General features: G+C 43.6%; 2 protein-coding genes across 2 annotated transcripts in view; one reads left to right on the forward strand and one right to left on the reverse strand.

Annotated features, from left to right (window-relative positions):
* The window catches only part of LOC311111233 (adhesion G-protein coupled receptor G5-like), a 14,014-nt gene extending 137 nt beyond the window's left edge, over window positions 1–13,877 (reverse strand). Inside the window, exons 1-14 of the mRNA XM_084153948.1 lie at window positions 13,548–13,877; window positions 6,100–6,194; window positions 5,511–5,957; window positions 5,315–5,366; window positions 4,848–4,962; window positions 4,466–4,588; window positions 4,173–4,301; window positions 3,505–3,547; window positions 2,930–3,036; window positions 2,690–2,805; window positions 2,157–2,416; window positions 1,932–2,031; window positions 1,531–1,811; window positions 1–1,039 (exon numbers count right to left, since the gene is read on the reverse strand). The exon at window positions 1–1,039 is cut by the window's left edge and continues 137 nt beyond it. Coding sequence (XP_084010074.1) covers window positions 921–1,039; window positions 1,531–1,811; window positions 1,932–2,031; window positions 2,157–2,416; window positions 2,690–2,805; window positions 2,930–3,036; window positions 3,505–3,547; window positions 4,173–4,301; window positions 4,466–4,588; window positions 4,848–4,962; window positions 5,315–5,366; window positions 5,511–5,957; window positions 6,100–6,166 — 1,959 coding nt within the window. The 5' untranslated portion in view covers window positions 6,167–6,194; window positions 13,548–13,877 and the 3' untranslated portion in view covers window positions 1–920. The remainder of the gene's footprint in view (window positions 1,040–1,530; window positions 1,812–1,931; window positions 2,032–2,156; window positions 2,417–2,689; window positions 2,806–2,929; window positions 3,037–3,504; window positions 3,548–4,172; window positions 4,302–4,465; window positions 4,589–4,847; window positions 4,963–5,314; window positions 5,367–5,510; window positions 5,958–6,099; window positions 6,195–13,547) is intronic.
* Window positions 13,878–26,218: 12,341 nt separating this feature from the next.
* On the forward strand, window positions 26,219–98,139 carry LOC311111266 (coiled-coil domain-containing protein 102A-like). The gene is made up of 9 exons (XM_084153980.1): window positions 26,219–26,315; window positions 61,998–62,736; window positions 64,613–64,830; window positions 65,663–65,771; window positions 68,672–68,788; window positions 69,615–69,824; window positions 90,456–90,626; window positions 91,909–92,012; window positions 96,943–98,139. The coding sequence occupies exons 2-9, from the start codon at window positions 62,089–62,091 to the stop codon at window positions 97,070–97,072; spliced, it is 1,707 nt and encodes a 568-aa protein (XP_084010106.1). The 5' UTR covers window positions 26,219–26,315; window positions 61,998–62,088; the 3' UTR covers window positions 97,073–98,139.
* The last annotated feature ends 46,040 nt before the right edge of the window (window positions 98,140–144,179 follow it).

The following is a 144,179-nucleotide window of genomic DNA, read 5'->3' on the forward strand; positions in this document are numbered from 1 at the left end:
AAATACATCTCTGTACAAGTGAAAAAATAAAGTGCAAAACATAGTCCAGTAACTATGATCTGAATATACAGTGTGTCTGACACAGAATAGAGCAAGTTGCCAACTTCAACCAAATGTCATAGGCCATCATCTGAAAGACAGCAGACATGCTACTTCTATGAGTCCTTTTCTGAGTGAAGTAGATGGAAAACTCACTGAAACAGTTAGTCATACATAGTTTTAGAGACATTGTAAATTACAAATCACCTACCAATATCCACAATCTTAATTGAAATGTCTCCCATACAGCACATTTCAGTTTCTTCTAACTTCTTCTAACGTTCATATTACTGATGTATGGGCTGCCATTCTCTGGAAAACTATGTATGAAAGTTTCTTACATATGGGATTCTACATGATTAATGGGTAAACGACAAGGCTAAGAAACTAAAGTGCTACTTCAAAAGTTTGAAATGACTGATATCTATGAAATAATAAGCTTACACAGAATAAAACAAGCTTATCAAGGGTCGCCCTGGGGCTTAAAGCTGAGATCCGTAGTGGTGAAACTGCCACATCCGTTTGCAATATTACAACAACAAAGACGTTACTTCAAACAACGAACACCCATTTTTTTCATTGCACATGAGATAGATCAGCAGAGTACTATTATATTTTTTTATCAAGATGCAGGATGCATCTCTGCCCCGTTTCAAAAACAAAAAGAATAACAAATGCGGACGACCAGTGGCGCTGTTTCACCTTATGCAGACTTTAGCTTTAATTTTGACAGTCGTTCTTTACAGTCACTCAGATATGTGTATGGAAATGGCTTGTACATTGCAATATTCTGAATCTCAACCCCAGAGTTGGAATGTTCTGAGTGACAGAGTTTGGTACATTGCTCCTCCTTTACCCTACAAAAAGAGGGGTACCCCAGCTCAGCTCTTCTCCTGCAGCATGTGTTGCCTGGTGGATGATGCTGTACTACTGCTACCATTCAAACTAGACTGTTTCCGCATCCGCTCAAGAATATAGAATCGGAGCATCAGGAAGAAACCTATGGGACAGACCACACAATGTTTCAGATTATTCTGTGATGGACCAATAATACATTACAGAAGCTAGAATCTATGCTCCAGAATTAGATTCTGAATTCAAAACAGCCTATAATCAACATCATTCTAAGATATCTGTAACAGCTAAATGCTTGTTGAATGTCACTTATTCCAACAGTAGTGAAGCAAATTACATGGAAACAAATCCATATAGGTATTTTAAAAAGGTCACACCAGCAATAAAGTGCAGCTTTTTTGTGAACTTCTAGCAGACAGAGCTATACACCAGCTTCTAATTTAAGCATGTAGCTACTAGCTAGTGAATACAAACGGAAACTGGTTGCAGGGAGGTTTTCTCCTGATACGCTGTTGAAACAGAACACTTTTACAGGGCATTGTTTCGAAGCAACACAATGGACGGTTGGCTCTGACAGCCTCCTCTGGTCATGTGACCATATTAACCTTTTGATAGACTCAACAGAGGTGGACCTACCCTGTAGGGAGTTGAGGATGCAGAAGAGGATGGGGATGAACTCAGAGAGCTGTCCAAAGTCCAGGAATCCCAGGCTCCATGTGGTCCCGAACAGGCAGCTGAGACCCCAGATACTGAGGAACGCCACCTTGTTCTTCCTCCACTCGTCTCGGCTCTGGATCTTTCTCAGGACCAGGAATAGCATGATCAGACCAGAGAGGACCACTACAGCCAGGAAGGTCAGGTTGATGAAGTAATGGGCTAGTAGGCCAACAGAGCCTGGAGAAACATCCATCCAGCACCTAGAAGACCATGGTGAAAAAGCATGAATCACTGGGCTAACTTACTCATCACCTCAGTCAAATGTCAAAACTTTATCTACTGTTCATCTTACAGGTGCAGTAGATCCAAAGTGCACTTACATCAAGTAGGGGTTGCTGACATCATCACTGGACAGAACCTCTATCACACCATATACTTTTCCAATGGCAAGCAGTACAATGACAGGAACAGCTGGGAGACCTGGACAGAGGATCACAATTATAGTAACAGTCAATGGCTTAAAGGTGTATTCAAGTCAATTGTATTCATCTACCAACAATAGGCAATGGAATATAAACCAATTATTTGTGTATGTTTCCACTCACCAAAGCCAACCAGGTGCCAGACGTAATGATTGGGGGAGGGGCTGAACACCATGTAGACCAACCAAAAGGTGTGTAACACTTCAATAAACATCCAGGAGAAGGAACTGAGCAGAGCATAGTGGAGAGCCGCCCCAAAAACCCAGCATGCCTTGTTCCCTCCCACGTTGGCCACAGTCCCTGTCAGGAAGAAGAGGAGGCTAAGAAGGAACAGTGCCATGGCCAGACCCCGATGGACCGCAGTGGACGGGTCCTTTGCTCTCCTGCCACAGTGCAAGAAGAGGATAGAAAGTGAATGAGAGGGAGGGAGGGAGGGTTGGAGGGAGAGAAATAGATAGACAAAGAGAGAGTGGGTAATTGTTACGAAACATATCACTCATATCTTGTTTTTGAAAGACATTTAGGAATTTCCCATGAACTCTGAGATATTTACACAACATGATTAGGAAGTATTGTCACATGTTGAGGCCTGGTAGGAGATATTACGGGTAGGACAGGCTGCAGGGAGACAGACTATTGCATGTAAGGAGAAGTACCTCTGTTTGTTAAGGAAGACGACGAGGACAACACAGCTCAAAGTAGAGGCAGCGCAGCCAATTGATGTAATGGCAGTTAGAGCCTCCAGATGGCGCACTGGTCGTGGTTCCAATTGCTGAGGTGAATAGAAGACAAAACCAAGTTTAGGCCTACTATTACCAATCTACTTGAGATTAGTTGTTATTGATTTATTCAAATGATTGCCCATGAAAATATTCTAGATAGAGGTTATCGCTCACCACTAGGATGGCGAAGTATGTGAGATGATTACAGCGGCACTCTGTGTCCTCTGCACCTTTCTGTATGGTCTCACAACCTTCCTTTTTCCATGTGACCTCTGCTGGATCTGCAACAATTAAACCAATACCGATGACCTTAGCAAGGCCTGGAAATGCTAACACTGCATAATTAAGCATTAAGGCCCAAGGGGGTGTGGTATATGGCCATATTAACAGCTAAGGGCTGTTCTTAGGCACGACGCAATGCGAAGTGCCTGGATACAACCATTAGCCGTGGTATATTGGCCAAATACAACAAACCCCCGATGTGCCTTATTGCTATTATAAACTGGTTACCAACATAATTAGAACAGTAAACAAGTAATTTTGTGTCATACCTGTGGTATATTGTCTGATATACCACAGCTTTCAGCCAATCAGCATCCAGGATTCAAACTATAATTTATAAGCTTTCAGCCAATCAGCGACCCAGGTTATAATCCTTAATAAACATCCTCTATATTCAATACAAATAATATTAATACAAATAAGTACGCTATTATTGCAACCAAGTTTAAACATGCTTCTTTACAAACCTTTCTTTGTGTCCCACGAAACACATGTTCTTGAGTGAGTTGTCTGAAAAAGAAAAGTTACAAAAGGGATGTGAGAGGCAAGTAGGGACTTATTTAATTCACTACTAGATGGTGACCTGGATACTGAACAACACATCCCGAATACTGTATATCTGTCTGGCATGCAAGATTAGCTTCAATCATATTTTACAAGTGTTACTGTTGACTGACTCACACACTGAGTCAGAACAGAAAGGATCAAGTGTGCAATAACCTGAATACAACAGTTTCAATTTAACTGATGCAACTGTATCAATCAAAATCTCTAAAAGTGATAACAGTAAGACCATGCTGAGATAAAGTCCAGAAACACTAAACACTACAACCATCCAACATAAAGTTAGCTTTACTCTAACTGTATAACTGTTAAAGGATCCATGTCTACTGTCCTCTGTGCCAACACCCCTGTGATGTACAGTATTGAATAAAAAGCTACTTGCTACAGTACAATTGCTAGAGTGACTAATTCTGAGATGAAGCAGACATATATTTTTCTACAAATCTTTCACATTGTTTTCTTTTGGGCTTTTGAAGTGGTTTGTGCTCGGAGAGTTTGAGACATTAAAATACATCAAGGGAAGAAAACGGCGTGCTTCAAGTCTAAAACTAAGACACACACACACACTTACTGGTATGACAGAATGATGGAAACCAATCCTGATTGGCTCTGGAAGGTTTGTGATGATCTCATTCTCCACAGTGATTCCCACCACATCTTCTAGAATCCTGATGTCATTCGGGTCCGCCTTAGAACTCCCCTGTGAACACACAACAACCAGAATCACAACTACATTTCATAATCTATGGACACAGATTAAATCCAGTCTTGGATTACAAATGTTTTGGTGCTTTAGTGTAAACTGTAATGTACAGTTTACATTGACTAGGGTAGCAGCCAAGTGGAAAACCCATTGGCTCTTACCTGGAATAAGGTACTGTATTTGAAGTACGTGCAGACAACCTTGACCTTTTGCTTTTCTGGAGGTTTCAGACAAGAAGGCAGGTGAACTGATGGAATCATTTGAGGAGGAACTCCTCGAGGCACCTGCACAACACCAACACACAAGTTAGTTATAATAATGGGGCGGCAGGTAGCTTAGTGGGTAAGAGCGTTGTGCCAGTAACCGAAAGGTCGCTGGTTCTAATCCCCGAGCCAACTAGGTGAAAAATATTTTGATGTGCCCTTGAGCAAGGCACTTAACCCTAATTGTTCCTGTAAGTCGCTCTGGATAAGAGCGTCTGCTAAATGACTAAATGTATAATCATATAACATTATGTGTGTATGTGCGCGTGTGTGGTCTTACAGGCAGAATGATGTTGTAGCCCTGAAAGCCTTCCTTCATCTCCACCACAGAGCTCAGGGCACAGGGCAGCACAATGTTCCCCAGCACCTTGGACCTCATCACTGTCTCCTCTATCCTACAGACCAATACAGACACAGTATTTACAACCCACTTTATCTCATACAGGTAGTTTCTATGTATTACATACAGTATAGACATTACCTTTGGGCATGTGATAGTGATATAGAAACTGGTGTGCAATAGATGGATGTTTTGTTAAATCACACTGAGCTAAATGTTCTGTTTGTGGCCTAAGCTCTGCGGCTCACTCATAATGGATGACATCATACTTCACTACTGCCCGAGCATGTTTACAACAACATTTTGTCATGCTGGTTAGTCAACTCAATAGGCATAGCCATAGAGGATAAAGGAGTTCAAGAGATGACATGGAGGGATGTAATTCAAAATAAAGAGGTAAAACGTACATGTTCACCTTATCACCAGATCCATGACTCGCCTCATCACAAAACTTGTTTTCTGAAAGGAGCAGAAGCAGTCTAGTATTTATATTTTCAAGATTGTATAACACACCCAAAATGTACTTAGATTAACAATAACTTATTAAAGTTGATTTCCTCATCAGACAATATAACTGACAAGATAACCCAAAGTGTTGCTTACTGCAGTTGACAATTCCGCCAAAAAACTCATAGGCTGGGTGTGTTTGGTAACTTATGATATCATCCCGTTGTGTCGCGTTGAGTATCCCGTATATCGCAGTCCCTTTGTTTCCGCCTTGGGACAGGTCAGTGCAGCAGTTATCCTGTAGACCAGACGGCCAGCACAGAGTGTGGTTCTGTCCATTCACCTCTACCCAGAGCTGGTCCAGAAGGGGCTCCCAGTACACACAGAAGGGGCTCTCTCTTGCCTCTGGGCTCGGATCCAGCTTGATGACAGAAGAGGTCTCACATTGGGCCGTTATCTCACCTCGGATGGACAGGAAGCTCTCATTGGCTGAGATGGTGATGGTGCCACAGCCCCTTTTCAAATCGTGAGCCAGAGTTAAGAGCCCGTTGCCATGGCGCCATGTTCCACACATTTTGAAGTCCCTGTCGTTTTCCCCTGATCCTGTTTGGACAATAGTTTTTGAGAATGATTTATGTTTAACTTTTTGAATTTTAAAGAAACAGTCTATGCACTGCAGCATCAATCCCGCTCATACAGTATTTTGCTTTATTTGTAGACCATTGCAAATAAAATGTTAATTTACCTGATGCAAAGAGGGCAATGAGAAAGATCATCCACAGGGTCCCTCCAAACCCCTGGTTGGGCCCCATTGTTACTGTATGGTTTCACCTTTGACCTCTATAAAACGGCAAGAAGAACAACACAGTTGTAAAACATGAATACTGCTCAACTTTAATGAGTGTTCCAGACACTTCTTCTCTCTGTGAAAAGCAGGATATATCTGTCCCAGGGCGATTGCAGTCACTCTGTCAAACACATATCTGTACAATTCCTTCCAGGGGCGATTCTCTCATTATTTACCCTGTCTTCTCTAAACAACACATCTCCTAGACACCATTCCTGTTCTTAGATACACTTATTCTTCATTTTTTTTATCATTAACAATTTCCTTATCATAAAAACATTTGCTCAGTCCTAAAAATACATTCAGTGTCCTTTCTTGAGTTCTTATCAATGAGAACACTCTTTTCCTTCCAACAGTCACACAGACACCATTCACGGTGTCTTGTATTCACTGAGTCTTCAATGACAAGTGTGTGTTCTGAGGTCTCATAGATGCAGACTTACCAATGAATGCAATGCTAATTCACTGTATTCACACTAATTCCCTTTTATATTGCATTAGCTATTCTGCAGAAGATGTGTAAAACCCCTGTGGCTGCTGCCATGGTGATCTACTTTACGTGTCTTACCACAGACACGCCACACTATTTTTTTCAATTCCAACTGAGCTGTAGTAGCAGACAAGTGACCCCTACATGTGTACAAGTTAAAGTGTTATGGAAGCTACTCTCAAAATATAGTTTACCAAGCTACACTCTTACAAAAAAGGGTTCCAAAATGGTTATTCGGCTGTCCCCATAGGAGAACCCTTTGAAGAACCCTTTTTGGTTGCAGGTAGAACCCTTCTGGGTTCCATGTAGAACAGTTTCTACATGCTGGGTTCCATGTAGAATAGTTTCTACATGGAACCCAAAAGGGTTCTACCTGGAACCAAAAAGGGTTATCCTATGGGGACAGCTGAAGAACTCTTTTGAATGAAGAATAAGTGTATCTAAGAACAGGAATGGTGTCTAGGAGATGTGTTGTTTAGAGAAGACAGGGTAAATAATGAGAGAATCGCCCCTGGAAGTAATTGTACAGATATGTGTCAAATGTAACAGAATGTTTAATTTAGCCTAATAAACACAAAAACTATGTTTCAAGTAAGAATTATGCAGGTCCGATGCCGAGAAAGAAAGGAAATTCTTGCCTACTTCACCCACATATTATTTTATTTTTGCAAAAACAGTGTGTAGTTCCAGTAGTTAGCTACACCGCTACATGGAAGCTAGCTAAGGGTGGATTTCGCTATATTAGTAAAATATGTTTAGTGAGATCTATCTCTCTTCAACATCAGATTGACAACTTTTCTGTTCACACTAGCCTCAGATGTGGTGTGGCCAAAGCCACATTACTGCTTCCTGTGTGAGTGCAGCTATTAACAAATACCGTAAATACCATAGTATATAGACAAACAAAATAAGGATACCAATTCAAAATATACAGGAGCTTCTCATCTAAACCATATTGTGCATAGTGTTGCACACTTGATTAATGCAATGATATTATTCACAAATATTTTTGTGGATATTTTTAAAGCCTTTAATTTACAATTTGGCTAACAGAGCAAAAATGCTTTCTACTGGTATTAAGGTCATTCTTGCAGGGACATTATCTTTATGCTGTAGGACTCAGAGGGGCGTATGTGGTGTAGATATCTCCCATACTATCTCAGGAGGACGTGTTGGAGACATCTCTTGAAGAAAGATTTGAATCTAGATCTGTCTAGAGATCTGTCTAAATATACAAAAGTATATTTCCTGGGACTAGTTTGTGTCGTCAAAGTAGTGTAGTGTAAACAGGCCCTAAGATTGAGGGGATAGGACAGGATTTTAGCTAGCTAACGTTAACAATGCTAGCTATTTTTGACAAACTTTGCTAGCTAATGGCAACATTGCCATCTCTCTAAAGTAAATTTGACGACATGATAATGATGGCAAAGTTGTTTCCTACACATTATTTGCCTACTTTAGCAATGCAATCTTAATTTAGACAAAACAGTCATTAGTCCCCTTTCAGAATGACTGGGCATCAGTCAACTTTTGGGCACCAATATGGTGGACAGTAGCTTTAGAACGTTTATGGCCCTACGCAACCGAATGATGGAAGTGCAACCCATGATTAAGCTATTGGCTACATGCTTTGGTTTCTGTGGGAAAACTGCACGTCTCCATAACAGAAGTCAAACAAAAACTGCACTCAGCCGTTGAACCACAGTCAAGTGGGGTTTGTGGAGTAGACAGATTACGTACAACATACATCAGAAACCTGTCACCTGCAAATGCTACACACAAACAAGCACTGAGCTAAATGTTAACACAGAAAGGTTTCCTACGAGTGAAGGCAAACATTTTTTTCTTATGTAATGAGTGTGAGCACCAACACAAGTGAGACATCAATTGATCCCAGAATAGGCCTACTGTAAAAACATCATCATATGATGATATCATATGAGAGATGTCACAAACCGAACAATGAATGTCATTTTCTATATGTCTAGATTGTGGTCTCTGTGTTTCCTCTTTGTGTTGTGAGAGTAGCATCAAAAGTGTATTTTTAATAAGGTGTGACTTCCCCGTAGTTTCACGTGTTGAGGAACTTCTCAATTTCCACACCCTTTTCTCCTCTGAGTGGGGTTTATAAGTCTTTACCGATCCTGCTTCCCTACACAATATTTGTACTTTGCTCAGAACATATCTCACACATAATCTAACACAATTGGGTCTGGTCACACACATCTGCAATACTAAGCTTCTCCATTTCCAACCACTCTTTCTTCCTCTCTGAGCGTGGCCCCCTTGGCAAACAGATCAAACTACTGATAAGCTATACTACGGTTTTGTTGTACAGTCTCTCGTTTTGGCAGCAGCAGCAGTTTGTCTTCTTTCACTGGGGCATGAGGGGGACTGCAGTAACATGCTCTAACTCAGTGGTATTCAAACTTTTTCAGCGGGGACCCCATATTTTCCCCCAGAATTTCTGGGGTCCCCATTTTTTTTCATAAGAACTTCTCGCGACCCCACCCCACTCCACTGCGTGGCTAGCCAGTAAAGGCCTTAAAGATGAAAGAATAATGACATGGCCCCCTTCCTCACCTGACCTAAACCCTATTGAGAACTTGTGGTCCCTTCTTAAACGGTCGATTTACGGTGAAGGAAAACAGTACGCCTCTCTGACCAGTGTCTGGGAGGCTGTGGTTGCTGCTGGACAAACAGTTGATCATCAACAGATCAAGAAACTGACAGACTCCATGGATGGAAGGCTTATGACTGTTATTGAAAAGAAGGGTGGCTATAATGGTCACAGATTTTTTTTGGAAACGTCAGAAATGTTTATTTGTAAATGTTGAGTTGTTTGTTTATTATTCTCAATTTAACAGATGAAAATAAACAAGTGAGATGGGGCACATTTCGTTTTTCATTTAGTTGCATAATAATTCTGCACACTAATAGTTCAGGTTTGAGGTTTATTAACATTTTGGATTGACCGAGAGCACTGTAGTTGTTCAATAATAAAATTAATCCTCAAACATACAACTTGCCTAATAATTGTGCACACAGTGTAATTACAGAACCTTAAAATAGTTACATAACTTTTTTTACATCAACAAATAACCTTCAATTCCTTACATTTTCATCTCTTATCAAAATGAAAAGAAACAAATAAATAAATTTACTCAATAACATTTTATTTTTCAAATTATCTTTCTCAAAAACATTTTTATATTGTCCTATACAATAATCTGTACTCTTAATTTTTGGTTCCTAAAAAATAAATACAAAATAATAATAATTTGGCGACCCCACTGCAGTTTGACCCCGACTTTGAATACCACTGCCAGTCTAAGTGAAACAGACTCTGCTGAACATACCAGTAAGATGTACGCATCAACCCACCAGGCAGGTCTAAACTTTGAGATTATTTTTATTGCCCTTGCATGACCTATTCACAACAAGCAGTATTGCTCACATTTCCTATCTGTCACATTACTGCTAAAGTGGGCATCAGATCATTTGCCAACAAGATGAAGTACAAAAACAGTGTAGCAGTAGTGTTATTATTATGCACAAAGTGAGCACAATAAGAGAGGCCTTGATTATTTGTCTATGAGTAAATGCAATACAGCACATTTTTGAAAGTATATGAAGACAAAGTCAAATATCAGACAATCGTCAACAGCATGGTCTTTATGGATTATACAGTGGACTATACTTTAACCATACTTATAAGAAATGCACAGTCTCCCCCACCACATAATCAGACTTCACATAATCAACAAGTGCACACAGGGTTCTCAGTTCTCTTCTGTTTGAGAAGGGCGAACCTGACCTCCACCCAGTCTCTGCCCCACCCCCTCCATTGTTCAAGCCGAGGGACTCAATGCAGTGAAAGAATGTCCCTTTTCACTTCTCAACTTTGTGTGTGTGTGTGTGTGTTGACACGGTTCAGACAGTTATAAATGCTCAAGGCCAAAGCATGTTGTACAGTAGCTAGCCACATAATGCATGAATTTGGTGTAAAGAATGAGTCATATCATTGTCTAAGCTACTCCAGTTTCCATTTCGATACTTCTGAGGAGACAGGGGTAAATTCGTACGCACGCACACACAAACACACACACTTGAACTATTTACTGTAATAATTTATCACACTTCCCCCACCCTTTTCACCCTTTCGTTTCAAAGATGCTGCATGTGTGAAATTTTGGCCTTAATTGAAACTTCCGCTATGCCATGAACTCTTGTTCAAACTTTTCTTCTTTAAGCTACAGTATGTATTCAACAACAGTGATTCACCCTGTCTGTCACTGACAGCATCTGCATATCACTTCAGAGTAGTATAGCTCTGAGTGGTAAAGCAGTCAAAGAAAGGGTGAGTCAGACAGACATGCAACAAGCTTTACTTCACCCCCTTTTGTCTGAGAAGAGGAAACAGAGCATAAACCTCCCGCTATTGCGGAGAAATGTGACCTGGTCCGTGACATCAGAGTTGACCAAAAAAGCTCTGTTGTTGAGGCCCTAAGCCAAACAGAGACTGAGTGTGAATAAAGTTCAAGGGTCAAATGATGGTCCAGCATCTGCTTTAGCTATGTTGACCAGTGTCCCCTCAAAGAGCTGAGTTCAGCATTTTAGATGAACAGGTGAGCAGAGTAGTTGGTTCAGATCAGAGATGAAAGCAAAGCTAGGAAACTCAGCTGTTTCAAGAGGGCAAAAACAAAGATGAAAATGCCAAAAATATTCACATTTACTACATTTAATTTAGGGGTATACAGTACATCCAGTACTTAGTATGACTTTAATATTGCTTCCTTCTGTGAGGAAGCCATGGCCCAGTAAGCATTTCAAAGCCATTTTTGTCAATCAAACATGGAAAAAAAAACTAGAGTCGATGTCCACTCCCCTGCGTAAATCTAATTAGCATAACAAAAATCTATCAGTTTAAGCTAGAGATATCTGTTTTTTTTACATTGTATGCTTCTCAATCCACTGAATCCGCTGATATTGCACTACCACATCTGCGGTGAAAGGTGACAGAGCTAGAGCGGTGTTTGTCAGACCATGAGACATCCGATGGTACATCCGATCAGCCAACTTCTGTCTGTAGCGTCAGAACAGTTTGTGCTACACACTAATATGATGTCAGTTGTTTTGCTCTAGGATGCCCATAGGCCTCACAAGACTCTAAAGGTCCCCAGTACCAGTTTAAAACATTAATGGAAGTATATTTGGAGACAGTATAGTGTCAAAAATATGGGGTTAAATACAGGTAAAATATATCTATATATTTTCATGATCTTTCTTATATATTTTTTTATACTTCAAATAGCTAAATGATCCTTGGTATGACCTTAAAACAATTCCATATAGCTTAGTAGAACTCCCCACCTCCCCCGCCATAGACAGGGCATAGTCTGTAGAGAGGTAAGAAAGTTGGGCCAGTACCCAAAAGGTTACTGGTTCGAATCACCGAGCCGGCAAGGTGAAAATCTGCCATTCTGCCCTTGAACAAGGCTGTTAACCAGTGGTGTAAAGTACTTAAGTCAAAATACTTTAAAGTATTTTTGACAACTTTGACTTTTACTTCACTACATTCTTAAAGAAAATATTGTACTTTTTACTCCATAAATTTTCCCTGACAACCAAAAGTACTCGTTACATATTGAATGTTTAGCAGGACAGGAAGATAGTCAAATTCACGCACTTATCAAGAGAACACGTGGTCATCCCTACTGCCTCTGGCCTGGTGGACTCACTAAGCACAATGCATCTTTTGTAAATAATCTCTGAGTGTCGGAGTGTGCCCCTGGCTATCCGTACATTTTAAAAACAATATAATGGTGCCGCCTGCTTTGCTTAATATAAGGAATTTTAAGTGATTTATACTTTAACTTTAACTTTTGATACTTAAGTATATTTAAAACCAAATACTTTTAGACTTTTACTCAAGTAGTATTTTACTGGCTGACTTTCACTTGAGTAACTTTCTATTAAGGTATCTATACTTTTACTCAAGTATGACAATTGGGTACTTTTTCCACCACTGCTGTTAACCCCCAACATCAACTGCTCCCTGGGCGCCTATGATGTCGATTAAGGCATCCCCCCACACCTCTCTGATTCAGAGGGGTTGGGTTGAATGCGGGAGGCACATTTGGCTTGAATGCATCCAGTTGTGCAACTGACTAGATATCCCCTTTCCTAAGGTGCATTTAGTTGAAGCCAGTAGTTATTTAACTTTGCAGTCTTTGCAAGGCATTTTGTCCCAATGTTTATAGCAACAATTATAATATACTGGTTAAAAGGTTTATACTGATAGAGTAACTGTTGTATGTTGCCAACCTGGCAAGCAAGTGGACAAACATTAAACTGCATCAAAACCATCACCCATCACCCAAGCCTTGGTATAAATACTAGCAGCACCTCATCCTTGTATTCTGCATTTCATAATAGCAATAAGTAATACGCCTACTAAAAGTAAGAACAGATACAATTTTGAATAATTGCTACATACCTCAGAGCAAGTTATGTATGCCAACTGTATTGGTTAACCTGACAAAGAAAGGAATATGTTCCCTTGACTTGATAACAATCAACAACAGAAAAAAAAAAAAAAAAACACAAACGTAAGAACTGGTTTGTAACTGGTTGTAGCCTAAATTAGCACAATGTGAAGAAGGCCAAATCTGAGGTAACCTAAAATACAGAAACACCTGCCTCTGCTTTGTCACCTGCCTCTGCTTTGTCAATACATTCATTGTCTGAATTTATTAACCGGTAGGCTACACACATGTTATGGTGAAATTAGGAAATAAATTGAATATCACAGATTAGTGCAGTAAAAAACGGGTTTACATTCGTTTCTTTTTACCTTTACACAGTCGGAACCCGTCTGCGCCTCTGCTGAAAGTGGTGGTTATGGTTTTTCGTCGATGTCTAAAGATGAGAGGTCCTCCTATAAGCGATGCTCTTCACAACTCCTCACGCGGACTTAGGAATTGCTATATATTGACAGAAACAGAAACTGACCGGGTGAAGTGGAAGGCGAAAAAACCCGGATTCTTTCCCCAAACTCAGACAGCCACAGCAGCGTGTGAAAATGAGCTCAGCAACGCGTGACTTCCAGACACTTCAGACCGTCGACATTACACTGGCACCCGTGCTACACAGTACAGCCACATAGAAAAGGTCTCCTTAGGGGAATAGCTGTCAGCACGGACTAGATGTGAGCGCTAGACTGCCTGCGGGTGTTTGGTAAGAGGAGGGGCCACTGTGTTGTGAGCTTTCTCTCTACAAGAAGAATAGAAAATAGGCTATTCACCATACAATCGATTTTAGGCTATAACGTGTTCCTAGCTTACACTTTCTGTGTGTTTTCTTAGAGAACTTCATTGGGGAGTCTACATATTTCTATTGTTATGCTCTGTTATTTCCCCAAGGTTATCAGCAGTAGGCTAGCCAAAGGTGATATTGTTCCAAGTTAATGTTTAACCATGGGTAACAATTACCTGTAGACCTTTTGACTTTGACATTTGACATTTTGGCAAGTCACATTTTCAGATGAAAAACCTTCTCACAGGACGGAGAGAGAGAGAATGAGGTAGAGGGGGTTAAACAAAGCACCTGGCTCCTCTTCTCTCTTCAGCTGTCTGTGTTTGTGTGTCTGTACAAGAGGGTGTGCGCATGCGTGCATGTGAAGAAAGCATGCTAACAAAGGTATACTTGTCTGATATGTGGAGTGGAAGTATTTGCCCGTTTTATTATATGGCTGTTGCCCTCAACGAGATAAGGATACGTCCCACTTCACTGGTGATGAAAGGTGTCTGCTGATTCTCTGCCGCTTGTTTTTGTGGTTGGTATCGGGAATAGGACAATACAGAATACATATAGGTATAGGGGGCTACAGTTGAGTTTCACAACTGGCGTCCGTCCAGCACTGCATGCACTCTGACACCCCAATAACTGTCCAGCCTACCCCAGGAGTTAAAAAGGGAAGCAGAAATGTGTCACACCTCCACGTGACAGACAAAGAGGAAAATGAAACAAATGTCATTATTTCTTTGCCAATCTCCAGACAGTGGTTATGATGGTTGATGATTAGGCTTTTTCACCATTAGGACATAGTGTGTTTGTGTGGTGAGGTAGTAGGCTATTAACTGCGCCAGTCAGGTGGTCAAAAAGAGAGGCGGTAACAACTTCACAATGGTTCCTCAGCACTCACACACAGACATACAAATGCCTATCATCTGTTATAGAAGGTCTTTCATTTGTTAAAGATTTGTAAAACAGTATTGGTCTTTGTTAAATGTTAAAATTGCATGTTGGTGTAGTTTTCACTGGGAGACCAATAGGTACTGATGAATCAGCTCAGCTGTATTCCTTTATAGGTTTGGCGGCCTCTGTCTGGAATCCAACATCCTGCAATTATGGTTTTCACCTTCAACCTTTCATAAACAAATATCAAACACAAATGTGCTTTGCTTTTACCCGCTTGTGAAAATATTGTCTTTCATTTCTGCAGAGAAGTCATCATAAAAAAGTATAAATAAGATGTGGACTTGGTGTTAAAGGGAGCTACACTTCCTCAGACCTTTCTTTGAACATCATGTCATTTGTAGGAGGTTTTATTCAGTCGTTAGTGCCCTGAAGCTCAAAGCTTCAAACATTCCGTATCATCTCAGACAGTATCAGGTAGACTCCCCTCATACACTTGCACACCCACAGCTATGGCTCAAATACAGCAGGTGCCTTGTGCTCCGAGATACTTTTGTTACACTCCTCACACCCTTTCTCCCTCCCTCACCCCTGGAATGCCGTGGCGCCCCAAGGTAATAACACTGATGCATTGTGCCTAGTGTCGCGCACACGCGCACACACACACACACACACACACACACACACACACACACACACACACACACACACACACACACACACACACACACACACACACACACACACACACACACACACACACACACACACACACACACACACACACACGTGTCTTAGGTCTTACCCTATTAAAGATTTGATGGATGCAAACCAAGACACTGGGACTCCCCTTCTCTGAGACCTCCTCTTGTTATTGTACAAGTCAATGGTTTTATGGCAATGTGGGTGATTTGGGGCCTCACCACAAACTCCAGTCAATGGTTTTATAGCACCTAAAGCCACACTAAAGGATATAGTACCACATTCACAGCAAACACAAAGATTTAATAGTATTTTGGACCTGTAATGCTGAGTTCACTACACTTGGGTATCACATATTTTTGGCATCTCTGAATTTACGTGCCCTCATTGTCACCACAGCCACAATCATGACTACACATGTATGTATTGTAGTTGTTATTCCAGGGTGGGGAACATTGAGACTGGCTGCCTGCCAATGAGGTGCCAGCAGACTTCTTAAAACCACCGCCCGTATCCCTACTCCCACGCCTCTTTTGTCTAGCGCCTACTACCCACGGTGATAGAATGTGGGGGAAATCCAGGTGGTTGCCTCAAACGAGAGATAATATCTGTTTAAGTGAGAGGCTCCACACACTTAAAGCTCATATTGTAGTGTTTCCCAGACTGTAGCCTATGTACTGATGATTGGGTGCTGTTTGAATAGTTCTTGGCAGGTGGAGTTAATCTAACAGTCAAATGCTGATAAGAATCTCCAATTTTAGATAGAATGCAAACACTTCCCCTCTAGTCTACATGACCTGTGTGTAATTTATGATATGTGTCTGGTATGATATAACATTTGAATAAAGAAAGACAATTGATGTTTTCAGTGGGTAGCTGACATTTTTTAATCTCCCATTCTTCCTCCCCTGTTATCTTATTTAGAAAGCAGAATAACAAATGTTCTTCCCCCTTCCCCACCATCTCCTGTTGAGAATTTCTGTCCTGAGGCGATAGCTAGCATGTAATTTTCCCTGTCTCCCTATCCGTCCTCTCTCCATCCTCTGGATATTCCCTATCTTGCTCTTACTCTCACTCTCTCTCTCTCTCTCTCTCTCTCTCTCTCTCTCTCTCTCTCTCTCTCTCTCTCTCTCTCTCTCTCTCTCTCTCTCTCTCTCTCTCTCTATCTCTCTCTCCATCTCTTCCTCTCTATCTCTCTCTCTCTATCCCCCCTCTCTCTTTCTCTATGTTTTTCCCCTTTCCCTAGGTTCGTCTGTGTCTGCCCACAGAGGGAAGTAACATTGCAGCTGACTGACTGTCTGGTGTGGTTTGCCTCGTGTTGTGTGGTCAGTAGCATCTCTCACAATACAACCCACAGTAGACAGATGGCAGGGGTTTGGCTTGGGCTGACAAAGACTTCCACAGATGGACCTTGTCCCCTGCATTATTAAAACCATTTTAACTGAACATAGGGACTCACTAGGACACTGAACAACCCTGCGATTACGTAAGGTCCTCATCTGCTATGTCCTGTCACCAAGGTGATGAGTGTGTGCCCTGGGACCAGCTGGTCAGCGTTGCTCCTCCCCTGCAGTCAGTCAGCCACTGAGCTGCCTCATTCCTCCATTACCATATAGATAGAGCTTGTTTAGCCATTGAATGACTGTGTCACTTATACTAGAGTACTGTATCATAAAAAAACAAATGTCACAAAATAGTCATATTGATAGTATTTTACTTTGGTCCTTATGATAAAGGAGTAATACATCCCAATGCTATGGTTTATGGCTACTGAGTAGTGTGTATATTTCAGAACCATCGGACCCGGGGAAGTTGCAAGAACGTGTGGAGACCTGCTCTGTTGCTAGTAAGAGAGTAAAGTGTACTGTGCATGATTACAGAGTAAACATGCAAAGGTTTCCATTGTATCACTCCATACTTACTCACTCACTCACTCATTTCCTCATCTTTCCCAGCTGCCTCTAGGTTATATGAAAAACATTACATTCTGTGCTTAACTGATAAATTATCTACTGTTAATTTCCCTCCTTACTTGATAAGGATCCTAACACCCCTTACAAAAAAACGTGTGAAAAAAACGTGGTTTTCGGACACGTGTGAAGTTTCACGTTAATTTATGTGTTTTTCGTCATGTGAAAAATAAATTCTCCACATGTGATTTTTTTTCACACATGTATTTTTCAAATGATTATTTTTGACCACTTCCAACTACTTCTGGTCTCCCATCCAGGGACGACCCTGCTTAGCTTCAGAGGCAAACCAGCAGTGGGATGCAGGGTGCTATGTTACTGGAATGAACGTGCCAGAACTTGCACCTGGACAAAAGGCAGCGAAAGCAAAGGCAAGGGTAACATAACCAAAGATAGGAAAGAGGAAAGGGTTTTATTAAATTGCTTTTTCATAAAAAAAACATATTTTTTTGCATCCAACATAAATTTGCTCTGGCATTTAAAAATGATTTACTTGCAATATTTTTTTCTTGCTATCAATACTTTTGGGTTTATCTTTATGTTTCTTTCAATATCATTATGTTTGTTTGCAATACTAAGAATTTTGTTCTCGACTTCTGAGGTTTTGCTTGATATTAATGGCACAAAATTAACTCAATCACTAGACGATTGCACCACTATTACTCTATTAAAGGTGTTTAAAAAGACAATCCTTAATTGAAACATTAACACAGTTTTGGTAAAAAGCTGAGGGATGGGGCTGGAGAAATACAACCACTCTCAAATCCATAGACAACGATATGGATGCAAGGACTAACCATCCATGATATCAAAATTATAGTATTGTGGAATTGCAAGTTTACAATCAGATGTTAAAATACAATTTGCAGTTTCATATGTGAAGAACTTTTCATATGTGAAAAAAAGTTAACGTGATTGATTGATTTTCACATGTGGAGTTGTTTTACATGTGAAATGGCAAATGTGATTTTCACATGTGCAACTATATCCTGGACTACCTGACGGGCCGCCCCCTGGTGGGGAGAGTATCCAACAACACATCTGCCACGCTGACCCTCAACATGGGGGCCCCTCAGGGGTGCGTGCTTAGTCCCCTTGTGTACTCCCTGTTCACCCACGACTCCAACACCATCATTAAGTTTGCTGATGACACGATGGTGGTAGGCCTGATCACAGATGACAATGAGACAGCCTTTAGGGAGGAGATACGTGACCTGGCAGTGTGGTTGCAGGGCAACAACCTCTTCCTCAACGTCAGCAAGACAAAGGAGCTGAAAACGGAGGGCCGGAGGGCTAAGCACACCCCCATTCAGGAAACGGAGGGCCGAGCACGCCCCCATTCACATTAACAGGGCTGTAGTGGAGTGGGTCGAGTGCTTCAAGTTCCTCGGTGTCCACATCACTAAGGATCTATCATGGTCCACACACACCAACACAGTCAGCTTAGCGGTTACAGCATTGGACCAGTAACTGAAAGGTCACTGGTTCGAATACCTGAGCTGACAAGGTGAAAAATCTGTTGATGTGCCCTTGAGCAAGGCACTTAACCCTAACTTTCTCCAGGGTGCCATACTTCTATGGCTGACCCTGTAAAACAACACATTTCACTGCACTTATCTGGTGTATGTGATAATAAAGACCTTATTTTTTCAGGAAGCTGAAAAGATTTGGCATGGGCCTTCTGAGTTCTACAGCTGCACCATTGAGAGCATCTTGACTGGCTGCATCACCTCTTGGTATGCCAACTGCTTGGCAGCCGACCGCAAGGTGCTACAGAGGGTAGTGCGTACAGCCCAGTACATTACTGGAGCCGAGCTCCCTGCCATCCAGGACCTCTATACCAGGCGGTGTCAGAGGAAGGCCCTAAAAATGGTCATAGACTCCAGCCACCCAAGTTATAGACTGTTTAGCGGTACCAATACACCAAGTCTGCAACCAACAGGACCCTGAACAGCTTCTACCCCCAAGCCATATGACTGCTAAATAGTTTGTTAACCAAATAGCTACTCAGACAATCTACACTGACCCTTTTTGACTCATCACATACGCTGCTGCTACTGTTGATTATCTATCCTGTTGCCTAGTCACTTTATTCCTAGTTATATGTACATACTGTATCTTCCTCAATTACCTCGTACCCCTGCACTTCGACTCGGTACTGGTACACTGTGTATATAGCAAAGTTATTGTTACTCATTGTGTATTTATTATTACGTGTTATTACTTTTCTGTTATTTCTCTATTTTCTTTCTTTCTGCATTGTTGGGAAGGGCCCGTAAGTAAGCATTTCGCTGTTAGTCTACAGCTGTTGTTTACATGTGACGAATAACATTTTATTTTATTTGATAAAGATGTGATTTGAGGTGAAAATATGTTATTCTCCTCACGTGAGAAATGTAATGCATGTGAAAATATGGTTTCACATGTAAAATTTAAGCTCAACATGTGAAAACAGATATTTCATATTTAAAAATGCAAATTTGACGTGTTTATTTGTAAGGGACGTCTGTTTTACAGGAAGTCACATTGGGAAGAAGGGGATGGGAAGGCAGAATAATTTATCAAAATGTAAAGTATTTGTGCCTTAATAAAAAGAGATGATATCTGACTCAGCTGTGATTTCATCTCTTTTTGGTCAGTTTGTATCACCTCTGATATCCTCCCCTTGCATCCCCTCAGCATTTCCTCCCAATCATATCGGTGTGATCAGGCGTGTATCTGACTTTGATTATTTCTGTTCTCATATGATAGTGAAAAAGGTCAAGAATAGAAATGTGTTTAAGTCATCCTTAACAGTCAGATCAAAATGTAAGTTTCAAGTTGAATATGTAATGGGAGTATTGTTCCTCATGACATATGCATCATTGTGACTCAGATGTTACTGGTTATCCCTCATCATACTAGGTAGGGGCGCTGAGCCATTTCATGGTTTTCTAATGTGAACACAGCACCATTGAGACTGTTTCAGTTCCAGATATGGCGTATTCTTGGCTGGGTTTCATACTTTCATACTTTATAGACTTTGAAAGATATTGCCTCAGATGAACCTCCAGCCCTAGAAACAGTACTGTGGTGTCGACTGTATGTCTGTCTACACAGTGAATGAAGCAATTGCACTGAGGCTACACTGAACTTTCTAAAAGAGAAAAGTGAATATATAGTGCCAGCTTTGGTCAAAATGTATATTGCATGCAATTAAGTAGGAAAAGCACAGAGGTCAAGATTCCGTAAAACGCTTGTCTACTGTTATTTGATTTACATGTTTATATAGTCCTCCCCTGCAGTGTGTTTGTATGTAAAGCACAGCTGACAGATGTGGTGTCCAGTGACAGAGCCTGATCCAAATCACTAGTCAGGAAAATGTATGATGCAATTATGTTTCCTGCACGAGAATGAGAAATAAATTATACGCCAATACTGACACACACACACACACACACACACACACACACTCACACACACACACATACACACACACACACACACACACACACACACACACACACACACACACACTTTCCTGTGCTTTGCTTGTGCTCCCAGACATTCTCTCAGCTTCAGTGTTTTTCAAAGCCAATGTATTCGTCTTCACTCCTTCTGTCACGCCCTGGCTCTGGGGACTCTTAAATGTTGAGCCAGGGTGTGTAGTGTCTATGTTGTATTTTCTATGTTCATGATCTAGATCGTGTAGATCTATGTTGGCCAGGGTGGTTCCCAATCAGAGGCAGCTGATTCTCGTTGTCTCTGATTGGGGACCATACTTAGGCAGCCTGTTTGGCACTGTTTATTGTGGGATCTTGTTCCGGTAGGTTTGTGTTCAACCCAGGACTTCACGTATCGTTTGTTTTGTTGTTTTGGTTCGTGTTGTGTACTGAAATAAAAGAATGTACGCATATCACGCTGCGCCTTGGTCCGCTTCATCTTATAACGTTCGTGACACCTTCTATCTGTCTTTTCGTGTCTCCCACAAAATCTCTATATAAAGTTATCTCTTATCTGGTTATGCTATGATTGGTGCACTTCAATCATACAAATTGGACAGACAAATAAGTTACTTACTTTTTATTTTTTCTCTCATCGCTGCAACTCACCAAAGGGCTCAGGAGAGGCAAAGGTCAAGTCAGGCATCCTCCGAAAAATGACCCGCCAAACCGCGCTGCCCTATGGGACTCCCGGTGATGGCCAGTTGTGACACAGCCTGGGATCAAACCCAGGTCTGTAGTCACACCTCAAGCTCTGCGATGCAGTGCCTTAGACCACTGTGCCCCAATTCTGCAATACTGGTATAAAGTGAACTTGTGTAGCACTGGGTGGGGAGCAGAATCTAAGTTTGTTAGCTAGCCCTGGAAAGTCCCTGTGCTCTGCTGTAGATCTGTGTGTATTATTGTGTGGTCTCTGTGAATCCTTGTTGAAGTGTACACCACCATCACGCTGATCCTAATAACTCAGAGGTTTGGCTTCTCTCTACGAGCTCTACTTTGAAATGCCCCCTCTCCTTACTCTCTCTCACTCTCTCTCTATCTGCACCCTCTCTCTCCTTCTCTCCTCCGCCTGTCCCTCCTCCTCTTCTTGGATGCCTCCCTGCTGTGGCTGGGCAGAGCTTCAGTGAAAGCTTCCTGGCTTTGAAGACAACTCCAGGGCTCCACAATGTGACAAAGCATTAATTTGTTTTCTTTGGAAACGACCTGTGCATTACTTTTTGCATTGACTTGTGTGTGCTTGTTTGTGTGTGTGTACTCTATGTATGTTTGAGTAAGTAGGAGTGTGGGTGGAATATTCCCTCATATATATACATGATGATGACTCCTTCTGTGTTGTGTATGACTTCTCATGAACCAGATATGCAGAATACATGCTGATCTTTCAACACAGCGAGCCCCAGACACTAGCTGCTAGACTGAGGAAGAACAGGAGGAGAACCCCCTGGCCCCATCTACCCTTCCCACCCTCTCTGCCTAGCCCCATCCTTCTCCACACTGCATAAACTAGGCCTGTGAAGATGTGCTCAACTGAAAGTACATTTGTATTACACACATTTTCCCAAACATCTGAGAGGGCTGCTGACTGTGCCGCGGTAGGCAGGGGAGAACAAGAAAGACGATTTATTCATTTCTTGCTGTTCACAGGGTATACTAGGATCTCTGCCTGAAGAATCCCCTGATTGAGTTGTGTGGATGGTCTCCCATCCCTGGTTCAAAGCTGATGACTGAATAAGAAGTGACAGTGCCGTTGTATGTCCTGTTATGTTTTACATGTAAATAAATAATGCACATACTTCCTGTACAGTCCAGCTGAGAATAATAATGGGTTAGAAAAAGGAAGGACTCCCCCTTTCATAATTTCTATCAGTGTTTTACTATCAGAGCTTTGAACAATATGTTTCGCCTTGCCCATACCATCTCAAATTCAAATCCTCAGTCCCCCGGCACCCAGACCACAGTTAGGTGAGTCTCCTGGCTGTGTGGAGACTGAGAGTAAACCCCCAGGGGAATGACCTCTTATTAGCTATTACCAGTCATCCTGTAAGAGAGGCGTGCAGTCAGAGCGCCCCCTACAGGGCACATGTCATTCTGTCTTTGGCCTCCATATTGTTGCACTTAATAATAAATAATAATATGCCATTTAGCAGACGCTTTTATCCAAAGCGACTTACAGTCATGCGTGCATACATTTTTGTGTATGGGTGGTCCCGGGGATCGAACCCACTACCTTGGCGTTACAAGCGCCGTGCTCTACCAGCTGAGCTACAGAGCACCACACTTGTCTCTGAAGCATTCTTTGCCACCCCCTCTTCCCCCACAGGGTGAAGAAAAGCTGCACTTGTTATAACAGAGAACAGTTAGACAGGATTATACATAACACAATGAAATCATTGATATGAAGGGATGTGCCTCTTTCCGTCACTCACCTTCTCACCTCCACCTCGTCCTTGACTTCTAACCTCAGGTACGCCCAATACCACACCATATGGGTAGAGTCAGGAGTTTTTCCTGACCACTTGACCCAACCAGGAAAACCTATAGGCACTAGTTAGTTAACATTTCAAAATGTAGTTATAGCTAAACCCCATACCAAAACTATTACACTAATATTATATTATAGTGTAATAGAGGCTAGTATCTTCCTCTTTGCCCCTACTCATGGAATATAATTCTGCGAAACATTAAAAGCTCCTCTTATGAATACAATATTTTTCTGGCAGGGGTTTCATAGTCTCTCTTCAGTCCCTCTGGTTTTGTTTACCCCCTCTCTGGCTCCCTGGCTGTCTCCCTGGGAGGGGGTGCAGACTGCACCACACTGATGGACAGGCTCCCACAGACGATAATAGGCTAGGGAGAGAGAGTTACTTTGGCACCAGGCCCTCTCTCTGTACTGCAGAGTTTGTGCACAGAGTAATCCACGCCTGCCATCATCAATCAGCTGAAGCATTATTTGTGGATCTAGCACCTTGCTAAGTGTTATAGTCTCAATGGATACACCCCATTTTTTTGTAATTTAAGATCTAACAGTTTGGTGGAGATATATGTTCAATCCATTGAGAGAGTGTATAATGTGTAGAAATGATAGCATCAGTTTACAGTGGGGAGAACAAGTATTTGATACACTGCTGATTTTGCAGGTTTTCCTACTTACAAAGCATGTAGAGGTCTGTAATTTTTTATCATAGGTACACTTAAACTGTGAGAGACGGAATCTAAAACAAAAATCCATAAAATCACATTGTATGATTTTTAAGTAATTAATTTGCATTTTATTGCATGACATAAGTATTTGATCACCTACCAACCAGTAAGAATTCCGTCACTCACAGACCTGTTAGTTTTTCTTTAAGAAGCCCTCCTGTTCTCCACTCATTACCTGTATTAACTGCACCTGTTTGAACTCGTTACCTGTATAAAAGACACCTGTCCACACACTCAATCAAACAGACTCCAACCTCTCCACAATGGCCAAGACCAGAGAGCTGTGTAAGGACATCAGGGATAAAATTGTAGACCTGCACAAGGCTGGGATGGGCTACAGGACAATAGGCAAGCAGCTTGGTGAGAAGGCAACAACTGTTGGCGCAATTATTAGAATATGGAAGAAGTTCAAGATGACGGTCAATCACCCTCGGTCTGGGGCTCCATGCAAGATCTCACCTAGTGGGGCATCAATGATCATGAGGAAGGTGAGGGATCAGCCCAGAACTACATGGCAGGACCTGGTCAATGACCTGAAGAGAGCTGGGACCACTGTCTCAAAGAAAACCATTAGTAAAACACTTATTTATTTAAGTTTGCCAATGACCATCTGGATGATCCAGAGGAGGAATGGGAGAAGGTCATGTGGTCTGATGAGACAAAAATAGAGCTTTTTGGTCTAAACTCCACTCGCCGTGTTTGGAGGAAGAAGAAGGATGAGTACAACCCCAAAAACACCATCCCAACCGTGAAGCATGGAGGTGGAAACATCATTATTTGGGGATGCTTTTCTGCAAAGGGGACAGGACGACTGCACCGTATTGAGGGGAGGATGGATGGGGCCATGTATCGCAAGATCTTGGCCAACAACCTCCTTCTTTCAGTAAGAGCTTTGAAGATGGGTCGTGGCTGGGTCTTCCAGCATGACAACGACCCGAAACACACAGCCAGGGCAACTAAGGAGTGGCTTCGTATGAAGCATCTCAAGGTCCTGGAGTGGCCTAGCCAGTCTCCAGACCTGAACCCAATAGAAAATATTTGGAGGGAGCTGAAAGTCTGTATTGCCCAGCGACAGACCCGAAACCTGATGGATCTGGAGAAGGTCTGTATGGAGGAGTGGGCCAAAATCCTTGCTGCAGTGTGTGCAAACCTGGTCAAGACCTACAGGAAACGTATGATCTCTGTAATTGCAAACAAAGGTTTCTGTACCAAATATTAAGTTCTGCTTTTCTGATGTATCAAATACTTATGTCATGCAATAAAATGCAAATGAATTACTTAAAAATCATACAATGAGACTTTCTGGATTTTTGTTTTAGATTCCGTCTCTCACAGTTGAAGTGTACCTATGATAAAAAATTACAGACCTCTACATGCTTTGTAAGTAGGAAAACCTGCAAAATCGGCAGTGTATCAAATACTTGTTCTCCCCACTGTATGTGTTTGCCACGAATGTTCTGGAGAACGGAGATCACATACATAATTTATCAAAGGAAGATGTATGAGTTTCAACAATGCAGCTGATGTAAGGTACTGAAAAACCAATTACTGGTGAGAAAGCACACACACACCATAGCGGTATCTAGGTTACACTCTCTGAGGTTGTAGCCTACATAAAGAGAGAAAGCTTGGATCCTCTTCCTTAAAAAGTTAAGAGAAAAACACTTTTAATCTACATTGTTTTCTTTGATATGTAATAGACATTTGGAATTCAGTAAAAAGTGTTACAGTTACTTACATTGGCTGTTTATTTAACCATGGATATGATTTTATAATCAAGGCTATTCTTCCCATACTTCCATACTACAAGGGATTGGCTTTTTCAACAATTTCTCAAACTGTCAGTAGGCTGGATGGAAGGTTTCAAAGCGCCGTCTTTGGCGCCGCCCTCATCTCCAAGTCTCACCCTTTTTCGGTTCCCCGCTCGGCTAGCCACACCTCCAATTCCCAAAGAAAAATTCCTTTAGGAAAAATGACGGGAAGACTATCGAAGAGAGAATAGCGACTTCTACTCAACAAATATCGCATCAAGTGGCATTTAGAGTAAACTGGAATTGTGCGATTATAAAGGTATGTGCATATATGTATTTTATTCTGCAGTGGACAGCTAGTTTCACTTGAAAGCCACAGCTTGCTTGCAACACTGGGGTGTCAAATGACAGACAACACGGCAGAATCCATGCAGGAAAGCCCAGTCTGATCCCGTTCTGTCCTTGTGTGTGCATGGAGATTATTCAATATTCGTGAATAAATATAATACAGACGTTTGTCTGTATGTTGACTAACTTGACAATGTTGATACATTGTTGCTTGATTTTATTACAGAATTACCACACCATGAAGTTGATATAATGGAATTATTTTTTCTTCACTCCACCTAGCTTGCTAGTAGTGTTGTAGCTGTCAGGAGTTAATTATTCTCTGTTTGAGTTGACCGACATTTCCCCTGTGAAATGGCATTGCTTATGAACTGCAATGGCGCACTTATAACTCGTTTATAACGAGGCGCGTGTGTTACAATCTCACAACAAAGTGCGAAGTTCACAAGTTTGATTGATACTGTACCTCTTATTGAAGAAACAATCATGTTACACTACAGTATTTGCTACGACAATTTTAGAGGACTGTTGAAGGAGACCGTTGAATGACACCGAATAACATAGGTTAGTGGAATGACATATTTTTTTACATTCAGTGGCATCATTCTTGGGGATTCCATCTGCTGAAAGTATTGTGCCATCATTGTTGTCACAGCACTAGCTCTACTGTGTTAAAATCAGCATGGAAGTTAGTTAGTTCTACAGGACTGGAAATCTCTGCATGATCTTTTTCTAAATATACATTTTTGTATAGCCCTACTTTATTGGAAATGCCATTGTTACATGGCTTGCATGCAACCTTTCCCTTCTTTTGAACGTTTCTTGTTTGTAATGAATGGGTGTTTCCCAGAAGATGATGCCAGCTCTATAGTCTATTATTGTGTAAAATCTTATTTTAGGGTACTGCATTACATGGTTTTTGTTGTTATATTTTCCATAATATTGTAAAAGTGACATTGAATAATTGGGACTTGCTTATTATGGTTTATGCTCAAGTTAACCCTATTCCACTCTCTATCTCCTTGTATCTCTCTTCCTCTCTCTTTCATCCAGCTCAGCTGTCGTTCCCTCATCTCTTTTCCCCTTCCCAAACATACGGATTGGTTCTGATTGAATAGACATAGCCTTCAGGTTTAAAAAAACATAACATATTTTTTCCTCCAGGCTGAGTCTGGGCCATCTGCCTTTACACCCAGCTTTAAAAAAACACCCCTGGTCTTCCACTTCAAAACCGTGTTAATGTGTGGTCAGAAAAGTTTCACTAAGCCCAGGTCACTCTCACATTTTCCATACTTGTAATAGCAACTCCAAGGCCACAGCAAATATTCTTCCACGATAAATCCCACCATTCTAAATTATAATGGGAGGTTCCTCTTGGTTATTCACTGTCATGTTTGAATATTGGTTTCCGTTTTAAAAATAGTTACAGTAGAGAGCAGTTAAATCAAATCTTGTGGAAAAGTGAAAATGGATTTATAGGACAGCCGGCCCTATAACTCTCACCATGTTCCCCTTTCTCCTCCACTTAAAAAAAAATGCCTCTCCTCCTAGCCTTTATTCCGCTTCTTTTCTCAATGCTCCTGTCCTGACTAACCAGGCTTGGGGCTGAGTGAGACATGCTCACTGAAACCCTGGCCATGCTGGCTGTAGTCCACTCCTGTGATGTCCCTGTTTAGCCTGCTGTAGTCTGCCTACCTACTGGATGACTGTTGATGAAGATGACAAGAATGAGGAGGATGGGGATGAGTCCAACTGATCTTTTCTTTACAACCTTACACCCCAAATTCAGGCACATAACCCCCTGAATGAATGTCCAAACACTAACTGGGCTTGATTTGGTAAGCTTCTTAATGGCTACCTGATGCATGGGTCAGCTAATCAGACAGACCCAAATACTGAGATAATTCACATCTCTAATGGACTTCTTCTCACACACGCACACACACACACATACAGATGGACAACTCTACCGTGGGTGGTTGTCATGGCAACACCACATTTTTAGGATGGCAGAGACCCATCTGCTTGCGTGCCACATGCAGCAAACTGTGTGTCTGTGAACGGACATTCTGAATCTGTCTGTGTGTGTGTAATAACAATAATACTACACAGGATTGATGTACCGCTTTTCTAAAAACCCAAAGACTCTACGCTACATGTAGAGTAGACTATGCCTTTGGCTTTGAAAATATCTCTCCTTTGTCTTACTTCCTGTGTGGAATATCAACATCCTCCAATACCTCTCCACCCCTCTCAACACTTACATAAACAATGTCAGAATATAACAATGGCGCGTAGAGTACTGGTGGTTAAGTGTAGCACAGCTACTCTTTTAGTGAATGTCCAGGATAAATACTGGAGGCTATACTGTGTTTATTTTGGTGCAATCAAGAGCAATTGGTATGTAGCCTGCATGCCAAATTGACAGTGTACCTACAATCATCCTCGCTAAATGCATTCCATTCCTCCACACCAAGCTCTTTACCCTCTCATAGTGTTTGCTCTCCCCTCAAACCCCCTTCTCCATTCTCTTTGCTCTCTCTCTCTCTCTCTCTCTCTCTCTCTCTCTCTCTCTCTCTCTCTCTCTCTCTCTTCCCCCCTCTACCCCCTCTCTCTCTAATCCAGTTATTTGACTGACATGTCTTTGGGCTTTGAAAGTCAAGTTGCTGTCAACAAGAGATCCATAAATATAGTTATTTATTCCCGACTGGAAGACATGTCCAGAAGAAAAACAAGTGAAGAATCAGAGCTGACATCAGTAGACCTCTGTGGCACTGGGTACAATAAGTAATGACTGTTAATACATGTTTAAGGAGCCATTTCCTCTATCAGCTCTGCGCTGGTAAGTTCATGGTCAGGGACAGAGACCCTATGACAGATTGATGTCTAGAAGCTCCTATTGCAGTGCTGTCTCAGCCCCATGACCATGCTTCAATTATTGTCATATCATCAGTCATAGGATGGGTATACAGTCTTAGGCTTAGCTTAATGACTGATCCAGAAGCACACGGGTGTGATCATTCTACAGTGGTCCCTGCAGCGTACGCTCAAACTGGTGGGATTAGAACGGTTATTTAGAACTTCCAGTTTCAATTGACGCAACAGTCAGCGTTTGAGCTGGCAACATTTTTTTTCCCACATTATTTTGGGGCATGAACATAGTCCTTATAACATTATATCCTGAATGTGACCAGTTTATTTTTGGATGCAATGTTCAGACATTCACAGAAGTAGTGACATCATAACACAATCATCCAAACCGTAAAATGTGGGCTACATTAGTCCTAGCGCTAACTGAGGAAAGATTGATCTAACACAAGCGGTCATATTTAGCTAACTCTCGGCTGACAGAAACCATAATATGAATTAGCTAATAACAATTACTATTTACAATTCATCACACCACGGATGAGCTCACAATTGATCTAAATAATTGAGTAAAAAACTCTCTATAAATCTAAAGTAGTCCGACGATGGGTAGCTTGTGCGCGCCGCCATATTTGTTTTTTCGCGCCAACCAAAGATAAGAAGAGGAGACTAGATGAGTTTGGTCTGTTTTCAGTATGTAATGTTGAAGGGGGTGTGTCGTCTACCATCATTCACCATAAGCCAGTTTTTGTTTGCTTGTTGGTGTCCTAATCGCTCAATTGAATTATCAGCCTTCTGCAGAGCTCACTTGTGACACACCACTGTGATGGTTGATATGGCTGACATCCAGAGGTCTGCATACTGTTCAGTATGGCACAGTCACACAAACGTTGATCTTATCTTGAATGTAGAGGATCATGTATCCAAAACCAGCATTCATTACTATTTAACTTGATATCTTGAGACAGTTAGGGTTGGTTTGCGTAATTTGTTGTTGGCTGTCCAGTCTGTCCTAGCAGGCCAAACCTGGGAGAACGGAGAGAAGAAAATATTATTTATCAATGATGAGAGGATCTAGGAGGAATTTGCTGGCCTTTGCATAGTAATATATTTGTCCATGTATTTGTACGCATGTGTGAATTAGGAATGTGTTTTTTGCATATCCCAACTCCCCCTAAGACACCCTCGGATACTGCATATTTCACTGGAACAAAGTGGAAGAATGACCTTGCTTGCCATGAATATGGCCTCAGGGGCACATGGCTCCTTTGAACGTTTTGATGACATAACGCCAGCTTTTACAGAGAGTAGTGGATTGTTGCAATGGCTACCCTTGCTAATATTGCTCCTTTCTGAGTTTAGGCATTAAAAAGAATAGAGCATCACATCAGTTTAGAAATAGCTCTGATTCAGTGGCTATTGATGTGAATGCAATACTGCCTGCAAGTCTTTCCATGTGAATGTGACAGAATATCTAACTTTAGCTTTACATAAGACATTGTAATTATTGTTTGTTACATTTGAGCAAGGCATGGAATGCCTTTGGTCTTGTCTGTCAATGGGGCATCACTATCGGGCAATCTTGCTGTGGTTGCAGTCGTTAAAGCAACCTTCTGTTTAATTCTAGCTTCTTTAACACGAGTGTGTGTTGTGAGAGAGTGACTTTAACGTTGTTTTCAGAGATTGTTATGTTGTCGTCCAGAGACCACAAGAAGGAGATGTGGGTGGAGCAGACAGCGGAGTTGGGGAGTTGACTGACCACCACTGACAAACCCCCTCTTCCCTTCCCTCTCCTTCCAACCTGGAAACAAGTTTGGCTGCCCTCTCTCCAGGGAGTGACCGTAAGTCACCCTGTAGCCTTTTGGGTGGGACAAACAGACTGACATCATTGGACGGTCTGTGCCTCTCTAAGCAGTCTGCCAGATGCACTAGAAGCAGCTGCTAGTGGCTTTAGGTTGAGAGGGACTGTGGCATGCTATGTGCTTCATTATTAGAGAAAGAGGACCCTATTTACGTCCACAGAGCACAGACATCAGCCCTGGTTAGTTCCGTCAGTGGAACGAATGGTGAGGAGGACCAGGCCTCGGCTACATTAAAGAACCTAGGTCTGCTCTCCCTAATGTAATGCAGCCCAGATTCCATTGGGCGCTGTGTATTTATGAGTGTGTTTGGTGTGTATTAAAGACACAAGTGTGTCATGCAAACCAAATGTAGGTACATGTCTGTTATAGGCTAATAAAAGCACTGAAGTAAAACAAGTCATAGGCAATCTGTGTTTCTGGATAATTTATTGAAATGTAATTTCCTTTCTTTAACTTTTCATTGGTGGAGGCCAAGACTGCCATCAGCCTTGACCAGACAAAATTCGGCACCGATGTAGCCAAAAATGATTGATATAATATGAGCTCATAAATGCTGGTATGCCTTCTTTTATTGTTGCCCTGTTTCCTCTGTGTGTGTTGATGAGAAGACCATGAGAGGGATTTATTTTGGGCTGGCGTCAGTTCTGCCTTTCATAGTGATGTGAGGGAGGACTATATTCCCATAGGTGCAATCACATGAAGGTCTCTGAAGCATCCTCAGATTGCTGTGCAGTGGATTGGTTGATCTCAAAGCCAGTTACACAGAAATACCCACAGGTAGTCTGACCACACTGATTGAATGGGCTTTGTTGTGATTTGGGGGACTGCCAACACATCCCACCACCAACTGGGACAACATGTGAGTTATCATTTAAAGTGTCAGACAATAGCGTTGGTCAGCCTCTGTTAAGCTTCCTGGAGGTATTCTGTTTCCCTGTTTTGGCAGTTGGCGTCACAGTAAAACCTTTCCTTCTGGGAGAGCCTATCATAATGTCTGATCCTGTAGTTTCTCTCCGTCCGCCCATGTGCAGACAGATGTAGAGAGCTTTAATGCTCAATTACTTCTGCCTTACAGCCGCCACCACTTACCGTTGATGCCCGGCTAATGGGGGTGGGCCCCCTGTCAGGAAAATACCCTCAATTTGATGAAAAGTAAGAACAAGTAACACTTAAAAAATCTCTGCACAGTTGCTCTGCACAGCGCCAGCCATCTCTACCTATCCATCTGTCTGACAGAAAGCTGTGATACATGCCTAAATAAATTACAGTCAGATCAATAGAGGGAAGGTGCCTTAATCCATACTCTGCAGCACAGCCTGTATCCTTTTACTGCAATTTAACACCTACTACTAACTGGACTGAGGATCTGTCCCCACCCCAGTGTTAGTGATTGACTTATTTTACCCCACCCCACTGTGTTATAGCACTAGTGTGGACTCGATCCTGTGGTGAGGGATTGGGCTTATTGCACTTAGCGGTAAAACGTAGCCAGGTGCCTGCTTGATGTTACAGCCACAGTATTTACCACCCCATTGAATTTTTTCCTTACTCCTTGACACTTGCCTCTAGTTAAACGAGCTAACTGAGAGTATCTCTCTCTCTTTCTCTCTCTCGCTCTCTCTTGCTCTCCGTAAAAGCTGTCTGCCTAAACAATTTATTGACTTAACCTTTAAGTTGTGAGTAAATAATGGCTCTTTAGAGGCAGCTTATACAGTCATCCACTTGGCTGATGTGTTCTTGAGTGAAGAAACACTGAGACCCATTCTGGGAGGTAAAGTCATCCCATGACTAATAATATTGTCTGCTTCATACAGTGAGTTGGGGGCTTTTATCCAATCATTCATAACAGCATGTGAGGTGGTACATTTCCAATTTAATTTAACCGTGCAAGCTGAAATTGGGTTATAACAAATAATTCCTGATTGTGCTGGCATTTTTATCGATACTGTTTTAATGGAAAATAAATGCTGTTTTGGGGACAGGAATGATTAATGGAAGGGGAGCTGAGAGGCAGGGGGACAGATGGGAGGGTGTGGTGGACTGGTGGTGTTTTCCTCTGATTGAAACAGCAGGACTCCTCACTGAGCTGACAGGCCCTGCAGAGAGGAGCAGCTCTACTGAGGAGGAGAGGAGAAGCAGGATTCACTCTGTCACTCAGAATCTGGTCTAACCACTGTGGAGGAGGATGGGGGAGATAGTGGGGAGAATAGAGGAGAGGTACGAGTGGAAAAGGAGAGGGAATGAGGGGATGGCAGAAGAGAGGAGAAACGGACTAAACTGAGGGATAGTGGATATATTGGGGTGTTTCCTAGCCCTCCTGACAACATTTATTTGAACCTACTGTGACGGGTGTCTTCTCCCTACACCCCCAGCTTCGTTCAAACGTACACTTCCTAATCCTGCTGGGTCATTGCAGTGCATGTAGGAGATGCCTGTACGGGGGGTTAAGTCGTCTCATCCCCCGGCCCACAGGACAGGTCTGAGCCTTGTGTCACTCTGCTCCAACAAGGAAACAACCTAACTATGGACCAGATGGCCTTTACACCCAACTTTATGTGTGTTTCTGTTGGAGTTTGTATGGGTGATAAGCCCCTCCCTCTCTACCCCCTAATCCCAGACAGTTTGACCCCCCTAATGGGGAGAGATAAATTGGGGTTTGTACTGTGGCATAACCAGCCAGGTCAGTATTCGACATCCATCCATGTCTGAGGATGTCAGGAAATGATGTGGAAACTGCCACTAGGTGCAACAGTGAGCGCCGTTACCTTCAAGTACGTTTCAGGTGTTGTGGACAGGAATGGCAGATGGCCATAAGCAAAGGACCCTCTGATTCCAAAGGTTCCAAGTTTGAATCCAGCAATATAATTTTATTTTTAACCTATCCCAAACCGTAACCCTTACCTTAACTATTCCGAGTTAATGCCTCTTAGCCCAAAGGGTGCAAGTTCGAATCCAGTGATAGAAAGTTGTTTTTGAGATTTTTGTTTTAAGCATATCCCAAACCTTAACCCTTACCTTAACCATTCAGAGTTAATGGCTAACCTTAAGGTAAGTGTTAAGGTTTGGGATAAGCTTAAAACAGAAATTCAGAGTTAATGCCTAAAGATTATGCAGAAATTTCCCATCAAAATGAATACATTTGTTTCACGCTTTGAAGTTCATACCCTGCAGTTAGATGTGTTCTACTCTTGGCTTAGGAGCTGTAACACATGGTTGAAAGATATATTCTCTCACCAAGCTGCAGAGAGTAGGCAGTGAAACAGGCAGTCAAACAGTATCTCTTCAGCTCTCCATCACTGCCTGGCCTGCCTGGGCTCTGGGCTGGCTGCTGAATAAATGATGGCTATTTGATACTGCACCACACTGTGATGCAGAGCTGCTCTGGACTCTGGACACTCAGCAATACACAGGTAGAGACAACTCTGAGGTAGCAAGGTCACTATGAACACAGCACATCATTGCAACAGCACAGGTGAAAGGTAGCCGAGCGTTGGGCCAGTAACTGAAAGGTTGCTTCTTCAAATCCCGAGCCCCCAAGGTAAAAAATATATCGATGTGCCCTGGAGCAAGACACTTAACCCTACTTCCTCCAGGTTTTGGCTGGCCGTGACCCCACTCTTAGGGGGAGTTGGGATATGCAAAAAACACATTTCCAATGTGCATAATACACATGCATGAAATAGGACAAATATACAGTTGAAGTCAGATGTTTACATACACCTTCGCCAAATAAATTTAAATTCAGTTTTTCACAATTCCTGACATTTAATCCTAGTAAAAATTCCCAGTCTTAGGTCAGTTAGGATCACCACTTTATTTTAAGAACGTGAAATGTCCGAATAATAGTAGAGCGAATGATTTATTTCAGCTTTTATTTCTTTCATCACATTCCCAGTGGGTCAGAAGTTTACATACACTCAATTAGTATTTGGTAGACTTGCCTTTAAATTGTTTAACTTGGGTCAAACGTTTCGGGTAGCCTTCCACAAGCTTCAGACAATAAGTTGGTTGAATTTTGGCCCATTCCTCCTGACAGAGCTGGTGTAACTGAGTCAGGTTTGTAGGCCTCCTTGCTCGCACATGCTTTTTCAGTTCTGCCCACACATTTTCTATAGGATTGAGGTCAGGGCTTTGTGATGGCCACTCCAATACCTTGACTTTGTTGTCCTTAAGCCATTTTGCCACAACTTTGGAAGTATGCTTGGGGTCATTGTCCATTTGGAAGACCCATTTGCGACCAAGCTTTAACTTCCTGACTGATGTCTTGAGATGTTGCTTCAATATATCCACATAATTTTCCTTCCTCATGATGTCATCTATTTTGTGAAGTGCACCAGTCCCTACTGCAGCAAAGCACCCCCACAGCATGATGCTGCCACCCCCGTGCTTTCCGGTTGGGATGGTGTTCTTCGGCTTGCAAGCTGCCCCCTTTTTCCTCCAAACATAACGATGGTCATTATGGCCAAACAGTTCTATTTTTGTTTCACAGACCAGAGGACATTTCTCCAAAAAGTACGATCATTGTCCCAATGTGCGGTTGCAAACCGTAGTCTGGCGGTTTTGGAGCAGTGGCTTCTTCCTTGCTGAATGGCCTTTCAGGTTATGTCGATATAGGACTCATTTTACTGTATATAGATACTTTTGTACCCGTTTCCTCCAGCATCTTCACAAGGTCCTTTGCTGTTGTTCTGGGATTGATTTGCACTTTTCGCACCAAAGTACGTTCATCTCTAGGAGACAGAACACGTCTCCTTCCTGAGCGGTATGACGGCTGCGTGGTCCCATGGTGTTTATACTTGCGTACTATTGTTTGTACAGATGAACGTGGTACCTTCAGGCGTTTGGAAATTGCTCCCAAGGATGAACCAGACTTGTGGAGGTCTACAATTTTCTTCCTGAGGTCTTGGCTGATTTCTTTTGATTTTCCCATGATGTCAAACAAAGAGGCACTGGGTTTGAAGGTAGGCCTTGAAATACATCCACAGGTACACCTCCAATTGACTCAAATGATGTCAATTATCCTATCAGAAGCTTCTAAAGCCATGACATCATTTTCTGGAATTTTCCAAGCTGTTTAAAGGCACAGTCAACTTAGTGTATGTAAACTTCTGACCCACTGGAATTGTGATACAGTGAATTATAAGTGAAATAATCTGTCTGTAAACAATTGTTGGAAAAATTACTTGTGTCATGCACAAAGTAGATGTCCTAACTGACTTGCCAAAACTATAGTTTGTTAACAAGACATTTGTGGAGTGGTTGAAAAACGAGTTTTAATGACTCCAACCTAAGTGTATGTAAACCTCCGACTTCAACTGTAAGCCTCTAAAATATGTCCAATTTGTTTCAATATGTGTGTCGTATTGTGTGCATTTGTTTATGCATACATGTATAGGTGTGTGGTAACCAATTCTCTAAATGAGTAGCCAATATGAATTGAATATAATGGATTGTATTCATATAGCACTTTTAAGGTGTCCAAAGCCCATTGCAATGCAATTACGTCTCACCTCATCCACTACTGCTAACCCATTTCCAAGTCTGGAAAAAATCCCACACACATTCCTCTGACTGCAGTTGTACTGTTTTAATTAGACCTACTTCATATCCTGCTGCCTGTGAATTTAGCTGGAATTGCCTTTTGCTCTTTGATCACATCAATGAGACTTTTAATGTGGGCGACTGTCATAGGGGCTCATGTTAGTAGTTACAGGAACCTCTGTCTGTGAGTCATTATTTGGTATTTGTTTATTTGTGGATTCATGTGTTTGCATGTGTAATGAGTGTTGGTTTGTGTTTGTAAAAAAAAAAGAGTATATTAGACCAGGGCTCAGAGTGTACTAACCAATTTTGTGTCTGGATGTGAATGACATATTCTCAATTGCTATGTCTGTCATTTGTTCATCGATTGCCATGGCACCACCACAGCTAGCACTAAAAATAAAGAATGGCTAGCTAGTCTATCGCGCTCTAGCGACTCCTTGTGGCGGGCCGGGCGCCTGCAAGCTGACTTTGGTCGCCAGCTGGACAGTGTTTCCTCTGACACATTGGTGCGGCTGGCTTCCGGGTTAAGCGAGCAGTGTGTCGAGAAGCAGTGCGGCTTGGCAGGGTCGTGTTTCGGAGGACGCATGGCTCTCGACCTTCGCCTCTCCCGAGGCCGTAGCGGAGTTGCAGCGATGGGAAAAGACTGTAACTACCAATTGGATATCACGAAAAAGGGGTAAAAGTACAACAACAACATTTCTTCCAAATGACCTCCCTCCACTAATATTTGTGTGTCGGTATTTCATATAGCTTTGTGATTCTGCTTTTATTCATTTTGAATGGCTGTCCAGTGTCAATTTTCTCTCCTTCAAGTCATCCTCTCTCTGAACTTGTCCCTGAATGTGGTGTGAGTAAAGCATCTTTGTGGGGGCTGAGGTTCTGGTTATGTTTGAGGGAAAATGTTAAAAGCACATATCACACTTCCACCCCAACAGTTTAGCGATGGGGTTAGAATGTCAACATCGATTTCCAAATCTGCTGTCATCTTCTACAATAACAGGGTGGAGAGAACTGTGAGGGTGTGGTTTATGTGTATTATGACGTGTATTTTTACAAGCATATGTGTGGGTCTAAGTTTCTATGCATGAGGACTGGATGTTAGTGAGTCATGGTTCAGGAATGCAGTGTATTATACATGGTAGATCCAGATCCCACTGCAGCCACTACACCTACACTCTTAGAAAAAAAGGTTCCAAAAGGGTTCTTCGGTTGTCCCTATAGGAGAAGCCTTTTTGGTTCCAGGTAGAACCTTGTTGGGTTCCATGTAGAACAACCCTCTGTGGAAAGGGTTCTACCTGGAACCATATGGGTTCTACCTTGAACCAAAAAGGGTTATTCAAAGGGTTATCCTATGGGGACAGCCGAATAACCCTTCTAGGTTCTAGATAGCACCTTTTTTTCTAAGAATGAAGGCCCACAGGGAACACAACTCTTCCTATTGTGCATAGTCAGACAGAGGGAAACAAGAATGAACTGTGTGGGTTTGGATGAGTCAGGCCCCATGGCATAGATGACGAGAGACACATTGAGTTAGAGGTGTAACCATAGAAACAAGCTTCAGAAACGTTCTGTTCGGGTAAAGAAGACAGACAGTTTTTTACTCTGTGTGACTAGGGTTTCCATTGGTGATGGACATTGCATATTAGACCAGGGCTCAGAGTGTACTAACCAATTTTGTGTCTGGATGTGAATTACAGATTCTCAATTGCTATGTCTGTCATCATTTGTTCATCGATTGCCATGGCACCACCACAGCTAGCACTAAAAATAAAGAATGGCTAGCTAGTCTTAAGATGTCTTTACTCTAGATTAAATCAGATCAAGCGTTGTTTTGGCAGTGTCGGAAGTGGAACTGCATTGGTGCTTTCAAATCAGTAGGCAGCTGCTCTTGCATCATTGGCACCCGCCCCACTCGTGTTACAGCAGCGGTTCCCAAACTAGGGGTTGCGACCCCATATGGGGTCGCCTGGTATGAAAATGGGGTCGCGGTGGAATTTCAAAAATCCTGAAAAGAAATATACAGTACCATTCAAAAGTTTGGACACACCTACTCATTCAAGGGTTTTTCTTTATTTTTTACTATTTTCTACATTGTAGAATAATAGTGAAGACATCAAAACTATGAAATAACACATATAGAATCATGTAGTAACCAAAAAAGTGTTAAACAAATCAAAATATATTTTAGATTTGAGATTCTTCAAAGTAGCCACCCTTTGCCTTGATGACAGCTTTGCACACTCTTGGCATTCTCTCAACCAGTTTCACCTGGAATGCTTTTCCAACAGTCTTGAAGGAGTTCCCACATATGCTGAGCACTCGTTGGCTGCTTTTCCTTCACTCTGCGGTCCAACTCATCCCAAAACATCTCAATTGGGTTGAGGTTGGGTGATTGTGGAGACCAGGTCATCAGATGCAGCACTCCATCACTCTCCTTCTTGGTCAAATAGCCCTTACCCTTACACAGCCTGGAGATGTGTTGGGTCATTGTCCTGTTGAAAAACAAATGATAGTCCCACTAAGCGCAATCCAGATGGGATGGCGTATCGCTGCAGAATGCTGTGGTAGCCGTGCTGGTTAAGTGTGCCTTGAAATCACCGACGAGCAAAGCACCCCCACACCAGAACACCTCCTCCTCCATGCTTCACGGTGGGAACCACACATGCGGCGATCATCCGTTCAGCTACTCTGCGTCTCACAAAGACACAGCGGTTGTAACCAAAAATCTCAAATTTGGACTCATCAGAACAAAGGACAGATTTCCAGGTTTCTTTGCAGCAATTTTACCATGACGGCCTGATTCACACAGTTTCCTCTGAACAGTTGATGTTGAGATGTTTCTGTTACTTGAACTCTGTGAAGCATTTATTTGGGCTGCAATCTGAGGTGCAGTTAACTCTAATGAATGTATCCTCTGCAGCAGAGGTAACTCTGGGTCTTCCTTTCCTGTGGTGGTCCTCATGAGAGCCAGTTTCATCATAGCGCTTGATGGTTTTTGCAACTCCACTTGAAGAAACGTTCAAAGTTCTTGAAATTTACCGGATTGACTGACCTTCATGTCTTAAAGTAATGATGGACTGTCATTTGTCTTTGCTTATTTGAGCTGTTCTTGCCATAATATGGACTTGGTCTTTTACCGGAAAGGGCTATCTTCTGTATACCACCCATACCTTGTCACAACACAACTGATTGGCTCAAACGCATTAAGAAGGAAAGAAATTCCACAAATTAACTTTTAACAAGGCACACATTTTAATTGAAATGCATTCCAGGTGACTACCTCATGAAGCTGGTTAAGATAATGCCAAGAGTGTGCAAAGCTGTCATCAAGGCAAAGGGTGGCTATACAGTGGGGAAAAAAAGTATTTAGTCAGCCACCAATTGTGCAAGTTCTCCCACTTAAAAAGATGAGAGAGGCCTGTAATTTTCATCATATGTACACGTCAACTATGACAGACAAATTGAGAATTTTCTTCTCCAGAAAATCACATTGTAGGATTTTTAATGAATTTATTTGCAAATTATGGTGGAAAATAAGTATTTGGTCACCTACAAACAAGCAATATTTCTGGCTCTCACAGACCTGTAACTTCTTCTTTAAGAGGCTCCTCTGTCCTCCACTCGTTACCTGTATTAATGGCACCTGTTTGAACTTGTTATCAGTATAAAAGACACCTGTCCACAACCTCAAACAGTCACACTCCAAACTCCACTATGGCCAAGACCAAAGAGCTGTCAAAGGACACCAGAAACAAAATTGTAGACCTGCACTAGGCTGGGAAGACTGAATCTGCAATAGGTAAGCAGCTTGGTTTGAAGAAATCAACTGTGGGAGCAATTATTAGGAAATGGAAGACATACAAGACCACTGATAATCTCCCTCGATCTGGGGCTCCACGCAAGATCTCACCCCGTGGGGTCAAAATGATCACAAGAACGGTGAGCAAAAATCCCAGAACCACACGGGGGGACCTAGTGAATGACCTGCAGAGAGCTGGGACCAAAGTAACAAAGCCTACCATCAGTAACACACTACGCCGCCAGGGACTCAAATCCTGCAGTGCCAGACGTGTCCCCCTGCTTAAGCCAGTACATGTCCAGGCCCGTCTGAAGTTTGCTAGAGTGCATTTGGATGATCCAGAAGAGGATTGGGAGAATGTCATATGGTCAGATGAAACCAAAATATAACTTTTTGGTAAAAACTCAACTCGTCGTGTTTGGAGGACAAAGAATGCTGAGTTGCATCCAAAGAACACCATACCTACTGTGAAGCATGGGGGTGGAAACATCATGCTGTTGGGTTGTTTTTCTGCAAAGGGACCAGGACGACTGATCCGTGTAAAGGAAAGAATGAATGGGGCCATGTATCGTGAGATTTTGAGTGAAAACCTCCTTCCATCAGCAAGGGCATTGAAGATAAAACGTGGCTGGGTCTTTCAGCATGACAATGATCCCAAACACACCGCCCGGGCAACGAAGGAGTGGCTTCGTAAGAAGCATTTCAAGGTCCTGGAGTGGCCTAGCCAGTCTCCAGATCTCAACCCCATAGAAAATCTTTGGAGGGAGTTGAAAGTCCGTGTTGCCCAGCGACAGCCCCAAAACATCACTGCTCTAGAGGAGATCTGCATGGAGGAATGGGCCAAAATACCAGCAACAGTGTGTGAAAACCTTGTGAAGACTTACAGAAAACGTTTGACCTGTGTCATTGCCAACAAAGGGTATATAACAAAGTATTGAGAAACTTTTGTTATTGACCAAATACTTATTTTCCACCATAATTTGCAAATAAATTCATAAAAAATCCTACAATGTGATTTTCTAGATTTTTTTTCTCATTTTGTCTGTCATAGTTGACGTGTACCTATGATGAAAAGTACAGGCCTCTCTCATCTTTTTAAGTGGGAGAACTTGCACAATTGGTGGCTGACTAAATACTTTTTTTCTCCACTGTATTTTGATTTGTTTAACACATTTTTGGTTACTATATGATTCCATATGTGTCATTTCATAGTTTTGATGTCTTCACTATTATTCTACAATGTATAAAATAAAATAAAGAATAAGCCTTGAATGAGTAGGTGTGTCCAAACTTTTGACTGTTACTGTATATAAAAACAAATAATTATAATATTGTCTTTGTATCTCAAAATCGTTGTAATGTGGTTAACCTTAAAAATCTCTAAATGAAAATTATTCAAATCTAAAAGATAAAATTCAACCAGAGAGCGCCCTTAGATCATTGGAAAAGGCGGCACTGAGGAAACTCTGACTGAATGACTGAATTAGCTGTGAGGGCCGAGATCCTCATTGTATGATACACAGAGAGCAACTGGCGGCAAAAGAGCAGAGCACAGAACTCGGAGATATACTGCAGCAGGTAACTTTGATTGTAAACTACATCAAACCACATCCACTGCGCGCACACCTGTTCACAAACCTATGGGCGATATGGGATCAGAGCATGACAATGTTCTATTTTACACTAAGGCTTTGTGGGGGAGTGTTGGAAAGATTTTTTGAGTTTTCGTTCCTAACTCAAAGGGAATACCCTGCCATCTCCCTCTGAGCATTAATGCCGCATTCAAAACAACTGGGAATTCGAAACTGGGAACTCGCAAATCTCAGTGCGTTCAAGACAACTGGGAACTCTGAAGAAAATGAGCTCCGACTGGAAAAAATGGTTTTGAACAGTCATCTAACTCGAAATTCCAACTCGGGAACTCAGGCCTCTTTCTAGAGCTCTGACTTTCCGACCTGAAGATCACTGATGTCATGATTTGAGCTCGTATTTTTCAGAGTTCAAAGTGGTCTTGAAAGCACCATAAAACTCACGGTACCCTTCGCCAGCTCATACACTATATATGCAAAAGTATGTGGACACCCCTTCGAATTAATGGATTCGGCTATTTCAGCCACACCCGTTGCTGACAGGTGTATAAAATCGAACACACAGCCATGCAATCACCATAGACAAACATTGGCAGTAGAATGGCCTTACTGAAGAGCTCAGTGACTTTCAACGTGGCACCGTCATAGGATGCCACCTTTCCAACAAGTTAGTTTGTCACATTTCTGCCCTGCTAAAGCTGCCCCGGTCAACTGTAAGTGCTGTTATTGTGAAATGGAAATGTCTAGGAGCAACAACGGCTTAGCCGCAAAGTGGAGGACACACAAGCTCACAGAACGGGACTACCGAGTGCTGTCCTCGGTTGCAACACTCACTACCGAGTTCCAAACTGCCTCTGGAAGCAACGTTAGCACAATAACTGTTCGTCGAGAGCTTAATGAAATGGGTTTCCATGGCCGAGCAGCCGCACACAAGCCTAAGATCACCATGCGCAATGCCAAGCGTTGGCGAGGAGGAATAATGGTCTGGGGCTGTTTTTCATGGTTCGGACTAGGTTCCAGTGAAGGGAAATCTTAACGCTACAGCAAACAATTACTTTCTAGACAATTCTGTGCTTCCAACTTTGTGGCAACAGTTAGGGGAAGGCCCTTTCCTGTTTCAGCATGACAATGCCCTCTTGCACAAAGCGAGGTCCATACAGAACTTGACTGGCCTGCACAGAGCCCTGACCTCAACCCCATCGAACACCTTTGGGATGAATTGGAATGCCGACTGCGAGCCAGGCCTAATCACCCAACATCAGTGCCCGACCTCACTAATGCTCTTGTGGCAGAATGGAAGCAAGTCCCCGCAACAATAATCCAACATCGAGTGGAAAGCCTTCCCAGAAGAGTGGAGGCTGTTATATCAGCCAAGGATTTTGGAATGAGATGTTCGACAAGCAGGTGTCCACATATTTCTGGTCATGTATCTGTGTGAAGCTGGATTCAGTGCTCTCGTCGGCCAAAAAACAAATATCGATCCAAGTTGGATGTAACAGCAGGGATGAGGTGCGCACTGTCGACCAGACCCCCTGACTTTGAGAAGCTCTAACGCGATATGCATTAAAGCACACCCATCTCATTAGTGGTGGTGAGAAAAGATACATTATGTCAGTATAACTTGCAATTGACTGTCAAAGCCCCACATTAAAAGTATGTGATGGTGAGTTGAGAAGACAATCAGAAATACTGTTGGAATGTTTTTCAGTTGACTGCCATAGCCCCAAATAAATAAGTTAACAATGGCTGCTAATTACATAATTTCTTTCACATGGTTGGGGCCGCGAGAATTTTCAGATATCAAAATGGGGTAGTGGGACAAAAAAGTTTGGGAACCCCTACATTAGAAGTTCAGAAAGAGAAAGTGTAGGCTATATAGAAATAATTAGGCTCAAATTGAAAAATCATTCAACAAAATAATTAGGATTTCTATCATCCTAATCGAGGTGTAGATTACATCTCACATTCCAGTGTTCAAACTTGTAAACAAGGCTGCATGGGATTTCTGTTAATGCTACTCCGTGCAGCCAATGGCATTGTCTGCTTTTGGTTTAATGCCAGGAGCCGCTTGTGGATTTGACAGCTCTAACACAGTTCCACCTCAGACACCGCCAAAACAACCGCTATGTGGATGTTGGCTAAAACAGATCTCATTGAATCGAGCCCTTTGTCTTTGGTAGTTGGAGCCTCTGACCCTACCCCTGGTTGCTGTTCCTTGCTGCCTGGCAGGCAGAGTAGGCTGTCCTGTTATAACTCACGGCTGTCCTGTTATAACTCACGGCTGTCCTGTTATAACTCACTGCTGACCTCCAACCCCTGTCTGATCTTTATCACAGCTGTGAGGCTCCCTTCCTTCTGAGGATGATAACTGAGATTTAACAAGTTATGAATCAGCAAAACCCATCCCACCATTCCGCTTCCGCCGCACAAGCAGTTGGACATTCCTTTGATGTGTCATAGGGGGGAAGTCCTAATTTTAGTGATTTTTGTTTGATGAAAATGCATTGCGTGCAGGTCTCTAGTTACAAATCTGAAGCACTCTACTTCGTATGAGTTGAAAATGTATTTTCTCAGACTGTTTGATGTTTGGAAAATCTCACGCTGGCTTGGTTTCAAAGCTTTAAATTGAATCCAAAGTTAGCTAATCTTTAAATTGAATCCATTGTTAGCTAAACTTTAAATTGAATAGTTAGCCTACGCTTGACCTCAGGTCTCTCTCCTCCCCCATGCTTGCTTCTGGTCCGTTTCAAATGATTTTTTACATGAATGTCTGTTGGTTTATAGTCCTATAGACCAGGTGCTCTGGCTAAGCGAACTGCTAATGAAGGGCTCCCAAATCAACCAGAGTCCCAAAACCAGAGTGTACGGTCACAGCGAGACACACATTCCCTCCCCTCTGACTCATGCAGTCAAAGGAACTTTTTACAGGCCCAGCCCTCTATAGGGTCTCAGAGAAAGGTTTGTGGTCAAACCAACCTCACAGAGCTATGCTTGCTCTAGCACAGATTTTATTTATTTATACTCCAACTCTCTGAAACTCCTCTGATTAAATCCACTCTGACCACATTCCCACAAACCCCTGCTTTTAACATAAAACCCCTCTCAGTATTCCAGACCTGATATAAATGTTTTCCAGTTATGGTCTTTTAAAAAAAAACGTAGCCTTGACTGAAAACCATGTATTAATCTCTAATAGATAAGAACCCCTCACTTTGGGGAGGGATTGTAACGTGTGTTTATAGGGCGGAAAGTTTTATGGCCCAGTTTGCAGCGATAAAGAGGCTATTGGCTGGACTGGGAGTCGCCACACCGCTACAACACTCAGCAGCCATGACGGCTGACTGACAGCAAGAAGGGTGATGGGGGTTGTATGGACACAGTTAAAGAGAAGGGGGAAGAGAGGGGGTGTATTTTGACATTCTTTCTAATGTATTCTAACGTGTGTTTGTCATTCTGCTAGCTTTGGTGTTGATTTTGGTGTGGGTTGTATTTGAGTGATTTAGGTGTGTTTGAGCCACAGCTCAGCCCAGCTCTCTGGGTCAGAGGACATGCTCCTGTCAAAGAATGGTGCTGTTTTATGGGCCTACGGTCGGGGGCGGAGAGGGAGAGAGAGACCAGGATGGGGATATAGTATAGTGGGAGAGGGCAAGAGAAAGAAATAGTTGGAGAGAGTAAAGACAGAGCAAAAACAGACAGAGCAAAAACAGTAGAGAAGAGAGTGTGGGGAAGAGAAGAATCAGAATGAGTATGAGGAAGAGCACCTGTGGGACAGAGAGACCTGTTAATGGAGTGGTTGTAGAAATGTTTTTATTTTGAGCCATCTGTTGCATGAGGACATCAAATGTCAGGAATCTCAGCTATAGAGACAGGAAGGAAGAGGATCATAGAACAGACGATTTGAGGTAAGAGTGGCTGCTTTGCCACAACATTGATTCCTGTAAATTGACTTTGAGTACCATTCCTGCAGATCTAGCAGTGGGTTCCAAAAGGGTTATTCGGTTGTCCCTAGGGATGTGTCGATCATGACATTTTGTCAGCCGGTGATTGTCAAGCAAATAACTGCCGGTCTCACGGTAATTGACCGTTAATTAACATAAACACATTTAGCATCTCCTGGCTTCCACGCAACTGTTGCAGACCTTTGGAACATCTACATTTTAAAAAGTCTAATAAATCCATGTAATAAATATATTATTTATTTTAGACAGGTCTAAAGAAAATGTAGTCTATTTCAGAAGAACAGAATAGCATACTCTGAGTTGTCCTTATGTTAGGCCCTGATCTGGCTATGCCATATGGCTGTGGGCTACACCTAATTCATTTAGCAGACAACATTTGCTTAGAATTCCGTGGCATTGTTTTATATTATTTTATAGTCTGAAGAATACAATTGTACATAGTTGATTAAAATAGAAAGGATTTTTACTCGAAATGATTTGAGGGAGTGCGCACATGCGGCTATTCTGTGTTGAGGGGTTAACAAAGAAACAGGTACTCCTATATGCTTAATTTAGAGTTATTTATGTAACTTTAGTTGTGATACAAATGTTGGGCTATATGTTTTGATTTTTAATACATTCTAAGGCTGCATGATGTGACTCTAATGATGATTTGAAAGAAGTCGCATGAAAGGCGTGAGCTCTGCTTTGTTTTTGGCCGTTGTGCCCTTGGGCTGAATATAATAATTATAATTCCCTTCTCCCGGCTGCATGACGAAGCACTTCTCATTCACATGGCTCTCCGTCACGTGATCAGGTCTTTCTCACAGGCTACAAGTGAAGACAGACAAATCGGGGACACAACTGTGCACGTCCTTATACAATTCCGAGGCGCATATTGAAGATATTGGAAGAACTGTCCACATTTACTTTTCGTCAGCCAACAAGATGAATAGGCCTAACAAACAGCAAAAGCACTAGCCTATGTCAATCTGCTATCCCCCATAGTACAAAAGTTGACCTATTCTATTCTGAGCGATGAGAACGTTTAGCTTAAAATGTTGATAAACTATTAGGCTATTTCTTCACATTATAAGCGCAGCAATGCGCACACGGCAGTAGGCTATAAGCGCGAATGTTCCATTAGCAGGAAAACACCATTCTCAAAAGTGACCACAAATCGATTATGCATGTAATGCTGTTGTAAAGCGGATTAATGTGCTTCATTTTAAGAAGTTATTTGGCCACTTTAGTTGTGATACAAACCTTATCAAAACATATAGGCCTATGGGCTAGGCTACATGAGGTGTGCGACTATGATTTGATAAGTCGCAAGATAAAGCATGCGCTGTTTCTTGCCTTCAGTTGGGCATCAGCCACAAGTGATAATATATAATTCACAAGTGATAAGCTAATATTGCCACCCATCAGACTATTCTTGATTTAATCTTGTCTATACATATACTAAATAATGGTTAATTTTTATGCCAACCAGGTAGGCTATACTCCTGTTGTAAATCAAATAAAATTATATTGCTCACATACACATATTTAGCAGATGTTATTGCGGGTGTAGTGAAATGCTTGTGTTTCTAGCTCCAACAGTGCAGTAGTATCTAACAATTCACAACAACACACACAATACACACACATTTAAAAGTAGAATAATGGAATTAAGAAATATATAAATATTAAGACGAGCAATGTAGGAGTGGCATAGACTAAAATACAGTAGAATAGAATACAGTATATACATATGAGATGAGTAAAGCAAAAATATGTAAACATTATTAAAGTGACAAGTGTTCCATTATTAAAGTGGCCAGTGATTCCAATTCTATGTATATAGGGCAGCAGCCTCTAAGGTGCAGGGTTGCATAACCGGGTGGAAGCCCAGTTACGCTAATGTTCAGAGAAGCAATTTTCTTAATATTAGGAAAGTTGAGAGATAAATATAGTAGGCCTAGCCTATAGAAAGCTGATGGGATCCTCCTCTTTTTAATAGAGGCCATCACTCTGTTTTCTCACTCTGTTGCGCAACATGAGCTCATGGGGACTCATTAAGTGTTTGATTTGATTTTTGATAACATTTGCATTGATGTCAGAGTGATTAGAGGGACAATAGAGTGCTGAGTACCAGGCAGTTAGTGAGTTTGGTAGGCTACTAATGACCATCAGCAGCATCAGAGCTTGGAGAAGCATAATTACCGTGACTAAACCGTCACATGGAATTTGACTGCCGTCATGACTCGTGACCGCCGGTGTGGCAGTAATACGGTCACCGTAACAGCCCTAGTTGTCCCCATAGGAACCCTTTTTGGTTCCAGGTAGAACTCTTTCGGGTTCCTCTGTGGAAAGTGTTTTACATGGAACCCAAAACGGTTCTACGTGGAACCAAAAGGGTTCTTCAAAGGATTCTCCTATGGGGAGAGCTGAAGAAAACGTTTAGGTTCTAGATAGCACCTTTTTTTCTAAGGGTGTACGTTTGCTTTGTGAAGCGAGTGAAGGGTGTGTGGGTTTACCTCATATTGGTGTTTTCCCTCCAGCATGCCTTACCTTGCAGTGTAGATGGAGGGCGGTTGACTGCTACGTGTAGAACTGGGTCTTCTGTCAAGCCTGTCTGTTCTTGCTCAGACATTATGAGAACAAACAGGGATGCAATATTTATTGTATAGATGGTTTAGCTGAGAACGTCACGAAAACGATGCACACGCTTTAATGGGGCAGAAGGCAGTGTGTTGTTGTTATTCTGGATGGCCTGATAGCTAGCAACGATGACAAGGAACTGCCATGTGGGCAATTGTAAGTGGCTCGTTTCAGTTAGTTTGATCTCGTTCTTGATATCATGTCTTCTTTTGAGGTGTTTTGACTGTGCCAATATGGCAAGCTAGCTAACCAACAACTGTAACAATGTATTTGAGAGACATCAAGTGCTCAATGTGCAACTTTATTTATGTTTTCAATAAACATTGGAGACAAAATATAGTTAACATGTTGTCAACAATCTAAGCCAACCCTGTCTGTTTTGCTCCATAGCTCCTGGGTCTCCTTCATGGGTCACATGGTTGTGGCTATTTCCCCTCTGCTGCTGCCCAAACTTCCCTCAGAACAAAAGAGCCACAGAACCTTGGCCCCTTGGTGGAAAACTTTTACAGCGTGTTTATTGGGATGCCAAACAAGCTTCATTTAGTTTCTGCAAAATAGAGAAAGTGTTGGGTCATTCAACTACACACATGCCTTACACCCACATTTTGTACACACTAAAGGATTTTCATAAGAGCCCATAGTGTCAGAACGGGTGGTGAAAAGAAGAGAACTTTGGCTCTGCACTCCAACCCAACACACATGTTACCACAAGCACTCACACGATGAGTCACACACTCATTCACACATTCTTCCATGGTACACCCTCATACTTACACAGCCGTGACATCTCCTATTCCTTCCCCTGCTCTCCTTTCACCTACCCTCCCATCTCCCATCTGCCTCTCTCCTCTCTCTGGGTAGTGGGGCCGGTACTAAATCAGATGAGAGTGTCTGTGCCTGCAGGATGGATGACAGCAGGGCAGGCTGACTCTGGGCTTGAAATAACCTGTATGTTTTTATATCCAAAGGGGAACCCCATCAATAGAGGCCTCTACTCTCCCATCTGCTGCCCTCTCAAAGGCCTGTTACACTCCCCCCATCTACAGCCCTGTCAAAGGCCTCCTATCCTCCCTCCCTCTCTTCTCCGCCTCTCCCTCAGCTACTGCCTCACGTGGTCTGCTCTGCTCCCTCCCTCATTGTCTGACTGGAATGTCTCTCACCAACCTATTCCTTATCAAGGCTGTCACTTTTCCATCACTCGGATCTCAGTAACTACATGGTCTATCCAGACACTGAAGGTGTCCATTTCCTTCACAAGTCTCGCATGCTAGGCTTCACGGTCTGTGAATATGAATACTGACAGTCCTACTTCTCTCCAGTTCTCTGTCTTTGTGTCTTTGCAAAATTCCATTACATAGCTCGAGGGAGTTAAGGCTATACAATTCACATCGTTATTCATGTCATATATTATCCTTCACATATGTCTCCCGTTACGCAGTACCAATGATTTATACTGTACAACATATTTAATATGCCAAGTTAACAATGATCCATATGTCGTCATACAATCCATAGAAGCCATTTAATCAAGCACATAGGGTTCAGAATGTGAATTTTGCAATGACCCATCATACACATTATTTTGACCTTCAGTCTAAGCTTTTCTCTAAGCTTTCGTCTTTTATTGCTTTACCATTTCCTCACTGTTTTCCACCTCTCTTTTTCCTTGCAGTCCAGTGTGTCCTTGTAATGGTGCCAGATGTGACTGCTCTGTTGGATAGCTGCTGTACCTCTGTTAAAAAGGTGATGCCAGGTGTCCATAGGCGCTATGTCCTGTACAGTGACAGGAGGAGAAAGTGTAGTGAGGAAAATTCATGGTCACCTGACCACTAACTCGAGCTCAGAATAACTCTGCCCTTCAGGAAGACAGCTCTGCTCATAGGGAGGAGAGAAATACATGTGTACAGTGCCTTGCGAAAGTATTCACCCCCCATGGCATTTTTCCTATTTTGTTGCCTTACAACCTGGAATTAAAATGGATTTTTGGGGGGTTTGTATCATTTGATTTACACAGCATGCCTACCACTTTGAAGATGCTAAATATTTTTTTGTGTGAAACAAACAAGAAATAAGACAAGAAAACTGAAAAGTTGAGCGTGCATAACTATTCACCCCCCCAAAGTCAATACTTTGTAGAGCCAGCTTTTGCAGCAATTACAGCTGCAAGTCTCTTGGTGTATGTCTCTATAAGCTTGGCACATCTAGCCACTGGGATTTTTGCCCATTCTTCAAGGCAAAACTGCTCCAGCTCCTTCAAGTTGAATGGGTTCCGCTGGTGCACAGCAATCTTTAAGTGATACCACATATTCTCAATTGGATTGAGGTCTGGGCATTGACTAGGCCATTCCAAGACATTTAAATGTTTCCCCTTAAACCACTAGAGTGTTGCTTTAGCAGTATGCTTAGGGTCATTGTCCTGCTGGAAGGTGAACCTCCGTCCCAGTCTCAAATCTCTGGAAGACTGAAACAGGTTTCCCTCAATAATTTCCCTGTATTAGCGCCATCCATCATTCCTTCAATTCTGACCAGTTTCCCAGTCCCTGCCAATGAAAAACATCCCCACAGCATGAGGGTTGGTGTTCTCGGGGTGATGAGAAGTGTTGGGTTTACGCCAGACATAGCGTTTTTCTTGATGGCCAAAAAGCTCAATTTTTGTCTCATCTGACCAGAGTACCTTCTTCCATATGTTTGGGGAGTCTAACACATGGCTTTTGGCGAACACCAAACGTGTTTGCTTATTTTCTTCTTTAAGCAATGGCTTTTTTTCTGGCCACCCTTCCGTAAAGCCCAGCTCTGTGGAGTGTACGGCTTAAAGTGGTCCTATGGACAGATACTCCAATCTCCTCTGTGGAGCTTTGCAGCTCCTTCAGCGTTATCTTTGGTCTCTTTGTTGCCTCTCTGATTAATGCCCTCCTTGTCTGGTCTATGAGTTTTGGTGGGCGGCCCACTCTTGGCAAGTTTGTTGTGGTGCCATATTCTTTAAATTTTTTAATAACAGATTTAATGGTGCTCCGTGGGATGTTAAAAGTTTCAGATATTTTTTTATAACCCAACCCTGATCTGTACTTCTCCACAACTTTGTCCCTGACCTGTTTGGAGAGCTCCTTGGTCTTCATGGTGCCGCTTGCTTGGTGGTGCCGCTTGCTTAGTGGTGTTGCAGTCTCTGGGGCCTTTCAGAACAGGTGTATATACAGTGGGGAGAACAAGTATTTGATACACTGCCGATTAAGCAGGCTTTCCTACTTACAAAGCATGTAGATGTCTGTAATTTTTATCATAGGTACACATCAACTGTGAGAGATGGAATCTAAAACAAAAATCCAGAAAATCACATTGTATGATTTTTAAGTAATTAATTTGCATTTTATTGCATGACATAAGTATTTGATCACCTACCAACCAGTAAGAATTCCGGCTTTAGTTTTTCTTTAAGAAGCCCTCCTGTTCTCCACTCATTACCTGTATTAACTGCACCTGTTTGAACTCGTTATCTGTATAAAATAAACCTGTCCATAAACTCAATCAAACAGACTCCAACCTCTCCACAATGGCCAAGACCAGAGAGCTGTGTAAGGACATCAGGGATAAAATTGTAGACCTGCACAAGGCTGGGATGGGCTACAGGACAATAGGCAAGCAGCTTGGTGAGAAGGCAACAACTGTTGGCGCAATTATTAGAAAATGGAAGAAGTTCAAGATGACGGTCAATCACCCTTGGTCTGGGGCTCCGTGCAAGATCTCACCTCGTGGGGCATCAATGATCATGAGGAAGGTGAGGGATCAGCCCGTCTGATGTTTGCCAATGACCATCTGGATGATCCAGAGGAGGAATGGGAGAAGGTCATGTGGTCTGATGAGACAAAAATAGAGCTTTTTGGTCTAAACTCCACTCGCCGTGCTTGGAGGAAGAAGAAGGATGAGTACAACCCCAAGAACACCATCCCAACCGTGAAGCATGGAGGTGGAAACATCATTCTTTGGGGATGCTTTTCTGCAAAGGGGACAGGACGACTGCACCGTATTGAGGGGAGGATGGATGGGGCAATGTATCGCGAGATCTTGGCCAACAACCTCCTTCCCTCAGTAAGAGCATTGAAGATGGGTCGGAGCTGGGTCTTCCAGCATGACAACGACCCGAAACACACAGCCAGGGCAACTGTAAGAAGCATCTCAAGGTCCTGGAGTGGCCTAGCCAGTCTCCAGACCTGAACCCAATAGAAAATCTTTGGAGGGAGCTGAAAGTCCGTATTGCCCAGCGACAGCCCCGAAACCTGAAGGATCTGGAGAAGGTCTGTATGGAGGAGTGGGCCAAAATCCCTGCTGCAGTGTTTGCAAACCTGGTCAAGACCTACAGGAAATGTATGATCTCTGTAATTGCAAACAAAGGTTTCTGTACCAAATATTAAGTTCTGCTTTTCTGATGTATCAAATACTTATGTCATGCAATAAAATGCAAATTAATTACTTAAAAATCATTCAATGTGATTTTCTGGATTTTTGTTTTAGATTCCTTATCTCACAGTTGAAGTGTACCTATGATAAAAAATTACAGACCTCTACATGCTTTGTAAGTAGGAAAACCTGCAAAATCAGCAGTGTATCAAATACTTGTTCTCCCCACTGTATACTGAGATCATATGACAGATCATGTGACACTTAGATTGCACACAGGTGGACTTTATTTAACTAATTATGTGACTTCTGAAGGTAAATGGTTGCACCAGATCTTATTTAGGGGCTTCATAGCAAAGGGGGTGAATAAATATGCACACACCACTTTTTTTTTTTTTTGTAACAAGTTATTTTTTAATTTCACTTCACCAATTTGGACTATTTTATGTATGTCCATTACATGAACTCCAAATAAAAATCAATTTAAATTACAGGTTGTAATGCAACAAAATAGGAAAAACGGCAAAGGGGATGAATACTTTTGCAAGGCACTGTAAGTAAATGATTGAAATGGAAGGGAGAGATTATGGTTAACATATTGTATATTGAGTTAAAGACAACTCTGCTTCTCTTCATTAATTATTGCTCAGACTATGTAAGATGTGCTGGATGGATGACAACACTGCAAGATCAATGTAGCCTGAAGGCAGCTAGCTTCTCCCCCTCAGATCCTTGGTTATTGTTAGCGACAGAGACAACGTTATGTAATACCTGTAGGCGGTAGAGCAGAGCCCTATGGCCAGGCGCTGTGTCATTAGCATGATCAGCCCCAGTGTTAATTAATAATAAATAATAATAATATGCCATTTAGCAGACGCTTTTATCCAAAGCGACTTACAGTCATAGCTGGCTGCTGCTGTTTAGTCATTCATGTATTCAAGCTGCCTGCAGGGTGGCACTGCACATCACCTCCTATCGCTCCCTGGTATCAACCTGAAGTGAAACTTTCAAGACAGCAGTTTTCCTGCAGATTACTATTCTCTCTCTGGGTTTACCTTTGGCTGACACGTAAATTATATGAACAGCTCATGGTTAAACCTTTGGTGTGATTCTCTTGATTCTTCTCCACAAGGGTGACTGACGGGATATACTCTGAGGCGCAACTGATTGGATTTTTAAATGAAGGGCGTATGACACGTCTTCTAACCAATTAAACATGAATCACATCAGATTAGATGGATCAGAGGGAGACTGCAGGCAATTCTTGATCGCCATTAAATACATTATTCTTAAACTCTCTCTACTGAGACTCATTATCGGCAAGGTCGGTACATTCTGAGTGAACAATACATACACTATGGTGGAGTTGGGGTCCAGTGAAGGAAACACTATGTTGGGGTTCAATTATTTACACAGGGAGGTTCTGCTGCACCTCCTAAACACCCACTTCCACACGGTTAGCACCACAAAAACAGAATTAGTAATTATACACTGCTCAAAAAAATAAAGGGAACACTTAAACAACACAATGTAACTCCAAGTCAATCACACTTCTGTGAAATCAAACTGTCCACTTAGGAAGCAACACTGATTGAATATACATTTCACATGCTGTTGTGCAAATGGAATAGACAACAGGTGGAAATTATAGGCAATTAGCAAGACACCCCCAATAAAGGACTGGTTTTGCAGGTGGTGACCACAGACCACTTCTCAGTTCCTATGCTTCCTGGCTGATGTTTTGGTCACTTTTGAATGCTGGCGGTGCTTTCACTCTAGTGGTAGCATGAGACGGAGTCTACAACCCACACAAGTGGCTCAGGTAGTGCAGCTCATCCAGGATGGCACATCAATGCGAGCTGTGGCAAGAAGGTTTGCTGTGTCTGTCAGCGTAGTGTCCAGAGCATGGAGGCGCTACCAGGAGACAGGCCAGTACATCAGGAGACGTGGAGGAGGCCGTAGGAGGGCAACAACCCAGCAGCAGGACTGCTACCTCCGCCTTTGTGCAAGGAGGAGCAGGAGGAGCACTGCCAGAGCCCTGCAAAATGACCTCCAGCAGGCCACAAATGTGCATGTGTCTGCTCAAACGGTCAGAAACAGACTCCATGAGGGTGCAACACCGTGCAGGACGTTTGGCATTTGCCAGAGAACACCAAGATTGGCAAATTCGCCACTGGCGCCCTGTGCTCTTCACAGATGAAAGCAGGTTCACACTGAGCATATGTGACAGACGTGACAGAGTCTGGAGACGCCGTGGAGAACGTTCTGCTGGGGAGGTCATACAGGCACATGGAGGCCACACACACTACTGAGCCTCATTTTGACTTGTTTTAAGGACATTACATCAAAGTTGGATCAGCCTGTAGTGTGGTTTTCCACTTTAATTTTGATGGTGACTCCAAATCCAGACCTCCATGGGTTGATACATTTGATTTCCATTGATAATTTTTGTGTGATTTTGTTGTCAGCACATTCAACTATGTAAAGAAAAAAGTATTTAATAAGATTATTTCATTCATTCAGATCTAGAATGTGTTATTTTAGTGTTCCCTTTATTTTTTTGAGTAGTGTATTTCTATGGTTAGCACCATGCACCTGGCCCTCTACTCACTGCCTACCTCCAGTCTGAGGGAAGGGGTTGGTGAGGGAATCCATTCAGCTCTCACATTGCTGTAATGAGTTAGAGCGGAAACCCAATAGTTTGTGGGCAGTTTCTCAAAAACACACAAACTCACAGGCAGGGACAGAAGATGGGATTGTGTGTGTGTGCGTGCGTGCGTAAATTCATGTGTGTGTGTTAGAAATATGTTTCTGATACATATATGTCCCCTTGGGCCCCTGAAGGTCATGGTTCTTTATTTGATGGCTGATTAGTGTTGAAACATCCCCTCTCTGTGCCCTGATGCCAGCTAACAGGATTAAAACAGCCAGCTTCTTCAGTCATCCTCACACCTCTGTCAGTTTCTATTCTATCACTTTCCCCCGCACACACACACACACACACGCACACACGCACACACACACACACACACACACACAGTCTTGTATAAATAACCTTGCGGGGACACACAATTCAGTCCCATTCAAAATCCTATTTCCCTAACCCCTAACTAACCCTAACCTTAACCCTAACCCTAAAACTAACTATAGCTCTTAACCCTAACACTAATAAAATGTCCCCAGTTGGTACAATTTTTTGTTCGTTTACTATTCTTGTGGGGACACATTAGTGTTGACCTTTATGTCCTCAGTGAAAGCGAGCTTTCATTTGCTGATATGTGCAGCAGTACCAGTCAGTCTCTGCAGTGCAGAAGGCCCCTCTCTCACCCTGGCTGTTACCATTGGACCCTGACTCTGAGATGACCCCAGCAGACTCCCATCTCTCTGCTGGTCAGCTGTCCACTGGCCCTCTCATTGTCCCCCCTCATCCTGCTGGGTGGAGACCCTATTAAGAGCACAGTCACAGCCAGGGCAGGTTGTTCTGGTCATTGATATGTAGAAGATGGAGACTGCTATGCCAGCTGTGTGATACTCAGATCCCATTCCTGTCCCCCCCCCCCCTCCATTATTCAGGGCCCCAACAGGAAACAAGAAGCCCTAAAATCCATGGATTGTTGTTGTTTTACTGGAGTCTAGCATATGGAGATTTTTTTACGTGCCAAAGCAGTTAGGCACTACAGGCTGTGAGAGTTTAATGAGGTATGACACTTTGTGTGCGGTATTTGGACAAGCTTCACTGAAAAAAGATTCATCAGACTGTTCATATGTTCGGCCTTCTTGTTTTTAAGTCTCTAGTACTTATGTTTTGCAAAATGCTTCCCTCTGCTGTTGCTGTTTGTTGAAGATTTAATATCATGAGACCAAGATGACCAAATCATGACCCATTTTCCTGATGGTGTTGGATTTAACATTAGTGAGCCCAAAGTCACGGTCAATGATTTTCTCCATTGAATAATATGAGCTAGATTAAAATGGACCAGAAGTTCTCACTTCATCACTCCTACATATATTTGGTGAGACTATTGTTTGGTACTTTTTAGGTCACTTGATGTAGTGAAGTGAACTGTTTCCTCCTATGCTGATTTACTGTAAGTGTTTGCCCCAGATAGTCTTGTCTTACCTACAGTAGCACCAATAACACAACATCTCAAAGCACTTAGAGAAAGTGATAGCACAACTGTCTGGGTTTACCATCTCAGATCTGCTCAAGTGGCTTTATGCACTTCTAAGCAAAGAGATGCAGAGACAAGCACTCAGGTTTGTTTGCATTGTGTCTTTTCAGATAAAAACGGATGAAGCAGTGACCAAAAAAAAAAAATGCTTTCCGCTTCACGAAGATGGAAGATGTAGCTCAGCTGGATGGAAGATGTAGCTCAGCTGGTAGAGCACGGCGCTTGTAACGCCAAGGTAGTGGGTTCGATCCCCGGGACCACCCATACACAAAAAATTCATGCAAGTATGACTGTAAGTCGCTTTGGATAAAAGCGTCTGCTAAATGGCATATTATTATTATTACTTCCTCAGTCTGCGGTTGTAGACCCTAGGCTGCACAGCCTGTTTGACTTCCTTCCTACCTTTGGCAGTTTCAGGTGTAAAACCGCAAGGTGCTGTAGTGTAGCCAACTAGGACACATGCTCTTTCAGATATTGCACAATACAGCCTGTAACAACTAAAGCAGTTGTGCTTTTTATATAAAGATACTGTTTGTGTGTCTTGTTAAAAATAGGAAAGTGCATTGGGAATGTAGCAGCAGTAGTGAATCATATTGTTCCATTCTCTCTTTCACTTGAATCCAGTTGTAAACAGAGAACTTTCTGCCTGCATCCTCTAAATAGCACTGGCCGTTCTAACTATCTCCTTCTCAGTTTCTGTCACTGTCTCTCCTCTATTTCTGATGACACTGTTTTCTCACAGCAACACTAGGCTGTGTGTAGTGACAGCACTGTGTCCTTGTATTCCCTAACCATTTTACCCCACATAGATACAAGTCTAGATGGAATAGAATTTGCATATAAATGTCACGGTTGTCTTACAGTGAAAATCAAATCAAACTTTATTTAAAGTGCATTTAAAATCGCAACACACTTTATAGTAAAACATATCTATTCATATTAGTTTCTGTTACTTTGAGTGGTGGTGCGTCTCTGTGGTAGGTTCCAGTGAAGGCTACTCTACTCTCTCTGTCTGCGTTTCATTTCTCAATATCCTGCAGCTATCGGCTGGATTCCACACATCCCACATGAGCTTGGATCCTCCAGCTGGAACCAGTTTCCAAAGGAAGTTCCCCAGAGAAATCGGCTTATTTATAGAGGCATTTAATTTTGGGATCGCTGACCCATGATACCACTGTCTTGGAACAGAATGTATTGAAATGCAAAAACTCAGCTCCAGCTTTTACTTTGTTCTTTCTTTTCTAGTTTTCAGTCTCTGTCCATCTCTTCTCTCCGTCTGGAGTCTTTTTGAAACTCGCTCCCTTTTGCACTCATTCTTTCACTCATCCGTTGTAGAGCCACATTGATTTGCCCCACTTTTTTCTCTTGGAGTTCATTGACAAGAGTTTTGTTTGTGCTTATTGTATCTGTCTTCAGTAGTCACTCAGTATTAGGATCACTTCCGGTCCAATACCTTGTTCACCTCTTTGATGTTTCCCTACAAGACTCAGATCAGTGAAGGTGAACAAATACCCCCTGGAGCCATAAGAGGGAGACAACAGATAGTCCATTCAAACCAATGAGCTAATTGATAGAACAGCAGCTGACCTTCTAGGTCATGGATTGGTCCGAAGAACAACTTGAAGTTTTGATTGGCATGTTGACAAATGCTAGTCTGTCAGTAGGCTTCGATATTGTTGAGATGGGTCTTTGATCAATATGTAGAGAGACGCAACAGCTTAGCCCTTTATCTCAGCACCCATACACACTCTGTGATTTTCCATAAACAGACACAAACTCTTCACCCCTGGCCTCTGAAATGAGGTGACAGGAAAAGCCTTCTGTGTCGACAGATAGAGTACTGTAGCTGTGGTTTTGTCAACTGCGCTCCATGGAAATGTATGCATGTTTCCTATGTGTAACCACATGTAAGTGAAATGTCTGTCTGTCTGTTTGAAAAAACTTATTTTAGCAGACTGTTCAACCTCCTTTTACACACATGGTAGACAGTTGCAAAATAGACACAGGAGTTCTAGATAATTTTCTTTGCAATCCTGATCCTGAGGAGCAACTTAGTGCTTGATTGATTCATTGAAGCCATACAGTACTGTCCCCTCCATGTAGGTCTAAACCACTGTGGATGTACAGCGAAAACACCCAGGTGTCTTGTCCAGCTGCAGCCTTCAAAACCTCTGTCTCCCAGCCAGACACAGGCTATAAGAAGGGAAACGTTTGGCCTATCTCCTCTATACCCAAATGCAATCTCTTCCAGTCAACGTCTTTGGGTTTCTGCGCTCTTCTTTTATCCCTCTGTTTCATTTCTTCTCTTACTTTCTCATTCTTCTCTCGTTCCTGCTCTCATTCTACCTTCCTGTCTGCGTCTGATGAGGTTCAGGTTACGTACTTAACAAGAACCATGTATCCCCCTGTTTTCCTTTCTCTCTCCCTCACTCTGCCCCTCTCTGCAGTTCAGATTACATCCACAGTTAGCTGATAGAAGAATTTTCCACCTTATCTTCTGAGTCAGTCTCTTCACCTGTTCTCCTCTTTTTCCACATACCTGTATATGTTCACTTTTTTCTCTCCATAAAAGCGTTCCCTTTCCATGCGAGGGGACAACAGAAATGGTTTGTGGTCCAGACGGAGCAAGTGTGTGTGTTTCTGTGTATGTTGCTCATTGGCTGACATCCTGTCTGGAACATTCACTGGCGATCTCCCCCTGACAGTTGCTTGTTGTCACATATCCCTGACAGAGATGTCCTACAAAGGCGACAGGGCCCAAACCATCTCCCTCTCTGTCTCTACCTCCCTTTTAGAGAGTACGAGACAAGACTCTCAGGGGATAGTGTTCAGTGCAGGTGAAAAGAAGGGGGAGGTTATCTCCTTACTCTACCGGGCTGCCTCAGCTGCCTCAAATCACCATCTCTGAGCTGTAGCATGAGCCCTGGTGGGGAGTGACAGAGCGAGCGATTGAGAGAGGTGGGTGCCTACTAGGGGGGCTAGGCAGGGAGTTCATATGGAGGGGACATTAAAATGGCATGGCATAGTGAGATGTTATAGATCATCCCCCCCCTGAAATCTTAATGAACATGAAATGGAGAATATGCATCACAAGGAGACTGCAGGCAGTGAAGGTGTTACATAGATACATAATACATATCTGACGGCACTGCTCCCGGTCTTTCATATCATCTCCTTTGTGTTTGAGATTCCTCAAGATAATCCACTAGTACGGAGACCAGGCAGAGAACAGTCAGAGACAGAGATGGTATTTTAGACAAGATCTTTGAGAGAAAGCATGGTGTACGAGCGTTCCTCATAAATGTGTTACTCACGGGAACTGGTGAGTTTGCTGCTCAGTGTTTGAGACTAATGTGTTGGTCTATTACTGCAGAATCATTGCTATGTTTATTCCACTAGTTGCATCTTTGTACGTTTGGTGTGCCACACACTAGTAGCCTACGGTGGGTGTATTTTTGTATTTAGTCTCTCTCATCAGCATATAGAACAGCTTTCCTTAAGCCAGAGAAAATTATTATGGCTCAGCCATGCAATTGATCCATTAAATGAGTCTCCCTCACACCCGCTGTGTTATAGGCCTGGTGTGATTAAGTTGCAGTAAACCTGTCAGATACAGGCTCTGATGGTGATCAGGCGAGGGATTCTGCACTAGACTCCAGGCTCATCTCATGTTTTACACTCCAGAGAGTTTGTTTGGGGGGTTGATTTGAGAATTCATATCCTTTTACACCAAAGTTTCCTGCCCTATGAGACTCTTCAGTCGCCTCACTCTCATACATAGATAAACCATGCTGTCGCTGCCTCTAGGGATCGGAAGTTAGTGATCAGAGTTTCAGTTTCTGCCCTTACAAGATGCCAGCTCAAACGATCTCAGCCCCCCTCCCCCTCTTTCTCTCTCTTTTTTTTTTTTTTTTTTTCTCTCTCTCTCTCTCTCTCTCTCTCTCTCTCTCTCTCTCTCTCTCTCTCTCTCTCTCTCTCTCTCTCTCTCTCGCTCTCTCTTTTACACTATCCTCTCTCCCCCTCTCTTCTTTTTCTGTCTGTCATGTCTACCCTCACTGTCAGCAAATGCAAATTAACTCTTTATGTGGTTGGCAGGGGTCATGACCCTGCAAAAATTTGCAGTTTTATAGCTATTCTCATGCTATTCTACACATTTTGCCATGAGGCTGAGAGACAATTTTGCAGTTTTACAGCTAGTTTCCTGTAATTCTATGACCTGTTCAAATGCTATCTGGGGGGCCCCCGCCTTGCGGGGACTGTGGGGGTGTGTGGTACACCAGTGATGACCTGTCTGTAGAGTATTTTCATTCTGTCTTTCTGCATTCTTTCCTTTATGGTAACCAATTCATCAGTGTCTTGGGACTGCAAGTTGCCATGGTGTTAAGCCGAAGTCTGAGTCTGGACACGCTTGATGTCAATGGGTGTACTGGGTTGCCATGGTGCAAGTTGAAGCTTTGTTTCTCATCATTGGCTGTTTGCAAATTACCGTTGCAATTTTCTTCAAGCTGTACTGGCTCTAGATAATCTCTAACGTGTGACCATTCATCTGTAACCTCCTGTAACTGGCACCAGAACAGTATGAAGAGGATGGCCCATTGTATCTCACCTACTCAGATTGGCCCCAGATCACACCTAGCAGGAGAACATATTTCTGAACTTCACAGGGACACTGGACTTTATGTTACTCATTTATCGACCAGAATGTTTTGCTGTGGCAGTTGTGGTTAATGATCATAGGATAGGAGTAGACTAGAACGTGTAAAAAATGAAGACCCACGGTCAAAGGAAATTGTACTGGACTGTCCAACTAACCATTGTCTCTGTTTTGTGTTTGAATCTGCAGGTAGCCAACTGAGTAAAGACGACCATGCACTCCTGAGTGCACAGCATCGCTTGTGTTTCCTGCTTCTCCCTGGATCATCATCGGCTCTGTGATGAACCACACCCCTAGCCCCCACATGGCCGAGGCCGCTAAGTCCGGGGCGGGCCTGCTCTGTGGCCTGGGCCTGGGGCCGGACAGGGTCCGCTCTCCTGATAGCCTGACCCACACCCCCAGCCCCACGGGGGGCACCCCCAGCTCCAGCCCTCCCCTGCTGCTCTCTCCTGGCCTGGGTGAGTCTGGGGATTGGGAGAGCCGTGAGGAGCTGCGTCTGAGGGAGCTGGAGGAGGCCAGGGCGCGAGCTGCCCAGATGGAGAAGACCATGCGCTGGTGGTCGGACTGCACGGCCAACTGGAGGGAGAAGTGGAGCAAGGTGCGTTCCGAGAGGAACCGGGCACGGGACGAGGTGCGGCAGCTCCGCCAGAGGCTGGACGCCCTGACCAAGGAGCTAACAGGCGCACGGCGAGAGCGCCAGGAACTGGCCTCCGAGAACGAGACACTCAGACAGGAAGCACTGCGTCTCCGTGCTGACCAGGCCTCACCTTCCCACGCCCCCTCAGCACCACCCTCCTCCTCCACCCCATCCTCCTCCTCCTCACAGCCCCTTGTGGACAGCAATCAGGACAGGGTGGGCGAGGGGCCCGGGTCACCAGAACAGGAACCAGTGAGAGATGTAGACACAGAGAAACCTGACCGACAAAAGGTGGGAGAATGGTCACACACTCTAGAACCAAATAATATCAGTAAGAGACTCTATAATACTCTACAACCCAGAACAGTCAGAGAATAGTTTGCACAGATCTGAGCCAGGGGAAAGGTTGGTTGGAGGTCTTGGTAGAAGATTGAGCACCAGTCACTTATTTGGGCCAGCGTTTCATCTTGTTAATGAAAAGCTAGCAGCAGATATGGCTCAGAGCATAACCTCCAGCTGTGCCTTATTGAGGTCTTCCTACCTGAGCATTGTGCCTCAGTGGGAGCTCTGCTGGAGTGTAGCTTTTGTTCTTAAAATAGAATCCCTCCTGCACAACCCTATCTTCTACCCAGGGGGCACAGACTGGGTACTGCAGCATTGGAGCCCAGTCGTTGTTGAGAGTTGGACAAGATGAGGTTTCTGTTTTTAGGAAATGTGTATCTTGGCAAGGAGTGTTCAGCTGTATGCAGCTCAAGCAGCAGTGAATACAGATCAGTGTCATTAGCAATCTGACTTGACCTTCAGCCAACTCACACACGGGGGCTGCTGTTTCCATGGAAACACTCTGACAGACACTTTCACACTCATACAGAACAGGAGGTCCACTTCAGGCATGAAAGATAATGGCAATAACCTTTCTCAGTTTCCCAGTCTGTAGCCAAAGGGAACACAGGAAATAAGTGAATAATGAGAAGACATACAACACAACCTGGAGGAGAATGTCCAGTGAGATTCTTCCTCAGTGGCTCACCATGGGCCAACACACACACAGAGCTCTTCCTAGGCAAGCAGCTGGCCATTGTTAATAAATCACTGTTGGATAAACAGCAGCATGTAGCTGAGCTGGGCATTGTGGGGCTGCTCACATACAATCCCATTTCCTGCCCCTCCATTGTTCTCTCCCTCAGTCTTACACAGACATGCTGAGTGCTTCCACATGTGGCGGGCTGGGTGAGAGGAGCAGCGCTACCCACCCACCTCCACCTCATACATTAACCTCTAGGTCCCCCTGCTGGCCACCGCTGGGAACAGCCTGTGTTTTTCCTCCCATCTGATGGTTGTGCTCTAGTGCTCAGCTCTCTCAGTAACAGGAAGTTGGCCGAGGGTCCGGAGCCCTGCGTGACTCCCAGAGACAACCCTTTGATACTTAATCCTAGCTGTGAGGAAGAGAAGGACGAGAATAACAAATATGTGTTGTTTTAAAAAAAAAGGCAGTTTTTGATTACTCCGTCAAACATAATATGCCATTTTGCAGACGCTTTTATCCAAAGCGACTTACAGTCATGCGTGCATACATTTTTGTGTATGGGTGGTCCCGGGGATCGAACCCACTACCTTGGCGTTACAAGCGCCGTGCTCTACCAGCTGAGCTACAGAGGACCACACAACGGCCTGGGAATTTCTTTTTTACAGACAGGAAATGGGGATAGGGGGTAATATGATAGCTGCTGTACCGGCACTGTTGAGTTAGGGAAAAACCTGTCTCCCTGGTGGGGTTTAATTAAGAAAAGTAAATATTTGCTTCGCTCTCCAGCCTTCTCTCTTGGAGTGGAGCTGTGATGGCTGACGTCAGGGTTTCAGAGTGGGGTGACTCCACTACATGGTTCATCTAATCAAATCAAATGTTATTTGTCACATGCTTCGTAAACAACAGGTGTAGACTAACAGTGAATGAAATATATCCCTCTTCCTCATTCCTCTCTCCTAACTGGTCATTCTCCCTTTTACTTACAACCTCTGTCTCCCTCACTCCCTTCCACTTTCTATATCCTCTTTCTTTCTATCTTTCTTTCTTTCTTTCTTTCTTTCTTTCTTTCTTTCTTTCTTTCTTTCTTTCTTTCTTTCTTTCTTTCTTTCTTTCTTTCTTTCGTTCCCTCCCTTCTCCTAGGAGCTGGAGCTGTTGGAGTCAGTGCTGAGGTCCAAGGCGGAGGGTCCAGACTCGTGGGACGCCCGTAGTGCCAGCAGCCTGCGTTCTGCCCTGAGTCGCCAGGACCGCAGCCGGCTGCTCTGGGATGACATCACTGCCATGGAGGAGGACCCCGGCAAGATCAACGCCCTCCAGCTCCGCCTCGACGAATCACAGAAGGTCCTGCTCAAGGAACGCGAGTAAGGAGAGGGGATCGAGGGAGAAGGAGGGCAATATTTAGAGAGGTTGAGGAATATTTAATTATGTGAAGGTGCTTTCCTCAGATATATTATGGCTTGTATGGAATTGGAGCCATACGAGACACCTTTCACAATGCATCCATCCATCATATTTCATTATCAAATTAGCATTAATGTTGAGTGTATAGAAAGTGTAGACTAGTAACTGCTCTGTCTCTCTCTGTTCCACCCTGGCCGGGATGCCAGTCTTATAATTTACAAGCAGAGCCTCCTGTTTTGGCCTGAGCTCAGCTCTGGCACTGCTGCAGCTTCCCACTCCCGCCAACACTACCATCAGCCCCATTATCTTTTCCATTAGAATCATAACTGTTTTATGAGCTCTCTGGAGGCTGCTGATTTTGCTGGTGATTTGTCTGCATCTTCAGGTCCAACAATCTGGCAGAGCCCATCTGTCTATAAGACTGGTTTCTGTTGGGCTATTCTGCAACATTCTGGAACATTCATTCTGTCAGTGTCATAGGCACCCTGCTGACCTCAGAAGATATTCGCCCAGAATATCGAAGTCAGCTGTCACTTTTAGTTAACCATAACATCTATCCAACTCGGTTTTGATGGCATCATGGTTACATAGTATTTTGGGGACACAGGTTCTGTCAAGTCTCTTCCTTCAAAAACATATTCAATAGGCGTAGCTATTTTCCTGTATTAAATATTCAGAACTAATATTGTGTATGCTTTAGATTGTTCTCTGCAGGCTTGTAATCCATCTCTGTTGAATAGTCATTACCTATGTTGTTAGAGTAGTATTTAACCAACTCTCTTCTCTCCCCAGGGATAAGCATGCACTCAGTAAGAGCATAGAAAAGCTGGAAACAGAGCTAAACCAATGGAAACTCAAATATGAGGAGCAGAACAAGACCAAGCAGGAAGCCATGAAACAGGTGAGATTGAGGGTCACTTTCTAATCCCCCAACACCCGTCCAGGGGACATATACGTGACCTCTGAGGCCACGCATCAAACGGGGTAAATGCATCAAACGTCAGCCCTTTCATCCTGGTGGTTTTAGAAGTGTTGTCATCATATTGGCCATGGGAATATGGCCATACCCCCCGTACCTACGTCAATACAGCCTGGCAGACTGGCACACATCCACCTCACACAGACACACCTGCTGAGACAGCAGCTTCAAAGAGCCAGGGCCGCCGGCTCAGAGAGAGGGTCAAGGGGCCGGAGGATGGCATGAAGGTGAGCCACCCACTCTAAATACAGCCCTGCGGGATAGGTGTCAGCTGGTGGGTGAGGGGAGAAGGCACTGTCGGGGGGCCTGATGACCAGAAACCTCCAGGAGCCCCTTCCTGGCTGGCAGGGCAAACCAGCACCATGCAACGGAGCCATCAAACCCCAGGCCATCAAAGTGGAAGAGGGCAAGGCATAGCAACGGACCTTAAACCTCCTTTTAACCTTCACGAAGCCTGCTTCTGAAAGACACAACCCCCTGCCTCCTCCCTTGGCCCACCTCTCAGCCTTCTATCACGAACCCCCAGATCGGGCGCCAAACTGAAGGGCAGGCATACTGTACCAACTCCCAGAACCGGACACTATTATTATTATTATTATTATTATTATTATTATTTTTATTAAACACCACATATAGAGATATATAAATATACAGTGAGGGAAAAAAGTATTTGATCTGCTGATTTTGTACGTTCGCCCACTGACAAATAAATGATCAGTCTATAATTTTAATGGTAGGTTTATTTGAACAGTGAGAGACAGAATAACAACAAAAAAATCCAGAAAAACGCATGTCAAAAATGTTATAAATTGATTTGCATTTTAATGAGGGAAATAAGTATTTGACCCCCTCTCAATCAGAAAGATTTCTGGCTCCCAGGTGTCTTTTATACAGGTAACGAGCTGAGATTAGGAGCACACTCTTAAAGGGAGTGCTCCTAATCTCAGTTTGTTACCTGTAAAAAGACACCTGTCCACAGAAGCAATCAATCAATCAGATTCCAAACTCTCCACCATGGCCAAGACCAAAGAGCTCTCCAAGGATGTCAGGGACAAGATTGTAGACCTACACAAGGCTGGAATGGGCTACAAGACCATCGCCAAGCAGCTTGGTGAGAAGGTGACAACAGTTGGTGCGATTATTCGCAAATGGAAGAAATACAAAATAACTGTCAATCTCCCTCGGCCTGGGGCTCCATGCAAGATCTCACCTCGTGGAATTGCAATGATAATTAGAACGGTGAGGAATCAGCCCAGAACTACACGGGAGGATCTTGTCAATGATCTCAAGGCAGCTGGGACCATAGTCACCAAGAAAACAATTGGTAACACATTACGCCGTGAAGAACTGAAATCCTGCAGCGCCCGCAAGGTCCCCCTGCTCAAGAAAGCACATATACAGGGCCGTCTCAGGTGTGCAAACCTGGGGCCAACTACAAGAAACGTCTGACCTCTGTGATTGCCAACAAGGGTTTTGCCACCAAGTACTAAGTCATGTTTTGCAGAGGGGTCAAATACTTATTTCCCTTATTAAAATGCAAATCAATTTATAACATTTTTGACATGCGTTTTTCTGGATTTTTTTGTTGCTATTCTGTCTCTCACTATTCAAATAAACCTACCATTAAAATTATAGACTGATCATGTCTTTGTCAGTGGGAAAACGTACAAAATCAGCAGGGGATCAAATACTTTTTTCCCTCACTGTATATAAATATATACATAGACACAATAGTTTGGGACACTCTTCTAAGCAGACTCTTCAATGTCCTCTTTATTTATTAACGTTAATGTCCTTTTTGAGAGAAGAATAATGGTAACAAAAAAAATTAAGAATAGAAATTCACGTTTTCTGTGTTGCTCGCCATCAGAGTCCGAAAAAGGAAACGGCCATCTCCTGCAGATAGTTCACTCTCGTAGTTCACCCCTTTTTTGCCAAACTGAACTGACCTTTTTGGACTGTAGCCCTGTAGATGAGGCACTTGACATGTCACTAAAAGAAAGCAAATCTGTATGCGTTGAAAAAAAATGAATTGCAGAGCGGCACCTTTTTGTTTTTTCCCCCCAACTTTGACATTTTTCGCAGGTAACCGTGGAGTTGTAATATTTTTTTTTGTCACCATTGCCTATTTGCTCCATTAAAGGACTCTTTTTTAGGCCTCCTGTAGCTCAGTTGGTAGAGCATGGCGCTTGAAATGCCAGGGTTGTGGGTTCGATTCCCACGGGGGGCCAGTATGAAAAATGTATGCACTCACTAACTGTAAGTTGCTCTGGATAAGAGCGTCTGCTAAATGACTAAAATGTAGATGTGTGTGTTTACAGGAGAAAGCCACTAGGAGGCACTCTGTGCTCAGAGCAGATAAGCTGTGCATGTGTGTGTGTCGATGTCATTGGAAAACCATGAATGGACTGGCAAGGTAGTCAGTGAAGACTGAAGAATCTGTACGGATATCATGAAGGGCAGAGAGGAGAGGAGAAGGTTGAGATGTGGCATGTGTGTAATATGTACCTGGACCACAGTGGGATTTCAGATGTTAAATGGAGAAACCACTGTAGCCTGCACAGCTGAGTGAGAACATTATGTTGTATGGGAATTTATCATCCTTGAAGGTGGCTCAGTTTATAGGAGGAGAGAGAACTAACACTAAGACCACGGATGCCCATATTTATCTAGTCTTACCAAGGAGCTTAACACCTGTAGTAGTTCCTGCTGTCTGGCTGTATCCATATCGCTCACTCTCTCTCTCTCTCTCTCTCTCTCTCTCTCTCTCTCTCTCTCTCTCTCTCTCTCTCTCTCTCTCTCTCGCTCTCTCTCTCTCTCAGCTGAACATGTTGAAGGAGGTACACCAGGATGAGTTGGGTCGTATGTCGGAGGACCTGGAGGATGAGCTGGGAGCACGCACCAGTATGGACAAGAAACTGGCCGAGCTACGTGCAGAGGTGAGGCTTAAACACACAGCCAGTGGGCTTTTAACCATCTATAATGGGTTGTAATGGACTGGACTTACATAGCTTTATAGATCTCAAATCCCTTTACACTTAATGGGAGTAATTCAGCCCATTCAACATCAATTAAACTCAAGTTTACTCTCGTCTCTGACTCCATGTTACCCACTAGTCGACATGGTGGCATTGGGAGCTGGCTGGGTGGGCAGTGTGTCATTGACGTACTAAGTTGTCATTTTTAGAGAGTATATTTCACGCCTGTGGCTCATGGTGGAGCGGAATGAGTCCTCTCCTTTGAAGTGTTCTTTAGAGAGCCCTCCTCCCATGTCCTGTCCCCCCTCAGAGGAGCATGTCACATTGTCCCAGCGGCCCCTGGGGGCCCGACGCCAGCCCGCTGTCAGCCCCACGTGCCTCACGCCTCTCCTCTCTTTTCTCTCCCTCTCCTCTGTTCTTCCTCATTGCCCCAGCAGCAACATCCTCTCTGCTCTGTGCTGCTCGGATATCAGCTGTGGGAATACACCCTGTGCATGTTGAATGGCTCTGCTGTGGTGGCTGGCAGTCCGGGCTGAAGGAAAGGAGAGTATGATAAAATGCTAATGGAGCATCTCTTCACTTGTAGAGCGTTTACAAAGGGCTTTACTGTCACGACCTGGACACTGGTGCTCTGACTGACTAACTGACTGCAGGGAGGCGTCTCTATATTCCTCTATGGTACAGCGATTGGTTGTTTCAACTTTCCCTCTGACCTCGTCCTCTCCCTCTGATTTTACATTGTTTTCCCTCCTCTCCACCATCACTCCCTCCTCCCACTCCTCCTCAGATGGAGCGCCTGCAGGTGGAGAACGCTGCTGAGTGGGGCCGGCGGGAGCGTCTGGAGACCGAGAAGCTGTCCCTAGAGAGGGACAACAAGAAGCTGCGTGCGCAGACGGAGGACCTTGAAGAACAGCTGGCCCGTAAACGGCGGCAGGCGGCCAGTGCCCTGGACACTGACCTCAAGACCATCCAGACTGAGCTGTTTGAGAGGAACAAGGTGAGAGCAGAGAGCAGGAAACCCGCTCCGTGCACCACTGACTCAAAGAATGTAAATTATGCAACGCTAACCTTGTACCTACAGTATGTTTGCCCTCTAGTTGTGAGCCTTTTCTTTGTTTTCTGAAATAAACGTTAGTCAAATACAGTGGGGGAAAAAAAGTATTTAGTCAGCCACCAGTTGTGCAAGTTATCCCACTTAAAAAGATGAGAGAGGCCTGTAATTTTCATCATAGGTACACGTCAACTATGACAGACAAATGGAGAATTTTTTTTCCAGAAAATCACATTGGAGGATTTTTAATGAATTTATTTGCAAATTATGGTGGAAAATAAGTATTTGGTCACCTACAAACAAGCAAGATTTCTGGCTCTCACAGACCTGTAACTTCTTCTTTAAGAGGCTCCTCTGTCCTCCACTCGTTACCTGTATTAATGGCACCTGTTTGAACTTGTTATCAGTATAAAAGACACCTGTCCACAACCTCAAACAATCAAACTCCAAACTCCACTATGGCCAAGACAAAAGAGCTGTCAAAGGACACCAGAAACAAAATTGTAGACCTGCACCAGGCTGGGAAGACTGAATCTGCAATAGGTAAGCAGATTGGTTTGAAGAAATCAACTGTGGGAGCAATTATTAGGAAATGGAAGACATACAAGACCACTGATAATCTCCCTCGATCTGGGGCTCCACGCAAGATCTCACCCCGTGGGGTCAAAATGATCACAAGAACGGTGAGCAAAAATCCCAGAACCACACGGGGGGACCTAGTGAATGACCAGCAGAGAGCTGGGACCAAAGTAACAAAGCCTACCATCAGTAACACACTACGCCGCCAGGGACTCAAATCCTGCAGTGCCAGACGTGTCCCCCTGCTTAAGCCAGTACATGTCCAGGCCCATCTGAAGTTTGCTAGAGTGCATTTGGATGATCCAGAAGAGGATTGGGAGAATCTCATATGGTCAGATGAAACCAAAATATAACTTTTTGGTAAAAACGCAACTCGTCGTGTTTGGAGGACAAAGAATGCTGAGTTGCATCCAAAGAACACCATACCTACTGTGAAGCATGTGGGTGGAAACATCATGCTTTGGGGCTGTTTTTCTGCAAAGGGACCAGGACGACTGATCCGTGTAAAGGAAAGAATGAATGGGGCCATGTATCGTGAGATTTTGAGTGAAAACCTCCTTCCATCAGCAAGGGCATTGAAGATGAAACGTGGCTGGGTCTTTCAGCATGACAATGATCCCAAACACACCGCCCGGGCAACGAAGGAGTGGCTTCGTAAGAAGCATTTCAAGGTCCTGGAGTGGCCTAGCCAGTCTCCAGATCTCAACCCCATAGAAAATCTTTGGAGGGAGTTGAAAGTCTGTGTTGCCCAGCGACAGCCCCAAAACATCACTGCTCTAGAGGAGATCTGCATGGAGGAATGGGCCAAAATACCAGCAACAGTGTGTGAAAACCTTGTGAAGACTTACAGAAAACGTTTGACCTGTGTCATTGCCAACAAAGGGTATATAACAAAGTATTGAGAAACTTTTGTTATTGACCAAATACTTATTTTCCACCATAATTTGTAAATAAATTCATTAAAAATCCTACAATGTGATTTTCTGGATTTGTTTTTCTCATTTTGTCTGTCATAGTTGACGTGTACCTATGATGAAAATTACAGGCCTCTCTCATCTTTTTAAGTGGGAGAACTTGCACAATTGGTGGCTGACTAAATACTTTTTTTCCCCACTGTACAACCACTTACTGTTTCCTTGTTGAGATTCAATTGGCACATGCACATTTGCGCTGAGTTGCAATCTTAGAGCAACAGCAATGAGCAAACAGTCGGTGGTTGTATTGTATTAACATTTATTTAATAAGTATGGATTTCAGCAAACAAAGAAAGGACAAACATAGGTACAAGGTAAGCGTTTCATAATTATTATTGACGTTGGGCAAATCGATGTAGTCGGAGCTGAAGAGTGGAGTTTAGTCAGCTGCATTTTATGTGGTGTAAAGTACTAAAGTAAAAATACTTTAAAGTACTACTTAAGTAGATTTTGGGGGTATCTGTACTTAACTATTTTTTTGGGGGACAACTTTTACTTTAACTCCACTACATTCCTAAAGAAAATAACAGGAAAATGGTCCAATTCACACACTTATCAAGAGAACATCCCTGGTCATCCCTACTGCCTCTGATCTGGTGGACTCACTAAACACAAATACTTTGTTTGTAAATTATGTCTGAGTGTGTGAGTGTGCCCCTGGCTATACATAAATAAAAAAAAACAAGAAAATGGTGCCATCTGGTTTCCTTAATATAAGGAATGTGAAATTATTTATACTTTTACTTTTGATACTTAAGTAGATTTTAGCAATTACATTTACTTTTGATACTTAAGTATATTTAAAACCAAAGACCTTTAGACTTTTACTCAAGTAGTATTTTACTGGGTGACTTTCACTTTTACTTGAGTCATTTTCTATTAAGGTATCTTTACTTTTACTAAAGTATGACACCACACTGTTGGTGTCTTACATGAATACCTGTGTAATACCTGTGCCCTTGGGATTCCTTTACTGCAGTATACACTTCTGGGGTCATGCATCTGGGGCTTTTCCACCTGAGGACAATGTAACTTGTGATGGGGATCTTTTTTTACATATCGTAATATTATACTGAACAAAAATATAAACGCAACATGCAACAATTTCAAAGATTTTACTGAGTTATATATAAGGAAATCAGCAATTTAAATAAATGCATGGGTCCCTGATCTATGGATTTCACATGACTGGGCAAGGGCGCAGCCATGGGTGGCCCTGGAAGGGCATAGATAGACCCACCCACTGGGGAGCCAGGCCCATCCCCTGGGGAGCCATGCCCAGCCAATCAGAATGAGTTTCTCCCCACAAAAGGGCCTCAGCACCCCCCTCCCCCCTCAGACGATCCCACAAGTGAAGAAGCCGGATGTGGAGGTCCTGGGCTGGCGTGGTTACACATGGTCTGCGGTTGTGAGGCCGGTTGGACGTACTGCCAAATTCTCTAAAACGACGTTGGAAGTGGCTTATGGTAGAGAAATTAACATTCAATTCTCTGGCAACAGCTCTGGTGGACATTCCTGCAGTCAGCATGCCAATTGCTTGCTCCATCAAAACTTGAGACATCTGTTGCATTGTGTTGTGTGACAAAACTGCACATTTTAGAGTGGCCTTTTATAGTCCCCAGCACAAGGTGCACCTGTGTAATGATCATGCTGTTTAATCAACTTCTTGATATGTCACACCTGTCAGGTGGATGGATTATCTTGGCAAAGGAGAAATGCTCACCAACAGGGATGTAAATACATTTGTGCACAACATTTGAGAGAAATAATATTTTTGTGCATATGGAATATTTCTGGGATTTTTATTTCAGCTCATCAAATCAAATCAAGCTTTATTTACTGTATACAGCACATTTCAGACATGGAATGCAACGCAATGTGATTCACAGAAAAAATACATGAAAATAAAAACAGAAATATTTACTACACAACAAACATAAGAGGATAAAAACTAAATTTTGGGACGATATTTTATTGATATTTGTCTCCAAGTATCAATTTGTAAATAAAAAATTGCTACTCTAGGTAGCGTTAGCTGGCACGTACTACCATACCCCGGTCAAAGGCATTTAAATATTTTGTCTTGCCCATTCACCCTCTGAATGGCACACATACACAATCCATGTCTCAAGGCTTAAAAATCCTTCTTTAACCTGTCTCCTCCCCTTCATCTACACTTATTAAAGTGGATTTAACAGGTGACATCAATAAGGGATCATAGCTTTCACCTGGTTAGTCTATGTCATGGAAAGAGCAGGTGTTCCTAATGTTTTGTACACTCAGAACATCAAATCTCCTTTGCACATAAGTATCATAAGGTCCCTGGCAATTCCCAGCCCTACCTGTAACTAGGACGTTTACATTTGAGTCATTTAGCAGACACTCTTATCCCAAATGAATTACAGGAGCAATGGCACATCAACAGATTTTTAATTAAGTCGGCTCAGGGGTTCGAACCAGAGACCTTTCGGTTGCTGGCGCAATGCGCTTAACCTCTAGGCTATAGGATTAACACACATCAGGCCTTCCACACTGAGGGGTACTTATTTGCAAATAGTCTCACATGAACTGGGAGAGGAGGAGTGGGAAGGAAAGTGAATGTGGAGCAGACAGACAGATGGAGGAACCTTGAAATCTTCAATTCAAATCTGTCCCCCATGCACAGTGCTACACTGCCACAGGACCCCATTATCCTGTGCTGTCCATAAATTCTGCCCATGTCATAGAGATTAAGGACCCTTATCCATCAAGAGCAGGTGGCCTGTTCCGACTGGGTAGTGTCCTTGTACACTGGATGACATGAATGCATTAGGCTGGCTAGGGCTCAGTGCACTGCATGGCATGCAGCCTCCCGCCAGTGCTAACACATTACATTACATACTGTACAGCTCTGAATAATCTTTAGTCATTAGGTCTCTGCCTGGTTGTTAGACACATAGGAAATATGCCTCTCATCAGACACGTACAAAGCATGTGTTCATCAGACATGGTCTCTAGCCGGCTGCTGTGGAATGAGAGCGTCACACTCTGTGGCAACTTATCACAGGTAACAAATCAGGTCACCACTGAGAGAGAGAGGAGCAGAGAGAATAGAGGAGAATTGAGGATATGTTGCTCTCCCTCCATCTGTCCCTCCATTCTTCCCTCTCTATCTATCTCTGTCTGAGTGTAATCTCTGGGTCCAGCTGTGTCCTGTTAGAGGAATCTATGGAGGAGTAAAAACACTTGGTGTAGGCTCCTTATGAGCACCGTCCATCTCTCTCTAGGATCCCTAGATTTATAGACTGGGCCTAAAGCACCGTGCATGCGCACCACAGCCGTCACTCATTCTCTCTCTCTCTCTCCCACACTCACCCAACACTCACTCACTCTCCTTTAATTACTTATTTACTCACTCTTCTACCCACTCACTCACTCACTCACTCACTCATTCACTCTCATCCACTCACTCATTCTCTCTCGCTCTCGCTCTCGCTCTCGCTCTCGCTCTCGCTCTCTCTCTCTCTCTCTCTCTCTCTCTCTCTCTCTCTCTCTCTCTCTCTCTCTCTCTCTCTCTCTCTCACCCACTCATTCACTCTCTCACCCACTCACTCATTCATTCACTCTCTCTCTATCTATCTCTCTCACTCACTCAGTCATTCACTCACTCACTCTCTCTCATCCAGTCCTTCTCTCACACACTCTCTGTCAGCCAGGGTGGGGTGGCGAGAGGGAGGAGGAGCAAAGAGATGGATGGATGAAGGATGGTAGAGAAAGAAAGAGGGCAACAGGGAGTAAGTGAGAGTGTGGAGAGTAGAGGACTTGAAAAGAAGAGGCCAAGCCCCAAGTATATCAACCCAGATAAAGAATAGGATGTGAGTGCGTGTGAGAGAGAGTGTTTGGCCAGGCTGGAGACATTGAAACTGTGTGGCTGATGGATGTCCTTCTCTGTGTGTTGTTGAAGCAGGGTATCGATCGAGACGGGGGGAGAGAAACACACAGACGATTAAGACACTGTGGCGACACCGACAAAGAACAAAGTGTGATTGATAACAAAATCATATCCATCCTCATCCCAGACTTTCTGAGCAACTCACGGCCAGCTAGGAGATTGATGTCCTCTGTCGCAGTGCAATTCAGATGGCCTGAGGAGAGAGAGGGGGAATGGGACTGTGTTTGTGTGTGTGCCTGTGTGTGTGTGTGTGTGTGTGCGTGTATTGGTTCCATTGGTCACATTGAAGGCAAGTTGAACTGCAGCCTATTGATTAAGAAAGTAATGTGCAGAAAGAGAGGTAAAGAGAGATTTGATACATGAATTTAATCAGCGGCTGAGCTGGAGCCACAGTGCCGGTCACATCCTGTAGATCAGACCAGTGGTTTATCAGTGTGCTGTCTGACACACTACCCCTGTGCTCCCTACAGGCTATCTCTACTCTTCCTCCTCTCAGAGGCCTCGTACAAGGCCAAGCCTCAGGGGGATCTCTCCCTATGTGAGATAGCACTGTCTGTCTGTCTGTCTGTGTGAATGCAGTTTGGTATAAATATCTGGGACTGTGTGTGTGACCCTATCAGCAGTAGGAACTCTTCAGTATCCTTTAAACTTGAATTGTCCTGGTTCTGTAGATTATCTTTGTTGAAGAAGTGGTTGTTGACTGTTTGTTGGTTGTTGTTGACTTTCATCCATGCTGTTTCTTTGAGGTGAATCCCTTCTTGATAGGGCTGGTCTGTGACGATGGGCCGTCCCTCTAGCCAACTGTGGCCCAGCCAAGAAGTACCAACCTTTTACTATCGCCAGCATCCCCACTGAGATCTGGCTTACCCCACCGTCTCACCATCTGTGCACGTGTGAGTGTGCGTGCGTGCTTGTGCGTGTGTGTCTTGTGCGCGTGCCTGCATGTGTGTGTGTCTGCGTTGCAGGCAGTTAATCACGAAGCTTCTGTAGATTATTAGACCTCCCCCAAATCACTCAGTCAAGACATATGCTGAAGGTGACAAGGAGAACTGCTCGGCTATATATTATAATATTATACACTGTGCTTCATCTTTTATGCTCTATGAATAAGATTAATCTCCCTATGTGCAGAGACAAGCCCCTGCCCTCACTGACACACACGCACATACACACACACACACACACACACACACACACAAACATACATACAGTATAAACTCACCTTGCATTCACATTACATACAAACCCTACAAGGACATACACTTACTCACACGTTTCTCTAATTTCTCTGCCAGCACTGCTTTCTTCCACATTATGAAGCCCTAGTAAAAGATGTGACACATGTTCAGATGCAAGTACAGAAATGATATTTAATAAAGAGCACAGCGGGATTCTACTTCAGCTTCATACACTGATCCAGACATCTGTGCGTAAACAAATCTTAGGTTAAAGATGAATGTAGAAGCACAGTTACAAGTACTGTGCAAAGCAGCAGTGTGGGAGACGGAACAGAGAGAGAGAGAGATAGAGAGAGAGAGAGCGAGAGAGAGCGAGAAGGAGATCACCAGGTCAACCAGAGGAGGCTGGTGGGAGGAGCTATAGGAGGATGGGCTCATTGTAATGGCTGGAATGGAATCAATGGAATGGTACCAAACACATGGCAACATTGTGTTTGACTCTGTTCCATTGAGCCAATTCCAGCCATTAGTGTGAACCCGTCCTCCAATAGATCCTCCAACCAGCCTCGTCTGAGGTCAACCCTGTACAAGCTGCAGAATTCAAACATCAGCTATTAGAAACATCAAAGACAGAGTAAGGAGCTCAAGGTAACTCACTCACTCTGTTCTCTATCTCCCCCTCTCTCTCACTCTCTCTCTCCCTCTCTCTCTCTCTCTCTCTCTCTCTCACTCACTCTCCCTCGCTCTCTCTCTCTCTCTCTCTCTCTCACTCACTCTCTCCCTCGCTCTCTCTCTCTCTCTCTCTCTCTCTCTCTCTCTCTCTCTCTCTATTTCTCTCTCTCTATCTCTCTCTCTCTCTCTCTCTCTCGTTTCCTCTCTCTACAACCTTTCTCTCCCCCCTCTACTCCCTCTGGATATGCCCACTGGAAAAACAAAGAGAGCTTTGTTTAATGAAAAGACTCCCAGTCTCTCACCAAGGACAGGAACCTTGGCCGTGAGGAGCCTCTCACCTCTCTAAGTGGGTTTGTGAAGGGGTTGGTGTCAGACCCAGGACAGTTAATAGGAATCCTTGTGGAACGGTGAATAGAACATCATGTTTGGTGATTTTTCTGAGGCGTACTGCGTTTCCTCTCTCTCTCCTTCTCTCTCTCTTTCTCTCTCTCTCAATTAAATTCAAAGGGCTTTATTGGCATGGGAAACATATGTTTACATTGCCAAAGCAAGTGAAATAGATAATAAACTAAAGTTAAATAAAGAATAAAAAATGAACATTTAATATTAGGAAAAGAGACATTTCAAAAGTCATATTATGGCTATATACAGTCTCTCTATATTCAATTTCAATTTAAGGGCTTTATTGGCATGGGAAACATATGTTTACATTGCCAAAGCAAGTGAAATAGATAATAAACAAAAGTGAAATAAACAATATAAAATGAACAGTAAACATTACACTCACAAAAGTTCCAAAAGAATAAAGACATGTCAGATGTCATATGATGTCAATATACAGTGTTGTAATGATGTGCAAAGAGTTAAAGTACAAAAGGGAAAATAAATAAACATAAATATGGGTTGTATTTACAATGGTGTTTGTTCTTCACTGGTTGCTATTTTCTTGTGGCAACAGGTCACAAATCTTCTTGCTGTGATGGCACACTGTGGTATTTCACCCAATAGATATGGGAGTTTATCAAAATTGCGTTTGTTTTCAAATTCTTTGTGGGTCTGTGTAATCTGAGGGAAATATGTGTCTCTAATATGGTCATACATTTGGCAGGAGGTTAGGAAGTACAGCTCAGTTTCCACCTCATTTTGTGGGCTGTGTATACATAGCCTGTCTTCTCTTGAGAGCCAGGTCAGCCTACGGCGGCCTTTCTCAATAGAAAGGCTATGCTGTACATAGTCAAAGCTTTCCTTAGGTTTGGGTCAGTCACATTGGTCAGGTATTCTGCCACTGTGTACTCTCTGTTTAGAGCCAAATAGCATTCTAGTTTGCTCTGTTTTGTTCTTGATTCTTTCCAATGTGTCAAGTAATTCTATTTTTGTTTTCTCATGATTTGGTTAGGTCTAATTGTGTTGCTGTCCTGGGGCTCTGTGGGGTCTGTTTGTGTTGGTGAACAGAGCCCCAGGGCCAGCTTGCCTAGGGGACTCTTCTCAAGGTTAATCTCTCTGTAGGTGATGGCTTTAATATGGTAGGGTTGGGAATAGCTTCCTTTTAGGTGGTTGTAGAATTAAACGTCTCTTTTCTAGATTTTGATCATTAGCGGGTATCGGCCTAATTCTGCTCTGTATGCAGTATTTGGTGTTTTACGTTGTACACAGAGGATATTTTTGCAAAATTCTGCATGTAAAGTCTCAATTTGGTGTTTGTTCCATTTTGTGAATTTTTGGTTGGTGAGCAGACCCCAGACCTCACAACCATAAAGGGCAATGGGTTCTATAACTGATTCAAATATTTTTTGCCAGATCCTAATTGGTATATTTAATTTTATGTTCCTTTTGATGGCATAGAAGGCCTTCTTGCCTTGTCTCTCAGGTCGTTCACAGCTTTGTGGAAGTTACCTGTAGCGCTGATGTTTAAGCCGAGGTATGTATAGTTGTTTGTGAGCTCTAGGGCAACAGTGTCTAGATGCAATTTGTATTTGTGGTCCTGGCAACTGGACCTTTTTTGGAACACCATTATTTTTGTCTTACTGAGATTTACTCTCAGGGCCTAGGTCTGACAGAATCTGTGCAGAAGAGCTAGGTGCTGCTGTAGGCCCTCCTTGGTTGGGGACAGAAGCACCAGATCGTCAGCAAACAGTAGACATTTGACTTCAGATTCTATTAGGGTGAGGCCGGGTGCTGCAGACTGTTCTAGTGCCCTCTCCAATTCATTGATATATATGTTGAAGAGGGTGGAGCTTAAGCTGCATCCCTGTCTCACCCCACAGCCCTGTGGAAAGAAATGTGTGTGTTTTTTGTCAATTTTAACCGCACACTTGTTTGTGTACATGGTTTTATAATGTCGTATGTTTTTCCCCCAACACCACTTTCCATCAATTTGTATAGTAGACCCTCATGCCAAATAGAGTCAAAAGCTTTTTTGAAATCAACAAAGCATGAGAAGACTTTGCCTTTGTTTTGGTTTGTTTCTTTGTCAATTAGGAGGGAATACGTGGTCTGTCGTAAGTTAATTTGGTATAAAGCCAATTTGATATTTGCTCAGTACATTGTTTTCACTGAGGAAATGTACGAGTCTGCTGTTAATGATAATGCAGAGGATTTTCCCAAGGTTGCTGTTGATGCATATCCCACGGTAGTTATTGGGGTCAAATTTGTCTCCACTTTTGTGGATTGGGGTAATCAGTCCTTGGTTCCAAATATTGGGGAAGATGCCAGAGCTAAGGATGATGTTAAAGAGGTTAAGTATTGCCAATTGGAATTTGTGGTCTGTATATTTTATTATGTAATTTAGGATACCATCAACACCACAGGCCTTTTTGGGTTGGAGGGTTTGTATTCTGTCCTGTAGTTAATTCAATGTAATTGTGACCGACCGGCTCAATTTGGTCTTATGTAGCAAAATTTGAAATTGTGTTTTTTACATTGGATAAAAGTAGAGACTCAGAGCTAGAAAATGGTATATCATACACTACAGTTGAGGAACAATGGCAAAGTAATTCTGCTTTGAACGTTGATAAACTTGTAACCTCACTTTTGAGAAAATGGCCCTTGAATGTGTTGGTACATACTGGAGAGCTCTTCTTTGTCTACACACTATTCAGCATCGTTCACACCCTCTTAAGATTTAGCCCCACCCATCTCTTTAAGGATTCACATGTGAGGCTATGTACTAAACAACCAAAGATTTCAAGACTAAAGACTGGTTTATACTACGGATGTGTTTAATCTGGAGTGCCAGAGTGTGCTCTGGGAGTTCGTAAACTCAGAGCGTTGTCAGATTGGCAGTTCGTAAATTCAGAGCATTTCGCTCTCGGAGCGTTCAGAGCGCACACTGGACGCTCAGGCCGAAAAGTAGGGTTGATCCGAGCGTTCTGACCCTAACAACAGCAGTCAAGCACCCAAGCTAACTGGCTAACGTTGGCTAGCTTGCTAGGTACTCCAGACACAAATGAGAGAACAGCTCACTCTGATCATTTTACTCGCCCTAGCAGAGCTGGTTAGGCTGTTTTTATGTTATCAAGAGCATTGGTGACTGCAACTGTGCTGCTGGCAACAATTTAATTATGTCTGTAGCATGGTCGAGTTCTGCTGGATGCGTTCCTCCACTGATCCTGGAGGAATGGATGTACCTGCTGACTCCATATGGGTGCGTGATTCTGTAATGCGTCAGTGTGTAGCGGTAGGACGGAGTCAGGCGCAGGACACAGAACTTAGTCAACAACGTACTTTACTTGTCAAAAGTAAATAAACATATCTTCCACGCAGGGAAGAAAATACCGACTCACATGTCAATGACAACAAAACAACGAACAATCACGCACAACACCAAGAGGGAACCAGGGTAAAATAGGGAAACAAATTATCGTAATTGGAACCAAGTGTGTGCAATATAGACAAAACAAGTAGAAAACAGCAACATAGATCGGTGGCAGCTAGTACTCCGGTGACGACGAACGGTGAAGCCCGCCCAAGCAAGGAGGAGGAGCAGCCTCGGCTGAATTCGTGACAAATTATGTATTTTTTGCCAACGTTTACTAACACCGGCCATATTCAATGGTTGTTGAGCGTTCATAAATTTGTCAGTTATTCTGCGCTCTGGCACACTCAGACGAGAGTGCTCTGAAATCAGAGTAGATAGCCATAGCGAATTTACCAGCTACGTCTAGCGACAGTTGTCGCAGTGACATCATAAACATTACAATGAAATAGTTACTTGCATAGTGGAGTCTTTTGTTTAGACATGTAGCTAGCTAGCTAAACAATGAACCATAATCCCAACTCATAACGTTACTACCCTGCATGAATCTGCAGGTATCTAACCAACCAGGTTCAATGTTAGCTAACTAATATTAGGCTATATCTAGCAATGCAAATGGCTCTGAGTTACGAAAAATATTACTACACAGATCATACACGTAACGTTAGCTCGCTAGCTAGCCAGCTTATGTTAGCTAGTTAGCTAACAGTACACTTTAAATGAAAACAACTTTCTGACTAAATTAGAAACTTGTAATATCTGAAAATGTAGCTAGCTAGACTCTCTTATCCGTATACATGGATGGACGCTTCTCCCTCTCTGTCAAGGATGCCATGGTTTCTCTTAGTTTGAAGATGTAATCCGGAGCCTTCTGTGTGTTCTCTTTTCGACTCTGTCTGCATATTTGCAATCAAATGCCTGAATTTTCTCCATCTCCTTAGCTATCATACTCTAATTCCACTGATTTTAAAACTCAGTCCTCCAGAAAGTGGAGAGCAACACTTATGCAGTTCTACTACGTGATATCATTAAAAAATAGCAGCGTTAGAAAGGATTACCTACACATACTGACCAGCTCATGTTATAGACAGAAGCATGCTACATGGCAGACCAATCCAAACTCATCTCTCGGCATGTCCAGCACACTCATTATCTCTGCCAATCATGGCTAGCGGGAAGGTTGCTGTCTTTTTCCATGGCTAAACCAACTAGGCTTGTGATTTAACAATTGTATTCGTATTTACAGATGGCATACAAGTTTGTTATTAAGGCACATGAAAGTTCACATGTTCCAGAAGGCATTTCTGCCCAAAAATTGCGCTCCTGTGAAGTAGTGATGCGCAACATACGCCTAGTTTCCTGTAACAAGTCACAATTGGAGAATCCAGTGGGTTCTGGTAGTCTTTAATAGTTTATTCTAAGATTTGTATTTGATCATGTATATGTTTTTGCTGTTTGTTCTTTGTAATAGAGCCAAAAAGATTGGAGAAGGGGTTTATCCATACATCTCCATTTTGGATAGATAACTCTTCGTGTTGTTGTTTGTTTAGTGTTTTCCAATTTTCCCAGAAGTGGTTAGCGTCTATGGATTCTTCAATTACATTGAGCTGATTTCTGACATGCTGTTCCTTCTTTTTCCGTAGTGTATTTCTGTATTGTTTTAGTGATTCACCATAGTGAAGGCGTAGGCTCAGGTTTTCTGGGTCTCTTATATTTTTGGATGGATAGGTTTCTCAAATTCTTTCTTAGGTTTTAGCATTTTTCATCAAACCATTTGTCATTGTTGTTAATTTTCTTAGGTTTTCTGCTTGACGTTTTTAGATTTGATAGGGAAGCTGAGAGTTCAAATATACTGTTTAGGTTTTCTACTGCCATGTTTACACCTTCACTATTACAGTGAAACGTTTTGTCCAGGAAGTTGTCTAAAAGGGATTGAATTTGTTGTTGCCTAATTGTTTTTTGGTAGGTTTCCACACTACTTTCCTTCCTATATATAAATCTATTACATTCCTTTGGCTTTGATGCCTCATGATTGAGTATTGCTCTGTTCAAGTAGACTGTGATTTTGCTGTGATCTGATAGGGGTGTCAGTGGGCTGACTGTGAACGCTTTGAGAGACTCTGGGTTGAGGTCACTGATAAAGTAGTCTACAGTACTACTGCCAAGAGATGAACTATAGGTGTACCTACCGTAGGAGTCCCCTCGAAGCCTACCATTGTCTATGTACATACCCAGCATGCGACAGAGCTGCAGGAGTACTGCAGCAGTCTCTCTCTCTCTCTCTCTCTCTCTCTCTCTCTCTCTCTCTCTCTCTCTCTCTCTCTCTATGTATCTCCCTCTCTCTGTCTCTCTCTCTCTCTCTCTCTTTATCTTTCTCAACACAAGTAAACCCAACCAAACCTCTCCACCCTCCCTCCCTCCATTCAATGTAGCTGCAGCCTATAGGGACAATACATCAACCCCCTCACCCCCTCCTGAAACAGCTGCCCCTGCTCTACCCTACAGATGTCACCCCCTAGCCCCCCCTCCCATCTCCAGGAATAAAACCTGACCGCTCACCAATCACACTGATTAATGAGCCCATACACACTGCTCATCTGCTCTGCCTGAATAATGGACTGACTCTCTCATATTGTTGGTGCTGGTTAACAGGTTACATTAGTTAGTTAGCTTCATTATCATCACAAGTCTGTTGCATGGGTTTGAAATGTGTGTGTTTCATTGAGGGTGATACGCTTAATATGTATGTGTTTGTGTTGCGGTGTTTGCGTTTGTGTGTGTGTGTACCGGTACCCACATTCTTTGTTTTGTTGTTGTTCTGTGCGTGCATGTGCGTGTGTATGTAAATGAGTTCTCCTGGCGTGTGGTTATAGCATCTGGGGTTAGTTAGTGTGAAATTATTTGTCTTGTTCCTCAGATTCAGGGCTCCTGTTTCAGTACTTTTCCATTTGGACCTGCTGTGCTTTCCGTGAGGGAGTCTTCTATTTCATATCCCCATCTCTCTCACCGCCTCACCCTCCCCTTCCTCTCTCTCCTCCTCCCTCTAATACTTAATTCATGCTTATTGTTAATCCATAGCATGCACAACCTTGCATGTTGCCAGGTGCATGGGGAGATTAACTCCAGTAGTTGCAGGTAGTGACCCCAAGGCCATGCACCTGCTCCCTCAGTTACTGCAGTTGGGCTCTGCTATCCTACACAGGGGCAACCCGGGTCGGGGCCAGGTCTACTTGGGAGTTGTGTGTGTGTTTATTATCGCCTTAGGAAGTCTCCTAGGCAGAGGGAGAGCTTTCGCTATATTATGACTAAGTGTTTGCTTTGAAAATATTACAGATATTTAGTGATGGATATTGCAGGCTGCGAACTGAATTGTAGACTGTGATAGGTATGGTCCAGGGCAAACTGGTTTAGGCTGTCTAGCCTTTAAGACTGTATTCATCCAGCCCAGTTGGATCCTTCTGTAGAATGACAGGTATAGACAGTACCCATGTCCAACGTTCAGTTGCCAAACATTGTCGACCGTTCCAAAATGTTGTGTCTTGCTGAACACACCCCAGGGAACTGTATGAGCAGGCAGGCTGTCTGGCGGAGGTGTAGACGGGAGGGTAGGTGTTCCCTCTGGCAGCTCTTTGGTTCCTCTAGGGGGCCACAGTGAATCCCACACCTGGCTCAGTGGCTCTCAGTAGAAATAGGCTTATGGAGCCGTTAGCTGACTGTGGAACCATTACCACCCCCCAGTGCCCCCAGTTTCCCATTGATTGATCACTCTCTCACTATCTTCTCTCTCCCTCCCGCTCTCCCATCTCCATAGACTTGATCTAATCCTGACCAATCGTACTGGAGCATTGCAATAGGCTCCACTCCCTCAGGCAGCCTCATAATCAACCCAATTCCACTATCCAGTGTGTGTGTGTCTGTGTGTCTGTGTGTGTGTATGTGGATTGGGAGGGTGTGCAGTATGTGGGTCTAAATGAATATTATAATACATTTTATGAAACTAGTAGTGAAGGAGGGGAAAGTGGAGTGATTTCTGAACAATAATTTATGTATGTGTGTGTGTAGGCCTATGTGTCTATCTCTGTCTTTAGCTATCTGTGTGTGTGTGTGTGTGTGTGTGTGTATGCATGACCACAGTATGTGTGGGTCTCAATATGTATGAAAATATGATAATGGTAGAGGAGGAGGGGAAAAGGGAGTGGGTGAATGAGATAATGTGTGAATAATGTGTGTGTGCTTATAGCTTTTTACTCGTTCTCCGTCTTGGCTGTTCACTATGTGTTTGTCGTTCTGTGTGAGGTGTCTTCATGTTAATGTAAGTGTGTGTGTAGTGTATTTTGTGTAGTGTGTGTGTAGTGTATTTATTTTGTGTGTGTGGCGTGTCTCTTTATTTCAGTGCAGTGGAGCAGATGTTATGGCAGATTTCAGGGTCTTGGAGCCAGTCAAGGAGAAACATTTAACAGCTAGCCTTGCATGACACCCCTCTATATCTAGCTCCCTCCAACCAATCTACCCCTCTTTATTTATGTACTGATTGGCTATGGGGCTGGGGTGTCTTACTGTTCATGCGTGCTTCTGTCAAGCTTGGTATGAAAAATCTGTAAAGGTGTTTTCTACATGGGTCATTGCATGGCTCGTCATCTGTGTGTTACATTTTATGTGCTTCTTGGACAGAATCCTTCCAGTGTGTGTGTGCATGGGCGTGTCACACACTCCCAGCAGTGTGTCTGTGAATCGGTTCGAGTGCGAAATCTCCATCTCTCACCTCACCTTCAGTGAGTACCTTCATCATCATAGATCATTCGTCAGTCTGCCTCATGTTTTATGTAGACTCAGCTCTTAGCCGGTGACTCTCTTCTCTCTTTATTGAAGCACTCCTTCACAGAGGACACTCAGACCCACATTAAAGCTGAATGAAACTTTCAATCCAAAAGTAGAGAATGCTGTCTGATTCTGCTGCATCTCACTGACTTCCAAGTTCCAAACTCTGAAGTGGTTCTTTGTCAGATAATGTGATTCAGTGATGTCATGCGTTTCTGAGTGCACTCTCTTTTTCTTCTCTTGGATATCGCACTGTCGTCTTGTCTTCCCCACTTTTCTCTTTTTTATGTCGCTTTTTCTTTCTGAAAATTCCCTTTGTTCTTAATCTTCACCTCTGTCATGTTTATTCATGCTCACAACCCCTCCCTTACCCCTCTCCCTCTTTTTCCATCTCTCCATCCATCCCCCCTCTCATTTCCCCCGTGTCTCCCTCTCTTCCTTTGTCTGAACTAGGCACTTAATGAGGGCATTCTCCCTGTCTGTATCTCTATGTATTTAGTATCAATCCAGACCTTACGACCCCTCCACTTAACCCCTATCACATCTCATATCAATCAACCAAACAATCATCCGCTTAATGAGGTCATATATGACTGGGGATTTCCTGCTCAAAGTACACCACCTACTGCTAATATTGTCACTGTACCACCACTACTACAAACAGGCCTGATCCTTTTAGTTTGATCAAAGATACAATGTTATTATTATTTAGGCTACAGTACACAAAATGCAATTTTGTGGATCAGAGTTTGTGGTTACATTGTTCATTTTGAGGTTTTTCAAAACCTTGATATTGTATTGTAAATCATCTGCCTGTTTACAGTGCCTCCTCCACTATCACAACACACACACAGTCTCCGGGCCAGATAGTGCTGTTCTACATGCTGTACAATAGTAATCAATTTACATTTCAAGTTGCTTTATTGGCATGAGATAAGAATATACATACAGTATTGCTAAAATGTACTTTGGAAATGGAATGATTCATGAACAATATTAAAATCCCAAAAAAAGTATCAAGATTGTCAACGCAGCGACAATCAGTAAAAAAAAAAATCAAGGATGGGGTTGTATTAGAAATGAAAATCAGTAAGAAAAAAGTAAATAAAGATACAATGGAAAATAGCGAGTCATCCTCGAGTCATGCAATGGTAGTCATGCTCCAGGGTTAACTGTATTACTATACTGGGACTTCCAGACGGGGCTGTAGAACTAGACCGTGTCCTCCATTGATGTGACCTATAAAACAAAGAGTCAAGCATCAAGGAACATGTCTCTCCAGGTGGTCTGGGGATTCAAGGGATTTTTACAGGAGTGAGTGTGTTTGTGTGTGTCCCCTCATCCAGTCTAGTCTTGGCAGTACTGGGAGCTGTGGGAGACACATCATGCATGTGTTTTCACACAGTCTGGACACTTGATTATCGCATTGAATTATTAATGAACCACGTGCTCCCTCTAATCTCGCTCCTTCTCTCTCTCTCTCTCTCGCTCTCTCTCTTTCTCTCTCTTCTCCTGTACACAGCGCTTCACCCTCTCTCTGTTGTCACTCTAACTTGGCTGTGTGGATTTAAAGTGTCTCTGTGTGTGACCTAGTGTACAGGTCAGGCGACAGTCACTGTGGGAGCCATAGCCAGCCTGACAGAACACATGAAAGCCACAGAAACACATCAATAATTCACCTTTAATCAAGAACTCAATCGGCCCGCTGAGACCAATGGGGTGGCAATGGATGTATTTCCCCTGTTGTGCGTCCATGGCCTCCCTGAATATTCCTCCCTTCTTCCACTTCTCTGGTTCTATCTAGTTACATAGGCTAGTGAAGAAGATGATTTGTCAGTGACAGTATGGTTAGAGAGCATGGCTGACCCCATTTATTCGACTGGTCGATTGTTTGGTCGATAGGCTGTTGGTCGACCGATATTTCTTTAGTTGAGCAGTAGGAAAAAAAACGACCCTGTCTGATTTTTCCACAACTAGTCCAATTCATTCCACACATCTGACTTCCCCTTTACCTCCTGAGAAACCAAACATTCCCCCGTTTCAAGTTTATTTGTCACGTCATCTGCATCCATTTTGCTGTCACATGTGTTCGGAGTTTGTTAAAACCAATGTATTAATATGATTATGATATGCTATAGTTCAGGCTCTTTTGGTCACGCGCATGCGATGCATACATGTGTCACGTAAAGAGAGCAAGGGTTGAGGGAATAGCTTTGTGTAGCTCAGTTGGTAGAGCATGGCGTTTGCAGTGCCAGGTTGTGGGTTCAATTCCCACGGGGGGCCAGTCTAAAAAAAAATGTTTAAAAAAAAACAACCTTTTCAGTCAGAAATGGCTGTAATTATGTTGCAGCTTCAGCAACACAGACAGTGTAATAAAGACTGTTGATGTTCTGTGGTGGATAATGCAGCAGGGAGGAGAGAGACAGCGGGTGCTAGTCACAAAGTCACTCGCTGTCTTTTTATTTTTAACACAGCACAGCAAGTCTGAGCCAGGCCCGGCACAATCAAATCAATTGCGGTCGGACTCCCTCTAGGCATCTGTGTGTCTTAATTATTTCATCAAACAGTGCTCTTAAAGCATCAGACAAACCCAGTGCATATAGTTGATTTGATTAAAACACATAGGATGTGTATATATATGAAAAAATACACGTTTTGACATTTTGACCAATCGATTGGTCGAAAGAACCGACAACTCTCGGTCGACCAAGATAATTTTTTGTCTGGGACAGCCCTATTAGAGAGGTTTTGAATATGATAGTGATGACTTGTGTCTATGAACGTGTCGGTGATAGTGATGACAGTGTTTATGAATGTGTCGGTGGTAGATTGACATTTTTATTTAAAGGTGTCAATGATTCTTAGGAAAGAATACGTTTGAGAAAGCTATTTTCTGACTTGACCCTACATCGATTGGGCATACGGTAGTAGGCATATCACACTGCCAGTGGCGGACTGAGGCATTGGTTACACAGGTTATAACCTCAACTGCAAACTTCAACTTCCTCCCTTTGTTGTTGTGTTTTTTTGAAGGAGTGTTTTTTCCCTTCCTGTTAAGTGGAGGGCTGGAGCACTGAATCGATACCATTCTGTTTCAATAGGACAGCTCATCTAGCCAGGGCTGCTCGAGTGCTTCGCTATGCAGCTAGGGAATACCAACGCCTAGGGAATACCAACGCCCCCCTTACCCCTCCCTCCCTCCCTCCCTCCCTCCCTCCCTCCCTCCCTTCCATCCTCCCTCCCTCCCTCCCTCCCTCCCTCCCTCCCTCCCTCCCTCCCTCCCTCCCTCCCTCCCTCCCTCCCTCCCTCCCTCCCTTCCTCCCTTCCTTCCTTCCTTCCTTCCTTCCTTCCTTCCTACCTTCCTTCCTTCCTTCCTCCCTTCCTTCCTTCCTTCCTTCCTTCCTTCCGTCCTTCCTTCCTTCCGTCCTTCACTCCCTCCCTCACTCTCTCCCCTCTGTTCCTTCCTTTCTCCTTCCCTCCCTCCCTTCATCCTTCCCTCTCTCCCTCCATTTCTTGTCCTTCTCCCTCACTCCTGTTTGATTTCTCTGGCCTTATAAATTAGTAGTACATGCTGTTCTGCCCTGATCATACAGGAGAATCCTCAGGAGAACTCAACTGATGTTAATGATGACAGTGATGATTAAGTCAAGATTGCACTCTGACTGTTCAATGCACAGCAGAGAAATTAGAGACATGCTCAACTCATCTGAGATCTGTGAACATGGTTTTCTTTGTGGTTGTCTTCTCTTTTTCAAGTTTCAAGTTGTACTAGTCTAATGTGCGGGATACACGTGGTATACACTTTATTACTTGCAGGTTCCTTTTCGACAATGCAACAACAATAATAAATAATAAAAGATAAGAATATGAACATAAAGTAAATGGCTTAGTAGAACAGAATAAACATTTTAGCATACCGTTAAATATAAAACAGGAAGTTACAATTTATTGTCCAATATTTACACCTGTTTTGGGGAAGGGGGGATTGGGCGACAAGTGTTTAAACTGTCCAGTATTTAGCAATCATAATAAGAGTCTGGTAGCAGCAGTTGATATGTGTGTGTAGCATGAATGTATATGTGATTGTGTGTATGTGTGTGTGTGTGTGTGTGTGTGTGTGTGTGTGCGTGTAGATCTGTGTGGATGTGTGCATGAGTGAGTGCATCTGTGCTAAGGTGTGACGAGTCAGTGCAGGTGGTCAGTCCAGTTCAAGTGTTTCAAGGTTTTCTTTATGTTTTATTGGTGTTCTTTATTCTTGCTGTATTGGTAATGGTTCGTAAGCGTTCAGCTCGGCACAAGCTTTTCCTGGCACAGTATGTTTACTTTCAATGGGAATCTGTACTTCTCTATTGTGTGAATGTGTTAAAAGCGCTCCTGAAGAAGCACTTCCATTATTGATCAGATCTTCAATGCTCTAACGAACAGTAGCAGTGATGTCTAGCAGAACAAAGACCAGAGAAACTCACTCAACTCACAAGGAATCTCCTGGAAGATCTGCTACTAGGGAATATACTCTAATTTCACCCAACGGCATCCGACGCTCATCCAACACCCATCCGTCATGCTTGAAACTTGAAATTCACATATAAGCGACGGTACTTAACTGGCCCGAGGTCCGATTTAAATCCAGACTAGCTGTCTGACCCTGACCCTTCCCCTTCTGCTCCTCAGGAGTTGGCAGACATGCGCCACATCCACGCCAAGGTGAAGAAGCAGTACCAGGACAAGATGGCCGAGCTGGCCCACGCCAACCGGCGGGTGGAGCAGCACGAGACAGAGGTGAAGAAGCTGAGGCTGAGGGTGGAGGAGCTGAAGAAAGAACTGGGTCAGGCGGAGGACGAGGTGAGCACCAACATATACACATTCATTTATACAGGGATACACATACAGTTCCTTCTGTAACTATTGGGAGAGTGAAGCATTTCTTTCTTCTTTTGGCTCTATACTTCAAAATGTTGGAGTTTAAATCAAACAATCACTTTGAGGTTAAAGTTCAGACTGTCAGCTTTAATTTTAGGGGTTATTCATCCATGTCCGTTTAGAAATTACAGCACCTTTTGTACATAGTCCCCCCATTTTAGGGGAGCAAAAGTATTGGGACCAATTCACTTATGTGTATTAAAGTAGTAAAACGTATTTAGTATTTAGTCCCATATGTATAGCACGCAATGAATACACTTCTACATGAATGTGGATGCTACCATGATGATGGATAATCCTGAATGAATCGTGAAAAATGATGAGTGAGAAAGTTACAGACGCACAAATATCACACTGTCCCAAAACAATGCTGTCTTGGGGGTGTGAGATTTGTGCGTTTGTAACTTTCTCACTTGTCATTATTCATTCGAGATTCATTCAGGATTATCTGTAATCATGGTAGCATCCTAATGTAGAAGTATTTAGAAACATTATATTTTCAAAGTGACTCCAAAATGACACAATACATTATTTACCATTCATTTCTATTGGGCACAAAATAATCTAAAACAACCAAAACAAACATGTGTAGTGTCACAAGCTTGATGTAGCCATTGTGTGCTATGAATATGTAACAAAATACTTAACTTTTTTGCTACTTTAATACACATATAAGTGAATTTGTTCCAATACTTTTGCTCCCCTAAAATGGGGGCACTATGTACAAAATGTGCTGTAATTTCTAAGCCATTCACCCGATATGGATGGAAATACCCTCATATTAAAGCTGACAGTCTGCACTTTAACTTCATTGTCATTGTTTGATTTCAGATTTCAAGCTTTTGGAGTATAGAGCCAAAAGAAGAAAAAATGCTTCACTGTCCCAACAATTATGGGGGGCACTGTAGATACAGCAGATACTGTGCACATACTGTACACACTGTCAGTAAATGCTTGTCAATGTTGAATATTTAGGATTTTGATTGAATACTGATTCTGGGTTTTGAAGTCTGGTGTGACTGATTTGCAATGATCGACTTCTCTCTCTCACGTTCTCCTCCCTCCCTCCCTCCCTCCCTCCCTCCCTCCCACCCGTGACCTCCCTCCCTCCCTCCCTCCTTCCTTCCCACCCTCTATCTCCCTCTATCCCTCCCTCCCTCCCTCCCTCCATCTCTACCACTCCCCCTCACTCCCTCCCTCCCAGCTGGATGAGGCCCATAACCAGACCAGGAAGCTACAGCGGTCTCTGGATGAGCAGGTGGAACAGTCAGAGAACCTCCAGGTCCAACTGGAACATCTGCAGTCCCGGTACGACTGATTCTGACACACGCGCGCACTCACTCACGCACACACACACTTATCATATGCTCTCTCACACATACACACACACGCACAAATACACTCCTCTCATATATGCTCTCACACACACTCTACCTACATTTATCTACATGCAGGAAAAGCACACATTCACACATTGTCATACACTACCAAAGACCACTGAGAAGGGTATGATGTTTAATCAGACAGTGTACTATATGGCTGCCATGCTCGTGTTATAAACTCTAGTTCTCCCAGGTATCTTAGCTGGAGGAGATTAGCCCACTGTGAGGCTTGTGTCTTAGTTTGTCAGGCAGGCAGCCCTGCTCATACTAGGCCAGTCTGTCTACTAGACCTCCTCTCCCACAGCTCTCTCTCTCTCTCTCTCTCTCTCTCACTCTCTGCCTTATCATTCCACCCGTGTCCCAGCTCATTCCCACCGACAGCCAATCGCGGGCCGCCCAGCCACAGTTTACCGTAGTAACACAGAGCCTGCGTGCTGCACAGCGGTGCTGGCCCCCTGTAGCTTAGCAGATGAGTGACAGGCGTGTTGGCATGGAAACGCCTTTAGGAACACACACACACACGGCCTCATGGAGCCCTGACAGACTTGGAACAGTGAGGGAGTAAGGCCCCATCAGGCTCCTATTATAACACTGTACTGGATGTGGATGAACTTGCTCAAACCACATTAACCCTAATGCACAGGATGTAGCTGGATAGGAGTGGGTATATTAATGGTTCCAAAAAATGCAATATTAATGGATAAAGGATTTTGAGATTTAGTTGTTGTCCACTACCTCTCCCAAGGCTATTTTACTATCCTGTCACTCCTCTCTCGCTTTCTGTCATTTCGTTCTCTCCCGTCTTTTCCAGACATATGTAATGCTTTCTTTGATCCCTCTCACACTCCCTCTCCCCATGGTTCTTTAAAGGGATAGTGTGACATTTTGGCAATAAAGCCCTTTTTTCCACTCACCAAGAGTCAGATGAACTAGCATGCTAGCTGTTCCTATAGACTTCCAGTGATTGCGCAAACGCTAGTTAGCAATGGCTCCAGAAACAACCTACACCTTCCTTCAAACTGCATGCAGAGACATAAAATGGTATCCATGAGTTCATCTGACTCTGGGGAAGTAGAAAAACATAATTGCCAAAATGTCGCACTATCCCTTTAACCAGGGGAATAGTTCCCACCACGTCCCAGCTTGTCTGTCTGAGATATAAATAGTAATAGTGGTCTTCCAGCTCCAGCTAATGTCTAAATCAATACATCAGACCAGGCCAGGTGATCTGGGAAAACCTCTGTTGCATTCTCGGACTGCCAGTATTGTGTGTGTGTGTGTGTGTGAGTGTAGCTTGTTAAAAGTCCATCCTTCACATCGATTTATCAATCAATTCTCTGTGGATCGTCTAATCCTGTGCACACACGCTCAATGCCACACACACACGCACACATACAAACATACTCCACATAGCCCATACACACATGACCTTTAACCCCCGGGTTTGTTAACAGGCCTAGGGTCAGGGGTGAGATGCAGATGGCGGGGCACTGAAGCGTGTGGCTATAATGGCCTGGGAGAAATGGAGAGGGAGATAAGAGATGAACACAACAGAGAGACATACAGACAGACAGACAACAGCTAGCCACCATGAGAAAGGTCTCTAGCAATGGGGGACGTTATTGTAACGCTGTTGCCATGGCGCTGTCAGAACGTTGTTAAAACAGAAAGGTCCTGATCCGGAGGTGTGGTGATGTCATGTGAGGCATCTTTACACCAGGATCTGGCCTTTAGGCTTTGTGATACAGTGCCGCTCCAATCTGTCACACTGGACGTAAACAACTAGCCACTTCTATGGCTGAGGGGTAGGCCTATTCTACAAAGCAGAATCAATGTGTTAGCCAGCTAACTTGCTGGCTAATTCATTGATCCTACTTTGTATTAGTATACCCCTCTGGTCTGAAGACTGGCAGCTTAATGGTCCACAAAAACTTTTCAGGAAAATGTGTGCATGTGATGGGAATGCATGTGCATGTGGTAAGAAGGGGTGTTTTTCTTTCTGTGTGTTGTGTTATCTTTCATGGACCGGCAGGACATTCAGATCTCTAAATACTAGGCTCTCTGAAGGCAATTTGAAAGTGGATCAAATAAAGCATGTTCTTTTCTATTGATTTCCCTTCACTGTAGCAGGCTTGTCTGTTTAGCGCAATCAGGGGGCCAATTCAGACTTCAAATGTGATGCAGGTTGTAGAGCACCAATGTTATTAGCACAACTCTCTGGCTGAACAGTGAGAGGCTTAACACGCACAGCCCCAATTTAGAGCTGTGGAGGTTTACAGCACATTGTGTGTGCTGCCATTTCAAGCTCTCCTCCTCCCAGCTTGTGTGTTTTCTGAGGAGCCGCGTTAGTGGGTTTAACATGATCTGAGAGGTAGATTATATAACAGAAGAGATGGAGTAGGAGAGGAGCAATAGAAAAGAGAGGGAAAGCGAGGGAGAAAAAAACATTGGTTTCATCTATAGATTTAAGATGAAAGCATTTTATTGACATTTGAGATCTTTCTAACCTCGATTTCTCGCTCCTTTCACTCTAACATATAGCCTTCATACTGTATATTCCCACGGAGTGTGTCACATTGCTATTTGATATTGTACCAGCTGTGAACAGACAGAAATAACACATTAGCAGTTTAGCAAGGCTGTTGGCTTTATAGATTAGATTGTTTTGCATTCATGCATTAGTTGCAGAGGGTTTGTTGTCGACAATGTTGTGGAAAGCAATTGGGCCTGAGTTTGATACATTAATTATAGTAACAGCATGAAAATACAGACTACCCACTGGGCACAGACGTAATTTAATCGTCTAGTTTTGATTTCATTTCAGTTGAGTTGTCAACTAACGTGAATTCAACATGAAACCAACAAAACATTTCATGTCATTGGATTTAGGTTCAAAGTTGTGTTACAAATCCCATTACATTATTTTGTTGAAATGACATGGAAACAATGTTGATACAACCAGCTTTTGCCCAGTGGGTATAATTTCTCTATCCCCCCCATCCCCCCCCCCACCCCCCCCCCCCCCCCCCCTCTCTCTCTCTCTCTCTCTCTCTCTCTCTCTCTCTCTCTCTCTCTCTCTCTCTCTCTCTCTCTCTCTCTCTCTCTCTCTCTCTCTCTCTCTCGCTCTCTCTCCCCCCCTCCCCCCTCTTCTCCTCCAGATGTACTGTCTCTCACCTTAACATGGCCTTGCTAAGTGTTTGGGCAATGGAAAAGCTTTTAGTCCTTTAGTGGGTGACTGTGGTCAAAACACTATATTATGTGTAATTTAGCGCCATTAAAATGATCTCTTTTCCTGTCAGTGAGTCCCCCAGTAGACTGACGTGGCCTGGGGAACAGAGAGGGTCAATCCAGGCCTCTGGCACCATCATACTAGCCTGATTCCACATCTGTTGGTGTTGTCATGCTAACTCCTGTATATGGTCAATGACCATAGACATTGACAGTACAGCACAAACAGATCTGGAACCAGGCTAGCATTACACCACAGAGTATGAGAACAGAGAGCAGTAACACAGATACTGCTTCTTGGAAATACTTAACATAGTAGATTCTGCACTTGCCAGGATTTAGTTTTCCCTGTAGTAGACATACCGTAGAGGCTGACTCTCTCTACCTGGATGAATAATCTAATTTGACAGAGAGTGATCCCTGGCTGTGTGGGAGGCTGTGTTCTTTCTCTTTCTAAACTGAGGCTCAGTTCACCCTGGAGCCATTCTAGCCATGCGTCATCACAACACACACAGCAGCGCTCACTAGTGCAGGTCCACTGTGAACAGGCCTGCCAATCTATCCCGGAAATGTCTAGAAATAGTTCAACTCTCACATCATAATAACATGAGTGGTTGTGTAGTTTTAATAAGGATGTTGTTTGTCAGGGCTGAGGTGAGGTGAGGGGGTGTTTCCTTTGCTGGTTGAGCTGAGAAGGAGGGAGCTGGAGAAGGTAAAGAGAGAGAAGGAGGGAGCTGGAGAAGGTAAAGAGAGAGAAGGAGGGAGCTGGAGAAGGTAAAGAGAGAGAAGGAGGGAGCTGGAGAAGGTAAAGAGAGAGAAGGAGAGGTAAAGAGAGAGCGAAACAGACAGGAAAGATAGAGTGTGTTGGTTTAAGGAATTAACTGTGTCTGCTTTTCTCTTGTGCCTGTTTGTCTTTGTCATTATGGCGCAGACCGAGGCTACTGCAAACACGCAGGTATGATTTTGGGCCCAAGATCAATTTGGCAAATGGCTCGCTGATAAATAATTTAAGCTTTTCTCTGAGCCTCAGAGGGATTCATAACTGCTAGGCCTGATGGGAACCTTCTGCTGAATTTCAAAAAATTTACCTGGGTTGTAGAGAGCAGACCTCCCCCCTCTCTCTCTCTCTCTCTCTCTCTCTCTCTCTCTCTCTCTCTCTCTCTCTCTCTCTCTCTCACTCCCCCCCTCTCCCTCTCTCCCTCTCACTTCCTCTCCCCCCCCTCTCCCTGTGTAGAGATAATGTTAGTATTTCACTGTTGTCCAGGTAGTATGATCACCAGTATAGCAGCTGTGGCTCAGTAACTGGTCGTTGTTGGCTAACTGAGTGTTACCTGGCAACGGAAGCAGCTCCGTTGCGCTGGGCTTTTAGGCAATGGTGAATTATGCATTGTTTGTTTAGCCAATGCAGAGTCCTGAAATATGCCTTTGTTTACTCAGTCACTGTTAAGATCACAGCGATTTTCTGCAAGAGCTTTACCTTAGTTGTTGAGGGAATAATCAGACTTTTACTGGAAAAACAGAATTTTGACAGCACTGGGCCTTTAAGTGCCAGTTGTGAAAAATTTAGATCAAAACCTGAAGTAGCCTTCTCACTCAAGTCCACTCACTCATCCTCTCCTCTGTTCTAGACTGAGGCGGCAGAAGAACCCGGGCCTGTTTGGGAAGATGAGGTCAGCTCGGTTCAGCCCGGAGAACCCAGATGGACTGCCCAGCGACCCAGACGAAGAGGAGGAGGAGCTACAGATCCAGATCCCATGAACAAAGGAAGGACACACAGACATCCATCTGATGGATAGACAGATGGACAGACAGACTGACTTAGGGCTCTTCATTTCACACCCGTGTGAGTCCCATAGACAGACAGACTGATAGTTGGACAGATGTGATCTTGACACCCACTCATCTCTATTGACCTGCCTCATCCTGTTAGAGACAAACACTGGCACATGGTTGCCATGGGCAAGGTTGTCATGGACACCTGTCGCTACCTGTACCTGTGAACTACAGAGCAACCAGCAGGGGTCAAGAGAGAGCCCTCACTACACTGCAACTGACAGCACCCTACACTACCACACTACAGTACAACCCACAGTGCACTACAGTTACAAGCCACCACAGCCAGAGCCTACAGCCCTCTAGTCCTCAACACCTCAATCATCACCACTATCACTCCCATATCTACAACACCCTTAGTGATGAAACACTCTCTCAGTCACACTGCCACCCATCCTCGGTCTAAAGCTCATGCCTCCTCTTTCACCCTTTCTTCTCTTTCTCTTTGCATCCTGAGTTACTTCACCCAGCGAATATTGTACAGTATCCTTCCTGATGTATAAAAACACTTGAGAAAGCGGTGTCGACGTAGCTGTGATGTTCCAGCAGTGTTCCGGTAATGTTATGTAATGCGTTGGAATTGTATCAGTAGCTGTACGTACAGTTCAGTAGAGTAAGGGTGTTTAGCCCTCAGGTCACTGTGCTATGGGTGTGTGCTTGGAGCCTGGCACCTGGGATCATCGTTAGTTCATCCGTATTTTGGGCTCAGCCTCAGACAGCTAAACCCTCCCAGTATGGGGGACAGGTAGTATTCTTGGGAGAGACTGGGATTGGATATAATGGGACAAAAAGGGCCCTCCACCTCTATGTCCCCTTGTCCCCTCACCATAACCACTAAGAGACAAGGTGCTTATGTAGGGGATCCATTAGACCTACAGTATTAACCTCTCGACATAGTGGGTTGTTCATTCTGAAAGAAAAGTTTGTGGTCAATACACACATCCTTAAAAAACGTAGATGCTGGGCTGATGAAGTATATACTAGAAAAGAACAGAAAGGCCTGCGCACTGCACTGTTTTGATCCAAAAGGGTCTTCGTCAGGTTAAGATCTTTGTGGATTGAAACATTGTCAATAAATGTCATAATTGGCAGCATATTCAGTGTGCAGGCCTTTCTGTTCTGTTCATTCTGAAAGCAATAAGACATCGGCTATCACTCCCACTTACTCATCTGCTACTATGGGGACCAAGGTATTTGTAACGATCATGATTTGCAAATTATTTATGTTGTTGTTTTTGATAATTGATCTGTAAACCACAGTGTTTTTGTATTTAGCTCTATAAATGTTAAGTGTACATTATAGACCTTGCTTTGTTTGTCTCTTTTCATGAGCATTGTGTGTATGTGTAAGACTGTGTAATATCTTGATAGAGGGTCATCTGAACATCAGAGCCATCATGAACTCAACGTGCATGGAGTGGGTAAGCAGAGTTTACAATTGAATGTCTATTGTGCCGTTAAAGAAGCTTAGTATTACCTTCAGGTCAAGGTGGAGGTGAATCGTGAAATGAAAGACAGCCAGATGTGTTTCCCTCAAAAACAAGACACATCTAACTCAGGACGTAATATCTTCACATCTCAGGGTAAAAGAGAAACTCCATTGATGTTGTTTAGGTCCTCGTGTCAGTTCATTGGGAATCTGCTCAACAGACACAGTATTGTCCAGCCTGCTGCAGTGATGTTTCCCATAGTTCCATCAGTCTTACGACGTCTAGTCTCTTAGAGGTCTAGGTCTAATGGATCTCCTCTCCCAGCCCTCTGTCAGCAGGATAGTATCACACAGGAAGCTTCCTAAACAGGAGCTGTTCTTCCCTCCCATGGTCCTGTCCTCCTCCTCAGGACTCTGTGTTCTCCCACATTCAACTTTAAAGCCTGTTTTATCTTCTTCCTTCCCTCTGCCTCTAGGTTATGAATGATGATGCAGGACAGTCAGAGTGGTAGGTTTGCCAGGCTTGGTAATGGAATCGCTCTCTTCAGAGACCAAAACAAGTCACCAGTGCTTCAGGAGAGTTAGACTATCATCTGCTTTACACAGTCAACTCTACTCCACCACACACAGACAACGTGTTGCTACTGTATGACAGTGCAACATGGCGCACATTTTGTGTCATTGTTATATTTGTGCCAGTGGATTGAATTGAATTGGCTCTTGTACTGTAACATAAAGTGACATTCACCCAAACTCTGTAATGAGTCATAGGATTGTACACTGAGTGTACAAACCATTAAGAACACCTGCTCTTTCCATGACATAGACTGACCAGGTGAATCCAGATGAACGCTATGATCCCTTATTGATGTCACCTGTTAAATCCACTTCAAACAGTGTAGATGAAGGGGAGGAGACAGTTTAAAGAAGGATTTTTAAGTCTTGAGACAATTGAGACATGGATTGTGTATGTGTGCCATTCAGGTGAATGGGCAAGACAAAATATATAAGTGCCTTTGAACAGGGTATGGTAGTAGGTGCCAGGCACACCGGTTTGAGTGTGTCAAGAACGGCAACACTGCTGGGTTTTTCAGGTAGGACTTCAGCAGGGAGGAGAATGTGGCAAAGAGCTTCCTAGGGTTAGAGGCAGATGCTTGGAATTTAGAGTGGTAGAAAGTGGCCTTAGCAGCAGAAACAGATGAAGAAAATGTAGAGAGGAGAGAGTGAAAAGATGCCAGGTCCGCAGGGAGTCTAGTTTTCTTCCATTTCCGCTCAGCTGCCCAACCATTTGCAGGTTGGGTGTTGTTTCAGTTAGCGAGCAGAACAGAGATCTTTTTAGCTTCTGTCTAATTCTATGCCCAGTCTATGTTGTATACGTTTGTGTGGTCAAATTCACGCGAGTGTAATTGTATGGGTTTGAGTCTGTGTGTTGTGTTCTATCTCTAAGCACACTGTCTGGGACTGTGTGTCTGGGGCTGTGTGAAGTTCATGCTGCATCAGGTTCTGTTCAGGCCCATTGGTTGCTGGGTCATTACTGAGGAGGCCCCAGTCACTCAGTCCCTGCGTCAGTCAGAGTCCCAGCTCTGCTATTCTCTGCTCTGCTCCACTCTGCTGTGTGGCTTCACTCCCAGTCAGAGACCATTAGCATGAACGACAGCAGGAAGAGGACCCAGATTACACCACAGAGAGAAACAAATCTTCTCTTTTCTCCTCTGTCCCTCTCTCTTTGTTGAAGTCTCCTCTCTTTCTCTGCCCTCGTTGCACCATGCCTACTTGAGTGTTACCAAAGCTGACGCTGGGGTTTTGTCTTTCCAGTTCAACTGAAGCAAGACCTGCACTTGCTTTTTCAGAGGCTTTAACGGCACGCACTAATAATTCAGTATTCTGCTTTACTGTATGGCTTGTACTGTAAGAATACTGTAAGAAATAATGTAGGCCTAAAGAAATGTAATTATAATCCCTATATGTATTCTATAGGAATCTATATGTGTACCATACATGTGCACTCTCTGTCTCTCTCTCTCTCTCTCTTTCCTACACATTCACTCACGCTTGGGTGAATCTCTCCACTGGCTCTCTAGTGTTCAGTGGAAACTTTAATGAGATTGACACAGACCAATGGTAACTCTGCCTGACTTTCAGCTCTGAGCCAACAATAATAGGCTATGGTGTGGTTTGGCTCTCTTCTGGCAGACATGATAGTAATTAGAGTGTGTGATATGAACCCCCTCAGACAGGAAAGCTTAATGAATATTTTATACTACTCTGATTAAGGTCCATGTAGGTTGAAGGACTAAATCACAGATCAGCCTCAAATACAATTTCCTCCTTGTGATGGAGCCTGGAAGGCTATTTGTTGCATTAGTCCCTATGTGTGTATATGTGTAGCAAGTATGTGCCAGTGTGCATGAAGAATGAAAGAGAGTGAGTGCATGCATGCATTCACATGTGTGGGTGTGCACGTGCATGTTTATGTCAAATGGAAACTGTACAGAATGTGGCTGTTGATATGCTGCATTTCTATTCAGAGAGCGGCCACACTGTTCCCTCCACTGGGATGACTGGCATGGTACCACACCATTGTGGGTTGCTCTGACTGCATCTGTCTCTGGGACTCACTCTACTCACCCTTCTCTCTTCTCTCACACTGTCTTTGTTCAGCAGACTCTCAACACCACCGCCACAGGAGAAGTACAAAAAGTACAAAATGTACAGTGCAGTGGGATAGACTGACATGGCACTGTGCCCTGACTATGTTTGATTGTTCTTCAGTATTATGACGTTGCAAAAGCATCACAATGTGATGCTTATAAACTGATACCAGGCTGTATGTCTAGAGAGTGTTCATAGTGGGGATGTTCTTTATAGCTTCAAGTAGATCTCTGTTTCTCAGTCTTCAGGCCAATCACCCAACCAATGTATCCACCCACTGTTTCTCCTCCTACCTACCCACTGCTGCCTGCTACTAATGCCCATCTGGTTTTAGATGAACCCTTCTACTCCCACACCAGTCCCTGGTCTGCTCCCAACTGTAAAATATCACTCAGTAATGTTTGAGTGCACCACTGGATTCCTCCTATTGACATGCTGTTCACTTCAATTGGTTGCACCAACATTTCATTGAATATTGAGTTGAAAAACAATATGGAATCTCTTCTTCCTCGCGTCTATTCCCACCTCAGTATACAAAACATTAAAAACACCTACTCTTTCCATGACATAGACTAACCAGGTGAACCCAGCTGAAAGCTATGATCCCTTATTGATGTCACTTGTTAAATCCACTTCAATCGATGTAGATAAAGGGGAGGAGACATGTTAAAGAAGGATTTTTAAGCCTTGAGGCAATTGAGACATGGATTGTGTATGTGTGCCATTCAGTGGGTGAATGGGCAAGACAAAACATTTAAGTGCCTTTGAACGGGGTATGGTAGTAGGTGCCAGGCGCACCAGTTTGTGTCAAGAACTGCAACGTTGCTGGGTTTTTCATGCTCAACAGGTCCACCACCCAAATGGTCCACCCTCTAAATGGTCCAAACTGTGGGAAGCATTGGAGTCAACATGGGCCAGCATCCCTGTGGAACGCTTTCGACACCTTGTAGAGTCCATGCCCAGACGAATTGAGGCTGTTCTGAGGGAGGAGGTGCAACTCAATATTAGGAAGGTGTTCCAAATGTTTGGTATACTCAGTGTACATTATACACGCGTAACAAACTATGGAATGCTATATTGACAGATAGGCATATCCACATAGTTTCACATACAACACACCCACGCACACAATCTGCTAACAACAGGTAATGAAATGTGCGCTCTCAGCTCGCTCCCATGGGTGTTTGTCAGTGGAAGAGGAAAGTAATAACGGTGTGGGGTGAGCATGGATTCTACAATCATGTAACACTGTACTGTTGAGTTTTTCCACATTTTGTTGTGTTACAGCCTGAATTGAAAATTAATTAAATAGCTATTTTTTTGTCACTTGCCTACACATAATACCCCATAATGTCAAAGTGGGATTTTGTTTTTTGACATTTTTACAAATTAATTACAAAGTAAAAGCTGAAAGGTCTTGAGTCAATAAATATTCAACCCCTTTGGTATGGCAAGCCTAAATAAGTTCAGGAGTAAAAATTTGTTTAACAAGTCACAATAATAGTGTTTAACATTATTTGTAAATTACTACCTCATCTCTGTACCCCACACATACAATTAACTGTAAGGTCCCTCAGTTGAGCAGTGAATTTCAAACACAGATTCAATCACAAAGACCATGGAGGTTTTCCAATGGCTCGCAAAGAAGGGCACCTATTGGTAAAAAAAGCAGACGTTGAATATCCCTTTGAGCATGGTGAAGTTATTAATTACATTTTGGATGGTGTATCAATACACACAGTCACTAAAAAGATACATGCGTCCTTCCTAACTCATTTGCTGGAGAGGAATGAAACCACTCAGGGATTTCACAATGAGGTTAATGGTCATTTTAAAACATTTACAGAGTTTAATGGCTGTGATAGGAGAAAACTGAGGATGGATCAACAAATTATAGTTACTCCACAATACTAACCTAATTAACAGAGTGAAAAGAAGGAAGCCTGTACAGAATAAAAAATATTCCAAAACATACATCCTGTTTGCAACAAGGCACTAAAGTAATACTGCAAATAATGTGGCAAAGCAATTAACTTTTTGTCCTGAATTGTGATGAGGTGGTGTTGAAGGAGTCAGGCGCAGGAGGGTAAATCACAGAATAACAGGCTTTAATCCACAAAATACAGGTTTACGCAGAAATGCGTCAAACACACTCCAGGGCACAAAACAGGTGCACTGGAAAATACAAGGCACACGGGAAATACTCCCGTCGATACAAAATACACGAGCTCCACCGAGCTTCACTAACCTCCACAATAAACAATCACCCACACAGACAAGGAAGCAGAGGGAACACTTATACAATGACTAATGAGGGATAAGGACCAGGTGTGTGATATTGAAGACAAGACAAATGGAGTGATGATAAATGGATCGGCAGTAGCTAGTAAGCCGGTGACGCCGAATGCCGAAACCTGCCTGAACAAGGAGGGGAGGCAGCCTCGGCGGAAGTCGTGACATGAATACAAAGTGTTATGTTTGGGACAAATCCAATACAACTCATTACGGAGTACCACTCTCCATATTTTCAAGCATAATGGTGGCTGCATCATGTTATGGGTATGCTTGTAATCATTAAGGACTGGGGAGTTTTCAGAAGAAAAAAAACGTTCTTCCACTTTGGCATTACAGAGTATTTTGTGTAGTTCCCACTTTGTAAGACAACAAAATGTTGAAAAAGTCAAGGGGTGTGAATCCATTCTGAAGGCACTGTATGTGTGTGTACGTCTAGGTGTGTAAGTGTTCCATTTCTGGGAGTGTTCAGCAGACACAATTATGTGACAGAGGACTTGTTAATATAATATAATTTCATATCACTTTTAATTTTCTCTCTGCCTCTTTGTCCCTCTCTCTCTCTCTCTCTCTCTCTCTCTCTCTCTCTCTCTCTCTCTCTCTCTCGTTGTCTTGGTATTTCACAGTAGACCTGCGTATTCTGTACAAAGTGTATTGCCCCCCTCTCCACAGACCTGTACTGTGTTGCGTTGCCAAACTGTCAGTGTTTGTAGCCCAGACCATAGTTCATTATGTTCATTTAGTCCATTGTGTAATCTCTCAGCCTTTCTCATTATAAAGCTAATGGGTTTGAGGCAGGAAAGGAGCAGATTAAATTGATCTGAGCATAATTATGCTTGGGGACCAGCGGATATTCACTTTAATCTCTGGATGTGTGAGAGCACACGCCTTTGTCTGTCTGAGGATGTGTGTCTGTGTGTGAAGGACATTATGTGCGGCAGGTGTACAGTATAGTATGTGTATGTACATTTTGTAATTCTGCTCCAAGCCATGTGCACAAACATTAATATTTGACCGTTTTTATTTTTCCCTTGCTGTGTGAGGATGTTTGACTTTCAATGTTTAAATAGCCTGTGTCATTCACTTTTGCTGCACAACTAGCAACTGTCCTACATGCTCCATTATTATGTCCTTTACATGTTCATTTCATCCCTCTTCTACTTCACTGTTTTATTAGGTTTTTAACAGGTCGTTACATGTGAATCACAGGTGTGGGACTAGCAGCCAGCCCACTACATCACAGCACTGCTACAGCCACGTTCTGATGGGGTGATGAAATCACAGCTGGAGCTATACTTCTCCAGGTGACATCCGGATGACCACTGGTTGGGGCACACACACACAAACGCACTCACGCACTCAAACACACAATGCAGTACTTTGACTCTTGTAGGGCTGATACTTGCCATTGAGACTGTGAGACTGACAGGTGAGATCAACATGCTGTATTTATCCTCAACACACATTGTTGGAGTTGGCTGGTGGCCAGAAGTTCATTTCATAACTTGGATGTGATTGAATGGTAATTTGTAATTTAGACATTGTCATCAGGGCAGCTGTTTCTCCTGGATTTGATGAATAATGAAACTGAGAGTTTGGACTTTTTTAATGTCTTTTTGAATCTATTTCCCCACTTGCTAGAGACTCACACACCCACACAAATGGTAATTTGGCTGTGTGAAAGAGATGGAGCTAATCCAGAGTTCAGGCCTATTAAAAATATTGCCTTTACTGGCTGATGAAGTATGGCAGATGTTGTAAAATGAGAGAGTTGGACACTGGTGTAGATGCCTGTGAGATCTGCCTGTGCATCTGTGAGAGAATATATTTGACATCTCACATACTGTTGAGAACAGGGGGATAGTTAGGGTAAAACAGTAGAAGGATTAGTTGGGGTGATCATTTTGAACAGGATTGTATCACTACTTCCAAGCTGTGATGATGCTGTTCAGAATGTGTTCTCATCACAAGACTACAGTAAGTGCAAAGGCATGGAGAAAACATTAATTGAGAGTTCTTTATCCCAAATTTCATTTGATAGCTTTAAATGCTAATCTTCAATTCTAATAAAACCGGGGGCAGTCTGGTGAGTTTAGATATGTCATTTCTTATTCCATTTTGTGAGAGATCTGTCCCCACAGAGTGAGGAGGCAGCTAGGAAACAGTGACAGGACAATCAGTTGGGATTTCGAAAGAAAGAAACAAGAAAACGAGAATAAAAAAGTCCTCACTTTGCTGTCAGAGTGAAAAAAGAGTGTGCTGGATTCCAGAATGGAACAGACAGCAAATAGAGGGAAAATAGAAAAACACTCCATCCCTTTCATAAAAAATGTTACTTTGCTTCTAATGTGCTTGTCGTACATCAAAGTCCCGCTGCTTTTTTGTCGTCATGTTCTTGGCTTCCCTTCCAAGCATCACAAAGCTCTGTCTCAGCACAGACATATCCGACAGAAAGACATTCCATCTGGGATTTCTCACAGAGCAGATTTAATTTCTCCTCATGTCTTTTTGTTTTTTATCAGATACACTGTGTCACATGGCCCTCATGCCATGTATTGTATATCCCAACGACTACTCCCCCAAAATATGAATGATTAAAACACTCTTGAAATTAATAGCTCTATTTTCTGCTGAAGGACTGAGTACTTGGCACTTTACTAATACTAGTAGTAGTGGTATCAACGATTTTTTAAATATTTTTGGTAGAATCTGTAACCTTGTCAACTGTCAGAACAATTTAATAAATGTGTGGTGCTGATACATTATGGTTGACAGGAAACTGTGTACAGTACCACTTCTGTATAGTTTCAGGGCTCAACCTGTCTTTAGACCGACTGGCGCTGTGTTCCTTACCTCTAGGTAAGAGACACAAATCAATTGTGCTTGCTCTGAGTCGCATAGTATTTCTGTCAACAAGCAGCTATTTGTGTTAAAAAAAACAGACCTTCTGGTCTACAGTTTTCTCTGTTAAAAAGAAAAAGTAGAAGCTGAGTCTCCTGTATTCACAAAGCATCTCAGAGTACGAGTGATGATCTAGGATCTGTCCGTACAATCCTATTCATTATGATCTCCAAGTCAAAACTGATGCTAGATCCCCACTCCAACTCCGAGTTGCTTTGCACGGACACTACCTTAGGTCTGTCTCATTGGTTTATAGCACTAAGCCCAGCGCTGAAGGAGAGGTACTTATGGTGGCTACATTCACTTGATTAAGATTTGCAGACTTCCACTACACTCTTAGAAAAAGTGGTGCTACCTTGAACCATAAAGGGTTCTTCAATTGTCCCCTAGGAGAACCCTCTGAAAATAACTATATTTGGTTCCAAGTAGTAACCCTTTCACTAATACAATGTTCTATGTGGAACCCTTTCACCACAAAAAGGTTCTACGTATAACCATTTTCACCACCAAAGGGTTCTACCTAGAACCAAAAAGGGTTATCCTATGGGGACAAAGACTGTACTTGAAACAATACTTGAAAATACTTGCAATACTAAGTCCTTTTTTATGGTGACCCAGTTTGGCCACACCTAGAGCTGTGTTAGGAGGATTAAGGGGCACAAAGCCTTTCTCCCTCCTGCCCGCCTGCCCCTCTGGCTCTCCTCTCCCCTGGGACACTAGCGGGCAGACTGGCTACACTACCGAGAGTCACGTGACGACACAGAGCATGTGAGAGGAGAGCGCTCAGCTGCTTTTTGTTCTCCCTGAGAGAGAAGAAGAAGACAGAGTGTCTGGTCTCAGTGACAGTAATTACAGGTCCTGTCACCTGACTCCATTCTACCCCTCTATTACTCCCCATGTCACTGTGCTCACAGACAGAGCAGAGACAACACAGGCTGTCATAGTGTACACCCAGCACCCCCTCCTCACCCCTCCACCCTCCTCTCCTCCTATTGATTGAGAGTTCAGAAGCAATGTGTTGTAATGGAGTTGATGTGAGTTCAGTTTCCACTGAACAAAGGTGCCGGTACAGTGTAACCACAACTTCCACTGTGACAATGAGGGCTGTCGAAGGGCCTGTCAATGTTCAGGTTAGATGACTTATTGTGTCTCACTGTCTAAGTGGCTTACAAACAGGTTGCTGTGTCCAGACTGTCTGGGTGTACTACGGCCTGGTGTTCTTTTTCCTCCACACCAAGAGAGCAGGTAAGGTTCAGACGGCATGCTCTGTTTGAGTTCAGTGATAGACACGTACAGTCCAATCTCCACCATTTGTTGGGTAGTGGTGTGTGTTTCATGATGTAAGGAGCTGACTCTTCTTGTCTCTTGTCTACTCTACAGACCCTCATCTTCTTATTCCTCCTCCTCTCCGTTCAGTTGTGTGCACAGAGTCAAATAATAGCGTGACCCAGTGTTGTGTTGAGCGATTCTACAGAGGACAGATCAACTTTATTATCCCACCAGGGGGAAATTCATTTGGTCATGTGCTTAAAAATACAGTACATAAAACATAAAAACACAGAATAATACACAATATAACTCATTTGAAAGTGCAATAGCCTACATATTTACAGTGAAAGTGCAATATGCTGTACACTTAAGGAACCAATAGACTATCCATTGCAGTGGCGACCTGTCAGTCAGGTCATTTTTAGCAAAAATATACAATACTTTTTTGGGGGGGCTTGCCTGTTTTTCATGTTATTTTGGCATTAATACGTGTCACATATCAGTTTGCAAACAATGTACAAATAAATACAAAAATATTGAGTTAATAAAGTCTCCTTCCAAATCTCGTCTTGTTGAGTCAAGGCTATGTTCAAGGTAAAGTACTGAATGTGCAGGAACCCATTGTTTGGGTAATGTTACTGATGATATTCTTGTGACTTTGTGGAATTGCAGGTGATGTGTGCCAAGAAGTGACAGATGCGTTTGTTATCTCTCAATTGGGAAATACTAGTTGCTAGGAGATTAAATGAAACGTTAGAGATAGAGCTGTGGAAGAGGTAGATAGAACCAGGGTTGTATTTGAGAGAGCCAAATTCTGCATAAAACAAAGGACGAGAATGTGTCTTATAGGAGTGCTTAACAGGAGACATCTTTGAGCTGGAAGGCACAAGTATATTCTCCATCTGAGCTTGAAGAAATTATGCTGTTTTGCCATCTGTTATGTGAAATACACATTTGAATAACTTCACTTTTATTGCCCCTGATGCATGTAAAATAGCATTTGTTTCTGTGCTTACTCTTAATTTGCACATTTAATGGCCTGTCAAATGGGAACGCCATGCTAATGAAGCCGTGCCATTCTGTCTGTCTCTCCACCGCAGGAGTGTATATCACAGCAGGGGTGATTTCCCTCTGTTTTATGTCATTATAAGTTCATACAATTTGCATCATGATACTAATTTCCCTGTTCGCCACCTCCTCTTTTACTTGCTTGTTTTGGTAGTTAATCGTGTGCGTGGATGTGTGTGTGTGTGCACGCCCGTGCGTGTGTGTGTGCACGCGTACATGCATGCTCTTTGTTTACAGGTGTGACATGCAGATAACATCATCAGTTCTGGAGTATCAGGAGTGTTTTCTGTTTCTGCAACTGATCTGCACACCCCACTCATATATGAGTAAGCCTGTCTCTTAGGACAGTGGTTCCCAAACTGTGGGTCGGGAACCACTTGTGGGTCTCGGCAGGGGTCCAGGTGGGTCGCTGGATGCATTTTCTTGTGCATTGCAAAAAAAATTAATATTATTATCATTTATATATTTTTTTATATATTTTTTTGCGGGGGATGGAAAGACGCTTTCAGTGTAAACTTAAACGACTAAAACCAAATAGAAAGTATGTAGAAAAGATAATGGACCTATATATATATATATTTTTATAATAGCCTATAATCTCTGAGAATTTACAATCAACAAGATGAAAGCTAGATTATCAGGTCCCCATTGATTTTGTTAGAACGTTGGAGCATAATAACACAGCATTAGCCATGTCAAAATGCCTAGAATTGGCAGAAATTAGCTTTAAACAGCAATATCTTCTCTTATTCCTTAGTCTGTGTTTGTTTTTTCACTGCTCAACTTACTTGCTTATGGTGGATCGCGACTCAAAAGACACCTCAATTGCTGGGTCACGAAGGTAAATGTTGTTAAATGTGACTGGGGAGATTCTAAAAAGGCAGCTGTAAACAGAGGAAGAGAGCAGACAGTAAGAGAGGGATGGATGGAAGGATGGATGGAGGGGAAAAGAGAGGGGAAGAATGATAATCTGGAAATCAAGCCAATTATTTTTCAGCCCAAGGGCCTCCAAAAGGCTCAGGGTCCAGAGGGCTCAGCAGGCCACAACATCACTCAATATTTCAGAAGTGGGTCTAGGGGAACAGTGGGGGTGTGGACCCTAGGGTTCATATAGGCCATATGACCTACTCTCCCTACACAATGTATGTCAGCATGGTAACACTGAACCTCTTTTCTCTCTCCTCATTACAGTATGTCTCCATCACACTCCCACCCCCTAGCTCCCCAGCCTCCAGCCCCAGGCCTAGGCTCCTCCACACTGTGTCCACTTTCCTAGTCCCAGCAACCCACCCTCAACCCAGAGGCAGGGACACCCTGCTGTATAATAACATCCGACCATGTCCTTATTTAAACTTCTCTCAGTTTTCTTAGGAAATGAAAGTCTGTTTTCTCCTACTTAGATTGATACACTATTTTACACTTACCTCCCTCTCCCTCTCCCTCTCCCTCGCCCTCTCCCTCTCCCTCTCCCTCTCTCTCTCTCGCTCTCTCTTTCTCTCTTACTTGCTGTCTTACTCTCACTCTCTCTCCCTCTCTCGCTCTCTCTCTTGCTCTCTCTCTTGCTTAGGAAGAATAGTAGCAGATTTAGCCCACTCACACTATAGGCTGGGTTAGGCTGTTTCATTTGCCCATGTCAGTGCCCTTCATGCATATACATACATGCATAAATATATAAGAGATCTCAGCGCTCATCCATGGAGGAATTCAACTCTTAGCCTTGATGTCAGGTTCCAAGGACAGGGAGGCAGGAGACTCAAGGTCCTGTTGGGATGAAGGACGCCTACTGTACAAGCAGCCTTTACTGTACACTTCAAGGCCTCTCTGGCTTAAGGCAAATTGGATCTGGTTCATATACATGGCACTTGATCATAAGGCTAAGGTCATGTCCATTTATAATTGTGATTTAGCAGGAAACTCTGAAATGACAGATGGAGTGACTGAACTCCCCTTTCTGTGTAAAAGTTAAAATACACTGATTGTACAAAACATTGGGAACACCTGCTCTTTCCATGACAGACTGACCAAGTGAATCAAGGTGAAAGCTATGATCCCTTATTGATGTCACCTGTTAAATCCACTTCAATCAGTGTAGATGAAGGAGTAGACAGGTTAAATAAGGATTTTTAAGCCTCGAGTCAATTGAGACACGGATTGTGTATGTGTGCCATTCAGAGGGTGAATGGGCAAGACAAAATATGTAAGTGCCTTTGAACAGGTTTTGGTAGTATGTGTCAGGCGCATCGGGTTGAGTGTGTCAAGAACTGCAACGCTGCTGGGTTTTTCATGCTTAACAGTTTCCCATGTGTATCAATAATAGTCCACCACCCAAAGGACATCCAGCCAACTTGACACAACTGTGGGAAACATTGGAGTCAACATGGGCCAGCATCTCTGTGGAACGCTTTCGACACCTTGTAGTCCATGCCCCAACGAATTGAGGCTGTTCTGAGGGCAAAAGGGGGTGCAACTCAATATTAGCCCATACGGACAGATCACTAATGGCAGGTAAAATGGTCCTGGGTGTCTACTTCCCTAGCTCCTGTCCCCTTCCACAGTGTGGTTGTGTGCTGGTAGCCTCGTCAAGAACCAGGCTACCCTAAAAGGGAAGCTGATGTAAAAATACTAAATAGAGGTGGGAACCTGGTGTAAATTTGCGACGCCTCGCAACACGTCAAACCAATCAAATGCCCTGCTTGGGCAGAGCTCCAATAGTGCTCACTAAATTAGTGTCGTAGGTGCAACAGTTGGTGAGGATGGCCGGGAAATCGCCGATTAAAACTCAAAATATCTTGATGTACATTATATCGATTTTGTGTATAGAGCATACTTCTGGCAAAACAGAATTCTGTTTTTCCTCCAGGTTTTCTTACATTTTCTGCAATGTTGCAAACTAGCATACGGAACAACTCTCTGCAAACTGTGTCCATCCCGGTCTGAAAACAGTGATGAACATAACACATAGCACCAACGGGCATGTGGCGGGAGGGTTCTTGAAATGTAACATTCAATCAAAATCTTGCTGCTGGGAGACAGTGGACCATACAAAACGTTTTTGCAATACAACATTCTCCAGACCTCCAAGGGAGGCGTGACAGCGACATGATTTTGGAGGTATGGCAATGTGAGACTAGCGTTCTAGTAAATGCCCCCCCACTCTCTGCAGTATCCAGGGGCCTCTTTATTCTGGTACTGAATCAGAGGGATGTTCCAAGTGGTCCCTGTACACAGAACCATTGAGTTGCCCATTATTGACCTCAGAACATATTAGATGAGGGCCCTACACCATTTCTAGATACTGAGTACCACGCCATGCCATGTAGTGTTGATTCAAGGACTCAATGAGTGGGCTATGTAGTGTGTTAATGGTGTGCTTGCTGGTGCAGATTGTACATGCATGGAGGATCCAACAGCACAGTAGCATTGACACACAGGAACAGTTCAGTACCAAGCCACATGAGTTACATCTAACATCAGTCTGACAATATCTCCCACTCTCATCACCTCTTTTTCTTAGAGTCCAGCCCAAACATAGCCGGGCTGAAGATGGTGGTAGGAGTAGGATGAGATGTTTGGCCGGCCGGATCAGTGTTTCAGGGGAGGTTCTCAGGTCATGAATCAAGGCTGTCAGCGTTCTCACGGCCCCTCAACACTGCTCTCGGAAAAAATCGATGAGTGATTAAATATATGTCTTCTGAAAGGCCAAAAGGTTTACAGGCAAGGAGATTTCTCCAAAATACAAATCCCTTTAAAAAAAAAAGTATTGGACTGAGAGTAGAGAATCACAAAACAAAAAAGAAAGAAAGAAAGAAAGAAAGAAAGAAAGAAAGAAAGAAAGAAAGAAAGAAAGAAAGAAAGAAAGAAAGAAAGAAAGAAAGAAAGAAAAGAGACAGGCTGACAGACAGACAGAGACAGACAGAAACAGAGACAGAGACAGAACGAGACAGAGACAGGCAGACAGAGACAGAGACAGAGACAGAGACAGAGAGAAAGAGACAGAGACAGGCAGACAGAGACAGAGACAGACAGAAACAGAGACAGAGACAGAAAGAGACAGAGACAGGCAGACAGAGACAGAGACAGAGAGAGACAGAAAGAGACAGGCAGAGACAGAGACAGACAGACAGACAGACAGACAGACAGACAGACAGACAGACAGGCAGGCAGGCAGACAGACAGACAGACAGGCAGACAGACAGACAGACAGACAGAGACAGACAGACAGACAGACAGAAACTGAGACAGACAGAGACAGACAGAGAGAGACAGAGACAAACAGAGACAGAGACAGACAGGCAGGCAGACAGAGACAGACAGACAGACAGACAGAAACTGAGACAGACAGACAGACAGAAACAGAGACAGACAGAGACAGACAGAGACAGAGACAGACGGGGTATAAAGTATAAGTGGGTACCTCCAGCCTGTAGTGTTGGCTGTACTGCTGTTGGTGGAGTGGACGGAGCAAAGCATTCCAGATCCCCCAGCTAGTCCATTAGCCCTGGCTGCTATCGGGCTGCCAAGCGGTACGTCAAACGCACCGTTTTTTACGGAAATACATTTTACGGAGATAAAAATGCATTTTAAGTGCGCTTTGAGGCCGCTTACTCCCTGGCACTGTGCTGACAGGCTGGAGGAGGCGAGTGGACGGAGAGTGAAAGCCTCAAAGCAGTTATACACTGGGAAAGTCAAGACAATATAGACTTGCAGGAAAGGGAAATACAGCAGCAACAAAATGGAGAATGTAATATTAAAGATTGAATTGATGTTGTTGACAGTAGAACACTGTTTCCTCTGTTCTCTATGAACACCTCTGTCTACCGATGGACGGCACTTTCATGTCTCTGAAGACTTCCTGTGTGAAATGCTTACATATTTGCGGTCAGGAAGGTTGGGGAGTTTATTGATATTTGTTCCATGTTGCGGCGGAGCAGTGAGGCGTGTGCCACTTCCATTTAAGCCTGTGCCTATGTCACCCGGGCCCTCACTCACCCGCACACACTACCAGGCTGTACTTTTTCCATTTAGCCAAGGAAACTTCCTCCAGCGGATTATGGAAGGGAAGACAGTGGTCACAAACATGCTGATGAGCTAAAACAAATCTCCTGCACACAGAAAAAGGCAAACTTTTCTATTTTGTCAGTTTAAACTGACTCTTAGGTTAATACCACTGCAGCGTCCCACTTCTCTCCTTTTTCTTCCTCTCTCTCTCCTCTCGTTCTCTCTCCCACACACAGCCGTTGTCCATTAGGCCATAACGTTGTTAGCGTAGGTAAGGATTCTTCCTTCATTCTGATGCCAACCCCCACTTCCATACATGCACTAGGATATTGAGACAGAGATAGAGGTAGTGGGTCCAGTGAATTTCTTTTTGGATTTCACATGGCTGCTGCTGCTTGGATGGTTTACATTTGATCCCTGTCAGTCAGTGTGTAGCAGTAGTACACACACACACACACACACACACAATGTTTGTGGGAGATTGCCTTGTCTTCGGTGGCGAAGCCTGCAGGCTGTGGCAGGTCCCTGTGTATTCTACGATAGCGTTCACCCCTGATTATCCTCAAACCCCCTCTCTCTTTCTCTCCCTCCCTATTTCACTTCCCTTCTTTTCCTCTCTCTGCCTGTCCTTCCTCTCCCTCCTGTCCTCCTCTGTCATTTCTCTGTGGTGTCAGGCTCTCCAGCCATGGTCCTCCCCTGCCCCAGAGCCTGGACATTTGTGATCCCTCAGTCTGGTCTGTCATTTATCTGTTGTTTCTCTGAGTCACCTTCTCAAAGCACAACAACAACAACACTGCCAGACCTCCACTGTAGCATGAATTCGGTGTGTCTCTGAGCAGTGCACTGAAATGGCAATTATTACACACTTTTGTGTCTCTCCTAATCTCTTTTCGCTTCCTTCTTTTTCTCTCCCTCTGAAAACAGAACGCTTCTGCCATATGAAATGTGATGTATCGATCAAGGTGTTTGTTCCAGCGTTGGGAGAGGATTTGACGTTTTTCCTGGTTAAAGACTCAAACACACACTCCGGTACTATAGCATCTCGAAGGAGGAACAACTTGTTCTGTCACTGATAATGTGAAGTTTGTGGTCCTGTGTACTTTTCAGTTGGCAGAGCTTGGCACTTGCAATGTCAAGTAACGTGGGTTTGATTCCCGCTGGGGCCACTCATACGAAAAATGAATGCAGACATGTCTGTATGTCGCTTTGGATAAAAGTGTCTGCTAAATGGCATATATTACTCATATATCTTTCTTAACACCTCTCTTCACTCTCATTCCACCAATCAGTAATCAAACACCTGTCCTTTCTTCCTGTGACTATATTAAGAACAGACAATATATGTCAAAGAAAAGGTCTGTACCATCTTGCCTTCAACAAGTGCTGGAGTTAACTCACGCAATATGTCACTCTTTCTCTCTCACACCGGTAATCTCTCTCTTATTCTCCCTCCTCCTCTCCTCTCCCTCCCTGCCGTTTCCTTCCCCCCAGCCAGCCCAGCTCAAAGTGATCATTAACAGTGAGAAGAGAATAGTATGACCGCTGCAGAGTTGAGCCCATGAAATATTCAATGCGTCCTTCATGCTAAAACTCCCTCTAATCGAAAACGAGGAAACCAATCCCACCTCAGACCGTTTCTGGGGCGCAGAGATGAAGCACACTACTTTATTCAATTTTTATTCTATGGTTGAGGAGGAAAGGAGGGATAGTTGATATCTCATGTCTTGCAGCATTTGAATGTTTACCAGCAGTGGCTGGTGAATAAGCAGGCAGTGGCCAGTTGAGTCATATAGTAGAATGGCATGTGACAGGGAGTAAAAAAATTGCAATGCACCACTTGCCAAAAATGTATGGGATTTCATGGTCCCCCTTCCTTCCTATAAATCTCCATGTCAACCAAGAGGATTTCAGAGAGTAATCTGCTTACATACTGTACACCCAAACCAGCCTGAGGCAAGCTGAACATCACAGAGAACATTCACCATATCGTTTTCAACCTCTGTGGCCTCTGTGTCTCTGAGCTTGGTGTCTGTTTTAATTTTGCTTTGTTGTGAGAAGGTCCATTCACACACTGCTGTGTGTACTGTATGTGTCAATGCAGTTATTTGTGTGTGTGTGTGTGTGTGTGTGTGTGTGTGTGTGTGCATGTGTGTGTGTGTGCATGTGTGTGTTATGTTATTCATCATACTTCGTAAACAACAGGTGTGGACAAACAGTGAAATGCTTACATACGGGCCCTTCCCAACAATGCAGAGAGAAAGAAAATAGAGAAATAATAGAAAAGTAAAACACGTAATAATTAAAGATACAGCGACATCAGTACAAGCTGTAATGATGTCGCTGTCAGTCTGCGGTTGCCCCTGATGACTGTTTCCGTGGCCTCGGCGCTGGGTTTGTGTTTCGGTGAACTGGGCCCTGTGGGACCTGTTAGCCAGCCCAAATAGCAGACTGATGTTTGGGAAGGGCAAAAAAGCTACTCCTGATTCAGATGAATCACTTCCCCTGTGCCTGGGGCACTGCCATTTGACACACACACACACACAAAAGCACACACGCTCTTGCTGCCGACGACCAGACTTCCATATGTCACTGACTCTGCTTGTTAATCAGAACATCACTTCTCACCCCACAGAAGAGATGTGAGAGAAGGGGGGAGAGAGAAGGAGTGGAGGATGAACTATTGTACTCCCTGACTCCCACTCCTGACTAACAGGAGAAAGGGTTGGCCTGAATGATAGTAAGAGATAATGAATAACTGTCATATAGCCTAGCACAGTAGTGAAGGTCAGAAGACGGGCAGTGGAACAGACCAGTGAAGATGTGAATGGTATCACAAAGTTATCCTTTCTCTGCTGAAAAGAGTAGGGAGGCAACACAGAACATCAAGATGGGTAGTAGTCAGTGATGCTGTTTTCAGAGAGGAAAAGAAGGGCGCAGAGCTAGAAGAGGCTTTAGGAGTGTCAAACAGGGACACAGCGGGGGTAAGAGGAGCAGAGAGGAGAGGAGGAGAAATGCTTGGAGCAGGCTGTCATCTCAGGTAGAGAGGGTGACAAAGTGAAGCAGCTCTGTTTGGCTGTGGGGACGTCCAGCTGGGATAAAAAGTCCCTATCTTCTGCTCTTTCTTTAGCTCTCTCTCTGTTTCTCCCCCCTCTCTCTCTCTTTCTCTCTCTCTCTCTCTCTTTCTCTGGGTGTGTATTGACCCCTCTCCATGTGTGTTGTTTCGGGGCGTAAACTGATTTTTCAGATGTTTATCTGCTGTGTTGTGGTCACGGCCCTGATCTCAGAACAGACTGGGTCACTGACCCTCTTACTGTTATCACAGCTAATGATTGCTGGGACGCCTGCTGTGCTGTTGGCATGGCCTTTCTTCTTCTCATAGAATCTATATAATAACACAAACATGATTGTTTTAGTGGGTTAGATTATGTTACCCGACCTGCTATAGCATTTAGCATACCATATGCTCACTTGTACACTTGACTGTTGTGCCCTTTTCATTTCAAACCTATGGATTAAACACTTTGCTGCAGGTTTAAACATGAAGATTGAACACACACTCCTCAGTTAGCCTCAGGGCAGCCTGGGATTAAAGGCGCCAGTGTGAGAATAGTTGTTGATAATTAAAATGACAATTACCCACAACCTGTTTTAGTGACAGGGGTATTATTCACAGAGTTATTGCTATCAACCAACCAGTTACCATTATTATAACGACATCTGCATGCACGGACTACACACACTGCTCAAAGCCAATAACTATTAGGATGAATGTATCTCTGCACCATCGTTTTTCTAACTGTGCAGAATAGCAGTTTGCTTTTCAGAGAGGTGATGGGGGAGAGAGAGAGCGAGAGAAAGAGCGAGAGAGAGTCAGTGCCAGAAAGTGAATCTTGCTCTGCAGCCAAAAGCCCTTTCATTCATAATGCTGCAGGAGTTGCTTTCCTCCTCTCTGACATCCATCATGCCACACAGATAATAGATGTGGTTATTATAACAAAACAAGACTCTCATTGCTGATACAAGTTGACCAAAAAAAGATAACGCCATTCAACAATGGTAAGAAAAATACCTAATACTTATTGGCGAGCAGGCTTCCATTTTGATCGTTTATGAAGTGACCTGACAAGTGCAATGTTAGCATTTACCATCTGGCCAAGAGGAGGAACCAGACCATAAAGAAAACATGGCAGCGAGGCGAGCGAGATCAATTTTCTCACTATTGATCAGATCCCTACATTTGCAGCGTTGCAGCTTCAGTGAGTGGATGATATTGGGAAACTCCCTCTCGGCCACTCTCACAGAATTGTACACACCTTTTGCATAAATGCTAAGTTTACTCTACCTAGACAGTAAACTAAATGGTAATATCAATTGCAGTTAGTGTTTGTGAACCTAAAGCATGTTGCACAGTCCTTCACTAAACCGTGTACGTATTGTAGACTGATCATGACTGGCAATCACATTATGTGTTTTACAGTTTGGTAGTAAATGTCTTCATATAGTTAAGTTAATGGAGGATTGTGGAACTACTGATTTCACCTAGCCAGGATAGCGACAGGAGAATAATACATTTATTACAGAGCCGTGCCATAGGAATGCTTTCTTTATAGATTTTTATGGACGCGTCTACATCACTTATGCGACTATCTGTGTAGAGGAAAGAATTGTCATTTTTACCTCTTCCTCAGTAAATAAACTGTGTTTTATACTGCACACTGTCCGCAGTCACTGTTGTTAGGCACTAAAACACAGACATGAACATACCAGTATGTCCTGTTGTGTATTTGAATCACACACACGTACATGCACACAGACACATGTCACTCTAAACACATGGAAACATGATCTAGCGCCCTCATTTCCTATGCTGAGAGTAGTCTGTGAAGATGAGGACTGTTGATAATGAAAGATGAGAGGAGCGAAAAGAAATGAGATGACGAGGGTAGTGAATCACGGATACCTCACGTCGCACTTTGTTCTCTCTCTGTGTGTGTGTGTGTGTGTGTGTGTGTGGGCGTACATGCGTGCAGGCTGTCTACTGCTTTTCTGGATTAGTGACTGTGGGGTCTGTTGATTTGTTTATCTATTTGCAATTCATTCACACCACTCTCACGGTCCACTGCACCCCCTGGCATTCTACAACATCTCTCTAACACGCAAGCTTACATACAACACGTACTGTACTACAAACTCTTCCAGGCTACACATAGGACATATTGCCAATTTCATAGTCCTTCAACCCAGAAATGGGGACTTGCATCAGCAACTTGGACATGGACTGGATTGGTGCATGATGACATCAAATGTTCTGAAAGAAGTCATTGCCGAAAAGATAATGTTCCCGTTATGAATGAGTTAAATCTGCCATTCCGAGGTAGTTTCGTTATTTCACATCAAGCTGCATTGGCATGGTAACATGATATGCAGCTCTGTCTCTGCACCAGAATGAGCTAAGGGAGGAGAGAGAGACCTGACAAGTCACTGATGACTTAACTGAAACTCACTTGAGACTCATCCTATTGAGACTTGATTTGGACTTTGTTAAATGTGACTTATTGACAAGTCTCTCTCACCCAGACACCCACTCTTACAACATAGATCCAAAACCAACCACTTCTCCAATTCCGCATACCATCAACCACTTAAAACCCATGATTCAGTCTTCTACTCTGCCTACTTAGCAAGCCATCACCATGTAACTGGTGGCTCTGAAAACACAAATTACCAATGCAAGGCTGGCTTTAAACACTTGGTTGATGTTCTCTCTTGCTTCACTGCAGGTTGTTAATCAGTATTTCAAAAGGGGAGGAGGAGGAGGAGGAGAGATGGAGGAGGAGGGATGGCTTAAGGAATAACTGGGAGGAGTGGTGGTAAAGACTTCTGGAGCATTGTCTCTCGTGGGAATGTTCTTCTCCAGAGGTAATTAACTGCTGTTGGTCTAAGGAGCCCAGGAGAGATACACACACAGCCAGATGGAGAGGGCGAGAGGGAGGGATGGGAAGAGGGACAGTTAAAGGAGGAGGAGGATGCAATGGTTGGTTGAGGGTGTGGGAGTAGGAATTGATCATGTGAACAAATATCAGATATACAATAGATATATTTGTAGACTAAATGAGTGCTGCACTGTTGGAGTACACAGCATTAATATCCGACAGTGATGTCTGGAATCCATACTTTTCTCCATTACACTTACAAAACGTTATTCTATAGCCTACTGAAAAATGAAGGCAGGCCCTTTATGTAAGCTGTAGCATTTAATATGACAATATGGAGGGCAAGGGACTGTTTGATTTATAGTTTCAAGGAGAGCCCACCTCCCATTCCTCCCCAATTCATTCTGGAATACTCCTGGACATAAAACATGTAGTAGGGGCATTAAACCATCTCCGATTCATTGATCACAATAGTATAGAATACAATAGAGAATAATACAGTTTTTGGATTATTTAAGTGTAATACAGTGTATTTGATCTGCACTGAAATCCAATATGTATTTTGGAGCATAGAGGTATAAAAGAGCAGATCTTGAACACCCACTCCAGACCCTGGCCCCCTCTGATCCTTTGCAGGAGTGGTGTGATTCTGAGAGAGAAATGAGAGGAAAGTTCCAGTGTTACACTCAGATGACATGACATTACCCTGTTGCTGTTGTAGGGCCTCGTGCTGAATGGGTGCTTTTGTTCACAACCGGAGATTAAATAAAGAATTATTATGTGAAAATAGCCTTCCTAATGAGATAGCGGATTTTAATGAGGTCACAAATTGTCTGCCATTTTGGTTTATGGTCGTTATTATTGTAATTTTGTGTGTCCTTTCAATTTGCTTTTATTTTCCCCTTGGTAGAGTTGGACGTCGGAGGAAGAACACAGTGAATGACTACACACACACACACACACACACACCCACGCACGCACGCACACACACACACACACACACACACACACACACACACACACACACACACACACACACACACACACACACGCACACACACACACACACCCACGCACACACACACACACACACACACACACACACACACACACACACACACACACACACACACACACACACACAGGGACATTGCAATATTAGCCTTGTGGTCTGTGGAGAGGGCACTGGGTGGGGTATTCTTTGATAGTGTAACAGACAGAAGGATTTGTACAATATATCTGGGGATGTGTTTATGTATTTTGCTAACATGTTTATACTCTACTCTGTCTAATAATCCAGACATTTGCCCCCGCACACCATACTGCCAAATCAAGGAGCAGCCTTCTCATATTCCATAACAAACGCATGCATGCAATAACCCTTCCCAAGCTGATAAGGTTCCCAGACACAGTGGAGAAAAAAATTAATGACATTATGAGAAAAAACGAGATTTGCAGCCATGGTGTGCTTCTCTATAAAATCAGAACTATCTTCCTCTCTTTCTCTCCCTCCCCCCTCTCTCTCTCCCTCTCTGTGTGAAATAAACAGTTGTGTGTTTCACTGCCTGGCTGTAGCTTGGATGTTTAAATTAACATAAACATCACGCACAGCCTTTATCGGGAAAATATGGTCTTTAACCCCGTAGGGGATGGAGTTGGTGATGGGGTTGGAGGGGTGGGGGGGGGGGGGGGGGGGGGGGCGTGTGAAATGTGGAGCAGCGAGTCATATTTCTCCCAGACACTCAGCACTAACTCTCAAATGCTGCCATATGGCCCCGATTAAACTCATTTATGAAAGTCCCCCCCCCCACACTGGATGCTTAGTCTGCTGCTGTGTCTCCAAAGTGTTGGTCCTCTGCACTCAATTAGGAGAGCGTATGTGTGTGTGCGTGCATGCATGCGTGCAAGTTGTCCTCTTTAAAGGTTACAAAGGGATACACATGTACTGTTACCCTGAGGTTGTCTATGAGGTTGCTGTTGCTAATATAGATGAAAGAATGGGCCGTCCCACTCACTCTCTTCAAACAGAGCCTGAGCTGTCCTCTCTAGACCACTAGAAGGAGAATGCAGAACCAGCTGTGGTTCTGTCAGTATCAGACATAGCTGAAGGCTTCCTACAACAGACTGAGATGAAGAATAATGAACACAAACAGAAACTAAATAACGCTTCACATGAGGTACACATCAAGGCCCATTTTCATTGGTAAAAAAGCTTGTTTGTCTGCATGTGCAAGTGTTTACATGTCCACATACAATATGATGGTGTAGGTCTGCATTCCATGAGTATGTGTACAACACTGCAGAAAACTGTGTGAGTATGTGTATAGCTGAACTATCTGTGGTTATGTGTACTATCGGCACTGTCTGTGTGCTGAATGTGTGTGTGTGTGTGTCTACGTTCCTGCCTGCCTGCATGCATGCTTGTGTGTGTGAGCAGACAGAGGTCTGTCAGTACATGCCCTGGTGTCTGTCTTCTGTCCCCTGTCAGCATTATCACAGACGCTTATCAACTCAGCGGCACCAGTCTCTCTCTGGACAGATTCCTCTCTGAACACCACCTCATTATCCGTCCAACCCCTCCCCTCCCCTGCCTCTGCCACCGCCACCACGCGATAGCACTCAAGGGGATCTTTAAAAGAACGTAAGCAGATACAGTGCCTTGCAAAAGCATTCATCTCCCTTGGCGCTTTTCCTGTTTTGTTGCATTACAACCTGTAAATAACAGAAAAGTGGTGCATGCATATGTATTCACCTCCTTTGCTATGAAGCCCCTAAATAAAATCTGGTGCAACCAATTACCTTCAGAAGTCACATAATTAGTTAAATAAAGTCCACCTGTGTGCAATCTAAGTGTCACATGATCTGTCACATGATCTCAGTATATATACACCTGTTCTGAAAGGCCCCAGAGTCTGCAACACCATTAAGCAAGGGGCACTACCAAGCAAGCCGCACCATGAAGACCAAGGAGCTCTCCAAACAGGTCAGAGACAAAGTTGTGGAGAAGTACAGATCAGGGTTGGGTTATAAAAAAATATCTGAAACTTTTAACATCCCACGGAGCACCATTACATCCATTATTAAAAAATGGAACGAATATGGCACCACAACAAACCTGCCAAGAGAGGGCTGCCCACCAAAACTCACGGACCAGGCAAGGAGGGCATTAATCAGAGAGGCAACAGAGACCAAAGATAACCCTGAAGAAGCTGCAAAGCTCCACAGTGGAGATTGGAGTATCTGTCCATAGGACCTCTTTAAGCCATACACTCCACAGAGCTGGGCTTTACCGAAGAGTGGCCAGAAAAAAGCCATTGCTTAAAGAAAAAAATAAGCAAACATGTTTGGTGTTCGCCAAAAGGCATGTGGGAGACTCCCCAAACATATGGAAGAAGGTACTCTGGTCAGATGACTAAAATTGAGCTTTTTGGAAAATGCTATGTCTGGCGCAAACACCTCTCATCACCCCGAGAACACCATCCCCACAGTGAAGCATGGTGGTGGCAGCGTCATGCTGTGGAGATGTTTTTCATCGGCAGGGACTGGAAAACTGGTCAGAATTGAAGGAATGATGGATGCCGCTAAATACAGGGAAATTGTTGAGGGAAACCTGTTTCCGTCTTCCAGAGATTTGAGACTGTGACGGAGGTTCACCTTCCAGCAGGACAATGACCCTAAACATACTGCTAAAGCAACACTCGAGTGGTTTAAAGGGAAACATTGAAATGTCTTCGAGTGGTTTAAGGGGAAACATTTAAATGTCTTGGAATGGCCTAGTCAAAGCCCAGACCTCAATCCAATTTGAGAATCTGTGGTATGACTTAAAGATTGCTGTACACCAGTGGAACCCATCCAACTTGAAGGAGCTGCAGCAGTTTTGTCTTGAAGAATGTGCAAAAATCCCAGTGTATTAAAGTATTAACTTTGGGGAGGGGGGGTGAATAGTTATGCACGTTCAAGTTTTCTGTTTTTTTGTCTTATTTTATTTTATTTTTCACCAAAAAAAAAAAATTGCATCTTCAAAGTGGTAGGCATGTTGTGTAAATCAAGTGATACAAACCTCCAAAAAATCAATTTTACAACAACATAGGAAAAATGCCAAGGGGGGTGAATACTTTCGCAAGCCACTGTATGTGTAGTGGGAGAACAGATATGTTATAGTACACTGCATTTATGCTGCATGATGTCAACGTGTGTACTTTTTGGTATGCCTAATGACTACATGTCTTTGTAATCTATCTGCTTCTGACTGAGAAATTCTCCATTGTCAATCTCAATGCAAAGTATGTCAGGCTGAAAACAACAGACTTGGACTGTTTGACCAAGCAATGTTTCATGCATCTGTTTTTTTGTTTTTCTGGATAAACGAGCCCTGAGCTCTAATAGGCACAGTGTTGGCAGTTTGGCACAGACATATGCACATATACAGTACCAGTCAAATGTTTGGACACACCTACTCATTTAAGGGTTTTTCTTTATTTTTGCTATTTTCTACATTGTAGAATAATAGTGAAGACATCAAAACTATGAAATAACACATATGGAATAATGTAGTAACCAAAAAAGTGTTAAACAAATCAAAATATATAGCCACCCTTTGCCTTGATGATAGCTTTGCACATTCTTAGCATTCTCTCAACCAGATTCATGAGGTAGTTACCTGGAATGCATTTCAATTAACAGGTGTGCCCCGTTAAAAGTTAATTTGTGGAATTTCTTTCCTTCTTAATGCGTTTGAGCCAATCAGTTGTGTTGTTATACAGAAGATAGCCCTATTTGGTAAAATACCAAGTCCATATTATGGCAAGAACAGCTCAAATAAGCATGTACTTTAAGACATGAAGGTCAGTCAATCCGGAAAATTTCAAGAACTTTGAAAGTTTCTTCAAGTGCAGTCGCAAAAACCATCAAGCGCTATAATGAAACTGGCTCTCATGAGGACCGCCACAGGAACGTAAGACCACCCCTCATCACTGTCAAACGCTCCCTAAAACACTTTAGCGAGCAGGCCTTTCTAATTGACCTGGCCCGGGTATCCTGGATGGATATTGACCTCATTCCGTCAGTAGAGGATGCCTGGTTGTTCTTTAAAAGTGCTTTCCTCTCCATCTTAAATAAGCATGCCACATTCAAAAAAATCAGAACTAGGAACAGATATAGCCCCTGGTTCACCCCAGACTTGACTGCCCTTGACCAGCACAAAAACATCCTGTGGCGTACTGCATTAGCATCGAACAGCCCCCGCGATATGCAACTTTTCAGGGAAGTCAGGAACCAATATACACAATCAGTTAGGAAAGCAAAGGCTAGCTTTTTCAAACAGAAATGTGCATCCTGTAGCACTAACTCCAAAAAGTTTTGGGACACTGTAAAGTCCATGGAGAATAAGAGCATGTCCTCCCAGCTGCCCACTGCACTGAGGCTAGGAAACAATGTCACCACCGTACCTTCTCCGCTATGCAATCTGGTTTCCGAGCTGGTCATGGGTGCACCTCCGCCACGCTCAAGGTCAGGAATTGTGAAAAACTGAGTTTAATTGTATTTGGCTAAGGTGTATGTAAACTTCCGACTTCAACTGTAGGTATTCCTCTTGTCCAGATGGGATAGGGCAGTGTGCAGTATGATGGCAATTGCATCGTCTGTGGATCTATTGGGGCGGTAAGCAAATTGAAGTGGGTCTAGGGTGACTTGTAAGGTAGAGGTGATATGATCCTTGACTAGTCTCTCAAAGCACTTCATGATGACAGAGGTGAGTGCTACGGGGCGATAGTCATTTAGTTCAGTTACCTTTGCTTTCTTGGGTATTTATTTAGAATTCAAGGCACATTTAACCAGCATGGCTACCACAGCATTCTGCAGCAATACGCCATCCCATCTGGTTTGCGCTTAGTGGGACTATCATTTGTTTTTCAACAGGACAATGACCCAAAACACACCTCCAGGCTGTGTAAGGGCTATTTGACCAAGAAGGAGAGTGATGGAGTGCTGCATCAGATGACCTGGCCTCCACAATCATCCGACCTCAACCTAATTGAGATGGTTTGGGATGAGTTGGACCGCAGAGTGAAGGAAAAGCAGCCAACAAGTGCCCAGCATATGTGGGAACTCCTTCAAGACTGTTGGAAAAGCTGGTTGAGAGAATGCCAAGAGTGTGCAAAGCTGTCATCAAGGCAAAGGGTGGCTACTTTGAAGAATCTAAAATCTAAAATATATTTTGATTTGTTTAACACTTTTTTGGTTACTACATGATTCCATATGTGTTATTTAATAGTTTTGATGTCTTCACTATTATTCTACAATGGAGAAAATAGCAAAAAATAAAGAAGAACCCTTGAATGAGTAGGTGTGTTCAAACTTTTGACTGGTACTGTATATACATTTTTTTTTGTTCTATTGAAAACTTCCCAGACTACATTTATGCCTCTGAAAATCAATACAGAAGAGCAACTTAAAACTGTTGAGACACAACTCTAGTAAGAGAAACCACCATTATGTAAGAAACTAAACAGGGAGAGACTAAGAGGAGGGATCCACAATGGGAAATTTGTTCAGTGAGACAAGAGGTCACCAGAGGACACCGTTCAGTGTGTTTGGGACAGGACAGGATGGGGACGGGGGGATGATTCCATCACCAGCAGCGAGGCCTGTTTCCTCTGAGCTCGTGAGACTCTGCTGCTCTGTTGCACATCACTTCCTGCGCCTCTCTGTTGTCAGGACGAACGGCAGACAGGAGGAAGAGAGGAGGGGTGGGGGATTGAAGTTTCCACTGTGTCATCACTGTTCTGTTCCGCTCTAACCCTGTATCCCTTAACCCCTATAAAAAGTAAGGAACCCCCTCCTCAAACCAACAAAACTATTTCTACCCCCCTCCTCCTCCTCCTATTTTCCCATATCTCTATACCTGTATTACAGGAACAGACCATCAACAGATAAACTGTGGCCTGATACAGTATGATGCATGAACAAACACAAGGGTTCAATTGCCTGCACCCCAAGCCTGGTTTCTTTGTTTAACTGTGTGTTCTAGTGAGTCAGATGTTTGTCTTTGACTGGAGAGGTATCATCTATATCTGTTTATCCTTACTGTCTGTAATGGATATGAATCACCACCATCTTCCTGTGTTTATCAGCACTCTGCTCCTCTCTCATTTGTCTCTGCCTATCTCTTCTTTCATTCTGTCCATCCGACTGCAGCTGTTCAGCTCCAAACACCCCTGTTCAGTCTCCTGCAAGAGTAGAAAGCCCAGTTCTGTGCAGCTTGACCTTCCTTAGCATGCATACAAGTATGTGAATCTCTATGGTTTGTTTGGGTATGTAGCCTACATGTAGCTTACCTGAAATATCCCTGCTTCCCACAAAGGACTATACCCAGTGAAACAGCTCAGATATACAGTGAGGGAAAAAAGTATTTGATCCCCTGCTGATTTTGTATGTTTGCCCACTGTCAAAGACATGATCAGTCCCCAAACATTTATTTTGTGTGTTTCTTCCATTTGCGAATAATTGCACCAACTGTTGTCACCTTCTCACCAAGCTGCTTGGCGATGGTCTTGTAGCCCATTCCAGCCTTGTGTAGGTCTACAATCTTGTCCCTGACGTCCTTGGAGAGCTCTTTGGTCTTGTCCATGTCCGAGTTTGGAATCTGATTGATTGATTGCTTCTGTGGACAGGTGTCTTTTATACAGGTAACAAGCTGAGATTAGGAGCACTCCCTTTAAGAGCCAGAAATCTTTCTGATGGAGAGGGGATCAAATACTTATTTCCCTCATTAAAATGCAAAACAATTTATAACATTTTTGACATGCTTTTTTCTGGATTTCTTTGTTGTTATTCTGTCTCTCACTGTTCAAATAAACCTACCATTAAAATTATAGACTGATCATGTCTTTGTCAGTGGGCAAACGTACAAAATCAGCAGGGGATCAAATACCTTTTTCCCTCACTGTACCTGTCTTGATGACCTGCCAGTATACTATAATTATTTTGCATTTCTATGCTAATATTCTCACCTGATTCACCAAGAGATTGATTACCCTTCATAGTGACTGATGAGGATCTCCTCTGCTGGTATAGTGCAGTGGATCATTGCCAGAATACTCCCCATCAGCATGAGCATTTACAGTACAGTAGCAACGCCAGCGAGCTGGTCATACAATAATCCATCACTTCCGTCATAAGTGGTACAGCCCCCCTGGGTCTCCCCGGGTTGACCCCTTTAAAACTCTAGTAGTGCCCCGGTGAAGTGGGAGTTAAAGGCTGCCGGTCACCATTACACACTAGGGGCGGTCACACCCATATTGTCCTCTGTGATGATATTTGAGTAAGGATACAACGTGTGATTGATGATGATACAGGCAGCCTTGGAACTATATAGGCATACAGTCTTGGTCAAACGTTTTGAGAATGACACAAATATTAATTTTCACAAAGTCTGCTGCCTCAATTTTTATGATGGCAATTTGCATATACTCCAGAATGTTATGAAGAGTGATCAGATGAATTGCAATTAATTGCAAAATCCCTCTTTGCCATGAAAATTAACTTAATCCCAAAAAAACATTTCCACTAAATTTCAGCCCTGCCACAAAAGGACCAGCTGACATCATGTCAGTGATTCTCTCGTTAACACAGGTGAGAGTGTTGACGAGGACAAGGCTGGAGATCACTCTGTCATGCTGATTAAGTTAGAATAACAGACTGGAAGCTTTAAAGGGAGGGTGGTGCTTGAAATCATAGTTCTTCCTCTGTTAACCATGGTTACCTGCAAGGAAACACGTGCCGTCATCATTGCTTTGCACAAAAAGGGCTTCACAGGCAAGGATATTGCTGCTAGTAAGATTGCACCTAAATCAACAATTTATCGGATCATCAAGAACTTCAAGGAGAGAGGTTCAATTGTTGTGAAGAAGGCTTCAGGGCGCCCAAGAAAGTCCAGCAAGCACCAGGACCGTCTCCTAAAGTTGATTCAGCTGCGGGATCGGGGCACCCCCAGTGCAGAGCTTGCTCAGGAATGGCAGCAGGCAGGTGTGAGTGCATCTGCACGCACAGTGAGGCGAAGACTTTTGGAGGATGGCCTGGTGTCAAGAAGGGCAGCGAGGAAGCCACTTCTCTCCAGGAAAAACATCAGGGACCAACTGATATTCTGCAAAAGGTACAGGGATTGGACTGCTGAGGACTGGGGTAAAGTTATTTTCTCTGATGAATCCCCTTTCCGATTGTTTGGGGCATCCGGAAAAAAGCTTGTCCGGAGAAGACAAGGTGAGCGCTACCATCAGTCCTGTGTCATGCCAACAGTAAAGCATCCTGACACCACATTACATTTACACTTTAGTCATTTAGCAGACGCTCTTATCCAGAGCGACTTACAGTTAGTGCATGCATAATTTTTTTTCATACCCCCTGTGGGAATCGAACCCACAACCCTGGCGTTGCAAACGCCATGCTCTATCAACTGAGCTACATCCCTGCCGGCCATTCCCTCCCCTACCCTGGACGATGCTGGGCCAATTGCGCGCCGCCCCATGGGTCTCCCGGTCGCGGCCAACTACGACAGAGCCTGGATTCGAATCAGGATCTCTAGTGGCACAGCTAGCACTGTGATGCAGTGCCTTAGACCACTGCGCCACTCGGGAGACCATTCATGTGTGGGGTTGCTTCTCAGCCAAGGGAGTGGGCTCACTCACAATTTTGCCTAAGAACACAGCCATGAATAAAGAATGGCACCAACACATCCTCCGAGAGCAACTTCCCCCAACCATCCAAGAACAGTTTGGTGACGACCAATGCCTTTTCCAGCATGATGGAGCACCTTGGCCATAAGGCAAAAGTGATAACTAAGTGGCTCGGGGAACAAAACATCGACATTTTGGGTCCATGGCCAGGAAACTCCCCAAACCTTAATCCCATTGAGAACTTGTGGTCAATCCTCAAGAGGCGGGTGGACAAACAAAAACCCACAAATTCTGACAAACTCCAAGCATTGATTATGCAAGAATGGGCTGCCATCAGCCAGGATGTGGCCCATAAGTTAATTGACAGCATGCCAGGGCGGATTGCAGAGGTCTTGAAAAAGAAGGGTCAACACTGCAAATATTGACTATTTGCATAAACTTAATGTAATTGTCAATAAAAGCCTTTGACACTTATGGAATGCTTGTAATTATACTTCAGTATACCATAGTAACATCTGACAAAAATATCTAAAAACACTGAAGCAGCAAACTTTGTGAAGACCAATACTTGTGTCATTCTCAAAACTTTTGACAACGACTGTACATGTAAATTGTCGTGCAAAGTTATCGTGCGTCATTGCAAATACTCGAATGAAACGGGTTTTCTGAGTCATCACATTCATTTTTTATATTCGGGTTTATCTCACCATTTAGTGACAGCGGAATTCCTACTTAATATCATCCAAACTATATGACATATTTGTTCAACTAAATTGGCACAGAGCACAGTGCACGAACTTGGTAGGCCTATATCAAAACACGCAGAGTAGGCTACAAGTTCAATATTTTAAGATGCTTAAAATCTTTGCATTTTCGATGAAAAATGTATCAATGTGGTAAAACGCTGCTCTCACTGTGAATGAGTACCCAATTGGATGAATAAATTATATGTGCGCAGCTCTTGGAGATTTACGGTAGACGGGTGGCTAATGAAACGTGGCTGGCTGAATTTGTGTCTATTTTGTTTGCAGCTCTGATCCGCTCCGTAGCGCCAGCCGGACTAGACAGAAGAGACCACCGCCAGTTCTCTGTGAAGAGCGAATCACCTCGGCGCGTTCGTCACAAATAAAACCACACAGCCAGAAGGTAGCCTATTCTCCGTCTATTCATGGAATTATTGTCAGGTGGCATAGATTGCATTTATTACCAATTCAGTTCGATAGCTGTGGCTGCTACCCATCCTGCCTGAAGGTCACAAGCGGAGCTGCTCAGCACCCTCTCCGCCCGCCGCGCCCGTTCAGCACTTCGTCATCCAGGTAAATGTTTTGGAGCGTTAAATCGATTAACATGGTGTACATTGTGTGTATATTGAGCAATTGTTTGAGGTGTTGCTTTTACCAAGTTGCATTACTAGCAACATGAATGCTATTCTATTATTCTCTAATGCTATTTTGCTTAAAAGCCTACTGCGACTAGAAAGTATAGCCTATGTCAGCTTGTTTTAATTATGCGTATGGAAGGAATATATTTTGGAAAATTATGCTTGTTATTGTAAATTAATTTGTAGTATATATTTTTTCCATTATGCACCTCCAATCGCCAATTGTAGACTGCATAAATACTTTAGCCTAGGCTACATGTAATAAGACTAACTGAATTTTCCTTTTAGCCTATTCAAGGTTATATTGCTATTTTTACTATTGGCTATATACATTTATAGCATAAATAGTTGACGGGTATGCCTTTGGGCTGATAGTTGACTTCTCTACATCGGATAAGACCTATTGATTGAGAGTGGGCGATTGGCAGTAAGCGATGTAAAAAAAAATCGCGTATCCGAGTTTTGTGTGTGCGTGCGCGTGTTTGTGGAGAGAGCGATAGAGATAAAGAGATATTTAACATGAATATGGCAGAGAGGGGATAATATTTTACAAACATATAGGTGGATGTTTATATGAAACAATGAGGGGTATTGCATCAATATAATGAATATATAATAGACCTAAATAAGTCAGATTTAATTAATGTAGCCTACATGTGAAATTAACAATGTTGAGGCCTGTTATAACATTTTGGTTTAATGGAAAAAACAAAACTTAAAGTAGGCCTATGTAATTTGGTGACATTTAGCAAATTCAACTGAAGGTGTAATAACAACTCAATAATGTGGAATTGCCTGGCACCTTGTAAATCCCAAGACAATTAGCCTAATTAAAGTGAAATAGTACCTTTTGTTTTATTTTTTATTTTGCATATAAACGAGCATGTTTCACCCAGCTAATGAAATCGTGTCTGCTCTTATCTCGCTGGCCATAAACCGCTCCTCCAGAGAAGATAATACATTCGTTTGATAAGTCAGTTCAACTGAATGCAAAATCTCTGGCAGGAGTGAAGTCCACAGTGGATGTTTTCTGCAGTAGTTATCTTTTGTAAACCGCTTTGAGATAGAGATGACAGTATGAGAACTCATTAACCTGTGGCCAAGAAAACACATTATTCTCTTTCGATTATTCAATAGGCCTAGTTGGCGTAAACATTGTATTGCGACTGCGTGTGGCGCGTGCAGGGGAGGAGGTACGTGGCCTAATGAACAATGACCATGTATTTTATGGGAAAATGGGAATCATGCAGTAGATTTCTAAGAGAAGAGAAGCTGTGGAGGTGAGGGGCAACATGTCATACATGGCCTTGTCAAATGGCCTTGTAGAGTTGCCTTGCGTCCTATGCGAGGTTCCAGGGATCGTGCCTTGTCTCTGTGCACACACAGCTGTTTGTTGTAACACACACACCCCGTTGTCGGGGTTTGTTTGCATCATAGCAGAACTTCCGCTGGGAGAGGGATTATTGATGTGTTATGAATGATGCAGAGACATGATTATATTACCATTTTTGTATATCCTACTGTACTGCTTATGATGTGTGTGTGTGTGTGTGTGTGTGTGTGTGTGTGTGTGCGTGCGTGCGTGGCTCAGCTGTCAGGTATAGAGACAGACTGTTTTTTCCAACGCTAACCCGGTGTGACACCAGTTCTATTGGAGTCACACTAAATAATAGTTCAATTTAGAGAAGATCAACAATGAGGAGAGAAATCAAGGCAATTCATCTGGAGCAGCGCTGCTGCCGAGACAAAGAGCACTTTCTCTCCGGCTGCCGCACACTGAATCATTCTAGCCAATTCCAGGCTTTGGCTGCCTGGCACAAATTGCATGCCAATCGGTGATGTCTTCAAGTGGGCATCCATACTTTGTTTGGCTCTAAAAAGTAAGAGGAGTGATGATAGGCAGGCTAGTGGAGATAAAAGTACTTTAGCCTCACCCACATCACCACCATTATCCCCTCCCTGCCACGCTGAACATTATGAGTATGGCATGGTACTCATGAATCTTGTTTGGATACATCAATGACTGTGGATCTGCCTTCACTCACTCTTTCACTCAGGGTTCTCAACGCCAATGGAATGGACAGGTACATGTTCATTGGTTTATGTAACAGCAACCATCCACATGATATGGTCTCTCTGACTCACCTCCCTCTCTCTTTCTGTCTCTCTCTGCCAGTGCTACCATCATGGACCGCTCATTGGTGTTTAGCAGAGCTGGGTGTGTGTATATTAGAGTATGGCAGGTCCAGGGTCAGTGGTTCAGAGGGGTATTTTACAGTGAAATGTCATCACTTTGTTTCCAACTGTCTGCTGTTATTACAGACAGCCAAATGTGCAATGAAACTCAGACAGTGTGGGCTCTGGGTATAGCCAGTTAGCTCCCTCTGAACAAACATGCACGCACACACACACACACACACACACACACACACACACACACACACACACACACACACACACACACACACACACACACACACACACACACACACACACACACACACACACACACACACACACACACACACTGGATTGGGTTCTGGGAGATTACAGGAGTAATGGGGAGGCACATGTGTGCTGTCCTCCCACTCTAACGGTCCATGTTTGCCCCCCTGGTCTTTTGGCAGAGTTGGTCATGTTGTGTGTCTGTGTCGGTGTGTATGCTGGCAGAGATGGCGTACACGGTGCGTATCCCCCTGAGGGTGAGGGCTGGCTGTGCTGTGCTATGCTGCAGTGGGTTTAGTAGCGTTCTGTATGATCGATATGCTCCTGTCTTACTGTGAAATGAGTCAGAAAGGGCAATGTGGAGCCGGACTGCTGCTGTTGCTATGGGGGGAAGACGAGTACACAGATGCCATCAAGGGAAACAATGACTTTTGTGTCAGTGTCACCACGGCCTGCTGTTTTCTGGGAGCTTTGGGCTGCTTTGTATCCACATACATTATCTGTGTAATATGTTTGTGTGGACATGCGTGTGGGTATGAAAGAGAAAGAAAAAGGTGTTGTCTTTATCTGTTCCTCTTTGTGTTTTTTTGAGAAGCTATTTGTGTGTTGATGTGGTGTGTGTGTATTTGAGAGAGGGAGAGAGAGAGAATATACTGTAAAGGACCAAATAAATCATTCAGAACATTATGTGCTGTGCGATGAGGGCGGTGCAGGAGCTAAGATATGTGCTTTACTGTAGGTTAGAGTGCAAGTGCATGGCATACTATACAGTACACACTACATTACCATTCTATGTGTTCTCTGGGAGAGAGGGGTGCATGCTATACGTTCATACCAGCAGAGCGGGGGTAGATACTGAATGTGTGGCAGTAACCAGCACCTGGAGACAACCAGAGGGAGATGGATGGAGGTTGAGAACGATGGGGATATATAGAGTAGGATGATAGATGGATGCAGAGAAATGTTTCTGCCGTAAAGTGCCCCCTTCCACATGCTCCTGATATGGAAGTCATCTGTTTGAATACAACGCCCCCCTCAACCCCAATATGAGCTACCATACCGACCCTTCCACATGCATGCACAGATATGATCAACATTAAAATAGACTGCCAGCCACTTGAGTGGTGCAAGTGATTTAGCCTATAGATTGAACGGACGGACATACAGACATATAGACAGACAGACAGTGTTTGTGCAGTATGGTTCCAGTGGAGACTAGCTGACTTGCTGTTCACTGTTGCTGCTGCTGCATCTGGGGACTGGAGCTGGGAGAGAGCAGGGCATTGTGGGAGTAGTCTGGTTCTGGTTGGTTGGCTCTGGCTCAGTCTCCAGCAGGCAGCCAGGGCCCAGCCACACTCTGAGAGCAGAAAGAGAGAGGGAAGGAGGAAGAGAGGGCCTGTAATTAGCACCAGGGGCTGGCTGCCGCATTCCACATCTGTAAATTACAGAGTGTAGTGGCCTGCCTGCCTGCCTACCTGCCTGCCTGTCTGCCTGCCTGCCTGCCTAGCCAATAGAGCGTCCAGCTCTCTGCTACGAGACCCTGTCTTCCATTCCCTGGACTCCACTGGCTGAGCCTATCCAGAGCTCTCTCTCTCTCTCTCTCTCTCTCTCCTTCCCCCCTTCTCTCTCTCTCTCTCTCTCTCTCTCTCTCTCTCTCTCTCTCTCTCTCTCTCTCTGTGTGTGTGTGTCCCTCTTGCTATATCCATTTGTCACTCCCTCTCTGTGTGCATAACGTTTCTCTCAATGCTTACAGCATTTCACTCTTCTCACTCACTAATTTCTCTACCCTCTCTTCCTGTCTCCATCTCTCCACCCCCCCCCCCCCCCCCCCCCCCCCCCTCCCTCACTAGCACTCTCTCGTGTCTGCTACTGTGTGGTCAGGCCTCCTGGCAGGCAGAGCTGCTTTGCCTCTTGTTTTTTCCATATCACATCCACAGCATTTTTCATGCTGTAATTTGGAGCGAAAGGCTCCCCTCCTCCACTTGCCTCCCCTGAGTCTAGGCTTCATTGATTTGTTTTGCTTTCAGTAACTTCAGTTCTCCACAGTGGCAGGCCGGAGCCGGCCCGCACCGAGACGCACTGCAAGGCCAGGGATGGAGCAACCATGCAGCAGCACATCTGTTTACCTATGTGTAGTATGACTAGCTTTCAGGTAAAGAATGTACAGTACATCTGCTGGTGCAGACTAACTCAGAAGTATTTTTAATGTGCTACTGTAAAATTGATATTTTTTAAAATATATGAATGGATAACATCATCACGGCTCAATTAAGTGTGAATGCACATAAGTGCTCTTCGGAGAGGCAAGCAGAAGAAGTACATTTGTGTAGTTTAAATGGGTGCTTTTTTTAGGCTGGGGAAAGGAACATTTAGTTTGTGAGTGTGTAGATTGGTGAATCTGTGAGGAAGAGTGAGAGCCTAGTCCCCTGTGTGTGTGTGTGCATGTCCTGTGTGCTCCCACGGTGTGCCGCGTCCCCGGAGTGTATCCCCATGTGTCCTCTGTGCGTCTCCGTGTCTGAGGCTGAGGCGGTGCTAATGGGATAGCTGTCTGGGCTGATGGATGAGGCCTGGCCAGGCTGAGATGGTGACCCTGTCGGGGGGCTGTCGGGGCTGTCTGGGGAGCCAGCCCGCCTGCCCGCCTGATGGAGCACTTGCTCTGATTGGGTGCCACCGAAAGTGAGCTCACAGGGACCACTCCGCACTCTCACCTCACTCGTTCTCTCGGTCTTTCAGCTCTCTCTCGCTCTCTCTCGCGCTCTCTCTTCCTGACTCTCTCTCTCTCTTCCTGACTCTCTCTCTCTCTTCCTGACTCTCTCTCTCTCTCTTCCTGACTCTCTCTCTCTCTTCCTGACTCTCTCTCTCTCTCTTCCTGACACTCTCTCTCTCTCTCTTCCCGACACTCTCTCTCTCTCTCTTCCCGACACTCTCTCTCTCTCTCTTCCTGACTCTCTCTCTCTCTCTCTCTTCCTGACTCTCTCTCTCTCTCTTCCTGACACTCTCTCCATTTGACTCTGGCCTGTACTACTAGTATGACTTCATTGATGGATGGCAGAGTAATACCCAGTTCCCAGCAACTGTCACTGTCTCACAGTTCAACAGGCTCACTGTCCAGTCTCTCTGACAGTGGATGTGCTGAAAAGTGTTTCCAGCAGAACGTTGGTGGAGATTCAGTGATGTTATGTGATTTTCCTCCAGTGCTTTAAAAAAAGAATATGTTGTATTGTCACTTACACCAGATAGGTGCAGTGAAATCTGTTGTTTTACAGGGTCAGCCATAGAGCAAATTAGGGATAAGTGCAGTTCGACAAATTTGTCACGTTGTCGGCTCAGGTATTCGAACCAGCGACCTTTCGGTTACTGGCTCAACGCCCTAACCGCTAGGCTACCTGCACTGTGTGACAGTTACATGAGTTACTCCTGCTCTATAAGGATGTCATCACCAGGAGTAATGTGAACTATATGGATATATCGGCTAATTTTTTACAGGCACTGAAGGGGAGGTTTACTATGATACTGGCATGATCTGTTTCACGTCTATCTGTCCATGCCTTTATTTGGATGGATGGACGGATCCCAAACTGCTGGTCCAGGATCTGTGTCCTAGCTCAACCCCATGAGAGCTTAGGTACTCTCAGCACATATTAGCCCAGAGGGAAAGCAGTTGTACTCTGAGCCTGGTCCATTCTTACATCCTGTATTCCCTCCCTCAATGACTGAAGAGTGGATCTCCTGAGTGCTCCAAAGCATTTAAAGAGGATCAGGCTAAACTTTAATAATTTATCCTGTTGACACAGAGATGCAGCCGTGTGTGTGTGTGGGGGGGATCTGTGTGTGTGTGTGTGTGTCTTTGCGATATGAATGCACTCCCCGCACTCCACAAGGTTTTAGCTTTTCTTTCTTACAACTTTGTCTCTCATCTTTTCACCTTGGCCATTTATTCCCAGATTCCTTTCTGCATTGTTCATGGCCGCCTGCCTGATTGTCTGACTGTAATTTTTTGCAAGCGCCTCTGTAAATGTCTTTAACTATAGCCTTTGCTGTAGAGAGGAGGCGAGTTCAGCCCATCGTTTCAGGTAATTGTGTGTACGAGATTTTTGTATTTTTGTCCTTTTGGCTCTTCAAAGTGTATTTTTTCTTTCCCCAGTCTCTGTTTCCTTCTGTCTCTGGCCTGTGTGTGTGTGTTTATTTAACCTTTGTTTTAACAGGGCGTTATGCTGTGTGTGTGTCTGCCTCAAATTGTACCTTCCATCACAAACACATGGGCGGCGCCATACACAAAGTGCCGCACCACTTTGTCATCTGTTAGAAAATGTGACAGCAGATCTAGAGTCTGGTGTGTTATCTGTAGTTCACATTGAAATCACATTGTGTTCACATTAAACTTACATGTCAGCAAAATGGGGAAGATATATATTGGCTGGTAGTGAGTAAAGGCTAGAGGTTTTGGTATGCCATTCTGTGTATTGAAATATTTAGATGCGTTTACAACAGATTTTTCCTTCCAAGTGGACAAGTGCTTAAATTCTCCATTGGACTTAGTATTAATGAGGGCCAAGAGGTGTGTTGATTCTGTAGAGGTCGAGGGAGGTGATGTACCCTCATTTACACCATATGTGAGTAAGTTTCCTCATCATCTGTTGTGTTGTGGAGCTCAAACCTGCTTTTCCAGACCTGCCACTCTTCTCTGCACTGCCGCTCTGCTGAGAGAAACACAACCTGTGTACTACTGCCTGTGGAAAATATGTACTAAGCCCCTCTTGCTCTCTCTCTCTCTCTCTCTCTCTCTCTCTCTCTCTCTCTCTCTCTCTCTCTCTGCACTTAACAGCAGTCAGTGACATCACACCTCTCCTGACATCTCTCAAGGTCTCCATTTTTAGACACATCTATCCTGTGTTGTCACACATGTCAGCCTGCCAGCAAGATCGGAGAGTGGGTATGTCTGTGAGAGAATAGATTTCTGGTAGTGATTGAGAGTATGTGTCTCATCAGCAGAAATACATAGAATATTGACTTTCAGTCAGTGAAGCTGAGCGGTTTGTAAACACATTGTATTGTAACAAGGGCGTGCTGTGTGAGTATCCATTTAGAGACAATGGATAACATGACTCCATTGACCATCTAGAGAGCCATGCCACTTGGATCCCCCTATAGAGCAACACAGATTAGCCTCTGTAGCAGTGTCATCACTCTGTAAATCCTGTCCTGTGATCTCTCATGCACTGACCTTCTCCTGCTCCCTGCCGCTAAACAACTCTTTAAAAGAGAGGAAAAAAGAGAGGAAGAAGTCAGGGCTTGTTCTGTGGCTCCAGATTGACTTCCTGGTCTCCACATGAGCCAGACAGATCTGACGGCCCACAACGCCTGTACAGCGGTCACCTCCCTCCCTCATCCGTACGCTTAACACAGTCTTTGTCTGCCAACAATGCTGGGATTTGGGGCTGGTCACCCGCTGGTGAGATATGGCATTATCTTTTTTCTCTGCCCCTCTCTGTCTCTGTCGCTGTCTTTGTCTCTTTCACCCCACTAATGCCAATGTTTCATTCTCTGTTTGACTGGAAACTAGTCACTGGAACTTTAGCCGTTAGCTACATTCAGAGGTCCAAGCCTCCAAGCATCACCATGAGGCACATGCAACGTTCCAGTCAGCTCTTCTCTTTGACAACTTCCAATATTTTCCAATGTGAGGCATTTTTGTAATAATGTATTTTTAGTTCTTGTGTCAGAAATGTTCACATCTCATTAGCAGTGCTGAAGAGTCTTGCACCATGCGGTCAGCAGCACACCTTAGGGAATAGAAATGGACTGATAGGTAATGATGTTTTGTTGATTACTAGAACATTGACTTCTACCCTCCTGCTGTGTGTGTGTGTGTGTGTGTGTGTGTGTGTGTGTGTGTGTGTGTGTGTGTGTGTGTGTGTGTGTGTATGTGTGTGTGTGTGTGTGTGTGTGACTGCATAGCTGTCAGTGTATGAGTGCTGATGTGCTGTGGGAATGTGTTGAGGCGCGTATTCTCTGATTAGCATCTACTGTTCTGATGCTAATCTAGCCTCATTACATTTCCTCTGCTGCTCTTTGGCTCTTGGGCTCCAAGGAAGTGTGTGTGCATGTCTTTCTGTGCATGTCTATCTGTACACGGATGTGTGTGGCTGACTGTGTGTGTATGTGTGTGTGTCTGAGTGTTTTCCTGTCGTGGTACTGGTTGCGTGATTGGCCTTGTCCTTGTGATGGTTAGATATCCGTGTCATACCAGCCCATGGAGATTGAGATGTTGGGAAAACACTAACTACACTGTATCTCTAAGGTCTAGACATTATATCTGAAGGTATGCCCCCAGTACCCTTCCCTTCACCATTACTCACCAGTCTGGCTGGCCTTGTCTATAGCTGAGGGATGTTGCCCCAGACAGCCCCAAACCCCCAAACATGACAAGACCTGCTCTTTATATCGCTCTCACTCTATTTCTCTATTTCTCTATTTCTCTATTTCTCTCTCTCTCTCTCTCTCTCTCTCTCTCTCTCTCTCTCTCTCTCTCTCTCTCTCTCTCTCTCTCTCTCTCTCTCTCTCTCTCTCTCTCTCAATTCAATTCAATTCAATTCAATTAAAGGGGCTTTATTGGCATGGGAAACATGTCTCACTCTCTCTCAATTCAATTTCAATTTAAGGGCTTTATTGGCATGGGAAACTTATGTTAACATTGCCAAAGCAAGTGAAGTAGATAGTAAACAAAAGTGAAATAAACAATAAATATTATCAGTAAACATTACACTCAGAAGTTCCATAAGAATAAAGACATTTCAAATCTCGCCAATTCATTGATATACAGTGGGGAGAACAAGTATTTGATACACTGCCGATTTTGCAGGTTTTCCTACTTATAAAGCATGTAGAGGTCTGTAATTTTTTATCATAGGTACACATCAACTGTGAGAGACGGAATCTAAAACAAAAATCCAGGAAATCACATTGTATGATTTTTAAGTAATTCATTTGCATTTTATTGCATGACATAAGTATTTGATCACCTACCAACCAGTAAGAATTCCGGCTCTCACAGACCTGTTAGTTTTTCTTTAAGAAGCCCTCCTGTTCATCACTCATTACCTGTATCAACTGCACCTGTTTGAACTCATTACCTGTATAAAAGACACCTGTCCACACACTCAATCAAACAGACTCCAACCTCTCCACAATGGCCAAGACCAGAGAGCTGTGTAAGGACATCAGGGATAAAATTGTAGACCTGCACAAGGCTGGGATGGGCTACAGGACAATAGGCAAGCAGCTTGGTGAGAAGGCAACAACTGTTGGCGCAATTAATAGAAAATGGAAGAAGTTCAAGAGGACGGTCAATCACCCTCTGTCTGGGGCTCCATGCAAGATCTCACCTCGTGGGGCATCAATGATCATGAGGAAGGTGAGGGATCAGCCCAGAACTACACGGCAGGACCTGGTCAATGACCTGAAGAGAGCTGGGACCACTGTCTCAAAGAAAACCATTAGTAACACACTACGCCGTCATGGATTAAAATCCTGCAGCGCACGCAAGGTCCCCCTGCTCAAGCTAGCGCATGTCCAGGCCCGTCTGAAGTTTGCCAATGACCATCTGGATGATCCAGAGGAGGAATGGGAGAAGGTCATGTGGTCTGATGAGACAAAAATAGAGCTTTTTGATCTAAACTCCACTCGCCGTGTTTGGAGGAAGAAGAAGGATAAGTACAACCCCAAGAACACCATCCCAACCGTGAAGCATGGAGGTGGAAACATCATTCTTTGGGGATGCTTTTCTGCAAAGGGGACAGGACGACTGCACCGTATTGAGGGGAGGATGTATGGGGCCATGTATCGCAAGATCTTGGCCAACAACCTCCTTCCCTCAGTAAGAGCATTGAAGATTGGTCGTGGCTGGGTCTTCCAGCATGACAACGACCCGAAACACACAGCCAGGGCAACTAAGGAGTGGCTCCGTAAGAAGCATCTCAAGGTCCTGGAGTGGCCTAGCCAGTCTCCAGACCTGAACCCAATAGAAAATCTTTGGAGGGAGCTGAAAGTCTGAATTGCCCAGCGACAGCCCCGAAACCTGATGGATCTGGAGAAGGTCTGTATGGAGGAGTGGGCCAAAATCCCTGCTGCAGTGTGTGCAAACCTGGTCAAGACCTACAGGAAACATATGATCTCTGTAATTGCAAACAAAGGTATCTGTACCAAATATTAAGTTCTGCTTTTCTGATGTATCAAATACTTATGTCATGCAATAAAATGCAAATTAATTACTTAAAAATCATACAATGTGATTTTCTGGATTTTTGTTTTAGATTCCGTCTCTCACAGTTGAAGTGTACCTATGATAAAAATTACAGACCTCTACATGCTTTGTAAGTAGGAAAACCTGCAAAATCGGCAGTGTATCAAATACTTGTTCTCCCCACTGTATATGTTGAAGAGGGTGGTGCTTAAATTGCATCCCTGTCTCACCCCACGGCCCTGTGGACTCAATTTGTTAACATTTTAATATAGCTATGTAGTTACAACATAATAGAATGTGTGTAACATAAAAAGTATGTATGTTGATGATGTCAGGTACAGGATATTGTGTTCCTACCATGATCTCTCTGTGGCTCCACTCGTCCTCTGTGTTTATTCTAAGTCCAGTAAAAGATGATACAGTTAAGAGGCATTCAACACACACACACACACACACACACACACACACACACACACACACACACACACACACACACACACACACACACACACACACACACACACACACACACAGAGAGATAGTGTAAACCCGTCCTCCCTCTTTCTCTCTCTCCCACAGTCTCTTGCTGGCAGCTGTTTGTCTTTGATGTTTATTCACAGGAGTGTTGTTAAGGAGATCCTGGGAGTTGGGGCCTGCCTACCACTTTGTTAGAATTCCTCACTTCACCAAGGCAATTACAAAAAACCTCAGCAACCTAATGATTTAAAGTCCCCAGAAAGCGTTGCAGGCAGACTGCAAGGTTATGGCGTATTAAGTTAAAAACGAATAACTGTCTCTTAGGTGACAGCAACTGCTCCTTTTCCTCTTAATTTGCCTGAAGGGCTTCGATGAATAAAATATGTATTTTTCTTCCTTCAGAGATACCACATACTGTAGATGAGAATGTTTGTTTGTTAGAAATAGGAGAACAATTCGAGTATTTTTGTAGAGACAGTCATGCCAATGGCCTTTTGATGGGCTCTGTGGGGGTATGTGGAGGATGTGTGTGAGGAGGGAGATGGAGCAGGGTCCTGCACTCCCCCAGACATCGACCTGGCCTGGCTCCAATTTGGACTAGGGCTTGACCAAAAAGCTCTGGATTGTGTTAGAAATTAGACACTGCTTCAGAGATTAAGCCCTGTGTGCAAACGTCCGAATTCAGACACACACACACACAAGCACACACACACACACACACACACACACCCTCAAGGCGCCAGTCTCTCTATAAGGTCTGTGGGCTGTTCTGTTTTCTGTCCCTGGCTTGGCAGATGGTATTCATTGAGTTGAATGAGGAGAGAACAGGGCTGATAGTTTGACAGAGACTGAGGCACAGATTCTGTGGTGCAGTGTTCCCTAGACATCTGCATATATACCCCACTATGTTCATGGGGTGGTGCGCGTGTGTGTATGCATGTGTGTGTGTGTCACGGGCAGTGTGTGGGGGTGTTGAGGGGCACAGGAGGTTGGTGGCACGTTCGTTGGGGAAAACGGGCTCGTGGTAATGATTGGAGCGGAGTGGAATGGTATCAAATACATCAAACTCATAGTTCACAGGTGTTTGATGCCATTCCATTTGCTCCTTTCCGGCCATTATTATGTGCCTCCTGTGTTGAGGGGAGAGTACAATCTAGGGCAGCACAGCAAGGGTGAAAAGATAATGTAGCGTCAAAGCTCTTTCTAGCTCTACCTCCCTCTGTGACCCCTCTCTCTCTCTCTCTCTCTCTCTCTCTCTATCTCTTTCTCTCTCTTTCTCTCTCTCGCTCTCGCTCTTTGACTGTCTCTTTCTCTCTCTGTCGCTCTCCCTGTCTCGCTCTCTGTCTCTCTCTCTCTCTCTCTCTCTCTCTCTCTCTCTCTCTCTCTCTCTCTCTCTCTCTCTCTCTCTCTCTCTCTCTCTCTCTCTCTCTCTCTCTCCCTATATCTCTCTCTCTCTCTCTCTGTCTCTCTCTCTCTCTCGCTCTTTCTCTCTCTCTCTTCTCCATCCCTTTCTGTTCCAGTTATTGCTGTCCTATTTCCATTGCCCCCCACCTTCTCTCGGTTTGGTCAGGCCAAACTGTTCATTTTGCAGTAGCAGCAGAATCCACATCTCAAGGGGTCAGCAGTAGATTTGAGCAGCATTAATAAACCTCTCTGTATTTATTAAGGGTGGCTTATTGTCTCAATGGATGCTTTGTGTGCTCTCATATCCCAGTACAGTGGAAATCAAATTCTCTAAGATCTGTCACGTTACATTACTTAAATAGAAATGCAATCAGACAGTCAAGTGAAAAGACAAGACAGATCCCAGGAATAAACTGTTCACCAGAATAGTATTTGCTCAGTTTATATGAGCTACTGTATAACTCTCCAGAACAGGAACTCTTTAGACAGAATTAATGTATGCAAACAGACCGAGTGTGTGTGTTTAGGGCTTTGACTGCTAAGTGACTTGTGTTTTCTTCTAGGAAGTAGTACAGCTTGCTGAGGGCCAAAAAAAAACTTTGGATGAACTCAATTCTCTTAGACAATTAAAAAATCTGGGGGTTGAGAGCTAAACGGATCCCGTCTTGACGGAGAGAGAGATGGAAAAGACCACCCGCAGCACTGGAAAGCAAGTATCACTGGTTCCAAATGAAGAGCATGGCTACATTTCACTGATTGTACTCATATGCTAGGGAGCATTTTATTGGGTTGAAATGTATACTCTCTTCTCTTGTACACTCTTAGAAAAAAAGGTGCTATCTAGAACCTTAAAGGGTTATTCGGCTGTCC

Source organism: Coregonus lavaretus (genome assembly GCF_964263955.1).
Source record: "Coregonus lavaretus genome assembly, chromosome: 37".
Taxonomy (NCBI): Eukaryota; Metazoa; Chordata; class Actinopteri; order Salmoniformes; family Salmonidae; genus Coregonus; species Coregonus lavaretus.

Excerpts from the sequence above, each read along its gene's own strand:
- LOC311111266 (XM_084153980.1), top strand. The coding sequence starts at position 62,089 with ATGAACCACACCCCTAGCCCCCACATGGCCGAGGCCGCTAAGTCCGGG. Across the intron at positions 62,737-64,612 it reads AGAAACCTGACCGACAAAAG|GAGCTGGAGCTGTTGGAGTC; the intron begins GTGGGAGAATGG and ends CCCTTCTCCTAG. Across the intron at positions 92,013-96,942 it reads CTGGAACATCTGCAGTCCCG|ACTGAGGCGGCAGAAGAACC; the intron begins GTACGACTGATT and ends CCTCTGTTCTAG.